The following is a 121,896-nucleotide window of genomic DNA, read 5'->3' as shown; positions in this document are numbered from 1 at the left end:
AGTTCTTTATTTTATGCATCAAATAGCTGACTGATACTAGGTCTCCACTTATTCACTCAATCATTTCGTCACATTTTGAGATGCATGTCTGTGCTACCAGAACTTGAGAGGCTGAGGCAAGACGATTGGTGTGAGTTCGAGGCCAGCTTGGAATACATGGTGAACTTGAGACTAGCCGGGGCCAAACTATGAGACTCCATCTAAATTCCATCCCCTGTCTGCTACAAATAGACCAAAGCACATCATAGCTAGTCTGACTGTAAGGCACCTTTTAAAACTGTTTCTACATCATTAAAACTTATGGAAAATTTAGTCCTGGTATTTTCCTATTGTTGATTCTGTTGTTTAAAATTGCTGGTTTTGGATGAACATGCTTGGTAGCAGTCTCTTTCTTCTGTCTATGACATTTGGAATAAGTGGAAATGTCACAATCCAGGACTGGGCTCTGTTAGGAAGCTCATAAAGTTTATTTGGGCTTCTTAGCTATCCCACTTTACATAAATATTTGTTTTTCAATGATCTATATCATCCCTACCTTTCAAAAATTTTAATGAGGACTTGCTTCTCAAATTAAACATAACATCTAAAATGTTTACCTGGTGTAATGGTTAGCATTAACTGTCATCTTGATACAATCTAGACTCATAAGGGAAGAGAGTCACAAATGAGGGTTTATCTAAATTAGGTTGGCCTGTGAGCATGGCTGTGGAGATTACTTTAATTCTGCTAATTGATGTGGGAAGACCCAGACTAGACGTTTGTAGAGTTGTTTCCTTAGTTTGGATCCTGAACACTATAAGAGAAAGCTAGCCGTGTATTCTCCTCTATGAATTGATCTCTTCTCCTGAGCTGGTATCTTACAGGTAGGAAACTCTGGGTTCAACCTCTATGGTGTTAGTATCTGCTTAGTGTATAGCATGAAAGAGCTACTAAGTCAATGCTACCTTCTTTCCTTCCTTCCTACTCTCTTCCATCTGCTCAGAGCAACCATAACCAATGATTTTAGCGCAATAAGCTTTCTCTCTAAATACAAGGGTCTTATATTTGCTCCCTGCTCACAATTCTTTATGATTTCTACTACAAAAACTGCCTTTATGGATTATTTTTAGCAGACATTGACTCATTTAATATATTACACAACCAGAATGATTTACCTACTTTCTATCCTGTGGCTGACACAACAGGTGGTTCTTTATTGAAGTGGGGTAGGCTTGCTCCTATTCCGTGGCTGGGGTGTGCTTTCACGTAGTGATGAGACAGGTGTAGCTACTTTGGTCCAATCCCTTCAACTCAAAGGCAGAGCCATCACTGAGACTGAAGCAGAGAACAGAGCCCTCCTCATTGATGGAGACATGCCAGCACACTTTCTGCCCTGCATCATTAAAGCTTAGCCCTGACTGCAGATGCCCAGGGTTATCTTCTTTTTGCTCCATGCCTCCTGTGGTTTGTGCAGGCTAAAAATCACACCTAATCGTTACAAGAAGCCAGACTCACAGGGGTTGGAGATTTTTATTTTGTACAGGGGAAAGTTGGTCCTCAAAGAGGTCAGGTCAGTTTTCCTGAGGCTAGTGGATAGAGTGTAGTAGAGAAGATTTGTCTATTGTCTGACTGCAGAAAACCTTGCTGTACCTCCAATACCTAGAAACACGCTATCCAAAATAGCTCTACAGATGGAAAAACTGGCATTCCAGGAAGCATGTTGTCAGTGAAATTTGGGGCCATATCCTACCACACTGAATAAGAATTTCTATTTGTGTAAGATGCCCAGATGGATTTCATACACATCAAAGTTGAGGTGTATAGAGATGGAGCATAATTTGTGGTTAATAAAGCATGGAACATGCAAAAAAACCCCTAAAATGTATGTGATAAGTCAGGAAACTCCAATGTCAATCCATTAAGGGATCTAGAAGAGACACAGTAAACAGAGGCAAGGCATCATTGGGAGAATGACGAGGAATAGTTTCTTGTACTAATAAACAATCTGGAATTTGTTAAGTTGTAGGGAGCATAAAGGGAACAACACTAACTCGGACTTAGGCAGATATCAAACTATTTTAGAAGACACAGAGTAAATCAGAAGATGGTTAATGCTTCCAGAGAAAAGAAATATAACAGTGGTACCTCAATTGGATGGCTGTTTTCAACTGCAGTTGAGGATGTGGGGAATCAGGGATGTTTGTTCACTGTTGGTGGCAGTATACACTGGTACAAGTTCTACGGAAATTGAAAAGAAGTTTCTAAAAGAACTAGAAATAGACCTACCCTATGACCCAGTATACTAATTCTGGTCATATATTCAGAGGAATCTATATTCTATCACAGAGGTATTTGTGTATCTATGATTACTGATGCCCAATTCATAAGGCAAGGGAATAGGATTAGCCTAGATCTCCATCAACTGATTAGGCGGACAAGGAAATGTAGTACATAAATAATGGAATTTTATTCAGCCATTAAAAAAATGAATTCTTGAAGTTTGCAGGAAAATGGGTGATTCCTCAAATTACAATATTAACAGCATAATCAAGGCTCAAAAAGATAAATACAACATCTTCTTTCTTATATGCAGATCCTAGTTTTGAGTTCTTATATATGTAAATGTGACTGTAGGTATAGGTCCCAAACTGGAGAGGGGACCATGAAAGAGGAGGGAGGAGGGTCAACACAAATTATGTATGCAAATACCATAACAAAACCTACTTTTGAGAAAGCAGAGGACAATGGAAGGAGAAACAGACATAAATGCAGGAAGAAAATGAGAGACAGTATAAAAAACGAAAGGAAATGTATTTGAACATATCATTCCTAGTGAATCTGTTCTGCAAAGTAAAGAACAAAGCGACTACACTTTCACTGTAGAGGTAGAGACAGGAGAATCCCTGGGACTTCCTGACCAGCCAGTGAAGTACGTTGAGTTCCATTGGGAAATCTTGTCTCAAATATAAGGTTGAAAAAGTATTTTAAAAAGTTGAAATTCATCTAGAAACCCAAGGGAACAGAGATAGCCAGAGTAATCCTAATCAGAAAGAACATGCCTCAATGTTCACTACAGAGCCATAGTGAGAAAGTCAACACAGAACCAGCACAAAATAAACATGTAGACAAGTGGGACACAATAAAGACCCACAGAGAAACCGACATAACTTTGGGCACCTGACTTTAGGTATCAAAAACATACATTGGAAATGGCAGCCTTTTCAACACATGGTGCCAGCAAACTAGATATCCATTTGCAAAATAATGAAAACAGGTCCATAACTTTTACTTTACACAAAAATCAACTCAAACTTAACCAGAGACCTTAGTTTAAAATAGGAAATGCTACAACTATTATAGGAAAACACGTAAGGATATATACACAAGCCATATGTTTCCTATCAGAACCTCAGTAGCACAGAAAACATCTACAAATATTGATCAGTGGCCAATATAATTTGTAACTTCATTCTAGACAGCTGTCCTTGGCCACCAGTGGCTATAGGCTGAACATGCCTGGAACATGGAACTAACATTTAGTATGGCAAGAATAGTGTTTAGAGGAATAGCTAATTAGTGGGAACATGTTATACAGTGTGTGAAGGCAGGAAGGAAAACAAATCTCAAAGTAAACAGAACAAGTTCATAGTTAGAGATGTGCTGCACGGAGTCACAAAAGATGTTCAACATTCAGCGGCCTCCTGCAGCTGAGCCTCACTGAAGAGACCAACGAGATGAGCAGCAGTGGAAGAAGCAGGCGTGACCAGGGAGAATAGACAGTTTCATAAAAACCCTATGAATAAGGTTAATACTACACTATCTATATTTATGCTTGAAGCTATTTTATAGAGAAGGTATTGAACTCAAATTTTAAGATAGATCTTTATTCATATCAATTTATTGATGAAGTTGAATTAAACCTAATTGCTTGAATCCCATTTGAATATTAAATAAAGCCAATTAAGCATTTGAACAAAATGTTCTAATAAAAGTGAAATAATAATATATTATTAATAATCTAACTATTAAGAACTTTCTTTGAAGCCACATGCCCTGGTTTCAAGTTAGACATCCCAAGATGCAAAAAATGTATAATGTACAAATACAGGCACTTTGATAATTTCGTAGGAAAAACTCTATTAGTCACCATGCTGCACGTAGAAAGTCCAGTGATTTTTTTTTTTTACTACCCTCATTCTCAGAGCTCTCCTGGCTCCTTCTAGAAGGCTTTTCTTCTTTTCTCTGAGAGAAAGGATTGGTTTAGACTTCAGACTTACAGCTGAGCTTTTTTCATTTAGAGTTTGAAGGTCTGTTTTTCTTTTTCCTTTAGTACTATAGTTAAGATTATTTTATTTTTATTTATTTTGTTTGTTTTTTATTTTTTGTCATTTTTTTATTTAAGTAATTTATTCAGATTACATCTTATTTGTTATCCCCTCGCTTTATCTTCCCATTCCACTTCCCTAATGTTCTTTTTATTAATTTATTTATTCATGTTGCATCCCAGTTGTAGCCCCTTCCTTCCGCTCTTCCCAGTAGCACCCTTGCTCCCCCTCCCCCTGCCCTATTCCTCAGAAAAGGGAGCTACCCTACCCAACCACCCCAGCTTATCAAGTCATATGAGGTCTGAGTTTGTCCTCTTCCCCTGTGGCCTGGAAGTGGGGGGAAAAAAGCAGGCAACAGAGCCCATGTCAGAGACAGCCCATGATCCCTTTATTAGTGGACACAAAAGAAGCCTGAGCTGCCTATTGGCTACATCTATGTAGAAGACCTAGGTCCAGTCCATGCATGGTCCTTGTTTGGTCTATAGTGGTGTTTTAACCACAACCGAAAGTTGTCTTAATTTGGCTTAAGACCTGCTCACTGGGAGGGAAGTTATGTCTAGTTCTGTAAGCCTAGAGGAGAATATACTAATGCCAATCTTCTAGATAAACAGAATTTCTAACTGCATTGTAAATATTTATCCTTATACCCACTGAGGAGTGTAGCTTAAACCCTGTATCCAAGAAGCTTATTTTTGCACAGATCAGTCATCACAGAAATCCACAAGTGTCCAAAATGCAAGAATGACGGACTGTGGACTGCTCAGAGTCATCTGATATAGTATAACACCATTCCTATATCTAAGGTGCAGGGAACATCATGGAAGATGGGGTGGAAAGATTGTAAGGGCGACAGGACAAGAATTTGTTGTGAGACAGTGTATCTGTGCATGACAGGGAAGCTGCATCCGCATACTCAAGATAAAATCTTGCTGAAATAAGACATGCCAAATGACAACTCCAGTTGACATCCCAACACGGATAGGGGAAACCTCACAAGACCCCACCCAGGGAAGAAGAGCTACAGGCAATTAACAGCTGTGGAGAGAGGGAGAACCAGTCATTTACAAGGATGAGCCTTCTGACAAGTTACCTGTCAGTCCCAATTCATCAGCCCTAAACACATATACATGTGAATAACCATAAATGGACCCAGCAGGTTATGGGTTATGTATGTATACATACATACAACACTAAATATATACACATGTTATATTTACTCTTATATATGTGTTTGTAAATGTAAATGAATTTGAGAGGGAACAAGGGGGCATTTGAAGGGCCGGAGTGAGGAAAGCTAAAGGGAAGGGTAGGAATGATGTAAATACAGTATTCGTGTATGAAATTCTCAACAACAACAACCACAACAAAAACTTTTTAAAAAGAAGGTGATATGCAGTGCTTAAATGAATAATTTACCCTCCCACTGACTTTAAGGGACAGTGAGGAAAATGGTGTGTATTTATGACCCTCACTTTAATGTTTTGTCTTGATATATTGACATATTGTGAAATAATTAAACAAATTTAACATTTCATTCTATTAAATTTATTTAATTATCTGCTTGAAATATAAATTGTCTGTGGTTAAAATATTTACGATCTACTTTCAGCACTTCCAAGGCATTAGTGACATCATGATTAACTATCATTACTGTGATAGCAATAGATCACTAGTACTTATTATCCAGAGGGATGATTTTAAAATAACACATTTAAAGAACATTGAAATCTATCATCTTTTATTTAGTTGTATATGTACCTACGCATAACATTTACTCTCCATGGGCATCAGTTCATGATCTGTAGAATAATAATAATAATAAATAATAATAATAATAATAATAATAATAATAATAATAATAATAATAATAATAATAATCCATTGTTAGTATCAGATAATGGATATAGAGGACCTGACAGAATGTTACAATAGATGATAGTGTTAAAATAACACACTATAGATGTCCTTGAAAATGCAACTTTAAGCTGAGCTGGGAAACCTTTTCAATATTGAAATTGTTGACTGCTTATGATTAATGTGAAGCCTTTGGGTCCAACAGAGAATAAATTAAGTAGAAGACTAACAAATATTCATCTAAACATTAAAAATAAACTTTGAAGGGCGGCCCTGCCCTTTTCAAAACTGTTTCAAGGGAGGGAATCATTTGCTATAAACCACACATCCACAGAAAAATTAAGTCAGCTACATTCTAAAAACGTATGTGATAGAACGGTCCTTACTGAGTCATTTGTGTTAAGCAGAAATACAGATGAAAACAGATATTTGTATTTCCATATGCAGATGATTGTATTTCCAAACACATTTTACTGACTCACTTTTATGCTAGTACAAACACAATAATTTGGAGGTGATTGGTGGTTAATCTGTTTTTAAAATCACTGTGTATGAAATCCATCATTTGGTCAGGCTCCAAGAGTCTTTATAACTTCCCAAAATGTGGGAGAACATAGAGGAAAACAAGCATTTCCTATTGAAGCTTTTCACAGGCTGTGGTTACTGTTGATCTCCTCAGACTACAGTGAAGTCAGCTCTTTTAAGGCACAGTAACATAGCGACAATTGCGATGAAGATGCTTTTGTTGGCTTAGTTTCCTGTACATGCTCATCTTGTTTATTTTTTTGCATTTATTTACTTATTTTCTCTCTTTGTGGGTGTGGGTGTGTTTGTGTGTGTATATATGTGTGTGTGTGTGTGTGTGCGCGCGTGTCTGTGTGCCTGTGTCTGTGTCCTTTCATGGACATCAGAGGACAACCGGTAGGAGTCAGTTCTCTCTTTCCATCGTCCTGGGCCCTTAGGATTGAACTGTGGTCATCAGGCTTGGCAACAAGTGAAATGTACTCCCTGAGTCATCCTGTTAGCCCCATGCCCAGTTTTTAAAAAGATTAACTTAGGCCATATTATCTACAGCCAAGAATGCTTCATGTTAAAACATTAATACGATTTATCTTGAGGTACTGGGATTATGGGTAGTTTTAGGTTTTTTTTTCTCTCTTTGCTTATCTGTTATTTCCAATTTTTCTATAAGAATGTGGATTATTCATATTAATTTTTAAGTCACGAAAAGCCTCTTTTAAATTGAACTTTATCAGCTATATTCAATGTGAAATCCCTTTAGAGCTGATAGAGTAAAGAAGATTAGATATGGATATTCATTTTAAAAATAGCAAGACCAGGCTTTTCTTTATGCACTCATCTTTTGTTCATTAAATAAGAAGGAAGATCATTGGTGGGTAAAATAGCTGGTGAGGAGATATGGACTGAAAGGAAACAGGATACTATACCTACAGAGTTCCCAAGCCAGGCATTAGATAGCAGGGAGGCTCACAGGGTAATTTTCATGTGCTATGGAAAAGTGGCTTGATGGCTGTACTCTGGATGTAGCAGGTCTACCACTAGTAAGTTCCAAATAGTATCTAGGTTAGGTGTAAAGGGTTCCTGAGAAATTGGTGGGTGTGTGGATAGGTAGAGTTACCACTGGGACAGATGTGGAGCTGAGCCAACCGCACCTGCCTCTGACTCCCCCATCACCAGTTATTTGATAGGTGACCTTGGATGGGGGTCTTTCATCACGGCTCAGTTTTCTCCAAACGCAGAAGCTCAATAATATCTACCTTGAAGACTGCAGACTACGGGACAAGGGCAGTTGTTAGAGCGCTAGAATCCACGTGCCCGCCAGCCAGAGAGCTGTGCTACCAGAACCCTGCCAAGTCTATAGCTTTCCTTAATAAACTCGCTTCTTGATGGGTTTTAAGGAAGTGGCACGGAGGCACATCTGCTTCTGAGCTGGTCCATCCCACGTCTTGCTTCTCCACTCTGTCTTGACAGCTGGCTTTGCTTTATCATCACAAAGTTAACTGCGGTGGACACTCCTTTTTTTCCCCCCTCCCTCAGACCATCCTTAACATAAGATTGCTGCATCTGACGCATGTACTAGGAACAGAAGTACCACACGGGGAAGCTACTAGCACAGCTGTATCGGAACACGTGACACCACTCTTCTTAGAAAATCCCCACTCACCGGTATCACTAGAGAGTCCTCACCGCCATGTTTGTCCATGGATCTTTTTCTATTTGATACTAGTTTTCTGAGCTAATGCTGTTTTCCTGCTTCCTCAGCTGCCTGGGAACAAGTTTTATTTCTTGACTACACCACACAGTTAGGTCCTCATCTAAGTTATCCTCCTACAGAATAGGATTTTTGAATTCTTCTTGTCTCCTGGAACTTAAAATTTGAGACACAAATTAGTTGCGGTGTAAACGACAATTGGCCGAATCTAGCGCTATTGTTAGAAACGCTGAGGCCACATTCCCAGAGCAGGCAACTTGAAGGCAAGTCGAGTCTCGCTGCTTCCCCACTGAGCAGTTTCCCTAGCCCCACTTAAGCTTTGAAATTGTAAACGCTGTAATTTAATTGAGCTTAAACATTTGTTTCTTCGTTCCTTATTTCTCCATTGATTTTTGTCCAGCGCTCTGCACTGTTTCACACAGACACATCATAAATTTGGTTTGATTACTTCCTTGGGTCTTACAGACACCAGGCTGAAGCATAAATAAACGTCAACACGGACTGGAGGCGGCAGCGTTTCAAAGGACAGTGGTGGAGGAAAGAGTGGAAGAGATGCCTTTGAATTGTACTGCCAAGATCATTTCAGCCGCTTGAAAACAGCTGATAAACAGCACAGAATGAACACCGAAGTCTCCCTTTCAGACTCCTGCTTGGCTAGAGAGGGTTGGCAGGCTGCCAGCAGGTGACTCAAATGTCGATTGGGCTTGTACCATAGGAGCCAGTCTGCGTGGCGTCCTATAGGAGGCACGATTTCGCGGTGGAGAAAGCCTGCCTAAACCCCATGTTCTTCCAGAGGCAGGAGAGTGTGAATTACCTATGAACAACAAATGAAAGTCATTCTCTCTTAGTGTTAAGGACATTATTTTTAGAAGAATACTGCATCAAACAAACACACATATTACAACCTCAGCAAAAATGCGAGCTGGAATTCTGGAGACAACCCAGAGTGTCACCGGAAAATAGCCATGGTTTTCTTAGCCTCCTTTGCTTCAGATGACCTTTCCAGCCTTCAAGATCCTAACCCCTTTCTGAATGAGATTTCCAACTGTACTGTCTTTTAGAAATTTTTATATTTTGTAAATAGTTAAATAAACTATGCTCACACTCAGAGAAACTCTCACAGTGAAAGTGAAAATTCATTTTAGCCCATATTACATTTGTAATTCAAGGAATTTATGTCTAGTTTTACTTTCTGATGTATGTCTTGCAGCTATGTAAGTTTACAGGGGAGATGTTTACCCACAAATTTTTCTAAACTCACAAAATGAGCTTCCTTCCTGTAATAGTGCTTTGGACGAAGTCTTGTTTTCACGTACTCTTTTTGAGTTAACAAATACATATGCAAATACCTTTAGTCAATAGGTAGCATTCCATTGTGTGAACAGACATCTCTATGCTCAGTGAGTTTCCCATTGTATTCCAAGTATTTGGGTCCTGTATCAATTGGTCAACTATAACTGATGAAGTGAAGAAAATAATTTTGTTTTGTGGGTATACATATGCTTTTCTATGAAGATCTCTTAAGATTAAATCTTATGAGGGAAAGCATACATTCAGATATTTTTCACAACTGTAGTAAAACACTTGTAACAAAGTTTAACATCATAATGAATGTTAAGTGGTCAATTCAGGATTGGTCGGAGAAATCTTTTTTTGCACTGCCTTTACCACCATCTAGCCATAGGGTTCTTCATCTTGGAAAACTGGAACTTGGTCCTGTAAACATGAACTCCTCACTTGTCCTGTGCCAAGCTCCTGGCAAGCATCACGTTCTTTCCATCTCTATGAATTTAATTGTACTGTGTATACGCAGAAATAGTATCCTGTTTTTGTTATGGTGTAATTGAATTATTTTACAATTATTACTTCAAGATCTATTAATGTAGTACATATCCCAATTTCCTTCTTTTAAAAAGTGAAAAATATTTATATATAGTTTATATACAATATATTGTACGTATATAATGTGTTTGTATATTATGTAGTTTATGTATCATATATAGTTGATATGTAGTGTGTTTGTGCATTTACACATGTGCATGCACTTGACTATACATGCATACATGGAGGCACCGAGGTCAATGTTAAGCGTCTTCCTCTATTACTTTTCATCTTTATTTTGAGACAGTGTATCTCAGTGAGCCTGAAGCTCCCCATTTTGACTAAACTGGGTAGCCAGGGAACCCCCAGCATCCTCCTTTTTCTGCCTCATGAGCTCTGCAGTTACAGCTAGGAAAAGGGGTTAGAGCCCTACTGCTAACCGCTGAATTATTTAGTCAGGAAAGATTTAGAGAAGGGGGAAATCCTTGCCTTCAGTTGTTTACTGATTGGTAAATCTCTGACTACCAACTGATTACCAATCTCTACCAATAGTTTCAATCTAGTGGGGTTTTTGTGTGTTTGTTTTTGTTTTTTGTAGAGAGGCCTCTGCAACAATATAGTCCCCATCCTACGTTTTCTTTTATGTGACAAACTTTACTTCTAATGATACTTCCAACCTCCTCCTCAGTCTGCCTTCATGTACGTTCCTAAAATTTTGATCTATGTATACAGGATGAATATGCAAACTTTCTGCGTCCTCTTCTCTCCTAGCCCTCCCCAGCACTGAGACAGCAGAGTCACCACAGGAACTTCAGTGGGGCCAGCATCAAGCATATGGGTTAGTGTTGCTCTTGCCTGCACTTGGTGCTAATTGTGTTTCTTTTTACTGTGTAAACATTTCCCTGTGAAGTGTCTCTGTGAGAAACTGAAAAGGAAAAAGAAAAACAAATGTTTTGAGCAGGGTGTGGTGGGTGGTGCAGCAGAAACCTATGGAAACACCTAATTCAACAATGGGGTAAAAAGTATTACGATGTGTCTAGGGCAAGAGGGGAGCCAAGTAACAAGACTGCAACTTAAAAAAAAAAAAGCATTTGCAGAAGTGAAAATAACAGAGCTTGGCAAGTTTGAGACACCAGGAAAAGTATAGTCTATTAACAGTGGCAGAAAGTAAATATAGGGCACACAGTCTATAGATTGAAATAAAAACACGGCTATTTTAGACACTTTTTAAGTATTTCTGTGCAGGTTCTTCCAGTGTCAATTTATTTCACTTAGTCAAATTTCGTAAAATATTAATAAAATGAAAACTAAATGTTTCTAAATGTCTCTATGCAACAGATTCATTGTGTGCCAAGCCACAGTGACTTCCATATGATATATTTAGGCATGTTATCAGAATATTATGCCATTATTGGACTATTGGTTGCTATATGGGTATATTTATAATGAGTTGAAGCTCTTGGCAGCATGGAACAAGGTTTTCTGCTTTTCTTTCATTCATTCAGCACTTAGTAATACTAAAAGGGCTCATTGCTCATTTCACTGGGCTGGCAACAAAGAGTTGTTACAGAGAAGAATGCTGCAAGGCTGTGCCAGGCCTCAAACGAGCTACAAATTGAGGCTTTCAGCTTCATCTCTTTATTCAGTCCCAGCCCCTTTTTCTTCATCATGTGTGCTCTGTCACAAACGATAACATTGAGCTTCTTTCTGTTTGCTGATAATATGCCAATAAAAGCAGTGTTCCAGGGAAAACATATACTTTTTTTTGAAGTGTTTGCTTTGGGATGCTTCAAAGCTGAGTTTTTAGCATTGGCAACTTCTTCCTCAGCATCTCAAATTCTCTCTCTCTCTCTCTCTCTCTCTCTCTCTCTCTCTGAATATATAAATATACATACACTTTGGGATTGTTGTTATGTAAGGGAGAGAGAATGCCACTTACAGACTATGACTATAGTGCTTTGTATTAATTGTTCTGTATTATTAGTGGGTGTAATATTTTTTTTTTTCCTAAGAAAGTACCCGGTATTCAAGCCACTCTTCCATGGCTCCTTTTCAGGTCCTGCCTCCAGCCTCCTGCCTTGATCTCCTACTCTGACTTCCCCTGGTGCTGGACTCTAGTCTGTATGCTGTAACAAACCTTTTCTTATCAACTTGGTTCTGTGTAGTGGAATTTTGTTTTTTAAATCACAGCCACAGAAGGGAAACTAGAATTATAATTTGTAATGCAAACTGCAGAAAATGAAAGAAAAGATAAGGTGCATTAGCATTAATCATTAGAAAAGATAGTCTGGCATTTGACTACATTTAGTGTTAAAAAAGTAATTTTTAAAAAGCCTGATTACTATCAGGACAGCAATCAGCTTCCATGCGTCTGTATATATTGTAAGATCATATAGGAAGTTTATAATTTTTAAATTGTTCTTTAAAGATTTCTGAGCCATATGTCAAGCACATATAGTTCTCAATCACTGGCGGTATTCATCAGAAGGTAACAAAAATGGAATGTGTGGTTTGTTGTTTTGTTTTGATTTTCTATTTTCCTGAGACAGGGTTTCTCTGCGTAGCCCTGCCATGCAGGAGACTGCCCTATAGACCAGGCTAGCCCCAACTCAGAGGTTTGTCTTTGTCTCCAGAGTGCTGGGGTTAAAGAATGTGCCACCACTGCCCAGTGGATATGTAGTTTTGATGTTCAGGAATTTTATCATTTTGGGGAAATTTTTTTTTTACCAAGTATAAAGAGTTTAATCAATAGTCTGAGTATAGTGTACATGCAAGCACTGCTAGGAAACCTGAGAATATTGGGATTATTTGTCATCATTAGACCCATAAAGCAAACTGTTATGGGTCTGGGATTATTCAGAGACTCACTAGTCTGACAATGAGTAAATTTTAACAAATAAGAGGCTTTATTAAATACTGACCGGGACCATGTCATGTGCACCCAGGGCAAGTATGCTTGTTTACAGAAGCAAAAACGTACACTTTCTTAAAAATCTTCTATGAACAACAGCCCCCACCATTTCTGGAAGTCACCTGTCCTTGGGCAAGTGGGGCTTACAGGTTAGAAGTGTTTTCGTTTTTATAGATCTCTTAAACCGGTGATTTAAACTTAAAACATAACATTAGCCTGCACACGAACTGATTTTTGTTTGTTTCCTGTAGTTTGTATCAGATTACCATGCTTTATACTTTCCTAGGGCGATTACCGTAACTACTACCAGGAACAATTTATCTAAGTGTAATTGCTTCTGTCCTTTCCACAGTTCTTCTTCATTTAGTGTTTTGATAACTGAATTTAATGGCTGTGACTCTTTGCTGAGGACAGAAGAAAATCGGCAGTTGTGTCTTTGGGAAGTCATTAGAACTGAGGGATTACTCTTTCCGATGCTAAAGAACATTCTTTGGCTTTGGGTTTTAGACTTGTGTGCAGGTCTCCCATATGAACCTTTTGAAATGTACCTTGCATGTTTAAGGAAAACTTGAGAAAATTCTACCAGCCCATGACGCGTTTTAGTAATTTTCTCCTGCACTATAAATCTCGCTGGTTTCCTGTCTGTTCTTTCCCCTGCTCCTATCCTTACTATTTCTGCCAGACACAACATAGGCTTCTAAGCTGTTCCCTCTCCCAGTTCCATTCTGCATAGTTTTCCGTGCAAATGCTACTTCTTCACAGAGTAATTCTGATCTTCCAATGAGAAACAGAACCCTATTTTGCCTCAATTTTCTTTTAAAGAAATACCTGCCCCTGTATATGCTCATAGGGTATCAAGTCTCTTCTTGGTAACCTGCTGTCCTTCCTCTGAGTGCCACCAGGTCTCCCCCTCCAGGGGACATGGTCAAAGGTGAGGCACCAGAGTATGTGAGAAAGTCATATCCCACTCTCCACTCTACTGTGGAGAATGTTCTGACCATTGGCTAGATCTGGGTAGGGGTGAACAGTCATAGGGGAGGGGAATAAGGGGAAAATGGGAGGGAGGGAAGAATGGGAGGATACAAGGGATGGGATAACCATTGAAATGTAACAAGAATAAATTAATAAAAAAAGGAAAAAAAAAAGAAATACCTGCCATTATTAAAATAAGCTTATTAATTCCTCTATCCTCTAGACTATAAACCCCACTGGTTCCCACACTTCATTTAGGAATATATATATATATTTCTAAATATAACTTGTTGAGTCTGTACAGTGTTACTTCACACGTATATTTCCAGGGCTGATCTAGGGTAACACCAGTGAACATGCCAATTTTATTTTGTGGTGTTGGTCAAAACACCAGTACTGGTAACCCACAGGTCAGAAGGGTCCAAACTGTGTGGAGTTTGCTTGGATCTGGCCTCTGGCCACTGAGCTAACCCACAGAAAAATCCTGGTCCCTGCAGACAGGAACACACAGGCTCTGAAGGCTAGAGCCACACACTTGGCTGGTGGGCAACTTTTGAATGCCTAGGGCTCAGAGGGAGCTGTGGTCTGAAAAAAAAAAAACCACCAGCATCTGTGGGTTCTAGCACTGAACAGATATCACAGTCTGGAAAACAAAGGGATTTGACCTCAGGTCACCCAGAAAAAGCCACAGAAAGTTCTGGGATCCAAGCAGGCATTGGGCACAAGGTCCAACTAGAGACATCACAATGGGAAGAAGTCAGCATAAGAAGAAAAGCAAAAGCATACCACCAGAAACCAGCACTGCCATCACCACAACAAGCCCTGGAGATGCTTTCACATCCAACACGGAAGAGAAGGATTTCAAATCTGATGTTATGAAAATGATAGAGGCCTTAAAGGAGGAAAATAAATCCCTCAAACTAGCATAAGAATACACAAAGAAAGAGATGAAAGAATTGAACAAATCACTTAAAGAACCTACTATCAAACAGGGGAAGGAAATGAATAAAAGAATTCGAGGCCTAAATATGGAGGTAGAAGCAATGAAGAAAACACAATCTGAGACAATCCTGAAAATGTAAAAATGGGAGAAGGGGATGAGATCTACAGACACAAGCATGACCAACAGAATTCAAGTGATAGAACAAAGACTATCAGAGATAGAAGATATGACTGAAGAAATGGATACAACAGTCAAAGAAAATGTTATATATAAAAAGCTCCTGACACAGAACATTCAAGAAATCTGGAACACTATGAAAAGACCAAACCTAAGAATCATAGGAATAGAAGAAAAAGAAGACTCCCATCTGCAAGGCCCGGAAAATATTTTCAACAAAATCATAGAAGAAATCTTCCCTAACCTAAAGAAAGAAATGCCCATAAATATACAAGAAGTGTACAGAACTCCAAATAGATTGGACCAGAAAGGAAAATCATCCCACCACATAATAATCAAAATGTTAAATGTACCAAACAAAGAAAGAATATTAAAATCTGCAAGAGAAAAGGGTCAAATCACATCTAAAGGCAAACCTATCAGAATTATTCCTGACTTCCCAACAGAGACTATTAAATCCAGAAGGCCTGGACAGATGTCATGCAGACACTAAGAGACCACAGATGCCAATCCAGACTACTATACTCAACAAAACTTTCAATCACCATAGATGGAGAAAACAAGATATTCCATGAAAAAACCAAGTTCAAACAGTACCTAACCACAAATCCAGTCCTACAGAAGATTCTAGAAAGAAAACTCCAACCCAAGCAGGGTAACTTTACCCAGGAAAACAAAGGAAATAAATAACCCTACATCCATAAAAAACAAAAGAAAGGAAGCTCACACACACTCTACCACTAACAAGATTAAAAAAAAGAAAGGAACCAATAACCACTGGTCATTAATATCTCTCAACATCAATGGCCTCAACTCCCCAATAAAGAGACACATGCTAAGAGAACAGATGCAAAAACAGGACTCATCATTCTGTTCCATACAAAAAAAAAACACACCTCAGAAATAAAGATAAGCATTACCTTAGTGTAGAGAGCTAGAAAAATGTTTTCCAAGCACGTGGACCCAAGAAAGAAACTGGAGTAGCCATCCTAGTATCTAATAAAATAGACATTCCACCAAAACTGGTCAAAAGAGATGGGGAAGGACATTTCATACTCATCAAAGGAAAAATACATCATGATGATGTATTTTCCCCAGCTTTGTACCAAGTTATTTTCTCTTGTCCTGCTAAAATCAACGAGGGAGATTTCCACTTACAATTCAATTCACTCTTTGGATGACGGCCAATGCTTTTCTGAGAAAAGTGACCGGATGACAGGTTTCCTGGCCTTGTTTTATTTTTGAAACAGAAAAAAATAAAAAAAAAGCAAGTTTCTATCCTCCTTTAACTTTTCTTTTCATGGGTGAGAATGCTAGGTGACAGATGTATGGAGCAAGCCCAGATTTCCACATTGTGGAAACTGACTAATGGACCATCTGATGAAAATCCTGTCACCATTTGAACAGCTCCCGTCTTCCAAAATTTACCCAAACAGATATGAACTGAAACTGAGAACAAAAAGAAAGTATTTCAGTACTCAACAGGTCAGTTTGTGCCAACATCTTAAGTCTTTTTGAACACCTAAAGTGAAAAGGGAAAGAATCTAAAGGTAAAAATGGTGGTTTAGTCCTATAATCCCAGCCAGAATGGGGGGGGGGGGAGGAGGGAGTGCAGGGGCAGGAGGATCACTGTAAGTTAAAGACCAGCTGGTCCACATAGCACGTTCTAGGCCAGTCAGAGTTACATATTCAGGCCTTGTCACACAAACAACAAATACACAAATAAACAGGTAGAAATGAAAGTGAAATTTACAAGGAGTACCAGCTATAGCAGAGGATGCTTAGAAATGTGAGGCTGGTAAATGCTTTCAGGTCCCTCTCCTTGTCCCATTGTCATTGCAGGATACTCAGTGTGTAGAATGTTTTGTTATCAGAGGTGTTACCAATAAAAAGTCATTGCTCTAGAATATCCATTTCTTTTTTCATGATAAAAATATAGAAACTATTTTCAATTGTGCAAACCTATATATATATATAGATGATGATCAAAGTGTTATCGGTGGGGCTTAGCCTAGAAGTGACAAAAATCAAAATAATAATTACCTTTCATTAAATAAGACACTTGAGTGCTACAGAATCAAGTCGGAGTCATCTTTGATTGGTTGATATTTTTTTAAATCTAATTTTGTTGAGTTTAATTGTACTTGTCTAAATGTTAACATTTTAAAAAGCACAACATACATATATACACATGTAATGTTGGTTAAATGTGCAAATGGAAAATCTCATTTGTTTTTCTCAGAGAATATGGGAATTATCATTCTTAGTTACTTTTAAAAAAGATTTATGTGTAAATGTTCTGTCTGAGTTCTTGTGGACCATTTATGTGCATCCTGGAACTAGACAGTTCTTAGCCACAGTGTGGCTACTGAGAACTGAACATACATTCTCTTCAACAGCAGCACACACTTGTAACTTCTTAGCCACCTCGATACCCCATGGAAATTATTTTTGGAGAAAAGGAATCTTTTAATTCCATGAATAATTAAGGCAAGCCATATTATTTAGCTCACGGGCCTGAAGTGCCCATTTTTGTTCTGGGTGTTGTAGCATATACAGTGTGAACTACAGTGAGAATTTTGGCTTCTGCATTCATTGCTAGAGTCATTATGAAGTGGCTAGAAGAGCACACATTACTTTAGACCTAATGCTAAAATACAGATTTACATGATTAGAGATGCCAAATTGCCTCCTAGAACATATAAACCATTTACCATTTTTTTTCCATCAGAGAATAAAAAAATAAAAAAACAGTCCCCCCAAATATATCTGTTTAAGTTATGTTAGCCATCACTGTTTTCAAATTGTAGCTAAATGGCTGTGACTTTAGAACAGTAACCTAAAAAGACAGAGGAAAACATGCAAAAAGCATGTTCTCATCTCACAAAAGCTGACTCCTCTGACATGTGTGGTCACAGCAGTATTGTTAGCATGTCTAGTAATTGGCCATCAATGCCAAACAGTTCTCATGAGAGTTCTAATGCTTCTTTCCAACAACAAAGTCAAGATTTTTAGACTGTAATTTTCTAGCATATATTTAAAGTTTTTGGTGATTATATTTCCTTGCATAGCATAGTACCAGTTTACAATGTCTGACTCACACACAGACTAGCCTTTAACATTGAGGATTTGTTTCTCCCAAGATTGAAATTATGTCTGGTTTGCTATTAAGCATTGAAACTATACCACTTGCTGTTGATCCTAACTCAGGGTTTCAAGAGCATAAAAATTCTGAAGTAACAAGAACATAGTTTTGACAATAATATCATTGTCATTGATACTTTATATATACATGTGTATTTGGGATCTCATTCCTGAACTATATAGTTCAGATCTCTGTGTATGGAGGGAATACTTACAGCAGCTCTTTTGTGTTTCTTTCTCAACTATGTTGCATTGGACAAGATAGAGTACACTATGGACCTATCTTGAAATTTGAAAATATGGTCAATATTTTGTGAGGAAAAGGAGAATTAGATCAATGAAGAAAACAGAAAACTTTTAGCACTTAGTCTAGGTATTATTTTATTAATTCATAAAGAAGAAGACGAGGAATGTTTGGACACTAAATGTGGTGAACAAAAACACTTGAAAGTTATTATATTATAAATTCTAAGCTATTCTTACTTTGTAATGTTCATTCATCTACTCAGTTGATGTTACATTCTTAAAATGAGAATTTAAGAGTAAGCAGAAGAAAAAGCATGGCCTGCTCACAAGGATGAACAAAGCTTAGGACTGACATTAGAGATATAAATGCAAAAGTATATAAAACAACTAAGGCAAATATTAAAAGGGAGAGAGAGGTTGTTAAGAGAGTATCATTAGCCTGGCAAGGTGGTGCACGCCTGTAATCCCAGCACTTGGGGAAATAGAGGTAGGTGGAGCTCTGTGAATTTGAGGCCAGCCTAGTCTACAAGGCTACTCCAGGGTAGTCTGGCTACCCAGAGAAACCCTGTCTTGACAAAAACAGGAGAGAGGGAGAGGGAGAGAGAGAGAGAGAGAGAGAGAGAGAGAGAGAGAGAGAGAGAGAGAGAGAGAGCATTAAATGGAAACTTGAGAGAAGTGAAGAAAAGGAATAGAAAATGTTTTCCTCAAAAGTCAGTAGTAAGAGTATAAAAATGACAGAGTCGGAGCACATGGGAAGAGAGAAGAGTATGTGCTCTGGACTCTGAGGTTATCTTGATGCCACACAGTCTAGCAGTTCTCACCTCATGTCATTACTAGTAACCAATGAGAGAACTAAGTCTTGGGAAAGTGTGTAGACTCTCACATGATTTAGTGCATGGAAAGTACAATAAAAATCCACTTTGTTCTGTTTGAAACCATGACTTTCCTGTTACATTTAGTTATTGCCATATTTCAAAGGACAAAGGACAGGGAAATTGTGGGATTTGCTGATAAGAGGATGTTAGAAGTCAGACATTATAAAACTTAGGACAACAAAGGGGAAAGAAAGGACTACAGAGAAATTTCCATTCATCACAACTCTACTGTACATAGAAAAGCATGGGTGGGAAGCTCACTATGACAGAGATGCAAAGTGAGAAACCTATGGTAATTCCTTTTCTCTTCCACAAGAAGCCCAACTCTACCTGTGGAAGCACTGTAGCTGCCAAACCTTACAATCTTGAGCGACAGATTCCTACAAGTCTCCTCACATGCCCAGCCAGAGCAGTGCAGATGCAGATGTGAATGGATAATGATGGATTAGCCTGGCCTGAATCAGGTGTTAACTTGATGATAGCTGCTGCCTTCATGAGCTGCCTCAGAAGAGAAACCCACACTATATCCAGTACTACATATTATAGAGTTACTACTATGGTGACTGTTTTCTTCCTTTGCTCAATAAGTAAAAAATATGGAAACAGTTTGTTCTTACCTGGAAAGAAAAATAGCTTTATTCCTTACTGTTTGCCTTAGGGGCTGAGCAATTGTCTAACTTTGTGTCACAATCTCTGTGGAAGAGGAGTTGGCTGTTTTGGTGCCTCATTGATATCACGTTGGTTTCTATTTATCACATTCTGATAAAACGTGAACAAAAAGAAGCAGAAGAAACCCTGGGAGTGTTGGAAGGACTGTGTGCCAGACAGTACAGATATGTATCTTTATAATATATAGGCCTCTTAGCTTGTTGGAGTACTGGGAGAATATGAAAATTTCTACTTCAATGTGAAAAATATGTAGTTATTCACCAGGCTTGCTTCAAAAGAAGATGTATTATCTCTTTGTCTCTCTTCTCTCTCTCTCTCTCTCTCTCTCTCTCTCTGTGTGTGTGTGTTTGGTATTTTAGAGGTCACACTTTACTTGTCTATTTGCTCAGTGACTTCCAAGTTTTCTAGATCAAGAAAATGAATTCAAGCCACTAAATAAAAGCTATAGAACCACTCTGATTTTACAAACTATTATTTCTAGTGGTAATGAATTCTGTAGCAAGCTAGGAAGCCAAATAAAACTGTCAGCATTCAGGGTCTAGAAGCATTACAATACAAGCCTTTCTCTCTGAGCACAAACTCATTTGCATAAGCAGTTTTAATTTAAAACAGACTCAGTAAAGCTCACAAGACCAGAGAAAAAGTGACAGGTGATGAGTTGCTCCTTATTAATTGCCCTATATTGGATCAAGTTTACGAGTAAATTGGAGGAGAGACTGGAGAACATCACTCATAGTGAAATTTTCTTTGAAGAGGATTAATAAGCCAGTGAAGAAAGTGGTCATGATGCCAAGGATGAGGAGCACTTACGCCCAGTAGCGGGTACTTTTCCTTACTTGAAGAGTTAAGAATCTGGAGCTTGGGGAACCCTGTGGAAGAGGCAGAGGAAGGATTGCAGGAGCCAGAGAGGTTGAGGACATCACAAGAACAGGACTCAGAGAACCTAGACAGGGCTCATAGGGGCCCACAGGGTCAGAGGCAACTGTATCAGAGCCTGCAAGGATCTGCGCTAGGTCCTCTCTCTATACGTTATGGATGTGCAGCTTGTTGTTCTTTTGAGACTCCTTAACAGTGGGGGTGGTGGGTTGTCTCTAATTCTCTTGCCTGGTCTGGGGGCCCTTTTCTTCCTACTGGGTTGCTTTGTCCACCTTTGATACGAAAGTTCTGCCTAGCCAGGTGGTGGTGGTGCACGCCTTTAATCCCAGCACTTGGGAAGCAGAGGCAGGTGGATCGCTGCGAGTTCGAGACCAGCCTGGTCTACAAAGTGAGTCCAGGACAGTCAAGGCTACGAAGAGAAACCCTGTCTCAAAAAGCCAAAAAAAAAAAAAAAAAAAAAAAAGAAAGAAAGAAAGAAAGAAAGAAATAAAGAAAATTGTGCCTAATCTTAACATAGCTTTTTATGCCATGTTCAGTGTTCAGTTGATAGCCGTAGGAGTCCTGCTCTTTTGAGAAGGGAAATGGAGGAGGAGTGGGTCTGGAGGAGGGGGGAGGTGTAGGGGGGATCTGAGAAGAGTCGGGAGAGCAGAAACTGTGGTCAGATTGTACTGTATGAGAGAAGAATAAGTAGTAAAAGAAAAAAAAAAGAAAGGAGAGGAAGGAAGGAAAGAAAAAACAAAGAAACAAAGAAGGATCCTGGCTATGATAATTATTTAGCTCAGTCTATATTGAGAGCATCTACTCCTGAGTCTCTCAGTTAGTAGAAACACTTCAAGACCTGTTGTCTCTCTGAAAGACTTTTAAAATTAGTATTTTATTAGTTCTTTGTGAATCTTGATCATATTCATTTCTTCCCTGCCAGTAGCAGTGTAGCTTTCTGGTCAGTACCAGTTCCACTCTCCATATTCTATGATGCAAATACATGGTGTTTTCAGCAATAAGGTCTCATTGTCAAGCTCTCAAAAGTGGCAAGTTCTGGAAGAACAATGGCAAATGCCTGTAATGTTTGGGAGTCTATGTGACCCCAGTGGCCAATAACCCTGAAAGAGTTTCTTTCCCTGGTACTGAGGTTTGTATTTCCTAGCAAGTTTCAGTTTCACAATAAAGGATAACTTGAAGTTATTCTTTTTCTTTATATAAGATAAGGTATGAATAGATAAAGCAGTTTAATGAAAATTTTGCTTTTCCAAATTTCATATTAAACATCTTTTCACAAGGACTTTCTATAACCTGTTTCAGGAAAGGATTATTATATGCTTCTATTTCTCTGGCTGGATTAGAATTGACATGAAAGAACCAATGTATCCAAGTATGACCTAAGTAGACATTTGATTTCCCTTTTAATTTCATTATCTCTTTGTGATGGTATGAATGAGAATAACCTCCCCCCCCCCATAAGCTCATATATTTGAATGTTTGGTCATCGCTTGGTGGAATTGTTTGGGAAGGATTAGGAGATGTGCCTTGATGGTGTCCCAGTTATTTCGTTCTCTGTACCTTTTATCTGTGGGTCCGGATGTAAGCTCTCAGTGCTGGTCCAGTACCATACCTGCCTGCCTGTTGCCATTGGAAAATGTTTTGTTGTATAAGTTGCCTTGATTATGGTGTATCTTTAAAGTAATAGAAAAGTAACAAAGATATTTTTTGAAGAACTTCACCACATAATTAGACAAACATTTGTAAATTGATTCATTTATTTAGAAAGAATAACAATATGCGCTGGGATATTTTATTTTTGTATTAATAGATTTAGAGACAGCAGATGGAGATATGAAAGCATGGCATGGTAAAGTGGCCAAATAAAAGGAAAAAATGTGTGTAAACTGTGTTCACTTATTAAATTGTACGGGCTTGAAATTACAAATTCATTTAATCATATGTGTATCAAGCCAGACCACTTTAAATATTCTCAAACATCCAAGTTAGTAGTGACCATAGAAGATGTATAGAAAAACAAACAAACAAACAAACAAACAAACAAAAAAACCAAAGCAAACAAAGAAAACTGAAGGTAATGAAGGATAATGAATGAAATCATAAAAATTAAACACACTGATAAACTTCATTGCGGTGAAAAATAGAGCCCGCACACACTCTGGGTATGGCATATAGGTACAAGTAAGGAACAAAGTAAGGATCTCAAAGTACTAAATGCTTAGTTCTCCAAGGATGAGAAGTGAAGTTTGTCTACATTGTGTGTTGTGAGATGGAATGTGTATTAAGATGGCATACATTTGATACGTAAGTTATCAAAGATGAAGGCTTTGGGAAATTTTAAATCTCCAGGCACAGATGAAAAAGAAATTACCTAAGTCTTATTTTACTAAGTATTTTTAATAGAAAAAAATGAAAATTCAAAGCATGTCATGATGATAGAAAGGAAAAATATAGTAAGCATGAAGCCTTAGATCTCCGTTTATCTAACTATAATCTTTGAAAAGTGTCTAAGCAGTTAGTACAATTGCACTGATTTATTTTATCCTGAACTCATATATATTTCCTAGCCAATTCAATTAAAAACATATGTATATATACATTTTGAAAAAAAAAAAACAAGCCAAGGGGAGAAGGCTAATAGTGACTTATTTAAAACTTGCTAAGAATTTTCTGTAAGTAGACTTCGTGTAGATCGCTAAGTATTTGATATCACAACCAGAATGGGACTCAGGAGAAGGCTCTGCTGGGAAGAGCAGCACCTGTGCTGCAATAGGCTGTCTGTTGTCTTCCTTTTCTGCAGTTTTACTCCTTGTGTCTGGCTGGCTGTTGTCTTCCTTTTCTGCAGTTTTACTCCTCTTGTCTGTTTTTATTTTTCTGTTTTGTTGCAGTGTTTGTGATCAATACTTAAAAGGAAAAACACTTCCAGTTTAATGTGTCTGCTTGAAATGATGAATTCCATGCTTTTATCAGATTTCATTGTCCTTTTTCTCTAATTGCTTAGCCTGAATTCAGGACAGTGAGGATGACATTAGAATTCATGTCTGATTGGCAACTTAATTTTCCCCATGTGCTTAGGTAAAGCCTTTTGCTTAGGAAGCTAGTGGGTATATATAGACATTACAAGATGTTTAATGTACTATCAACAAATAGTTAAATATCCCACAATAGGTCAGGGAAGTGTGTGTGCAGTATATTTACCAAACCATTTCTCAGACAAAATATATGGCTAAAGTTTTATAGTTCATTTATAAAGATTAACAGGCAATGAAGAAAATATTTGAATATTGACAAACAAGAATATAAGCTTTTTGAAGTATGCATTAGCAGTACCATTTTTAAAATAATTTATAATTTATACACTGTGAGTCAAAGTGATAAATCACAAGCAATGGAAAATGTAGATGCATTCATCTGGTCCCAAATATTTTCTAAACATCTCAAATGTTGCAAGATGTTGGCTCAAAGAGAAGTTTTGGAGAATAGATGAATTGGAAAAGTCTAGATAACTATATAAGTTTTCTACTCCACATATTGCTAAAAAATCTAGAGATTAAAATCAAGCAGCATGGTGCATTAACTGTTGATTGTTGTGCATATTTCTACACAGTTTTACTAGGTAGCTGAAATCTTCTCTTGTAGTGCAAAGTTTTAAATGTACAGGTTAAGTGTACACACTTAGGCTCAGAAGTTATGAATTCACTGTCATGTCTACTACCTAACAACTTGTGACCATAGGTGAATTATTCAATTATTGGTTCTTAGTTACCTCACCAATCAATAGAACATATTAGTAATTGTGTAGTCTAGTACATGAAACATTGTTTGCTATTCTTTTAACTATATTTAGAATATTTTCTAGGTTCTATCATACCCTTGGTTTACTAATATCCTGTTGCAGTAATTCATATGCTTTCCACCTTTCACTGACTAGTGTACAATAGATTATCTCCCTTTTGTCTTGAGAATGATAGAACCAAGAGTTGACCATGGTGATTTGTCAGCCCTAGCTGGTTTCCATTGGCCAAAAGGTATGAGCCGTTAAAAAAAAAAAAAAGTATTGCTGTTCTAAGTCTTAGAGATTTAGAGATTTCAGGGATGTTTGTTTCTATAATACATACACATATGTTTGAAATACGTACATATATGTGTGTTTGTGTATGCATATGTATTATAGTCAGTGTTAGAAAAATGCATGTGTGCGAGTGCACACACATAACATAACCACAATATTTGATACATGGTAAGTACTTCCAAGTATCTTGTCTTATGGTCATTCTTATAAGTGTGCATGTGTGTGCATGTGCATGTGTATGAGTGTGTTGCATGTATATAGTGTACGTGGGCTCAAGGGCCCATGTACAATGCAGAGTCCAAAAGGAAAACATCGGGTGTTCTACCGTGTCACTTTCACCATATTCCCTTGAGATAAGACTCTCTCAGTGAATCTGGAGGTAGGCTAGTGGCTATCAAATCCCACTGATCCTTCTATCTCTGCCCTCCCTCCCCCAACACAGAGCTAGGGTCACAAATTGTCTTAATTAGAGTTTCTATTGCTGTGAAGAGACCTATGACCATGGCAATTCTTATAAAGAAAAACATTTATTCAGGGCTGGCTTACAGTGTCGGAGGTTTGGTCCATTATCTTCATGGCAGGACATGGCAATGTACAGGCAGACATGGTGCTGGAGAAGGAGCTGAGAGTTCTACATCTTGATCCTCAGGCAGCAGAAGTGAAAGTGACCCTAGGCCTAGCTTGAGCATTTGAGACCTCACATCTCACTCCCCAGGACCTACCTTCTCCAACAAGACCACACCTACTCCAACAACAAAGCTACACCCTCTCCAATAAGCCACACTTCACCCCCTATGGACCTTAGGGGGCCAATTTCATTGAAGCCACCACATTTAGTCCAACTTCAAAAGTCCCACAGTCTAACACAGTCTCATCACTGTTCAGTCTCTTGAGACTCGTGACAATATCTTAACGATCATCTCCTGTAAAATCAAAACAGAAAGGAGATCAGATACGTCTTACATAGAAGGGCACAAGATATGCACTACCATTTCAAAATGGAGAATAGTGAGGAAACACTGGACCAAAGCAAGACTGAAAACCAGCAGGACTAACTCCAAACTCTGCGTCTCCATGTCTGATGCTATAGCGCTTTTCAGATCTCTAACTCCTTTCAGCTTTGCTGAGTGAAACACACTTTTTTTTTTCTTGGTTCTACTTCCTGTTAGCAGCTTTTCTTGGCTGGTCTCTCACAGTCCTGGTGTTGCCAACATCTTGGGGTCTCCAAGGCAATCCAGGTTTCACCTGCATAGGTTCACACAATGGCCTCCCTAGGACTCCATGCAGGGGCACCCCTGACATGTGCTTTCCTTAGTCGATAGGGGGGATTCTATAACCTTCTTTTTTATATCCTTGAGTCTGAATCCAGAACCACATGGATGAAGCTGCCACGTCTGTTGCTTGCTGGGGCCTACAACACGGCCCCTTTCGATCACATCTTCACCAACTTTCTGGTTTTGACTATTTTATTTATTTATTTTTATTACTTAAGCTTTGCTGTCCTAGAACTCATTCTTTAGAGCAGGCTAGGCTGCAACTTAGATATCTGCTTGCTTGCCCCGCTCCCCACCCCCACCCCAAGTGCTGGAATTAAAGGCATGTACCACCACACCAAGCCCTAAACAGTTCTTTAATTCCTTTTCACAAGTTGAAAGCTTGGCTGGGTGAGGTCTCACCACTCCCTTTAGTATACTTAATATCATCTTTTTCTTTATCTCCTTAAACACAGGGCTTAGCTCCATCTCACTTCCTAGTGCCCAGTTTTTACTAAATTTGTACATTTTGTATTTTTACTTCCTTAGCTTCTTCCTTTTCATAATAAATCTCCATAACAGTGAATACTAATGACTACATGACAGAGTCAGTACTAGGCTGTTTTGAGATTTCCTCTGCTAAAGCAATTACAATCCAAAACTCTTCACTTTAGCACCTAGCAGACTTTTTGGGAAATGGCAAAAAGTAGCCAAATTCTTAGCCAAAATATCATAAGAACAGTTCTAGGTCACATACTAAAACCTCTTGAGTTGGGGCCATCCAGGTCAAACCACCCTCAGCACCACTGTCTTCCATGCTTCTACTAGGATGAGTCATCAAGCCCCACTTAAAGCATTCCACTGCTTTCCTAATCCAAAATCCGGAAGTACTCCATATTCTTTCAACAAAAGTACAGTGAAGCCTATCACAGCAATACCCCAGTCCCTGGTTCCAACTTTTGTATTAGTTAGGGTTTCTATTGCTGTGAAGAAACACCATGACCATGGCAACTCTTAGACAGGAAAACATCTAATTGGGGCTTACAGATTCAAAGGTTTAGACCATTATTGTCATGGAAGGAAACAAGGCAGCATGCAGGCTGCTGTACTGGAGAAGTAACTGTTAGTTCTACATGGAGATCAGCAGGCAGCAAAAGTAGAAGTGACACTGGGCCTCGCTTGAGCATCTGATATCTCAAAGTCCACCCCCAGTGACTCACCCCCACTGCCCAGACAACACCTACTTCAACAAGGCCACACTTGCTCATAGTGCTACTCCCTATGGGCTAATGGGGCTCATTTTCATTCAAACAAACACATACATTTTCTACACCCACCTTTTTACTTGGGGTATGGACATTTGAACTCTATTTTTAATGTTTGTACATATTTGCTGACCCATCTCGACAGCAGCAGCATCTTGTCACCTTATCTAAAGAATTGGCAATGAATATCACGTAGCTATAATTTGTGTGTACAATGAATTGTCAAGTAAAGTGGTGGTTTGAAGGAGAATGGCCCTCATAGGCTCAGGTACTTGAACAGTTGGTTCTGTTTGTGATGTTGTATAGGAGGTTTAGGAGCTGTGGGTTTCCTATGTCATTGGGGTTAAGCTTTGAGAGGGATTAAGCTCCTGTTTTATCTAGTCCTCTTTCTCTATGCTTCACACTTGAAGTTCAAGAAATGAGCTCTCAACTTTCTGCTACACATTCCATGCTTGCCATCTACTGCCATGCTCTTAACCACCACTGTGGACTCGAATCTCCTCGCACTGTCAGCCTAAACAAACTCTTTTAAAAGTTGCCTTGGTCATAGTGTTATATCAAAGCATCCTAAAAGTAATAATTACAAGCATCTAGCCTAGTTATGGGATGTATTCAGCCACATGTGGTCTTCTATCTTTATTGAAAGAATGATAAGTCCTTGTCTTGCCAAAATCTCTGAGTTGTGTAAGATAGGTGAACTAGAATGTCTTCTTTGATGATCTTCCCAAAATTGTCACGATTAATTTGTTTATTTTAAACTCACAGAGTAGGCATATGTGAGTTGTAGGAACTTGTGGGTCTCCTCTTCCCTTGGGGTTGTTGGCCACCAGTTCACAAAGGCAGGAGGAGCAGAAGGGAAGGTCCAAGGCTTGGAAAGCCAAGAGTGCAACAGAAAATGACGTCTGCGAACCACTTTAGGGAGATAGTTCAACTTAATTTGGGGAGTCCTTGGGGAGTGGGTGGGTGCAGTTACCAGGATAAGTATACATAATTGGTTGGAACTAGTCACTCCAGGGATGCTTGATTTACACTTGGCAGCATTCTCCTGTCATATGATTGGGAACACAGTGCCTAATTATACTATAGAAGCAAGGAGGGGGAGAGCTAGCAGGGAACTGTGCCAAAGGCCATATATCAAATGTGTTTAGGGGCACCTACGCCTAAAGACACTTTCCAGATGAGGTCAGACAGGGAGTAGGAGGACTTGCTGCGGAGAAGGTGTCCTCCATCTAGTCCCGAATTCAGAGAGGCTATCCAGACTGGGAGGACTCAACTTCAAATAGCAGGGTTCTTCTGACAGGAACTGTGTTAGGCAAGGGTTGGAGTAACCTGCTGTTGACAAGAAAGTGATTCATATGAAGCCTGTGAGCAGGGATGATTTAGACTCAGAAAAGCTATACACAGAGGCCTCTGCTTTTCATGTCATGTCTGTGGATGTGGCTATACCCTGAAAGTCTGGTATCCACCAAGAGAAGGACCTGACCATGGCATGAGAATGAATTGGGCATGATGAAAGGGAGGAGTTGGAAGAGAATGCTTGGTGTGGGGAGCCTCACTCAGGCTTCAATGAAGGATACAGACTAAATCTTCACAGCTCCCAAGTTCAGCGTGGGTGAGGGACAGAGAAAATTTGTAGAATTTATGTTTAATAAACCTGGTATTTAACTACCTCATACTTCAGCTATAGGCTATGTGATAAGAGGCTGAATGATATCAAGCTGACATCATAATGCCATACTTTAATCTTCTGCCACTTTTGCTCCTATTTGGAAGTCATGAAAAATCCATTTTTGAAAGCTGAGAAGTCCTGAAAAATAAGTTTAAATTGCAGCTGATTACACTGACCTAGGAATCTCGTCATATCTAATTCTTGCATGAAAATGTAACTAGGAAGATGACTCCTGCTGGCTTATAATATGCTTATTTAAAAAAAAAAAGACCACTTGTCAGCACAGAGCCTTGATGTGGATATTTGAATATTATGAAAATGAATTCATAAGCCAAGTCTGTCTGTCAGATGTTTTTAATTTAAATGTCCTGATGGGTGATGAGACTCAGTATGAGGGCATACAAAATTGTCTTATGAAATTTAAAGTCAGAGAACAAGGTGAAAAAAAAATTGACACTTAGTTCATAATCATGTGCCTATTCAGAATTTAAAGTTTCTGGTCAAGAAGGGTTTTGATTTTTCAAATTTGGATTTTTACCACTTGAAGATCAAGTGTCTTTCGATTGACATTAAAGAAAATGGCAGAGATTGTGTCTCTTGTCACAGATCACTTGTGGAATATTAGGTCAGTTCAGGAATCCTACGTTTATTTTGGAGCTTCTGGGCTAGCTTCACTATAAATGCTGATTTCTTATTATGCACAGGCAGTCTTACTGTAAGAGGCCATCTTACTGTAGGAATCTTAGAACCAGTTCCTCAAATACATGTTGAGCTTTTCATGCAGCACCAAGCACTGGTCAATGGCCTTTGACTTATCAGAGACATTTTACTGTAGCTCTTGTCCAGGCCAATACATGGACTTCTTGCTTGTGCCCATGTGATATGTAGCTGTGTAGAAGTCCATGGCTCAAGGACTATGGCCCACTTTGCCTCTGCTTAAGGCTCAGTGAGTCCCATGTTGCTGCCTTTCTAGTTGCTGCAATTTGCCTGTCATTGTGTTGGTGGCATCCTTCCTAACACCATTAATTAGGGGTACAAAATACATAAGCTTCAGTTGGAAGTGGTAAGAATGATAATAATGTAGCCTGCCTGCAAATCAAGCTGTGTTGACATACATCAGATGCAAATATTAGATTTGGAAATCATTTATTATGGATTCCTCTGCTTTGCATGTTTTTCTAGCACTTGGAGTTTTGCCTTTTTAATATTAGATCAATATTAATTTCTTAAGACTATTCTTATTAATATACTGTCTTAGCATCCTCCACAACTTTATTCCTTTTCTCTTTTTTTTTAAATCTAGGTATGCTTTTAAACATTTGTTAAAATTTCATTTGATGAGACTTTTGAGCTTCTATTATAATCTATAGACCTAAGCAATGACTGAAAGTCAGAATCCGTTAAGGAAAGTATAATTAGGAGATATTAGATACATGTGTATGACACATTTAAGTAGTGAAACAGTGTCAAGAACTGTGTGGGGTCTGAGATTTATACTTGACTTGGAAACTTAATAAAGGAGGCCTATTAGAAATGACGGACTTGATTTTCAGTACTCAGCTAATTCCAGTTTAGTGCAGGAAGTTTTAATGCAGTAAGTTAATATTAAGGCATCATTAAAAGAAGAATATTTGGAGGGGTAAACAAAGCATGAGCATCTCTGTGAGCTGAAAGTCAAGGCTACAAAGATATGAATTGACGTGTTTTCACCTTATCAACCTGCACATATGCTTGGTCATTGTCCATGTACTGCTGACTGTTTATTATTTTAAGTAGTAGTCATGGTACTTGTATTGTGTGGGAGCAACTCCATCTTTGGCCATAGAGTTACCAGATAAAGTCCTTCATATTTATTTGCTAAACTCAGCAATAGTACCTTCAATATAGAAAGATTCATTTCTATAGTCAAGGATCCCAAATGTAAAATGTTGCGGGTAAGAATAATTAATGGAAGATAGTTGAGTAAAGAAGCAGATAGACAGAATTTTTTAAGGCATAAAAAATGATAATAGTGCCAGGTGGTGGGGGTGGTGCATGGCTTTAATCCCAGCACTTGTGAGACAGAGGAAGGCAGATCTCTGTGAGTTCGAGGCCAGCCTGGTTTACAGCTAATTCCAAGACAACAAGGGATACATAAAGAAACCCTGACTGTAGTATGCGCTGATTCTGGGATACAGGAGGATGCTGAGTCAGATCTTCCTGGCCTAGATCATTCCTCTACCTCTAGCTTGGGGCAAAGAAGAGAAAAATGTTTCCTGGGTTTGAGAGACATGTAAATTAAGGCTGGGTTTCAAGAAGGCAAATAATAGATTCTATGTGTGTGGCATAAATCACATGTAAAGGAAGAGTGGCTCATAGCAGGTCTATAGCATAAATGACTTTTACTTGTTCCACATAGCCAGTGTGGACTGAGTACCCCAGTGACTGAAATGAATGGTGGAGAAGGTACAGACAGCTGGCTGTTTCTCACTCTCCAGTCCCTGTTCTCCAAGTGTGAAGAACGGGAGAAAAGGAAACCTTTAGTAGAGAGGCCAGTACGGAATATATGACATTCATCCTTCATTTGATTTCTGTTGGACTGTGAGCAAGGAACTGAAGTAGAGAGTTTTCACACACTAACAAGCAGATTTGGATGAGCTTCGTTTACACAGGATAGTGGGCTTTGGTGGAGTGGAATTGATGAGGACAGCTGGGATGAATAAAGCAATGGGCTGGAAATTGTGCACTGACGTTACATTAACCACGGGAGATGGGAGAGATGAGAAACCAGGATATCCAACCTGGTGGGAGTAATTCACAAAACAATATGTGAGGAATTCCGAGGGGATGAGGAACAAAACAGCAACTTAGAAGGCATAGCTTAATATTTTCAAAAGACAGTCTGTGGAGCTTTGCTGATTAATAACTGTCTTCTCTGAGTGCAGTGAAGTCCCTGTAGATAGAATTTAGGCTTTTTATTGTCACTATTTGGAGAAAGTATATGATCCATGGTGGTAAATAGAAAATAAAACAAGTCAATTTTGTTTTTATTGGAATGGAGGATAAATCTGTTGATATGTTCAATCTGCCTTGCTTTGTACTTGACATAAAGAACACTGATGGGCAAAGACTTCTAGCATAACTCCTAAAGGTTAGAAACATTTAAAAAAAAGAGAGAGAGGCAAATGCAAGGTATGTTGTCACATAAGTTTCTGCTGGAGCAAAATGGTGGGAAATTGATAGTATATTTCCAAGTGAGCCATAAAGTCATAAAGCAAATTTTCCAAGGAAACTCATGTTCCAACTTTAAAGCAAGATTGAATCTCAACATTCGCCAGGCCTGGATCATTTAGTTACTCCACTAAGGCTTGTTGTGAGACTTAGAAGTAAGGAAATGTCAAGGAGTCATCTTAAGTTTTGTTCATGTACCTAGAAACATCTTGCCTATCTAGTGGACTTGTCTATTGGACAGAGCATAGGACATTGAGTCAAAATATTCTAAAGACAGATATAAATGAGCAAAATTGGCATTAGGGAATCCTGAAGCTCTAGAGGTATCTGCAAGGGACTGCTTGTTTACTCTAAATTCTTAAGTTGAAATCTTCCTTCTCAATAACATGGTATCGTGAAGTGGATGCTTTAGGAGGTATTGGGTCACAAAATGAGGTTGGCATTTTTAAGAGAATTGGTGCCCTTGGACAAGAGACAGAGGGAACTCCCTCATCCTCCCTTGGCTCTGAAGACATAAAGGAGAAGGTGACAATCTGCATGTTGAAAGGACACTCATTAGGGCTACCTCCTGACCTCACCGTAGCTATGGGAGCTAAAAGAAACAAGCTTCTATTGTTTAGTATTCACATGCTTTCTGTCTCCCTGTGCAAGCCAAACTAGCCAAGATGTTCTGCCAAGCTACCAAGGGTTAAAACTGGTGAGCTTTTATGGCTTTTTAATTTCATGGTTCAAAATATGCTGGATTGAACTCAGTAAAATATATCAATAAAACCAGGTGTGTATATGTGTATAATATTATATATATTTAATGAACACAAAATACTATTGGCTGACCTATAGTTCAAGCATAGTAGTTACATAATTAAGACATTCGCCTCTCTATGTTTGATAGGCACTGAAGAATGTAAATAAACATCGGCTATAGAGAATTTCTTAAAATAGCTCACCGAGCAAACTCGGAAATGTATTGTGTTTATTTATTTTCTTCTTAAAATATTATTTAAAATTTTTGTAGAACACACGTGTTCTGCAATGTAAATAAATATGTAAGAATTCTAGACTTCTTTCACTTGAGGAAGAAGGTTTGTCTGGAGGTAAGGGTATTTTTTGACATGAGAACTGATTATCTCTAAGGCACTCATTGCTCTGAAACAAGTGCTTCAATCCCTCTCTGTTTTATTCATTACTTTCTTTGAAGAACTCTATGTAGGTTAAAAAAAAAATTGGAGTGTAGGAAAAACTCCTGACTTGATGGTTGTGACAAAGAAGACAGAGATTTAGCTATAGGGAGAGAAGGAGAGGGAACAGCGAGCTGGAGAAATCAGGAACCAGGCTGACTCACAGTGGTGTTCCCAAACGGGTTGCAAGCAAGTCACCCGTCAAGCATCTTGCAGCCTGGGCAGTGATGACTTTGGAGGACACGAGCCTGGTGCCCAGAATACAGAGGCTCTTCCAGTTGGAGACCAGGTACAGAGCATCTGTCTCCTCATCACTTATAATTAATTGTGCCTTTAAGTTATCAGCTGTCTAAGGACACGGTGCTAGTAGGAGGGTTGGGGGGTGAAGAAACATTTAGAGTACCGTGGATTTGGGTTTGTCAGTTTTAGAGAGGCTGCAGTACCTACTTTTCTCAGAGATGGTTGGTATTCATAACATAGTTGATTTTTTAAAAGTTCTTTACAGTTGTTTTGGCAAAAACTAGGAAGGAGTGTTTTTATTCATGATTAGACAATTTTCTAATTACTCTTCCCTTTTATCCAAAGCTGACATACACATAATTCTAAGGAAAACAGATTTGACTTTAAAAAAACAAAAAACAAAACAAACAAATAAACAAAACCCCCATCTCACCATTCTATAATTCCTTAGTGAGTTTTTTTGTTTTGATTTTTTTTTTTAATTTGTACTTGTTTTCCTTACGTCACCTTTACATGCACCTGAAAGCAGAGGTGGGAGAGCGTTCCTTAAATGGTTGGTTCTCAGTTGTGCAGTAGATGAACCCAGATTTCAGGGTGAGAATGGGATGCTTTGGCAATGCTCATGATAGCTGGACAGGTCCCATCACCATTTGCCTCCACCCTCACTTATACAGAGACTTTTCTAATAATATATGCTGAGATATAAACTGTTGAATTAATACTTGGTGGCTTGAGTATCATACTGAAGGGATCTGACGTCAGGGAGTCCAGGAACCCCAGGGACTCAACCCCCCAAAGACCTCTGTTGCTTGACTAGACCAACTCCATGACAGGCTTCAAATTTTCACTTTGCCTAACTAGGACAAGTTCCTAACAATTTCTGGAAAAACCACAAGTTATAGACAGCTCATAGGCCACTAATCAGCTTATAGAACAAAATGACTAGATACCATGTTTTTATTACTTCATGGCCTTGGTAAAGAACACAGATGGCCCCATCCAATCAAATTAAAGGCCAACTCCTGAGTAAGAGCCAAAACTTCAGTGACTCAAAACTCCATAATAACCAAAACAAACCACCAGTCCTGAATCCCCTTGTATCCTCTGACTCAATTCTGTCATCACAGATCCCTCCAACTGTCTATAAATTGAGCCTGCGTGCTCATTTTGGGGTTGTCCTCTAGAGAGAAGTGATCCAAGCATGCTAGAATAAAAGCACTCTTTGTTTTTGTATACTGCCTTGGAGTCTTTCTTCAGTAGATCACCCGAACCCTAACAATACTTGGGTATAGCTTGTTTTGTTTATTCTTCACGTGGTCTTCATAAAAAGCTGTGAAGAGATACCTTATGTTATTTATTATTTAGAAGATTGTTTGGAGCTTGGGTGCTATAGTAATGTGTTAAGAAAGTCGTGTGTCAAAGAACAATAAACAGTGAATTTCTTTATGCATTTCCAGATGGTACAAATGACAGGAGTAGACACAGTCAACTTTACTGGCTAGGGCACTTTGATAGGCTGATTTCCACTCAGTGTAACTAAGATGACTCTCAATGACCTGGGCCTTCAGGAACCCATGCCTTATGTAAGACTGGCCCTTTAAGTTCTAGAGAATTTAGTGATTATGAGATGACAGTTGGTTTTAACCATATGTTTTGGGGATAACACTATGCAGTAATCAACAACTAATACAACTCTAGGCACATAATCTCACCCGTGTAACAACCCAGTAAGTAGTTATTATTATGATGACGTTGACACTGTGCTCTGTGGCATTATAGGGACTCTGCTCTGGTTCCTTATCTGCAACTTCTCAAGGGAATTTTTCTGATACTTTCTTCCCTGTTGCTGGCAGTCCTCAAGCAAACAGTGCTCTTTACTCCATCCACCTGCTGTTTCGAGAATCAGCACTTTTTTATTGCTCATATCCTTGACACCTTAGTTTTCAGAATTTCCGAAAAACAAACAAACAAACACTTTCTCCCACTTGAGCTGTGAAATAACCAAACTTGCCTTCCAGATGGTGCTAGATTGAAATATCCCCTGGAGGTATCCTTGCCCTTAAGGTATTTTCCCACACAAAGGTGTCCAAGTTTCTCTGATAATAGTTTTCCTGCTTTTCTAGATTAGTTATTTGTTTTATTTTAATTTTGTTGTTAGTCATCATGGAAAGTATCCAGGAAAGCAGAAAGGGACTATGGACAGAGGAGGTGAGAAGGAACTCTGCAGAGGGGGAGAGTAGGACGGAGGTACTAGGAAGTGGCCAATGGAAGAAAAGGAGAGAGGACTTAAACTGGGCAAGGAGAAATGAGGGCAATACAGTGGGAAAGGAAGAAAAGAGAGATAAATGATGCTGAGGATATTAAAAATGCCATAAGGAAAAATACTATTCTATAAACTTATTTAAAAACATGAAGAGGTATGTATATATGCACACCATATGTATACACACACGTACACATGCACACACATATGCTGTGTGAGAGAGAAGGGAGATAGAAAGAGAAAGGGACAGAGGGAGGGTGGGAGAGAGGGAGAGAGAGAGAGAGAGAGAGGAGAGAGAGAGAGAGGAGAAAATCACTTATAATCTCAGGCATTTGAATGCTTGGTCCCTAGTCAGTGGTGACACTAGGACAGTCTTAGTATTTTTTTGAGGATATAATGTCACTGTGGTGAACTTGGAGACTTAAAAATCATATAGCATTCCCAGTTCACCTATGCTCCCTGTTTGTAGTTTGAGATGTGAGTCCTCACCTTCCAGCTCCAGCTACCTGCACTCCACCATTAGGGACTCTAGCCCTCCGGAACTGTAAGTCCCAAATCAAACTATCCTTCTATGTGTTTTCCTGGTCATGGTACTTTATCACAGCAATGGAAAATTATATAATTATATATATATATATATATATATATATATATATATAATTATAACATATATGTGCATATATGTATATGTACACACACATATGAGTTTTTAAGACAGGGTTTCTTTGTGTAGCCTTGGCTGTCCTGGACTTGATCTGTAGAAAATGCTTGCCTCAAACTCACAGAGACCCATCTGCCTCTGCCTTTCTGAGTGCTAGGATTATACGCACATGCCACCATGCCTGACTGTATATATCGTTTTAAATTGAGGATCACAATGGTATGACATGATAATATGACACGAGATGAGCATGATACTGCTCCCCTAGAGAGTCATATGGTATCGAACAAAACTCCCAATGCCAGGTATGAGCAACTACCTTTGCCTTGTTCAGGGAAGTCTAAGAGACACCTAAAGGATACAAGCCATTGCCATCTCTCTTGGACTTGTTCCCAAACTGAATGGTCAGTTGATGAAAATACCATACACTTTGAACACAGGACTTGGGACTGACATGGAATAGCATTGGAAGTTAATCTTCTAGGGCACGGAGAGTCAATAGTCCTACTCAGGTGTAAAACCGGAACCACAATAATGACCTCTCCGACAAGGTATCTACAAGTGTGCACTAGTGGCTCCTTTACCCTGGGGATAGCCAACAGCTGTTTAACTAGACCTTAAGCCCACATCGTGGGAGTCAATTTACACCTTCACTGTAAACCTAGACCGATACTTACTTGGAGAGGTCATAGACCTGAGAGTAGACTTTATTATTGCCTTTTTCTAAACCAATAATATTTCTAGCTGCACCCTAAATACTTACCCTTGTGCCAGTAGATAAGTGTAGCTTTCTGGCTCTTATCAAACAAGATTCTTTTTGCAACAGATAGAACATAATTCCCCAACTGATAAAAATACAGAAAATAAGTGGCTGTGGGGCACCTAGTCCCAATCAATACATCTACAATGTAACCTGTAAATATTCTTAAGGTTCAGTGAAAATTAAAGATGAGGAGGTGGAAAGATTGTAAAAGCCCGAGGACTGTGACATTTGCTGTGTTTTTTTCTCCCTTGGATATGATGGAAAAGCTGAATTCATGAAATAAAATCAATATAGTTGCCTAAACAAGACATGCTGATGTGGGTGGGGAAAATTTCTCAAGGTCTCATAACATTATGAAGAGCTACAGGGAATCAAGGGCTGCTAGGAGAAAGTGTGGGTCACTTTTCTTCAGGGATGGTATCTCTGGGAGGTTATGCAATTCCATGTAAACATGCCTAACCACATGTGTAGGTGAACAATACTAAATTGACTCAGAAATATATATATATATATATATATATATATATATATATATATATATATATATATGCAACTATAATAGTTAAAGAAGAAGAGGTCACGAGTTTAGGAGGAGGTGTATGGTCCCAGGAGGAATGTGAGTGCAGATGAAGAAGGATGAAAATTATGCAAATATAGTATCATATATGACATTCTCAAACAGGTTAAGTAAAAGAATGGACTTTAGGGTCCAATTTTTGGTGCGTGTGATCAGTGGCCATTTTTCCTGACAAGGTTTCATTTTCTTTTTCCAAGTATAGTATAAGGCTCCAAAAGATAGTTTTTACCTAGGGGTAAGTATTACTCTTTGCCATTTTCCTCATATTATTTTTAAAAATGAGCATACTGCATCTCATTTTTTCTACATATTATTTCTACTAATATCTCATGGCTGACATTCCATCTTCTGCTGGCTACTTGATGAGAACTTCTGAAATCCTCTTATATCATGACCTAACCTAATGAGGGCATAGAGCATATCTAGATTAAAAAACCCACGAGCTCTTCCTGAGACTAAACACCGGTTGCTTATATGAGTGAAAACAAGTGTTTGCAATGAAGAACTTGGCACATTGAAGCTTAACTTTGCCGGTTAAAATTATCAATAGGATTGAGATAACTAACCCCCAGTCCTAAATTACAATGAGGTGTGAATGGAGGAAGAAGAAATATTGCACAACTTCCTACTAAACATTTAGAAATAAAATAACACAACAACAGGCATGTAACTACAGTACAGAGACTTTTAATGTTAACTGAGTTAATGTCTCATGTATTTTGATCTGTGTTAGTAATGTGATGATCAGGGTGGGTGGGTGGATATAACACTTGGGCTGGGACATGGCTGTAAAAAAGAAAAAGAAAGAGGAAAAAAAAAGCCCCCCTCCAACATGGACAGTAATCCCATTCTGCAATTTATAACCTTACCTTAATTTTAGAAATTACTTGACATTTTCTTTTTCATTTCTAAATATCAGCACTGATCGTATCAGCCCATTCAGGAAATTCTTGTTTCTCCTTGTTTTCCAATAGGCTCACACATTACAGTAGTTTAGGGGAATGAAATATCTTCTATCATGAAATATTATACTCCTCTAAATCAAGATTTATTATAGCGGCAGAAAACCTCCACCTGGGGGAATTTTCTGTCATACAAGTCAAAGAATTTCTATTTGTTCTGCCTAGTTTAGCTTCCCTCTCTACTTTGCTGGATAGAATAAAATGATGTGGCGAGAGGAAACACTCACAGGCACAGATCCACTGCCCTGAAAGTGGAAATCGGCAGCCCTCATGACTCCTTTGGCAAGGGACTCCTCTCGAAAAGGGCAGCAATTATAAATAACGTTAGTAACAGTAGCTATAGCTCATTTGTTCTTTTCCAATTGAACCAAGCCAAGAAAAGGTTCATAATGTCTCTGCTAATGTAGGCTAGGTAGGAAAGAAAGTCTAAAGAATTTAGTTGCTTATTAAATTTACCATTATAAACCCCATTGATAATTAGCCAAGCTTTAATATTCCTAAGATTCCAAATTTGTTCTTTGCTTTGGAGCAATAACCTTGGGAGACAGTTTCAATGACAAACAGTAAAAGATGAAGAAACCCCATCAGATGTCGTCTTCCTTCTGAGTATGCAATCAACTGAAGCCCAGTCCTTTCAATTTGATCTTAATGACTAATTTCTCTCCATAGAGAGAGTGGAGACTTGATTACCAGAGGCGGAGAAGGGTAAGGAGGCTGATAGGGAACCACATTCTGATAGGGTGACTGCATTTAATGATTTACTAAAATGCAGCGCTATACCCAGCAGAGAGGAGTCTGAATATTCACATCACAAAGCAACAATTCATGTTTGATGTGGTGGATATGCTAATTAATGGATTGTGCAACATGAGTGTAAATGTCAGTATATCCCACTGTATTCCCAGGACTGTATAAATTATTCTATCCATTCAAACATTTTCAAAAGAAAAAAAAAACCCCAAATATTTACATATTTGTTACCTTAAGATAAATGGTTTAAAAAACCTTAGAAGAAGGCCAACAACATGTTTAATAAGAATATAAAAGCTTTTCTAGAATAAAGGAAATTCTAAATGACGGAACACATTACTGGTTTTCTTACTTTTGGTGTTTGGATACATTATATAAAAGCTATGTGTGATAAAATGGAGTTTTTGAGAAGTGATGACAGTACTGTTTTAAAGCCAAGATCAAAGTGAGTCATGCCTGCTGTGAGAGATTGCACCGTGTCTAGTCAAAGGACAAATTCTAGCAGGTAAGACAGAAAACAATAAAATAGTAATTAGTTCAAGTGTTCTATATTGTCTGAATCTTCTAAAGATACATGTCTTTATAATTGTCCTTGTTCCTGTCTGTATATGTACTTGGTGTAATTATTATTCTTAAGTAATAGTTTCATGCTAAATTATCTAAGCTACTAAGGACAAGATAATAAATATTCAAGGTGATAAGTAATTATAAAAATAACAATGTACTTTCCTGAGTTTGGTAAAACTAGCAAATGAGAACACTCAGATCCCACTATCTCCCTCACTTTTGGTCCAGTTGCTGGCTAGTACTGTTGTCAGCTCAGCATTTTACATCTTACTCTTCCAGGAGGACTTCCTCTTGCAGAGCCTACATCCCTTAGATCTTGCATGTCCGTAGCCCTCCTCTGCAGTTTTCAGGCCTGCTACCTCAGTTCTGGTTGTGATTCTATTTTTGTTTTTCACATCCAGATCCACAGTTACGTTAGTGTTTGGTTATCATGCTGGCACAGCTTTTTTTTTCTCTCTACCCTGATAGTTCTGAACCTTGGCAAAGTAGTATACACTCATTAGTACTCAGACAAGTCCTTTGATCTTACATTCAAGACAATTCACAACATAGACTAAAGCTAGGTCATCTGTTGACTTCTTTTCCTTCTCCTTCTCTTTCTTCTTCTTCTCCTTCTTCTCCTTCTCCTTCTCCTTCTCCTTCTCCTTCTCCTTCTCCTTCTTCTTCTTCTTCTTCTTCTTCTTCTTCTTCTTCTTCTTCTTCTTCTTTTTCTCCTTCTTCTCCTTCTTCTCCTTCTCCTCCTCCTCCTCCTCCTCCTCCTCCTCCTCCTCCTCCTCCTCCTCCTTCTTCTTCTCCTTTTACATTATATTCCAACTGATTTTGTCTTCCAGTGGACTTAGAAAATGAAGTCATTCCTTGTCTGTGCAGTTTTTCTTCAGTGTGTCTATGCTTCCACTGACCAAGCCTTGTCTATGTTTGAGCCCTTGTAACCTGTTCAGATCATTTCTGTTTGCAGTGCTACTCCTGCTTTTAAAGTCAGCTTCTCTGCTAGGCTCTACTTCACTCTTAGGCTATGCACTTACTACATTTTGTTGATTTTTGAGATAATAATTTAATTACAATATTTCTCCTTTTCCTCCCTCCAAACTCTCTCATAATACTCTTTTCCAGCCAGCCTTCAGAATTATGTCTCTTTTTTCATTAGTTGTTATTGCTTGCATCTCTGAATTTGTGTGTGTGTGTGTGTGTGTGTGTGTGTGTGTACATATGTGTTTCTAATTGTAACCTGATGTGTGTGCAGTCTATATAATTCAGACAAACTAAGGACTTCTTTAAGATAATACATATGTATTTCTCATGTTCTTTCTTTGTGCATATTTTAGAGATCTTTAGCATTCCAGTTTTGCTTTTATAAGTGCTCAAATGATGCCTCTGAGGAGAATTCAATGTATCAATTTTATTAATCTAAATAGGATTGTGACATCCTTGTTTGATCTCGGTCTCCTCATACTCTGAGGTAATATAGACTATGGTACTTAGTAGGTCATGAAGATACTTGTAAACAAGACATTTTAGCAGAGTCATTAATATGACTGGCCTAATATTGCTTCTCCTGGCATAGAATCATTGGCAAGGCTAATAAAATCTTTGCTTGATTACATTTATGGGACTGATTAATCTAAACCAGAAAAAGGTCAGAAGCTATACAAGAACTTCTGTTGCTAGAACAAATTTAATCTCCTTAATTTACTTATTTATTTTGTTACTATTAGTGATGACAATGCACTATTTTCCTGGACTTTTTGCATGGTTTTAAATACTCTGGCTATTCTGTTACCTACTATTAAAAATAAGTATTCTAGATGTTTAAATATATCATAAAAATATCCCTGCAATTAAACTTTTTAGAGGCTATATATATCCTACTTTACCTTTTGCATGTGGAAAATTACTTGACTACTTGTAAACAGTCTTGGAGTAGAAAATAAAGTTCTTATGTATGTGGGCAGAGTGAGTTTCATATGGATCAATTAGCCAATCAGTAAATGTAGAAACTTAAAGATATATGTCTCAAAATAGATCAAAATCCACCGAGAGCTAAAAGCTTGGACCAACACAGAATGACTTTTAATTCAGAGATTGCATTGGGGAGTTTTGTATCATTCCATTAAGTTAGCCCCCATTACTTGGACAATCTATAGCACTGTTATAAAACAACTTGGGGAGGAGACACCATTATTTTCTGAAACAGAAAAGAGAAAGGTGATACACAGATTCAACAGAAAGCTTTCACTCCTGGACAGGCTTGATATTTACTTATTTAGAGAGAGCATTGCCGTGCAGGGCAAAGGGGGAAAGTTCTTAGAAAATAAACTGAAGAGTGCCCAAGCCTGGCTGTGCCCAGGCAGAGATAAAGAGCTTCTTAGTGTAGCTGCTTACTTATACTCTTCTCAGTAGGGCATCCAGAATAAGATAATCAGGTGTAAGGGAAATAATATATGCAAATTATATAGCACCCTGCCTGGTACCTGGGCACTTAATAAGTATTAGTGTTTATTGGTAAATATTAATAATAAAAATGACATATTATGAAATTTTATTTTAAAAAATAAGGTTATATTGTTTTTAATGGATAAGTGTTTGAGCTATTGTTAACATAAACAATGATACAGTAGGTAAATGTAGCACAATTTGCTCCCTCATATGCCTTTTCAAATAGAAACAATATAAATCATATATGCAATTTAAAATTCTGATGACTATATTAAATAAAAAGAAAAGCAAAATTAAATTTTAGTGTTGGTTTAAATATTACATTTAACCCAATGTTTCTAAACTGTTATTTCAATGTTGAATTAAAATAAGAGATTATAAAAAATATTGTTTTCTTTCTAAAGTAGTACTTGAGGTTTTGAAGTTCGCATGTATCTTGGTTAGAGTTTTTATTGCTGGTGAATACACAACATAACCACAGCAACTCTTATAAAGGAAAATATTACATTGTTGCTGGCTCACACATTCAGAGGTTTAGTTTACTATTGTCATGGTGGGAAGGATGATGGCACACAGGCAGACATGGCACTGGAGAAGTAGCTTAGCATTCTCCCTCCAGATGCTCAGAGAGCAGGAAGAGACAGCGAGCCACTTGGCCTGGCTTGAACTAACCTCAAAACCCAGCCCCTAGTGGCAAACTCCATCCAAATAGGCCACACCTACTCCAACCTCCTAATAGTGGCACTTCTTATGGGCCTATAGGGGCCATTTTTATTCAATCCAAACAGCATGTATTTCACATTTGCAGGGAATCTCAAGTTTAAACATTCCCACATTAAATACTTCGTAACTACCTGCAACATGTGGTTCATCTCCTGGACTATGCAGATCTGTTTATAAATTTAAAATTTTGCACCTGAATTCTTATCTTTCCAAAGGAAGGTATTTGTGAGATTTGTCATGCCCATAGGGATTTAAAGCATTATTCCACACCAAAAGTACAACTCAGGGAAATTTTAAAATCTATAGAAGTGATTTTACCTCCCTCCCTCCCCTCTTTTCCCTTCTGGGAGGATATTCCTAATGTAAACACACAGAAGCAAAAGTTCGCCTTTGGATATTTAAAATGACTTATTATTTTTATTTTTAATTATGTGTAAGGATGTGTCTGTGTGTGCAGGAGTGAGTGCACATGGACACAGGCAAATGTGCTTGTGAGTGCAGATGTCCATCTGATGTGGGTGCTTGGGACCAAACTCAGGTCCTCTGCAAGAGCAACGTGTACTGCTCTTAACCACTAAGCCATCTCTCCAGCCCCAAGAAACAAGAAATTTTAATGAGAGTGTGCTAGGGACTATCTTTTTTCCCAAAAAAGATCATGTACCTTGTCTTTGAGAGAACAGAAAACTCAGTGCTAGCCAACACTTTTGGCATGGAGGCCAGGACCACAATGTGACTTCTAGAATGGGTTTTGGTCCAAGTGGATACTCAATAGATATTTGGAAATTGGCTTATTCTACTATTGTCTTTAGGTTTCCAAAGAACTAGAAACTTGATTCAAACCTTGTCATTAGCCATTCTTCTTTGTCCAGTAGCAACAAATATGAGGAATTTTGACCTCATCATATTCTTTGTTGACATTCCAAGGTAAAGCCACAAGGGAATAATTCTCCATAACATCTTGTCATTATCAACTTAAAACATCTATCTTGACATAAAAACATCTTAACGCCTAAACAACTAAGCTTCATTGTAAGACTAAGCTACCTTGTCTTCAACCCCATCAGAGACTTGAGAAGGAATAAGCTTGATTACCTGAGTACGCCGGGAGAGCAGGTTAGTAGCTTTCCAAATGAGAAGATGACAGAGACAGTTTTCTACCTGAATAGTCACCCAAAACTCTCTACAATGTTGGAGCATCATCTTCAGCCTTCTGGCCCAATATATCTGACAGACATATTTGTGAGGCAGGGACTATTGAGGACTTGCTTACTCTGTCTTGGCAGAGTTTAGCCGTTGACTTTACCTGAATCCAAGCTTGCCCTTTTTAAGGCAGAATTCTGTCGGTGATAGAAATGAGGACATTTTATAGGCACATAGAGTGTAAAGGGCTTTGAATAGAGCCAGTAAATAAGCTTTATTCTCCACCCAAGCATGGAACCATTGGGAAAATAGTTACACTGATCTGTCAAATAAAGGGGGAAATTCCTTGAAGACTGTGGCTCAATGGTGGAAGAAATGCACCTGCTAGAACTGGTGCCAGCCTCCCCAGATGTGACCCACTCACTAAACCTTCAGTGTTATGCAGATATAGTTAAAAGCACCTTCCGACTTGGAAATCGAGTCTACTGATCTCTCCCTGCCAAGCAGTGGATACACAGTGGCAGAGAGGAGGAGGGAGTGGTACATTGAAAAGAAAGAACCCTAACTGGCATAGTCGCTTAGGAAAACTCTGATGAGTGAGGGAGACACATTCCCACCAACTCCATGTTTTTGTTCCTTTAAAGCCATATGGAATACAAATTAGCCGGTAGTTCCCTGGGAAGGTGACTATGTGTCTCACTCATTAGGACAGTGCTGTTGCCATTGTCTACTATGCTACTCTGCTACTACAGTGCTAATGAAGCCATTGTCTCAGAGTGCCATCAGGACTCCTGGGATTGGGAGTGGACACCAAGCTTCCATTCAGAAGCCCATCGAGACAAAGGGAAATGGTGGGCTACTTACATTAGCTCCTGGACCTTGTTCTCAATGCTGAGAGGTCACCTTTATATCAAGGCTATTATACTTCTCTTTCCTATTCTATATAGGCAACTGCTTACCAGAGGACACAATGAGGTCACACGAAAGCTTAGAGACATTCCCACAACAAAGTGCCACCGAAACATAGTCCTTTATACTACATCATCCTCATCAAAAGATCAGGGGACAATAATGTTCAAAGAGTAAAATGATAATGAAATTAAACCTCAGAGTTTTAAAATAAAATCCAAGAAAATAAACTTCCCAAATCAAATTTCCTTTGGCCTTGTGAGTTATATGCCAAAAAGCTTTGAAGTTCAATTTTTCCTTTATAAATATATATATATATATATATATATATATATATATATATATATATATATATAAAGAATCTTTAAAAAAAAAACCTATGGTCCTGAGGACCACTTGTTGACTCTTTGTATACCTATCCCAAGTTCAAATACATTCCTCTAAACTATAGCTGCCAGCACAGTTATGTAATTTTGGGAGAAAACCTGTGGCAGCGCTATGATACAGATCAGAATCAGACATATCTAGCCACTTCCTCTGTCTGGGGGTCAGGAAACCATTTAACAAAGTAAACTGCTAAGATTGTGTGTGTGAAGGTATTTCATGTTTCTTCATCTCTATAATTTTAATTTGTGAAAGGATCCAAATCAGTGGTTCTCAACCCAACTATCTTGTCCCATTGGACCAAAGTCCAATTTCAGAGCTATTTAAGAGCTCTCTATTGCACCTCTGTTTTATACGCTAATGTACCTGAGGCAACTGTATGCTATAGAATTACATGGCTTTGTACTTTATTTTTCAAATTGAAAAATGTTACAGTACCAACTCAGTAGATATTCAAAGAGCTATTGTTGAAAAACACTTTATAATATTCATTTTATGTTCCTTTTCCCATTTTTGTAGTGGCAAAATTCTAATTGTACAATATTTGCAGCACTAAACATTGATGATAGCAAACCTAAAGAGAATTTTATGAATCAGTTCTTGCTGATGTATCAACCTCTCCTTTTGAAGGAAGGAGGTAATTAATGATTGCTACATTTTTCCCCTCATGTATTTAGTTAGAAACAGTTGATGGCTTCGCGTTCACACATACCATCAAGAAGTGTACCAGCCTCCAGAGGCAACCAAGTTGAAGGCCCTGAAGATTTGAATCTCTTCTCTGAACAGGTGTCAACCAATCTGGGAGCACATTTACAAATGGTATCCTGCTGTCAGCCCATGACGCCTGGTTGTTTTTTCTAATCTTCATGGGAAAAGGTTTCATCCATTGGGATAATTGTAGCTTTTTAACACATTTCACTGTAATTAGTGTATCTGCATGTCAGTGTTTTCTTGCATATTCCCTGATTGAGTTGGAGACCGTTTTACTTCTCCCCATGACCCGTCAAAGATAAAGAATTTGTTTACTGTAAATTGCACACCACTCACTCCTGTATGCCATCTGCCACACTTAACTGCACGGTGCTACAATTTTCTAATAATAGCTCTTTGAACTTAAGAAAAAATAGTCAGAGGTGTTAATCAGAAATGTTAGGGGAATATTTACCCTATCAAGCTTTGCTTCTTGGTGAGATTTTTACTTTGGTGTGTTAAAATTATATTGTATTTTTGTCTAATAGGTTATAGCTAAGCAGGGTTCAGAGAGCCCTCTGAAAGGCTGTCATCTAGCATAATTGTGAAAGGTGTGGATATAAGAGAAGGCAGGAGGTTTTATGTTTCAGAAAGCAATTTGGGTCTTTAACATGGATCTTATGGTCAGGTCACCTGTCAAATTTTTTTTTTAATCTTTCTCATTGGGGATGCCTTATCTTTTTTACTGTGTTGACTCCTTGCTTCAACTTAACAAAAAAATTGGCAATAGTAGGTGGTTTTCATAATTCAGAATACTTGCTTTATTGGTCAAGGTTCTTTAGAAGGACAAAGCCAACAGAATGAATAAATATGACAAAAAGAGAATTTATGAAATTGGTTTGTAGCATGGAAGCTGGGTATCTCAACCATGGCTGTACACTGGAGAAGCTCAGAGCCTGGTAGCTGCTCAGTTCACAAGGGTGGGTACCTCAGCTGAAGGACTTGAAGGTACCAGGAAGGCTGCTCATCTTCAGTCCATGTTGAAAGGCTGAAGAAGCTAGTTTCTGATGGCCAGCAAGGATAGCAGCATCAACAACTACTAAGGGAAGGGACAGATGCATTCCTCAGCAGGAAGCAAAGAGAGACACGCAAGTGCACTGTCTTTTCCTCAGACCTCTGAAGGAACGGGTTTCCCATTCCAGAATGAACGGGCAATGAATCCTTCCTGGAAATGCCCTTGTAGATCTGCCCTGAAACATTTGTCTCTTTCTGGATTCCCTAGCTATCCAAGTTGACATCAAAGTTAAATTAATTGTCATAGCCGCCATATTGGAAAACAAAACCCAGAAAGTTACTTTGCTGGATTATTAACTAACTTAAGACCTTGAAGGTTAACATCTCTATAAATCCAGGCCTTCCTTCAAGTAAACAAGTTTATTTAGCAATGGCAGTATTGGATGGCTGCAGGAGGACTCCATTGGATAGAGTTTCTCAGAGCCTCTTAGAAAGAATGCCATCTGCCTTCCAGTAGCCTATTTACTGTCATGGAGTAAGAACAGTTAATTTCTTTTCTTTATGGAATGAAATAAAGTAAAAACTGATCTGAAAAGATGGCTACGTGGGTGAACCTGCTTCCTACTAATCCTGAAGAATGGAATTTCTTCTTCAGGCCCCACAGGAAGAAAGAGAGGAACCGACTCCTGAAAATCTTTATCTGACCTTCACACCTGTGCCATTGCATTCACATGGACAGACACAAAGGAAACATATAAAAATGTGATAAAAAACAAAGCAAAACCAGAAAACCCTCTGCATTTCCACTCCTTTGTAATGTCCTGCAGAACATGGCTCCTTGAGAATGCTGTGCTTTCATTACATCTGTCTTAGAGGGCACTGTGTGGTGGAGGGAAGCCAGCTGGCTGGGCTTGAAGGGCAGGTTGAATCCCTTTTCCAGCATTTAATATTTATGTTCTCTCATATATCCCCAAACATTTGAGGATATTGATGTTACGACTTTATTTTGTTATCTCTGAGTCATTGCACTGCCAGAGCCCTCATTTAACTAACTGTGATGAAAGAGCATCCCAGATAGTCTGTCCTGCAGAGGACAAGCTGTAAACTTTGCCTTTGAAATTTATCTTTTGTACTTTGATATTTTTGTTACGAAATGTACCCTGTGCTTCACAAGCTTGTGGATAAAATGGAATTGCCTTTATATTTATGACCACACTTCAGTGGCTGTAAAAACCTCATCTAGCCTTCCAGCAAAGTTCCCTTCCCAGATTTTTCCAAGACCTTCTGGGAATGCTAACCCCTAACCATGAGTCAGTTATGTTAGAAGCTCAAATCTAATGGTTGTATACACTAGGTGTTCCTCCATTAGGAGCCCTAGCTTATTTGGAGCCCTTCTCTTGAGTTGCTGAGAATAGCTTCAGGGCTCTAGGAAATTCCCAGAGACCAGACTTGATCAAATGCTTTTTCTCCTGGTCTGTATGCATTCTGTGCGTATCTCTCACTTGTATAAAGAAAGAAAATCCCAATCATTCAATTTTACCAATAAAGACTCAAAAGCCAGACGCCTGGGTGAAAACCTGCTAGCTCAGAGAGGCAGAGAAAGGCCCCAGCTGACTTCCTACTCAGCTGATGGCCCAGATGTAAAAAAAAACTCTTCCTACTTTGCTCATGTCCCAGAAGGAAAAAACTCTTCTTACTCAGCTCACGTTCCAGAAAGAAAAAGCTCTTTCTCCATCTCTACGCTGCCTTTAATACCCTTCAACTCAATCTTCCTTTTTTCTACTTCCTCTGTGCCTCTCTATTCATCCTGTGACTTCCTCTCAATGTGCTCTTTTCCCCCATTTTCACTTCCTGTCAATCTGGTTTCTTGTGGCTTCTCAGTCACACATTTCTTTTCTCTTTTGCAAGAAAATAATTTTAGGTGATTTTGTTCTTTTAGCTTATTCATTGTTTTGATTGGTTGGTTATGGTTTCTTGCAAGACTAGGGATGACCAAGGTCTTATGCATGATAAACAAGAGTTCTACCCCTAAGTAATATTAGTAGGCTTCTTTTTACTTCTTATTTTGAAACAGGGTCTCATCAAGCTGCACAGGCTGGCCTTGAGCTTATTCTATTGCCCAGATGATCCTTTAGTTAACACTCCTTCTGCCTACACCTCCTGAGTGGCTGAGATTGCAAACATGTACCACCAGACAAGATTCGATCCTTGCTTTTAAGAAATTCATGATCAAAAGAAAATACTCAGATAACATGTGTGAGTGCACACTACACTATCAAGATCATGAAAGGATCTGAGATTTCACCTGAGTTTAAACCTTAATCAATGATTCTGCTACTGTTTCATACATGATAGCATACAGGTTCTGGGTCAGAGAAAGGACTCTATCACTCACAACACAATGACAAAGTAAGCTCACTCCCTGTAGATTTCTTAGCCACACACCAAGTTCCACAGGAATGAAATGGCTATTATGAACAAGGCTGCTATGAACCTAGTTGAGCAAATGTCCTTGTTGTGTGGTGGAACATCTTTCTGGTATATGCCCAGGAGTGGTATAGCTGGGTCTTGAGGAAAAACTATTCCCAATTTCCTGAGAAAGCACCAGATTGACTTCCAAAATGGTTGTATATACAAGTGTGCCCTCCCACCAGTATGAAGGAGTATTCTCCTTTGTCCACATCGGCATTATGTGTTGTCACTTGAGTGACATCTGACAAGTGTAATATGAGATCTCAGAGTTGTTTTGCTTTGCATTTACCTGGTGACTAAGGATGTTGAGCAAGTGTTTCTTGCCCATTCCATATTCCTCTACTGAGAATTCTCTGTTTAGCTCTGTACCCCATTTTTTAGTTGAGTTATTTGGGTGGGTGGTGTTTAATTTCTTGAGTTCTTTATATATTTTGGATATTATCTGTTTGTCAGATATAGGGTTGGTGAAGATCTACTGAATGGATAAAGAAAGAATGGTACATTTACACAATGGAATACTACTCAGCTATTAAAAACAAGGAATCTTGAAATTTGCAGGAAAATGGATGGAACTAGAAACAATCATCCTGAGTGAGGTAACCCAGACCCAGAAAGACACACAGGGCATATACGAATTTATAAGTGGATACTAGCCCAACATAGATCTGCTCTGAGAAACTCAACCCAGCAGGGGATTGGTACAGATGCTGGGACTCACTGCTGGACTCCAGATGAGAGCGGTATTGAAGAATGGGGGATGGATGGACCCAGAGGATTCAGGAGTCCCACAAGGGGACCATCAAGGCTGGTGGATCTGGACCCAGGTAAAAACTGTTGCACCAACCAAGGACAACGCATACAGTAAACCTAGACCCCCTGTTCAGATTTAGCCAGTGGATAGCTCATTCTCCATGGCTGTGGGGACTGCCTCTGACATGAACTCTGGTGCCCCAGATTTGGCCACTTCTCCTTAGTGGGGAGGGCTGGTGGGCACACAGAAAAAAGGAAAGCAGGCTATCCAGATGAGATTGATAGGATGTGGTCATATGCTGGGGGAGGAGGTCCTCTTCTGTCAGAGGTCTAGGGGTGGGAAATAGGGTGGAAGAGGGAGGGAGGGTAAGAATGGGGAGGTGCAAGTGAGGGGATAACAACCAGGATGTAACCTGGATAAATTATAATAAAACATTAAAGGATGAAATGGTAGGCAAATGTGCACCCTCTTGGCTTTTACAACCACAGAAAAGGTGTATATGTGAGAAGCTTACACTAAGAAAGGCTGCTAGCAAAGTTGCCCAGCTTTCACCTGATAGGTCAAACGATTATCATCATTGTTAAAATTAATTAGGGAACCACTTTCCCTCCTTCCCACAGAAGGAAAAATATCTATGATGGTTTGTTGTTCATAAATCCTTTTAAAATCATACCTTAAGAACAAATCTCTCAATCTCTTTGATGAAATAAAAATTGATCCCCAGATGAAAGCCCCAACTTCTAACAGTTAACAGTGGGATATATTCTGTAGATGATCCATGGGTGCACTAAAGAGGAGTTAAAAAAACAAGGGTTTATATCTTAATTTGATGTAATTTGACAAAAAGAGGAAAACCCTAGACAGGGAACGTTTGGAATGAGTAGGGCCATCTGCCATTGCTCTGAGATGCGGGGCTGCTTCCATTGTTCTCTGGGGCTTCATTTCCCAGATAGTCAACATGGGAAAAGAATGACCCACGGCTTCTCTGGCAAAGTTGCTTTGGAATAAATTACAGCTAACTGGTAAACCTCCTGGGATCTATTTCTCTCAGCAGTCCCAAACTTTATATTTCAAAGTTCTCTGTCACCTTACAGCTTCCATAATGGTATAATAGTAGATCTTAAGAAGGGCACTTTCTCCCTAGGTAAGAGAAAAAAGTAACTTGTGAGTTTTAATAGTTTATCTTTTGCCTCCTGTAGGGAATATCTATAGGAAGGCCCAGTTCAAATACATGTAAGTAGAGAGACAGAATTTTAGAGCCAAAAGTTACTCAGATACATATATTTGGCTTTCTCTCTTTTTTCCTCTTTTAAAAATGTCTTTTATTTTTCCCATAAGTTATTCTAGTGACAATGACCACACTTTGCTGAAAATGCAGGAAAAAGTTGAGGCTTTTTCTTTAGGTTGTTCACACAACGGTGCCCATGTGGTGTAATGCTCAATCACTTGCACCACACTAAGGAAAATTTTAACCCTGAGGGAACTGCAAGGTGGTAGTGAGGGACTGTGATTCAGACAAGAGCATCACAAATGAGTTTCAAAGGAGGTACTTATTGAGCCAGGCCCTGAAGGTTGAGTATGGGGTAGCTAGGGAATGAACGGGTTTGGAGGCAGTTAAGCTGGAGTGGTACGTCAGACCAATCCAGAGCTTTATGTGCCATGCTAAGCAGTGTGACTCTTAATCCAATAAGTAACAGGGAAATTCCTAAAGATATTGATCAAGATATTCTTGTGATCAGATATGTCTTTTAAAATGACTACATAAGCCCAATGAGGAGAAAGTATGGAAAGATAAAGTGCTGGAGAAGAGGAAGCAATGAAAATATTGCTACAGCAAGCTATGCAAGAGACTGTCAACGATCTTCCTCTTGTTGTTTCACTGATTGAAAGCCATTCCTGGTCATAACAGCAACACCAGTGGAATTGGTAGATGATGGAAAAAAGTGGGCATGGAAAGGGATTTGAGCATGATTTTGAGGTTGGTGTTCAGGCAAACAAGGCAGACCGGCTGTCATCAAACCAAGATGTTGAGAATAGGATCTTTGTAACAAATCTGAGATTATCTTATGCTGGGACATTGGGACATGCTGTGACTTCTTAATAATTATGCAGAATCATTGGGACATACAGATTTGGAAATTTTTTACTTAGCTATTTACTGCTCAATCAAGGTTCATTCTAATTTTCCTCATATCTCATTTCTGTGGTCCATTTCGAAGTTGTAATGCTTGAGTACTGGATAGGATTTTTGTGAAGCATTTTGGGTTCCCAGAGTATGTACCCATAGTCTGAATTCTTGTGCAAATAGAGGTCGTTCTTTTATGCAAATCTTTGCATCAGAGCAAATGTGGCTGTAGGTTATCATATGCCCTTCTGTGAAATCCATTCAATTCAATGGTTCTCAATCTCCAAAGTAGTTTTTAAGAAATTTGCTTCCTTTCTTCCCACTGCTGGAAAGGCATTCATGGGCTAATGTGCTCAGCATTGTCAAGGCTCCCTTTAGGTTGCACAGCACCTTCCTACATCTGTTATACCTGGAAATTGTAGATTCATAGGCCGACAAATTATGAGGGATCTGGGATGGGTTGAATAGGAACGGCCCCATAGACTCATAGATTTGAATGCTTGGTCACCAGAGTGCGCCACCATTAGGAGGTGTGGTCTTGTTGGAGGAAGTGCGTCACTGGGGGTGGGGTTTTGAGTTTTCAAATGCTCGGGCCAGGCCCAGTGTCCCTCCCTGACTGCTGCCTGCCCATCTGGATATAGAACTCTCAGATACTCTCTAGCGCCATATGTGCCTGCGTGTTGTAATGCTTCCCAAGAGATGAACTGTAAGCCAACCCCAATTAAACGTCTTTTTTATAAGAGTTTCTATGGTTATAGTATCTTTTCACAACGATAGAGCATTAACTAAGATGGTATCATATTTACATTTTTATAGGAAGTGTTTTGATTAAAGCTCCCCATACATCTCTCCCTCCCTCCTCTCCTCTGCTCTTCTCTTCTCTAATATTTACCCTGCCCCTACTTTTACTTTTACTTAGGTGCGTCCTTAATCTCTCACTGCCCCACCTATTCCTTTTGCTACCTCTCAGTCTCCATTCCAGATGTTTATACCCTATGTTTATACCCATTTATGTACATATATAGAAATGTTACAGACTAGGATATGCATATGACAGAAAGCGAGTAGTTTTTTTGTCTTTCTGAGTTTTGGTCCCTCTGTTGGTATTGTACGTCCCAGTTCCACCTATTTTACTAATCAATGTTTTGACACAACTGAGTAAAGTTCCACTGTGTACATGTACAACATTTTCATTATCTATTCATTTTTTTAAATGTTAAAGATTAAAAAAAATAATGTCTATACATGTATGAGTTTTATGTGTCCATATGCATGTGGTGTCCTCAGAGGCTAGAAGAGGGCACTCGATCCTCTACAGCCTGACTTAGACACAGGAAAATGATTGGTCCCTCAGACAGCACTAGAGAAACTGGAAACGTTCAACACGCAGGCTTTTCTATTCATCCACGAAATGGATTTATACCCGAAGCTGGGAATGGATATAGTTTATCTTTGCTCTCTGTAGGACCAGGCCTCAGCCAAAGCTCCCAGACTATTGGGTTTATACAAGACTCCACACTTTGTTTCTCAGTCAGTAGAACCCACTGTTATGAAAGAGGCCTCAGACCTTAACGACAGAGTTTACTGTTGTGCTTATCCCACACCCTTCACCCCTAGACTTTTACTCTGATCTTTATTTCTCAGGCAGTAGAACCCACTCTGATGGAAGGGGTAACAGGTACTTGAAAAGTACATGTCTTCTAGATTTTTACAGTTTCTGTGATCCCGTAAGTCTTAACTTTATACTTTGAAGGCATTTATTAGTTTTCAAAAAAATTTTTTTTCTTTTATGACAGGGTTTTCTTTGGAGCCCAGGCTGGCATAGAAGTCACTCTGCAGCTGAGGATGCCCATGAACTTGCAACCATTTTGACACAGCCTACTGAGTGCTGGGATTAAAGGTATAAACCATCATTTCCGCCTTATAAAATACCTGTTGACAAAAGCATTCTATCAGAATGAAAGCTGCTTTTATTTATGTGCCAGCTTCTACTTTAAACTCTGCCTGAGTGGATATAATTCTATGCCTTCTTTCACTGTAGAACTGAAATTTGATGATGGAGCACTGATTCAGCAATGTGCTGTGGTTTTCTTTGCTTCAAATTTAGTTTTATAAGCTTTCCATGGCTTCATATTTCATACATTGGCCCACATTTTTCTTTTAAAAATACTGATTATTGAATATAATTAGCTATTAGGTCCTTTATCACTTTGAAATTGAAATATTGTAAGTGAAACATTTTCTCATGTTAATTTATAAATTCCCTTGACAGGCAAGAGAAAATTATTCTGCTTATACATGCAACACTTAGTTAACCTATTAAATTATCTCTATTTTAAATATGTTCCAATTCTAATTCTGTATGTATAACATAGTCTTATACTGATACTATAGATTTCAAAGTACACAATGATACTATCAAACATATGAAATAGCTTTAAGTCTCTTACTTCAATTTCATGAGTATTTTCATTCTATAGTGAATTTTCTAGGATTTTAGAGACAATAGTAAATAAAAATTATAATTTTCTTTTGTACTTTTTTTGATAAATTGAAATTTTGATTGATTTTGTTATTTTGCCCCTTAGGCTTTAATAAGCAGTTTTTGAACTGTGTTTTAATCATTTGAGAGGTCACTGGGTTAAGAAGTACATATTCCCAATTGATGGCTTAATGCAGAAATGGAATCACAATTTGATTACATTACTAGGAGATTATGTAAGATTTCAGAGGTGGGGCTTAGCTGAAGGAAGTTGGTCACTAGGGAGTGCCTTTGCTGGCAAGTTTTAGCTTTTTTCTTTGCTTTCTGAACCCCATGACATGAGCAGCTCTTGCAACCGCAGTTCCCTTCTGCCATATGTTTCGCCTTCCCACAGGCTTGGAGTCTGTTCTTCACAGACAAGCCTCTGAATCTCCAAGCCAAGATGAGATCTTTCGTGCTTGTAAATTGTTTCCCTCAACAATGAAGTTCTGACTAATCCAACCATCTATTCATCCAGACTGCATTATTGTTGCCCTCACGGTACCTCTTTTCATCACCATTGCATCTTGTCACTTGATGTTTTGGAGTGTGTCTCAAACTCTAGTCAGTTTCTCCAAATATTTCATCATGGCTATCATTAACTGCAATTCAATGTATTTATAGTTTTTTGTTTAAAATTTATATACAATGAAGTGAACAAATTAAAACTGCATATTCAGTTTTTAACATATGGACACACTAGAAATTAGTATAAACACTTATAAAGACTAAAAATACTGTTATGAACTCAAAAAGTGTCGCATTGTTCTCAACACCCAGATACTTGGTATTTTAGGTTTTCTTGTTTATCAAAATTATCCCAATTCCAGAGCTTAATATAAATGTAAAATGTACTTTGTGCCACTTTTTTTTTATATTGGGCTTTTACCCAATATAAAATGCATACATTTTGTTACATTGACTTTTCTTAGTGACTATATATTACTATTTAATACAGTAATCTTGTTTATCCTTGCTGTTGTCTTTGGACATTGCATTAAAGTTAACAAGAACACAACTACACTAATCTCTGAAACATATGTTTTTCTATCTATGGTTTCCTGTATCTACTAAGGGTCTTGACACATTTCTGTGAGTAAAAAAAATTCTACTGTGGTTATTTCTAAAGTGTGGTTCACATGAAACAGGAGTAGCAATATTTAAGTAAAGGAATTTAATCAATTCATATTTGGTGAATACTTACTTGCTGGGTGTTATTATGCCTTATTTATTTTGAGTGGCAATAAAATTTTCTTTATTTTTGAGATATTTTCAAGTAGTTATTTTTTCCATTTGTTTTCATGTATTCCTGTCAAGTCTTACAGGGGTGCAACAAATAACATTCTAATCAGCTCTTCTACAATCTCTCCCATGCTAACTAGTCTTCAGGGAACATACGTAAGTGCATGGCTTCCCTGCTACAGACCTGTCACGGCTTCCCACTGCCATATGTGTGTTGCCTATTTCCCAACTTCACTGCATATTAATTGTTTCTTTTTCTTTAATCTTGTCTTTTTTTCCACCTAAAATGAGACCTTTATATATATATTCGTTTCCTTTCATATAGTTCAGGTCAGTTAAAAGTCATCCTAGCAGAGAGAATCATTTTCATTGACTACATCTTTGTTCCTTTTAAAATACTTAAATACTTACCATTATATGAAGTGATCTTCTTTGTTTACATGCTTACTTGATTGAGGAAAAAAATCTACATCTCGTGTTTAATCTGCGGATAAAATTGCTTTGAGCTTTAGTTCAGTTATCTATCTTGTACTCTACGATGACACATTGTTAGTCTTTAAAGCAGCGTGCAAATGCTCCATGGGGAACATAAACATTGACAATTTGAAGAGAAATCATCTTGCAGTCCAGTTCCTATTATGTACTCTTTCTTAACATTGATCTGTTCGGAAATCCATTGCTCACACCCTTTCTTAGCTCCTATCCATCAATAGTCTCCACATTATATTTTAAAATACAGAGCTCATTTCTTGAGATATCAGCAACGTTCTACCTGGAAATGTTAGCACCCTGGTAGGGAAAGGAAAGCTGTTTTAAGGGCAGCAGATAGTCTTGTAATCCAGGTTGTTTCCAGTTGACTGTTTTTAATATAAGGAAAGACTGGTTGTAATTAAATATACAGACTGTGCAAAAGTAACTTTTATTTGCCAGATGTAATTGTTGGGCACCAGATGTTTTAAATATAATTTTTATTCTCCTGACGTAATTGTCACCTTGGAGGCTTATTGCTGAATAAACTCACCCTTTCTAGTTCTTTCTGAACTCTGGTTGGCTGGTTCAATTCAGCTCTTCTGGTCCAAAGTCCTCTCCAAGCTGATTGACTAAATATGGTTCTTCCCAGCTTCGCATTGAATTGTTCTAGGTGGCCTCAAACTAACTCTGATGATTGTCTCATCTTCAGACTCCTTCTTCTTCTCTGGCTTTACCTGTCTCTGCTGACCTCCACTGGACTGCATGACTCACTAACAAACTCAGCTCCACTGAACTGCACTCACTGCATTGACTCCCAACTGACAGAGCTCTACTGAACATCTGGAACTGGTTCAACTCTACGAACTATTGTATTGTATTTTCTACTCTGTACTGTACCCCACTCTACTGTCTCTACTCTATGGTGCTGCTCCTAAGTAGCTTCTCTTTCCTGTGCTGTTTTAATGGGAGTTAGGCATATTCTATCTTTTCACATCTTTCTCTGATTTTTCCCTTGCTCTGCCCCTCAAATAGATGTCACTTTCAAACATATCTATTTCTTTCTAGAAACTAACCTTACTTTCGTTGTTTGGGAATAAGGTGTGTACTAAGGGCATTTATTCATTTCAGCTGGATCACATAGACCTAGAAGATCTCTGAATGTGAATCCTTGCCAGAGCAGCTATGTTTCCGAATTAAAACTTCTCTACAAGGATGCTCTTGCAGAGGAGACTGGTTTGGTTCCAGCATCCATATGGCTACTCATAACCATCTGTAACTCCAGGTCCAAGGGATCCAACATGCTCCTCTGGCCTCCTTAGGCAGGCAAGTAGTACACATACATACATATAGACAAATGATTCATACACATACAATTATAAAACAAATAAATGTATAAATAATATTTTGAAGTTGTTTATCCATACATAGCTTTCAGATAATTGAGAAACTTCAAATAATTGAACATATTTATAAGCAACTCAATTCCCCCTCCTCTCTCTGACTTAGGAACTGTGCACATGTCTGATATCATTTAAGAAGTTAACAAGCAAGCAAGTAAACAAGCAAACAAAAACCACTAAAGATTCCTAAAATTGAAATGAAATGGAAGATGGTAGGCCTTAAAGTAGGCAATGTGTATAAGAAGTTTGTATGCAGTGAGTGCATTTCACTAATGATTCAGTGCAGTGACCTTTGCTGGGCTACCCTCGCTCCAGAAGCTGAGTTAAAATAAGAAGTCCCGATCTTCTGAAATCTTCCAGAGACATGTGCCAAAAGCACTTATCAAGCCAGAAATGAGAAAGAAGTTAGTTTACAAAGCTGGATGTAATAGCAATAGTATGCTAGAATGCAGGGAAAATATTCCACAAATTCTGATGCACTGAAACCCTAGCTTTCTTTGCTGCTGTATAATCTTTTTTTTCCCCCCTGTCTGGAATCCATCCTGCTTGAAAATGTGAAATTCTCGTGTAGACCAAGTGAGGTTCAATCTTATTCACACCACTGTCAGTATTTAGCATTTTCAAATGCTGCCTCTCTTCTCTGAGGTTGCTTTTTAACATTCAGAGTGTGGGTTTCATCAGCATCTTTGGCCTGGAATTCTCTGGTTTTCATGTCCTCTGTCTACTCCGGTCTTTTGTTTTGGGACCTAGTATATGCCACCACTTTGTATTGGCCACATGTTTTGGGTAGTAGGGACCCCTCTATCTACATCTCTTTTTTTCTCAGACTTTGTCAAAACCTATGAATTTCCCCCCTTTTCTGAGTCACTGCTTAGGCTGGAAATGTTATAAACCCCTGTGAGTAAGGCTGCTTTTGAGGCTGCCTTTGTTTCTATCTTCTGGGAATGAGCCTGCTGTCATTCTGGGCCTTACTGCAGGACCATGTTGAAGCAGGAAATAACTTGAGATGTACTGAGGTCTGTTTTCAAATCACTTTAAATGTCAATGTAATTATAGCTCTAACCACATTGCATGTGCGTGTGTGTGTGTGTGTGTGTGTGTGCGCACGCACGCACGTGCGCAGGCATGTGTGTACACATATACATATTTTTAATGTATTAAGATCACAATAAGCATTTATGTCATTTCTATTTTACAGTTTGACATTTGATCCTTTATCTCATGTTATCTCTTATTGATTAAGAAAAAAATTTAACATCAATTTTCTTCCTTGGACATTCTACTCTTTGCAAGATAGGCATCAAATTAGATTTGGGAGGTAAAAGAATCAAAGAAAAAGAAAACTTCTTTCTTTTCTTTTTTTAACAGATGTTTTCACACTGAATGGATGAATGACATAGCATTCTAGAAAACCTTCTCCAAATCCTCACCCTTTGAGAGTGGACTACAAATTTTCCTTTGTTACAGGAAAATCTCCCCCCGCCCCGTAGTTTTGAGTAGCTGCAGGTGATCTGATTATTTTTGTTATATCAAGGATCTTTACCTTCATAGTAATTTTAAAACATTGCATGATAATTTTAGATACTGACAATTTAAACTGATTTTTATGTCATAAAAGAAGGGCCATGGCTATCTGAATACTTACCAAATACCCAGGATATGATTAAGATCTTGAGATAAATTATAGTCCAGGGCTTTGCAGGATCGAGAGGCAAAAACACAGGCTGCTCCCTTCCAGCTCCCAGTCAACCTGTGTCCAAGTAACACACAGTGGAGCCTTTCTGTGATATTTAATTTCTCCGGGCACCTTAACTACTTGCCATTTCCCCAATTCTTTCTGTTCAGTAGGAAATGATGCAGCTTTCTTTTCCATTTCCCAATTCAATTATATTCCACACCATATCGAGAGTATTTGTCACACCATATGACATTTTACAGATAATCTTGGAATTATCTTCTCTTTAAACCAACAACTTCTATAATGGTTATTTTGGTGTATTTTTTTTTCTTAAGCTTTAGCGAGGCAATTTATCTTCAGCATTGCCATCTTTATATGAGCATGGGTATGTGTACTCTTCAGATTGCCATCTTTATATGAGTTTGGGTGTGTGCATGTGTATGTGTGTGCACATGCCATATATGTGGGTGTCCCTGGAGGTCAGAAGAATGTATTAGATCCCCTGGACCTACTGATAGAAGCAGTTGTGTGCTGTCTGCCATGGGTTCTGGGAACCCAACTCAGATCCACTGGAAGGGCATCAGCAAGTGAATTTAAGCACTGAGCCACCTCTTTAGCACCCTAACACTGTTGTTTTTAAAATGATAGTCACAAATGTGAGGGTCAATGTAGATCCATGACACTCATGTAAAAAGGCAGGTGGGCATGATAGTTGGCCTGTTACTCCAGTGCTTAGACTTTGGGGACTGGGGATCTCTGAGGCAGGCTAGCTAGCTAGAATAGGGAAATTTGCAAGCCTAGAGCTAGCAAGAGATCCAGAGGACAATTGCAGAGGACATCTGAGGTCAACTTCTCGACTAACACACACACAGACACACACACAGACACACACACACACACACACACACACACAGACATACACACACAAGCACACACAGACCCACCACACAACTCACAGACATATATATGCAAAAAGAAATGAATAGTAAGATTAAAAACTAAAAAGATATTATTCAATTCCTATTATATATTTATACAATTCTAGATTCCATTTTAAATTTAAATTAAAATTTTATACCTATGGTTCTGAAACATACTTTATTTGTACATTTTTTTCTGCTTGTTATTTTCTTATTAGGTGTTAGTGTATGGATAATACTTTTTTCCTTTGGAATGCATTGAGGAATTTGCTTTCTTCTTTTTTTTAAATTTTTTTTATTTTTTTAATTTTTTGCCAGAACTTTGAAGCTCTCTGGTCTTAGAGCTTTCATTGTCAAAAGAGTTTCAAGTACTAATATAATGTCTTTAATACTTACAGGGTCACACATGTTATGTGTGAGTTTTACTAGCTTGTGCCTTTCAAAGACTTTGTCAACTTCCTTCTAACATGTTGGGTTCCCTAATGTTGACCTCTGTGCCCCAGGCTTACAAACTCTGTCCGAGAAGTTAGTGCAGACAGTCATGATTCACCCCATTTACTTTCCGTTTCTCAAGGATCATTGTCTGTTCTTGCTGAAGTCTGCTATCATGAAATCTTTACAAATTTTGTTTCTTTAGGTTGTTTCAGGCAGGAATGCAACTCTGGACTCTGTTTCTTCATTTTGGCCAGAAGAAGAAGAAGAAGAAGAAGAAGAAGAAGAAGAAGAAGAAGAAGAAGAAGAAGAAGAAGAAGAAGAAGAAGAAGGTTTAATTCATATAATTTCAATCCAAGTTTTCTTGGTGTTTGATTACTTCTGTCATGGTGTCAGTTGAAGTTCATGAACCTGGTCATATTCTATCCACCATGGAGTATCACCCAGTCACTATGTAACATTCAACTTGAAAGCTCTTTCCCTGAATAAAGTTAATCTAGGTTTAATTGAGCCTCTCTTCTTTCTTATTTTATCCTCTAACTAAGAGTAGATTGAGAGTCTTGCTTTTAACTTCCTATTACTGGTATCTCTCCAGGTCAAGGGACACAGTCTCTATTTCCAGAGGAGGTCTGGACTTCAAAGGAGTACTAGAAATATTATAAAGTTAAAATAATCTTCTTAGTTTCACATAAACGTGGGGTTTATTTTTGAGAATATAACAATTGCCTTTGAATAAAACTGCAGGTGCCCATGAACAAGAGATGGTGACAGCACTGTGCTGTTCCCTCATCCGTCCTGTACGCATGTTAGATGTGGAGAAATGAAAAAAGGTCTTTACTCTGCTATTTGTAGGTAGCTGGTTGTGAGTATCTGACTGTAGTTATAAAATATTACAAAGTAGTTCAAAATTCTATACATCTGAGTAAAACATAGACTTCAGTGGTTAGGCAAAAATCCTATACAAAAGAGGTAGATAGACTATGAAGCAAACAAAAATGCTTCTAAAGAACATCACATCCAAAGCAAGCTGTACGCATGGCGACTACTTACCTTGGTGATATAACTGCTTTCCTTTAAAAAAAAAACACATCAAACTTTTTTTAAAATTTAATCTTAATTCCTTTGAATATTTATACATTTTAGGTAGATCTATATAAAACAGTATTAAAATGACATAATATAAGCTTAAATTACCAGTTTAAAAATTATTGTCCCACACTGAGTAATTAATTTTCTCTTATTCCTATTAATTGTACAGAACAATAGGTTGCCACATGTCACTAATTCACATAGATATATATTGCTTTTTTGAATTGGTCCTCAGAGTTCCACTAACTAAGCATGCTTTAAGGCTAGATTTACACTCTACTGCTGTTATCCTGTTGAAGCTGATATTCAGAAATAAAATGTGTTCATAAATAAGAGTGTATCAGTACAATTTGTTGTGTGGTAACCAACTATTTTTGCTTGATATTATTGCCAGTGTTCCTACTTTTTAAGTGGTACATGCTCTGTGAAAGGATCAGTTTCTATTTATTTTAATTACTTGGACATTTTCAAGCCTTGGGTCTTAAAGTTAATTAAGTCTGAAGTCTTACAGTTAATTAAGGGTCTTACAAAACAATTTAAGTTGGCATTAAAGAACAGTAACTCTACTTAATATGAAACATTTAACCTACCATTTTGCTCAGAACAAGCCAATAAGGTAACTGGGTTTAGATAGTGGGTAGTGTTGCCTAAAGCTCATGGCCATAATGTTTAATGATTTTCTTTACTTTAACTCAATGTAACTTTACATATGCTTCCACACATCAAAAATCTCCCAATTTCAGGGTAATTAATAATTACTTATCTGATCTACATGACGTAAGTTAATTCTGATTAATTAGGCTCCTTCTCCTGATATAAATTAGTCACACATGAACTAAAATGTTATTTGCATTTTCTACATTGTGATATTTAATTTGCTACAGCATTTACCATAATTAGGTGTTGAATATTATAATTTTACATAAAATATTTACTTATAAAAGGTATATAAATAATTATTTGTATACTAAACTTAAACAAACTTAAGGAACTTTAAAGTACTATAACAGGTTTTTTAAAGGAAGGCCTGGTGTCTCTGTCTGTTTTTGATCTTAGTAACTAATCTATAACCTGTTAACTGAAATTCAATTGTTACTCATTTGAGACCACTCTTTTTCTGGAAGGGGAGCATGGTTACTTTTAGAACCAATCAAGAACCTTTCCCCAGAACAGAATTAGTCTAGAGATTATTGTTTCTACTTAGATATTTATTGTCCAAGGATCCATTAGTACACAAATATGAAAGTATATGTAGTACTTCTGACATTTCCTGGAAACTGAATACAATTTGAACAAATCAAGATTATCTCATATCTTCATATTTTCATGAAAACTGTTAGATTTCCTGAACCAATGCTTATTCTTTTGTCCACTTCGACTCTATATTGACAATGTTCTGCTGCACTTCGAATCATATCCAAAGTGTCCCTTCATTGATTAATTTTAGCTTTCTTCTAAGTTGCCAACTTTAGCATTGTTATATCAGGATCAGGGATATCAGAAGGATGTGCAAGTTAATGTTGTAGCCAGTCTTAGTCACTTGCTATTGTCACTCCAAAATTTCACAGCACATTTCTATTTTGTGTGCTACAAAAGCTTGGTCTTTCATATGAATAGTAACTCTGAAATAATATTTGTAATCTTTTTATTTAAAAACGTGTCACGTGTATTGGCCTTTGTCTGTGAAAAGTTTCTTACCCCCTTTGATTAAATGTCCTTTGGTATTTCTCTATTTTGACATGACTGTAAGGTAGCAGAAGAGAAGGCAGAAGGTAAGATCTCTGGAAGCTTATTGGGCAGCTGATGTGGACAATATGAGGGAACTTTCAACTGAGAAACTCTGTCTCAAACTACAGATAGAAGGTATCAGAAGGACAACACTTATCTCTTACCTCCACACACCACCCTTATGACATATGCATGTGTATTTACATGCACACAGACACACACAGACACACAGACACACAGACACACACACACACACACACACACACACACACACACACACAAGTTCTTTAAAATTGGGGCATAATTTGTTACTTGGCAATAGTAACTGAAAGCACCACTGTAAACTCAAATTTTCTCACTTATTATAACTTCAAGTTATTGATATTCTTTTCCACTCAGTGGGCTTCTTCTGACTTCTTCCTTTGATTTTTAGTTTTGTGAGGTCCCAATTGTCAATTTTTGGCCTTAATTCTTGAGGAAATGGGATACTGTTCAGAACATTCTTAGAGACTCTCATGGAACGTGAGCACAAAGGCTGACTGTGGCTTCTTACATACATAGAAGAGCTCACACAGAACTTCAAGCAAACATTACATCACCGCAGAAGGCTGAGGAAAACTTGCCAAAGGACAAACCTTGAAGCAAAAGGATAACCTAGTGTCATGATGTCCCAAATGCACTCTAGAAGGCAACACGAAGCATTGAGCAGAACTTTAAGGTACCATGTCTGTCTCCCATATTTCCATCTTCTTTCATGTGGAATATTTACATCACTGATAGGTATAAATACACACCAAATTACCAATCTTCTTTTTTTTTCCTTTGGAGAATTGTCTCAAAAGAAATCATTTTCTGCAATAGCTGGCAGCCAATACCTTTTGAGTTGCTGAGGAATGGCCCCCAACGATGTCCAAATAGCAATTCCTGACCCCTTTCTACAGAGAAAAAGGATTTCACTGATTTACTAAAGCTTGCAGCCCTTAAAATATAGATTATTCTGGGGGGGGATCTGAGTGAAATAATTTGCCTTCTTAATAGTAAAGGGATTTTCTTCTGACCAGAGATGCAGGAAAAAAAGAGATGAAATTAAATTCAGAGATAGCTGAAATCCTAGAAGAATTTACTGTATTGGTGCTGGCTTCAAGACAGGAAAGTAACTGAATTAGAGTGTGCAAACCAGAATAAAAGAGCTGAGAGAAGTTCTAGTGAATAACAAGTATGGACATAGTCTCTTCAGTTCCTTTAGTTCAGTGAACTGAAATCAGCTAACAACTTTAATGAACTCAGAGATCCTATTCTCAAAGCCTCTAAGGAAAAATGCAGCCCAGCATCCTAATTTTATTTGAATCAATAGGGTTGCACAGTCACTGGATGCATTATTTTATGATAATGATGACACTGTGTATGGTGTTTGGTGTGTGTGTGTGTGTGTGTGTGTGTGTGTGTGTGTGTGTGTGTTGTAGAGGAAGTTTAATCCAGGAACATAGCTACTTTGGCAATGGATCACATCCACAGACCTAGGTCTACGCGATACAGAAATGCCCTTACTACACACCTTTAATCCCTCTGGCTGGAATACAGATACATCTTTAGTACACACCTTTAATCCCAAACAATAATGTCTAACTGAGGGACAGAGAAAGTGACAAACCAGAGAAAGATCTGACAGAATGAGTCACAGATAGGATATGCCCAACTCTCATGAGAACAGAGAAGAAAGAGAGGTGACTTAAGGGAGCAGTGCAGAGAGGAGGCAGTTTTCCTGGGATAGTTGTACAGAGAGAGGTTGCAGAGAGAACTTGCTAGATACAAGTAAAGACAGACAAGCCAGAGGATGAGAATGAGCCAGAAGATTAGAACATATTGCTAGAGTTAGTCTGAGGCCAATCAGAACAATTCAGTCAGAAGCTGAAGAAGCCAGTTTGAATCAGTTAGCTTGGAGAGGAGTTTGAGCCAGAACAGCTGAGTTGAGGCAGCCAGCCAGAGTTCAGAAAGAGTGAGTTTACAGCAATAAGCCACTGAGATGACAGTTACATAAGGCGAATAAAAGATGTGTGTGCATGTAGATGTGTGTGTGTGTGTGTGTGTGTGTGTGTGTGTGTGTATGGGCGGGTGTGTGGGTATGTGTTTATGTGCCTGTGTGTATGGTGCACAGGCCATAGTACATGTATGAAGGTGAGAGACACTGTTTCTCGCATCGTGTTGCTCTCTTGCTGTGTCTACTCTACCATGTATATTAGGCTAGCTGGCCTGAGAACTTTCCTTGTGATTCTCTTGTCTGTGTCCCCATCTCACTTTGGAAGTGGTGGGATTACACAGCTAGCTTTTATGTGTACAGAGACTGAACTTAGATCGTCAGGCTTGCCTGATAACTGAGTAAGTGCTTTTAACCTTGAGCCATCTCATGAGCCCAGTAGCTGCACTTATTATTTTAAAAATTGTGAAAATATGCTGTATTCTTGAGACACTAATTTACAATAATCTTGTGGCAGCAGTACAACAAATAAAATGAAATTTTAACTTTGAAGTATCATGTCTCAGAATGACTTCAGTCTTTCAGATCTGAGTAAGATCATTTAGTAGAAACAGAACAGTGGAAGGTTTAAATGACACAAAGGATCTCTAAATTTTACAGTCCCATCCTTTGACCATCTCTCAACATGTTCTTCTGGGCCATGGTGTAAAAACTGTTCTTGATGGCTCATTGAAAATTACTGAGTTTGAGGCCAACCTGGTCTGCAAAGTGAGTCCAGGATAGACAAGGGTACACAGAGAAACTTTGTCTCAAAAAACCGAAAAAAAAAAAAAGGATAATCATCATGAAATCATAAGTATATATCAATATTTTATTACATTTTGATGCAACTGAAAAGGCATGGGAGACTGTTTTTAAATTTTTAATTTTGAAATTAATGTAATTACAGCATTTTTATCTCTAAACTTCACATTTGTATTTCTACCCCTTCCCACTCTCCTTCAAATCCATGGCCTCTTTTTTCATTAATTGTTATTATATATATATACATTACTAAATATAACCTGGTCAATGCACATAATTTACATGTATACGTTTTCAGGGAACACTGTTTGGCCCTGGGCAGCCAACTGGTGTGTCGTTCCCTGGGGAGGACAGCCTCTTTCACTAGCTTTCTTCAGTTGCCTATTGTAGAGGAAGTTTTGGTTATGTTATGTAAATATGTTTTTGTTTTGATTCCAAATGTGGGTCACGAAACTGCCTTTAGTTTATCCACAGCTGATAAGAGCCTTGAGAGAGGGCATGTAATCTTTTTCAGCTGGAAACTGCCTCATGTGTGGGGTGTGGTCTTTGTCATCTGGAAAACATCCTTGAAAGAGGTCACTTTGAAGTGTTCCTGGAGAGAAATGCTCTGGAGAATACTTCGCGAAGGATGCTGCTGAGTCATCTCACTGCTGCTGTTTGCTGCTACGGTCTGCTGTCTTAGCTGGACTGTTGGAATCCTGAAGGTGCAGAGTGGTATCGCCCGAAAGATCTGAGTCTAAAAAGGTCTACATCTCCCGTCCCTATTAACCTTCCGCCTCTCCAAAATGAGGTCCAGTCCATGAGTTAGAAGGGAGGTAGAGGCATTAAGAAACTCCAAATAAAGTGGGTTAAAAAAAAAAAATCAAAGCCTACAGCCTATACTTCCGTCTTTCAGGTGGAGGTCTCCTGGACTTGTTCCCACTCACTTTTTCATGCTCATTGGTGCTGTCAGTGTTCAGCTCACATTTGGGCAGTCATGTTGGTGTGACTTTATGGGTGTAGCATCTGATATTGCTAAGAGACAAAAATCTTACTCCATACTTCCTGATCCTCGGGCTCTTACAGTCTTTCTGACCTCTCTTCTGCAGTGGTCCCTGAGCCTTGGGCACAGGAGTCGTCTTGTGGATGTAGCCGTTGGGATTGGGCTCCACACTCTGCATTTTGATTAGCTGTAGTTTTCTGTAGTGGTCTCTATCTGTCACAAAGAGCAGTTTCCTTGATGAGAAGGGAAGACTGCACTTACATGTGGGTATAAGGACACATGTTTATAGACTGTTCTTAGGGACTGTGCTAATTTATTAAGGGTTCAAAAAAACATTTTTATTTAAATAATTTATTCAGATTACACCTCAATTGTTATCTCCTCACTTGTATCTTCCCGTTCTCCCTCTCTCCCCCTTTCATCCTATTCCCCTCCCCTAGGTTTGTGACAGAAGGGGACCTTGTCCCCCACTGTAAGATCACAGCCTATCAGGCCTCTTCCTGGTAGCCAGCTTACTCTTCCTCTGAGTGCTACCAGGTCTCCCCATCAAGGGGACGTGGCCAAATAGGGGGCACCAGAGTTCATGTCCAACTCAGTGCCTGTTCTCCACACAAATGTGCTAGATCTGGATATGGGTTCTAGGTTTACTGTACGCATTGTCCTTTGTTGATACAGTGTTTGGATCTGGACCCAGGCAGGTTGTCGAAGTTTTCAGTGTGTTTTTCAGTTCTGTCTTCTGCCGTCCTCACTGAGATACTCCCAGCCTCTGTTGCTTCACATCCCATATCATGTATGACTTCCTCACAGATGCCTACTATGGGATTTGTGTTTAATTCTTAATAGTTTCACCCAATAGCTTTCCAATAGTCTTTTGCTGTTATTTACTCCCCAACTCTTTCTAACTCTCCTTATACCTACAAATATAGATTTGTTTTGTTGATTATTTCAGCAATACCCTTTTTACCTATTGAATTATAAGATCCCTATAGGAGAGACTATGGATGCTTTTGTTTACCAATACATATTTAAAGGTTGGCAATGTTGGCCACACAGTAAGTACATTTTTAGTAAATGTTTAAAATGAATAAATCAACACCACACCAATAAAACATGGTGAAATACTTAAAATTCCTTGATAGGAAAATTGAGAAGCTTCTCTTTACAGTAATACACTTGCTAAGGCTACGGGAAAGGTGAGATTGTTTGTAGTCATTTCTCTAATTCAAAATATTCAAAAAGAAATTGTGGACTGATTTAAAGAAACCCCATTCTGGTGAGTAAGTAGCACAACTGGAGAAAAAGTGTCCCTTTGCAAATTTACTAAGAGCAAATGAAGAATGCATGAGAGGTTATGTTCTTGGAATTTCTTCCATTTTTTTTTTAAGTAAAAGAAAAACAGCCCTAAGGAAAACATAACTGTTTAACAGCACCAACTATCAATTGGAGGATTCTAAAACCAAACCAATGAGAATGGGTTTATCCTGAAAATTTGGCTTTCATGATTACAAATAGGATAACATACCTAGTTGTTAAACAAAATCCCCGAACACAAGGACATATTTTGGGGGCCCTTTATTCTGGTAGTTTTCTGTTCCCAGTATGAAATATTCCTTGAGCCCACCTTGCTTCCTCCCTTTCTTCTCCACACTCTATCCTTCTGGACACCTGCTTATTTCTTCAGTGAAGAGCTATAAAATACCACAGTGTTCAGAAAAAAACAATTCTTTGTAAATGTTTTTCTTTGCTTCTTTAGTCTGGAGCCAAAAATATCACATGCTTCTGTTTTGGGAGCAACAAAAAGAGCTTCTGAAAAATGTGGACGGATAGCAGAGACAGGGTGGCAGTATTTTTTAGAAACAGTTTTATAGCACCAGATGGTCTAGTATATTCTCAAACAAATATGTCACCTATAATTTGATGAATACCTTCCAAGGTAAAATAGGCTTTTTTTTTTTCCAGCAGAGAACAGATGGTATCAGTCAAAAGCATATCGAGACACTTTAAGAAAAACTTGATGGCTCAAGTGATTTAACCAACAAGATCTCTGTGTTTGAGGGTTTGAAAATTGTCATCTGAAAATAATTCAGCTTTCTTTCCAAACTTCACTCCATGGAGAATTGAACTAGCCATGTTTTACTTGATATTTGCAATAAAATGGTGAGAATTCCATTTTCAAGTATGTATTATTTTAGGCTCAAGGCACAAAAACAACCTATGTGTTTCAAAATAGCACAGACTTTGTGACTTTGTGCTTAGACATGAAACAGTTAATGAGACTAAACCAGCTTTTGCTTTCAGTGTTTTAAGCTGATTTGAACAGGCAGCTTTTGTTAATTTTTTTCTTAAAGATAAAAACAGATTAACATAATAGAAAAGAAAGGCTTCTATGAGCTGGAGTGAAGTGGGAGTTTCTGGTTTCTTTGAAGACTCAGCTGTGTCATGGAAATGTGTTTTTTGTTTTAGTCCCAAGTATGGCATGTGGGAGGGGTTTTCCACCATTGAAGAACCGTGACCTTTGTAAGTGGAAAATAGACCCATGAAAGGATAAGTGAAGTTTTCCTGGAAGCTGTCTCACACAAGGGGCTGCTGGTAAAAACCACCTTTGTGGACTCTGAGAGGAGATAAATAGAGGCCCACAGAGAGCGAGAAACCCTTTTACATTGATACGCCTTACAATGGTTTACATAGCTTCTCTGGTCTTCATTTTTCAACACTTCGCTTCTCAGGCAGAAGCCCTCCAGGTAGCATCTCATGGCACTCCGGCTGATGCTGGCCACGTCTGCTGGCCTAGTCAATGGAATTTTGCTGCTTCTGCTGAATCATGCCACTGCCACTGATTCATGTTGCTGTTTGGTATTTGCTTTTTGACTGGACTGTTGGTATCCGGACAACATGGAGTAGAATCACCCTAAAAAACGTCCACAACCCCTACCCCTATTAATCTTTATTCTCTTCTACTTCTGGTCAGTGGGTTGGAAGGGAGGTAGAAGCATTTAAGAACCATAAATAACATAGGTTTTTGAAAAATCTAAGCCTACTGGGGAGATGACTCAGCAGGTAAGTGTACTTGCTATACAAGTGTGCAAGGCTGAATTTGAATCCCAGCATACATGTAAAAAACCACATGTGGTTTCATGCCCTTCAAACCTCTCAGTGCTGTGGGTGGCTTTGTGTGGGGGAATGGGACAAGAGGATTCTTTGGTTTTCATGGTAGTCAGCATAGTCCCAGGTACAGAAAGATATCCTGTTTCAATAAAATAAGGCAGAGAGTGAAAGACCAAAACTGCCGCTGTCCATCACACAGAAATGAATATACATGTTGAGAGTTCACACACACACACACACACACACACACACACACACACAGAGAGAGAGAGAGAGAGAGAGAGAGAGAGAGAGACAGAGAGAGAGAGAGAGACAGAGAGAGAGAGAGAGAGACAGAGACAGAGAGACAGAGACAGAGAGAGAGAGAGAGAGAGAGAGAGAGACAGAGAGACAGAGAGACAGAGAGAGACAGAGACAGAGACAGAGAGAGAGAGAGAGAGAGACAGAGAGACAGAGACAGAGACAGAGACAGAGACAGAGAGACAGAGACAGAGACAGAGACAGAGACAGAGACAGAGAGAGACAGAGTTTTTGAAGGGCTGGACTATTAAGGAATATTTACATTATAAATCCTGCTCTGGCTGTGACATATTATGTAAAGGGATGTGACTAAGAACTCCCAGTATTTTGGTGTGCTAGTGGTCTAGAGGAACATAGATTGGGAGGAGGTCCAAGAAAACAAGATTATTACCATTGTGTGTACCGAACATTCTTATGCAAACCTGGGTGAGATGCACTCATTTACCCTTCAAACTGTGATGTATTTGTAAGTGTCATTAGAGACTGGGGTTGGATAGAAAACTAGTGTGTGATAAATGTATCTATTGTCCTATGACTACTGGTGTATTTTGAATGTGGCCACATCTTAAGTAGGTTGGCAATACTAGTGATTTTGTGCTTTTAGAATGCCACCACCATTTTTACCATTACAGGTAAAAGACTCCTTTGTAGACAATTAAAACCATGCATTTAAAAATGTAATGGGATTAAAATTTATTCACCAAAATGGTGATATAGATCATGAAATCATGGCAAAGCAATAATATCACAATTCCACAGGACCAACTTTAAAAACAAATTGAAAATTTTGTTTTAAAGATGTTGGGAAAAAATAGAATAAATAGATGGTATAACACCTAGAGGGAACAGCTTTTGCTTATGAAGTCTATTACCACACTCTAGGAAGAAGACTGGTCTTGCTTTAGAGAAGAATCTTATTAATATAATAGTGTTACCTTTTGGTAATTGTAAAGGCAAATGAAATGATTGAATCCATGATGTAGTCAAAACTATCATCCATTTTTCTTCTAGGACATGAGATTGGGGATTTGGTTAAGACTTTAAAGGCAAGATTAAATTACTTTTGGTTTTTCCATTCTAGGAGAAATCTGACTGGTCTGATTTCTACATCAAAATACATCCAAGGTCCAGCAAGATGACTCAGTGCATAAAAGTACTTACCACTAAGCTTGATGGCTTGAGTTTGATTTCTAGAATACACATGGTGGAAGGAGAGAACTGATTCCTACAAGTTGTCCTCTGACCTGTACATATGTACATGTGTGAACATACACACACAGAGAGATAGTAAATTTTTAAAAATCTAATTAATATATTTGACATATGTGAAACAGGAAACTATAAATGGCATAATTGGATCATCAATCTTTTTTTTTTTTTTTTTAGGATTAAAAAGACACAGTCCTACCAGAACCTAAGCCAAATTCCAGTAGGATATGCCCAAGGAATACTTGGCTAAACAGTAGACTCTAGATTTTACTCTGCTCAATTACTGTTTGGGTTTACATTATAAGTGTTTAACTTATCTGCCTAAAGTAAAAAAGAATAGCTTTTCTTTAGAGAAATAATAGTACTGGGATGGGTATTTGGCACGATGGTACAGAGCCCCCTTTTGTGTCTGTTGCCATGGATGAAATCTCCATTACTAAGTCACAAACAGCTGTATCATTATTTCACTCATATCTTGGATGAAGTAAAATTATGAGAATATGAAATATAGAATAATATGAGTAACAGGCATCAGCAAAAGGAGGAATTAATATCAGACTCCCAGGTAATCCATGTACTGACTGAATAGAGGAAACTCTTCATAAAATAAGTAGAAATTAGAACATTACCATAAACATTATTGCATCTTCAGAGTGACTGAACTTTAAGGAATGATTGGAAAACCACTGTTCTAATTTTGTTTCTGTTGCTATTATAATCTGAAAAGAGTAACATATTGAAAGAGGCTATTTTAGCTTACAGTTCTAGGCCACCATTGTGGGACTCTCAAGACAGAAAAAAATTTTTTTTTAAATTTTAATTTTATTAATTTATTCAGATTACAACTCAATTGTTATCCCATCACTTGTATCCTCCCAATCCTTCCTCCCTCCCACTTTTACCCTACTCTTCTCCCCTAGGTCTAAGACTGAGGGAGACCTCCTCCTCCACTATATGGTCATAGGCTACCAAGTCTCATCTTGGTAGCCTGCTTATTCTTTCTTTGAGTGCCATCAGGCCTTCCCACAAAGGAGAGGTGGCCAAATATGGGGCACCAGAGTTCATGTCAGAGTCAGTCCCCGCTCTCCACTTAAGGACAGGAAACTCTTGAAGTAGCTAGTCACATGTATTAGCCAATGTCAGTGCGTAAATGTATGCCCAATTCTCAATTTGCTTTATCCACTCTTCTACAGTCTAGGACCCAAATCCAGAAATGGTGCCGGCCACAGAGGGCTGAGTCTCCCCATAATTTTAGCACAATTAAAGCACTCCCTCACAGATATGTCCACAGGAAACTTAACCCAGTCGTCTCCAAACTGACTCTCTTTCAAGGTAATCCAAGATTGTGAGTTAACATAAAACTAGGAACCACAAGAATGATATTAATTATTCATTTTCTGACATGGTATTGGATAATGCTAACTGGGTAGGTTAAGCTACATTATGTTCTTTAAGATTCTTAAACTTCACCGAACACTCACAGCAACCTTCTAAATTGTCAAGAACTCAAATGTTCCTCATGTCACTCCCCTATTTAGTGTCAGTTAATCTCCATTCATCACATGAGATGTTTTTGTTGCTAACTATAATTCCTATTACTTAGATAAGAATTTGTAAATGAACTCTGGAGAAGCATCTGTAGACTGTAGATTTTCTATGAGATGCATAAGAGGGTTATGAACATTAGAAATATTCCACATATTGGAATTTTCACATACTTAATAAATGACATAATTATGAGTGCTAGCGTCATTGAGGCACTTGTAGGGTTGGAGATGGAATCAGAGAATAAGAAGGAATCAGATTCTATATAAAATGTCACCCAAAGCTTATATCCTGAATACTCAGTGTCCAGCTGGTGGCATAGTTCAAAGGTACTTAGATATTCAGGTGCTAACATCATCAGTGGATTAATCCATTAATGGCTTCCTAGCTAAATGGGACATTAGGAGGGAGAAGGTCACTGAGTTGTGCCTTTGAGAGAGTATCTTATTCTAGGCCCTTGTATTCCTTCTGCTTCCCAGCTCCCATGAGACAAGCATCTCCATTTTCCCAGAGGCCCAAGGTGATGCTGCTAATGAAGCATAGGCTCAGTCCTCCAAATACATGGACCAATTTGTTTTTGTCCTTTAAGTCCATTTGTCTAAGATGTTTTGTTACAGTGATAAAAAGCTAACTGATAAAAGGATGATTGTTTTAAAGGATGAAATGAGGTTACTTAACACGAAACAGGGTTACATATATATAACAGGTGTTTATTTTAGAATCACAATTTCCTGCCAAAATTCTACTTTAGCAATGAAGAGTTTATCCTCTTAACTTTAGGGTATGCTGCCAAAGGATGAACCAGCTGTCAGCTCCTTTGGATGGTGATTTTTTTTGTCTCTTTTCTAAGTTGCTAATTCATACTCTTGAAATCTTCCTTTTTATTATTTTGTCTCTAAAACAGCAGTTTTCAACCTGTGAGTGGGTCACAATTCCTTTAGCAAACCTACATCTCAAAAAATATTGACATTGCAATTCATAACAGTAGCAAAATTACAGTTATGAAGTGGCAACAAAAATAACTTTATGGTTGGTGCTGACCACAACAGAAGAGACTGTATTAAAGGACTGCAGTATTAAGAGCATTGAGAACCACTGATCTAGAAGGATGTGTTTCTAGTAGCAGTAGAATTAAACATTCTACTTATCTTTTTTATAAGAACTTTGCTAAACTCTTTAGTTCTCCAGAGAAAACTCTTTCATATACCATACTATAGCCCATTAGGCACTGTATCAAGAATCTGGACTGTTGGCCGTCTGTAGCTAACGATGCCTTCTAAAGGTTCATGGCATACAACTGCAATCTTAGTTTCCAGATGCCTTTCAGGTTTAATCTCTTATTAGCTTGGGAACCACCACCACACTTTCTATAAGACTCCATTATTTATTTGAGATTTAGGAATAAACACAGACATACCCTCTTCCCAAGTGAACTATGCTACCTGAATGACAGAAAAAAAACAAAACAAAACAAAACAAAATGACATGCTGACCAAAATAAGAATAACCTGGGCTTTAGAAGAAATCATGGCTTATTTGTAAATCTGTTTCACTTCCTGTTATTTCTTAATCAAATATATCAATTTTTTTAAATGTCCACAATTTCCATTGAGTGATTATTCCTCCAATAGCTAATAATTTCTCACACTGCCTTAAGGAAAGTTAAGATTGTTCTCGAGGAAAGTTAAGATTGTTATAATTGAAGTGCAAAGAGAAAAAAAAAATCAATAGCTATTCAGTTTTTTACTTCCCAGATGCTAGCTCCTGAAACACACACCAGAATCGATACTTTCAGAAGACAAAATCTGGCTTTTTAAAAGCTGAGTTTGATTGAAAGGGAAATAGTCATTTGAGGAATAGAAGGGAAGAGTTGAAGGAAGCAGGACTATGACACTATGATAATGGAAGAGAAAGAGAACTGAGAAAGACTCAGCCACACCCTCCTCTCAGGCACCAGAGGAACAACAGCTGAAATGTCAGTTAAGAGCTAGAGTTGGCAACGCGACAGGGAAAGCCTGAACAGAGGATTGTTTAATTTATGAAGAAGTGCTCCAGGCTGGAACCGAGTTCCAGAATATGAATTCTTTGGGCTCCATCTTTCTGTCCTTTCGTTCTGCTTTCATCATGAAGAGGACTTCATGGTCACATGAAGGATGTGACCAAAATTAAGCAGAAGAAACAAAAAGCACAAAGGAAGAAAGGTGTTTGGAAGTACATGAAGACCTTAGGATTCATCATTGCCTCTGGCATACCCAGTTCTCCAGGAGTCTTGGAAATATGCCCAATAATAATGATGATGATGATGACATTATTATTATGATACTATTATTATTATTATCATGATGATGATGATGATTATGATGACGATGATGGCGATGATGATGAGAAGCTTCCTCAAGGAAAGAATAACATCACATTGACGGTGAAGAAATAAAGTGTTAGACGAATATTGGTTAGAGGTAGATTAGTGAGACCAAAACCAGGTCTTTGCTGGGATTGCCATATGGACAGAAGCCGAGGGAATATCATTTCCTTCATGCTGTGGACTGTATGGAATCTTTTGCCTAGCTCCTGTGGAGTCTACTCCAGTGACACCTTCTTCAACCTTTTCTAGATGTGTTTAACTTGTATATTTGCAACTGGCCTTTTCAATGGTGAAAAAGTCAAACCCTGGAAACAATGGAGGCTGTACAGAAATAAAATTTCCTCATTCGCCCCTCCTCTGCTGACAGTTTATGCACAAATAGTGTAAAATATTTTGCTATGATTAAATATTTTCATAAATGCATAAATTGTTTAACTTCAATTTTAATAAATCATAGTGATAAGAGAGATGGGAAAAATAACAAAAAGGAACTTTTAAGTAAAGCTGTCCTTGTGCTAAATATATCATTAATTCAAGACTTTTAGCATAAAAAGCACTTTGGAAAATCCATGGGCAGCATTGGAAAATCACCACCATTGCTTTTAGCAGGTGTGTCTATAAGCACGTCCTATCACGTCAGCTGGGTTTATATTGTTGCCAACAGTGTGGTACTTCTATCATGGGGGCTTGCTGTATGTTCCTCTTTTTGTTTTGGGGAGTACTAGGCAAACAAGTTGTTACCTTTACCAGGTTATCTTATGGGATAGCATTGTAAATGAGGAAGGTCCCATAAAAAAATAAGAGAAGAAAAATAAACTATAGGGTTGAATAAATAAAACTCTTTTAAAATTTACTTCCATGGATTCAGAAATGAGAGGCTAAGTATTCTTTCTCCCGCCTCCCACCCCAAATGCATTAGATGGACACCTCCAGAGGTGTGTGCCTTTATGATGCTGTTCATTTGATTCATGATTCATAAGGCTCCTTTGTAGGAAAGCTGGCTGGTGTCTGTGCCAACACACTGACTTTACAGATAGGCTTGAGCCATAATTCTCTGTACTCTGACTCGAGCAGCAGGGCACACCGAGGGAATTTTAATGCAGAGACTCTCAAAGTAAAAGTAAAATTTGATAAAAAAAAAAAAAAAGAAGCTTAGAGGCAATTCTGTTGGTAAAAGGAAAGGAACAAAGGCAGGGGTGGAGTGCGGGTGAGTAGCATTGTTCCCGTCACAGTTATATTTTTAAATTTAAAAAAAAAGAGACATTCATTTCACTCAAACTATTGAAATATCTTCATACTCCCCTCAGAAAAAATAGTATTATCACTGCAGAAGAAAAGAATAGTCAGGTGCTTCGTTTCTAACGGGAACCAGAATCCTGTGATTCTGATTAGTTATTGCAGGTTTCATCGTCCGAGGACCTTGCTACAGCTCAAGATACAGATGCGCTCTTGGAGGATGGAGTGCTGGCCTGTTTATATTCTTCTTGACACAATCTCAAGCGTGTTAGATTCAACAATCACAGAGAAGCCCACTCTCCATTTGTTCTGATGAGTAGTGCAATCCACACAATACCAATAAATCCCGTAAATGGTTGTTCTTATATAATGGGCTTTTACTCTTTTTGGTGACATAATCAAATAGGTGAATCATAGCTATTAGGATAGAATAAAGCAGTGTAGGGCAAAGGGGACAACACACTTGTAGTTTTTATTTCCCTCTGGAGTTAAATAAGATCTTTGTAACATGTGTTTTTAGAAATCATTCAAGATTCCTTTAGTCAAAAATTGCTGCATTCATAAGTTTCATATTTATCATATAGGAAAGAGCTGAAAAGATGTATGCTGGGTGAGTAGGGAAGCAGCCTATGCTTGGCATAGTGGAGTGGTAGGATAGGCTGTTTTGGGAGTCTTTATTAGTACTGGGTATTATTGCAGATAGAAAATGAAGATTTGCCAGAGCTCAAGGATGCTAGGTCAACCTGTTGGTTAGTTTTCTCCTTGACTTGGGGACCAAAAGTTTTGAAACTATGTAGTCAGTTGCCTTCCAGAACAAAGTGACTTTCTTCTTTATTCATTTTCCTTACTAATATATATATAACCAGGTTGTGGAGCTAGGTCTATCTCTAAGGTGTTTGCCAAGCAAGTGTGAGGAAGAGCTAAGTTCAGTACTCAGAACACATGCTGAAAAACAAAATAAACTCAGATGTGGAGATATGTGATTGTAACTCTGGTTCCAGGAAGGCAGAGACCAGAGATCACTTGGGCTAGTTGGCCAGCCAACCTAGCCTGTTTTGTGAGTCACAGGCCCAACAAAAGACCTAGGCTCAAGAAGGATAGTGGAAAAAATTCAAGAAACAATACCCAACAATGTCATTTAGTCTTTCCACACACATATGCACATATGTCAATATATATATATATATATATGAACATGCACACACAAAATAATAAAAACTTTGACATATAACAATTTTGGCTTTACATTTTCAGAAGAATACTTGTGAAAATCATAGAATGACAATTACCATTTTGCAGATGTGACGAGCTCTCAAGATCTGAGAGTGTTTGGTGATTTACCCACAAGTCTGCAATATCCCGTGATCCACTCTCTTCTTTTGCTCTTGTTAATTTCCTATGACTTTTACACCAGGAAGATTGAATGTCCTCCAGAAATTAAGCTGCCCTGCACTGCCAGGCCAATTTGCTTGATTTCTAACATTGATTGAGCCCAGCTGCTCCCTAACCAACCTGGAAGTGGAGGGGAAGAGCTGAGAGAAACATCTGACTCCTCTCTGGGGCTCTTTCCCTCTCTCGTATGGTACTGGTGATTGGAGAAAAAGGATTACGTATTCTATGGTAGGTCTATGTTTGACACAGGTTTTTGGTACTGGAATCTTTATAGGAATGAAAAAAAAAAGAACCATTTCCTGTCTGGGTAGTGCTCAGAGTATTGAGCCACAAGTAAATAATAGTTAATTGCATGGGGACTGCTGTGTGGAATAACTAAATCACACTCACACATGTTGCCAAAGAGAGCACATAATAGCAGCACATAATATCCAATTAAGTGTGCTATTCAGAGATGCTGCCCTTCCTGCCCTGAAGTTGATGTGTGACAGAAACGGCTCTGATATTAGGTGTTCATATCAGACTGAAATGTTTCATAATTGAAAATTTTCTATTTGGCTAATGAGTAGCTGAAATATACAAGGAAAAAAAAAAAGAAAGAACACTGTATCAAGGACTCCGAAAGAGTACTTTTTAGAAGCACCTATTATACTACTAAGTAGTATCATCTTGGAATAAAGGTGGCCTTTGGGTCATAGCACTGTCCTGCTTGGCTTCCCTCTGCCACACTCTACCATATCCTGACTGTATTATCTCCAGTTCTGACTAGATCCCATTACATAGACCCAGTTTTAGAGCAGCAACCAATTGGGCACTGGACAGATTCAATCATTATACCTCTTTCAAATACATAGTTTCACATCTACTACCTCTATTTTGAACTCATGATAATCATCTTCTCACACTCATGACAATTTTAATTAATTTTTTTACCCTCCTCTCATATATTACATCTTGACCATAGATTCCATCCTCTCCCCTCTATTTTCCACCCCCACCTCCCCTCTCCCCCAGATTCATGCCCCCTCTGCCTCCACTCAGAAAAGAGCAGGCCTCCTAGGGACATTAATCAAATGAAGCATGACAAGCTACAATAAGACCAGGCACATACTATCAAGATGAGGAAACCCAGCAGAAAAGAAAAGTCCTACAATCAGGCAAAAGAGACAGAGACAGCCCCCGTCGCCTTACTGCTCCCAGTGTCAGGAATCTTACAAGAACACCACACTACTCAGTCACAATAGCATATGCAGAGGACACATGGCTAGAGGTAGGCTGTCCCCTACAGGCTTCCTGTTCTCTGGGAGTCCCCAGGAGTTCAGGTAAGTTCTTTCTGCAGCCGTGTTCTCAAGGTGGTGTGTACCTGACCCATCTGCCTCCTCTCATTCTTCCTCCCCCTCCTCAGCAGGACTTAGAGAACTCTACCTAATGTTTGGCTATGGTACTCTCCATCTGCTCCCATCAGTTGCTGGATGAAGTTCTCTCTGGTCTCTTTAATGACTATTCTGCTATGCTCTGGTCCCAGAGCACTATGAAGGCAGGACAAACTATAGACAGGAGGTTTTATCGCTGGGTTGGTGTCCCAGTCCCTCCACATGAGGCCTTGCCTGGTTATATAAGAGGGTTAGTCCACTTTCCATGTCCCCCCCCCCATTACTAGGAGTCTTTGCTAAAGTTAGTGCCTCCCACCCACCTAATCGCTCCTGTTCCCAACCCCACTGGGCCTCTGTCCACCAAAGAGATTTATTTTATTTTTCCTTTCCAGGCAGACCTGGGGTCAAGGCAGAAATACAAATGTGGAATTTAGTGAAAATAAATTTATTTTCCAAGTTTATAGGACACAAGGCAAGCAGTACTAGCAGGGAAGTTCATAGCACTAAGTGCCTTCATAAAGTCTCACACCAGCAACTTAACACAACATCCAAATACTTTAGAACAAAAAGAAGCAAGCACACCCAAGAGGAGTAGATGGAAATAATCACACTGAGGGCTGATATAAAAAAAAAAAAAAAGAAACAAAGAGAACAATATAAAGAATCAATGAAACAGAGTTGTTTTTTTTTTTTTTTTGGAGAAAAAATCAACAAGATGGACAAACCCTTATCTAAATTAACTAAAAGACAAAGAGAATATTCAAAAATAACAAAATCAGAAAGCAAAATGTAGACATAACAACAGATACCAAGGAAATCCAAAGAATCATTAGGTCATGCTTCAAAAGCCTATAAACCAAAAAAATTGGAAAAGCTAAATGACATGGAAAATTTTCTTGATATATACCACTTACCAAAGTTAAACTAAGGTCAGATAAACAATCTAAATAGACCCATAACCCCTTATAAAGGAGAAGCAGAAAAAAAAAGAGAGAAAAACAGTACCTAAAATTCTCCCAAACATAAAAAGCCCAGTGACATACAGTGTAGAATATTATCAGACTTTCAAAGAAGACCTAAATATCTCTCAAATTATTCCATAAAATAGAAATGGAAAGGATATTACCAAATTCATTTCATAAGGCCGCAGCCACCCTGGTACCTAAACCACACAAAGACTCAAAAAAGAGAATCACAGACCAATTTCCCTTGTAAACATTGATGCAAAAATACCCAATAAAATACTTGCAAACCAAATCTGAAGACATCAAAAAGACCATCCACTGTGATCAAGTATGGTTCATTTCAGAGATGCAGGGATGGTTCAACATATGGAAATATGTCAATGTAGCCCACCATATAAACAAACTGAAAGAAAAAAAATGATTATCACATTACATACTGAAGAAGTCTTTGACAAAATCCAACATTTCCTTATGAAAAAATTCTTGGAGAGATCAGGAATACAAAGACCATACCTAAACATAATAAAGACAATTTACAACAAGCCTGTAGCTAGCATCAAATTAAATGGAGGAAACCTCATAGAATACCACTAAAATTAGAAACAAGACAATGCTGTCCTCTCTGTATATATTTTATTCAGTATATAGTACTTGAAGTTCTAGCTAGAGCAATAAGACAACTAAAAGAGATAAAGGGAATACAAATTAGAAACAAAGAAGTCAAATTATCACTATTTGCAGATGATACGATAGTATACATAAGTAACCACAAAAATTCTACCAGAGCACTTCTATAGCTGATAAACTCCTTCAGCAAAGTGGCTAGACACAAAATAACCTAAAAAACAAACAAACAAAAACAAACAAACAAAAAACAAACAAACAAAAACAAAACAAAACAGAAAAACTAAAAAAAAACCCAAAACCAAAACCAAACCATTCCTCCTGCAAAACCAAACCCAGAAGCCCTCATATATACAAATGACATTTAAAAACATTTCTTTTTTTTTTTTAGATTTTAATATAATTACACCATTTCCCCTGCTCCCTTGAAACCCTCCCATATCTCCATTATTTAACCACTCCCCTCATGTCTCTCTGGATCATTATAACTTTTTATAGCCAGATGATTTCTCTTATTCTTCCATTTTTGGTAAGTCACCTGGTTCCTGCTAACTTAGGCATCATAAGCCTAATTTACATTAAACTTTTCCTTTCCCAATTCTTTTATCATGTTCTATCCATCTTGCAGCTCCCAAGTATTCAGGCTGGATCTTTTTTTCAATGTTATATTTCACTATATTTGGAAGTCAAATTATCACAAAAGATATGCAAGGTAGTGAAATATAGGGCATCCTCCCTCTATACCTCACCTAAACACACGAGTGTAACTGATGTCCCTTGCTCACTACTGCTAAAATGTCTCATGCCTAGGTTAGTATTTTTACGTTCTTTACACATCTGTTCAAAGCTGTCAAACTTACTGCTTGATATCAATAACTATTTTTTATGCAATAATTCAGTTTACTTTATAGAACACTCAAATAAATTGCTGAATTCTGTGTTCTTTGATGGAAACTGAGTGATAAAGAGAAAAGCAAATCGTCACTCAATGGGAAGTTAAATATCTGTTTACTAGATTTAAAAAAAAAACCCTAGCTCTAAAAAGGATTATGTATTTTTGCATTTAATTTTCAGGACAAAAAAATAATTTCAGGAGGACAATCTAAAGATTCAGTTGTTGTTACTTGGCTATTTGGCCTTTTTTCTGTAGTAATTTAGTCTGAACAAGACCCAAGTGTGTGCTATTCTTTGGCTTTATGGCTTTCTAACCATAGGCATTGATGGCATTCACGATTATGGATTAAATAGGCCAACTCTCGTCAGTAATTTGTTACAGAATTCCCACAGAGATGCCTATGGTGCTGCTGAACAATGATGCTGTAGTGTGTTATTTTGCTGTAGGAAAAGCTACAGCATTCAAACACCGAGTTCCGAGCCTGGTACCATAAGCCTCTTCTCTATTCATTGCAAATTAAACCTTGAGTACACTCTGCCCAGTATTGCAATTAGCATCTGGATTCTGATCAAACTTTAATTTGTGCAATTGAAGATTACTTTACCCATGAATAAGAAATATAGTCAGTCGTATCTCACCTTTATTATATAAAGTTTGCCTGGGGTTGCTAAATCATGCTTGCATTCTGCCACTTTGAACAACCAGTGGGCTCTTAGAAATTTCACCAGAAAAAGCTCTCAAGAAAATACAAAACCCTTTTAACCTGAGGTTATCTCCAGGAGACTAGTTTTTGGTTTAGTTATTCAATTGTCTCTGAACAAACACACGTTTCTTGAGCTCTGCATAGAGTGTGTTAAATTGATGCACTTTCCTAGTAGGTTGTCAAGTCTTGTGTTTTCAGCTTCACTTGGTGGTGGTGGGTGGACCATTCAGGTGAAATTCGAAGTGTTTTATAATATGGGAAAAATAAATATGACCAATGAGATGGTAATTTGTTAATCCAGCATTCTTAAGTAACAGAAAACATAATTTTTCAAAACAGCCAAGAGATAGATTTTCTGTTTACTTGTAATGATTTTTGACAACTTTGAGGTAATACATACACATTGAAGTGAAACTGGTTCTTTGTGAAGAAGCAACAGGAGTCAGCTGTGTTTGGGCAGAAATGGCATCTTACAGGATAACTCAGGTCTGTGACTTTTTTCTGTAAATGAAGCATTCCTGGTCGACAGCCAGGCTCACTTAGTTATGAATGTCCTGTGGCTGATTTATGGAGACATGTAGTCTGTAAAACTCAAAATACTTACTCTCTGTCTCTTTCTCGGAAAATTTTGTTGGCCTTAGATTTACATCATTACCTTTTTATTTTGGGGCAGCAATATAACTAACAAAAGCCAAACAGCTCCCATATCTGAAAAATAGTTGAAGCTAGGACCTTTCCATCCTTTGGACTCTGGCCTACCACTTGTGATCAGTATAAACTACAACATCTATTTCTCCCTTTCCCACGTAGCTTGGCCCCAGCTTTTATCATGGCTGTGGCACTAGCCATCTGGGTCTGATAGATTGTACTGTAAGGTTGGTTTTTGTTGTCTTCTGAATTTTTGAAATGAGAACCTCACTCCGGAGCTAGCTATTCCATGCTGGGCTCTAACTTATGATCTTCCAGGCCTCAGTCTTCCCAATGCTGGGGTTGTAAGTGTGGGACATCAAACCTGGCCCATGCTATGAATTGCTATTTAAATCCTTGTGGTGAGGGCATTGCTTCTTTGTTTGCTTTGAAGCTTTACACTAAAGTGTGATGATTTCCTGCTTGTTTCCTTCTGTGCTCTTGCTTGTCAACTTGGCTTGATCTAGAGTCAACTAAGAGATAAGCCCATGAGCACACCTATAAGTGATTTCTTTGGATTAGGTCACGTGTGGAAAAGCCCATCCTAAATGTGGGCTACATTTTGGTGTCAGCAAACATAAAGAAGTCTAATGGGAGAAGCTTTGTTTTTTTTTCTTTCTTGCTTTCCTCTGTAGTGCGTTCTAGCCATACTGTCAAGTTATCTTCCCTATTCGGTCGTGCCTTGCTGTTGAGTTCATCTACCCTGTTCACCTGCTCCTGCCATTCTTTGGTGACACATCACCAAGCATCTTCAACCATTCACAGCCATTCCTGGCTTTCAGGAATCTTCCAGGCATTTTCATGAGGATGAGACTATTGAAGCATACACCCTGATGGATAGAGCAACTATCATGTTCTAAGCCTCGCCGTTGTTGGAACACCAAAGTATATTGTGTATGACAATATTAGTTCCCCTTTAATGTTTAGTATATATGTATTCTGTTATATTACTCTAGAGAACTCTGACTAATACAGATTGTGATACCAAGAAGTAGGGCTGTTGCTGTGGAAGACCTGACCATATGTATTTTAAGCTTTTGGAACTGTTTTGTGGGAAGATTGTAGAAGAATTTGACACTTTGGAGTCAGAAAAACCGTTCAGTGATGTGGGATGAGCTTAGTGGGCTATTCCTGTGGGTATTTGGGAGGATGCTGCCAGAATTATAGGCAATGGAGGCTGAGCACATGAGATTTCAAGGTTAAAAAAGGGACATATTTTTTTGGGTTAGAGGCCATTCAACTGATATTTTGGTCTAGAATCTGGCTTCACTCCTCCTATGTCCTGAAAACTTGAGACAAGTTGAATATCAAAATATCGGGCTAAAGTATTTGATGAAGGAAATGTTTATGGGCAAGCTTAAAATTTTGGCCAAGGAGAGTGAAGATAACAAAATAGAAATAACTGTTAGAGAGACTAGTGCCACTAAAGAGAAACCTGACGTTTTGCACTGGGGCCATAGGAGAGTTTTGCCTCAGGGTCTGCACAGAGAAGCTGAGACATCTGTGGTCTAAGAAAGCTGGGCTACATCATGAGCTGGCAGCAGAACCTGGGAACATCATTCATATGATGTTGATTTTGAAGGCATGAAAGACACAAAATTGAGAGAGCCCTTGAGAACATCCGAGGCCAGGAACCCTGCACAGCAAGGGTAGAGTTGCGACAGTTAGTGCTAATTGTCAACTTGACAGAATATAAAATCATCTGGGTGTCAGGCCTCTGGCAAAGCCTGTGAGGAATCATCCTAATTGGGTTAATTGTGGTGGGAAGACCCAGTCTTAAAGCCAGCAGATCTATTTTCTATGCTTAGCATCCTTAACAGACTAAGAGTGGAAAGAGACCGCATACTGACTTGTATGTATTGATTCATTGATCTCTGCTTTCAACTCTGGCTGTGATGTAACCGGTTGTTTTAAGTTTGTGATGACTTCAATTTCCTCAGCAATGGGCTCTAACCTGTGTTGTGCTAAGCAAACCCTTTCTCCATTAAGTTGCTTTTGTTGGGGTATTTTATAACAGCAACTAAAGCATAATCTTAAAAAAATTCTCTTATGCTGTAGTTTGCTATTATATTATAAAGTATATTATATATAAAGTATTTCATATTTCATGTTATAAAATAATGTTTTACTATCATACATCTCTCTAAAAGTGGTCACACACATAGTCATTTTGAACAATCGTTAGGGTAGTAGGTGTCCACACAGATTTGGAATGGGGTTACTTGCTCTTGCTTTACTTGGGAGAGAGAGTGCTACTAAGTTATTCTCCTATTCTCTGTCTAAAATATTTCACTCTTTCCTTAATTCTAAACCTTATTTATTTAATTCACAGGCATGCATGAGTGCATTTATGTGCATACGTGTATGCAGGAGCCCCCAGAGGTCAGAAGATGGAATTGAGTCTCTTGTAACTGAATTTGAAAATGGTTTTGAACTTCAGTATGGATGCTAGGAATTAAACCTTGGTCTTCTGAAAGAGAAGTAAGTGCCTTTAACCACCAAGCCATCTCTCCAGTCTTATGTTTATTTTATCTTTATTTTCCTCAAAACCAGAAGTTCTGAAAAGGATACAGGCAACCATTCTGGGAAATGTTCTCAAGGAATCAGAGTCATGGGACTAAGAAAAAGAACTCAAAGAAGGTGGTAAAGATAATACATCAGGAAAGTTACTTAGATTGAATGTCAGTTGTTTTTATAGGTAAGTAGGGCACAAGTTTGCCAAGAAGTCTCTGCAAAACCATGTAGGATTAGCACCAAATTTCTTAGCTCTCATCATTGGGATCATTGAGAAGGGGCATATTTGTCTATTAATGTGCAACTCTGATTGGTCTAGAGTTGCTGCAGGCACTGTTGATTTCCTTGCATACACAGGTTGAACACATTAAGGATGGGTGAGTAGGTTGGTCTTATGTAAGCATCTCATTTACCAGGCCTGAGGCAGTGGGACCTGTTTGTAGCTAAGTCAAGGCTCTATTGCTGTTGTTGGTTGCTAAAGCAAGGGCCAGGGAAGAATGGTGGGACAATAGAAGCCAGAGATTCCACTTCTCAGCCTGCTCCAGACCACAGGAGCTTGGTCCTGACCCTAAATGACCCAGGCAACTGCATTTTGCCTTCTTATTAAGTCTCAGTAAGAAGAGACATCATAGGAAACCAGAAAGCAGGAGAGTAGAATGGTTAGGGGAAGTCTCTGTTTCCTTAGCTCCCTCCTGATATTGCTGCAGTTCAATTCTTTTAGCTGTAACTCCTGTTGGGTTGGCCTGCTTCTATTCCCCAGTTATATTTATATTGGTTTTGCTACTGCCTTTACATTAAGATCCAGAGCTCCTACCAGGACATTTTTTGTAGTCACAGCTCTCCATTGGCTTTCATAACCTTCTATCTTTCTTTTCTTTGAGGCTTAGAGTAGTTTTTAGACCTCTGTGAGTGCAGAGAACCTCCGTAAACTAGGTTAAGTAGACCATTCACTAAACCGCTGTCTACCAGATCCTTGGAATTTTCTAGCACTTTCTATACAAACCAACTGTCCAATTTGTTTGCTATTGTTTGCTTTCAGTAAGGAGGAAGGTGACATTTTGGCTTAGTAGCATAGTGGGGGTCCACTATTCCTGTCCTGAGCCAGGGCCAAGAGGAAAAGGTTGCCACTAGTTTCAACACACTTGTGATGTGGCATAAACAGAAACTTCTTCCTTTGGGTAGAGTTCAGCCTCAGTGGCCCTTGCTCCCATATTTTGAGTAGGTGAACTGTGTGCTATCACTATATACTAAACACTTAACATATCACTTCTTTCTTTTCATAACATTTCAACATATGCTACTTGAACTAATGAAAGTGAAAATCTCTCTTTATTCACTCAACCACATACAATGCACACATTTTGCTGTGTGCTCCTTCAGACTTATCGGAATGGATCTATAAAAGCCGCCAGCATAGTAATTTTATATCTAGAAAGGGGATGCCAATTGGACAAAAATAGATCAGGTGAAATGAAAGAGAAGGCCTTAGTAAAGGATTTCTAAAATAAAAATAAAAATGAAAAAAGTGTAAAGTCCTTTTATTAAAATGCAGGACTAAGGGGATTAGTATGCCTTTCTAAATATTTCTCATGGTTAAGTGTTTTAACAGAAATATTTTCACAGAGACAGTAGACACATAACTGAAGGTAGATTCTCTTTTTTTTCAAGATAGGGTTTTTCTATCTATTCCTGACAGTCCTAGAACTTTCTGTGTAGACCAAGCTGGCCTCAAACTCAGAGATCCACCTGCCTCTGCCTCTTGAGTGCTGGGATTAAAGGTGTATGCCACCACCCTCATCAAAGGTAGGTTCATTTAGTGGAGTTCTCACATGAAATGATCTTTAAGATACAGTAAGAGATAAAACCAATGCCTACATGATGCCTTTATATCAAAAATAACAAACAAATATACACTTACACAAGTGTACATAAGATGTTTCTAGATAAAATATGAACTATCAATAATGCTTGAATACAAGGAAAGGAGAATATTTAGTATCACAGGGAGATTAACTTTTCATCACATTTGACTTGATCATAGTTCATTATTTTTGTAGTCACATATTACCTATTAAACTGGAAAACATTTAAGAGACAGAATATGATTGTATCTTAGTTGAGCATTAAACATCAAGAAAATATAAAATCACTGAAATAAAAGAAAAAAAGATGATGCAACAAAAGTCAGGATTGAATTTCTACATGGCTATACATATGAAAGGATTTGATAAGGTAGTGTAAATTCTAAAATGTTTCATTTAAAAGACTCAGAGGATAAAGCTTTTTTTTTTTTTTAAAAAAAATACACCTAACAATGTAATTTTGGTGCCTAGAATCCTCATAAAGATGGAAGGACAGGACTGACCCTACAAAATTGTCTTTGGACCTCCATATGCATACTATGCCACACATGCTTACACATACAAAACATTTTAAAAAAGAAATTAATAGTGTAGTGAAGTAAAATTAACATCTTTGCTAGAAATACTAGACCCAGGAATGGTGGTGCTCACCTTTAATCCCAATATTCAGGAGGCAGAAGCAGGTGGATCTCGGTGAGTTCGAGGCCAGCCGGGTGCACAAAGCGAGTCTAGGACAGTCAGGGCTACACAAAGAAACCCTGTCTCAAAAAACAAACAAACAAACAAACCAAAAAACAAAACAAGAAATACCAGAGATACAGAGTAAATCAAATCTTCAGAGAAGTTGTATATGACTCATATTTTTCACTTAAAATATACTTTTTAATAATACTCCTCAAACTTGGAGAATTAATAAGAAAGAAGGCTCTAAGCATGAGAGGACAAGATAGACTGTCAATTTCAGACCTTCTTCTTCCAGGAGAGAGCAAGTTGAAAGGACCAAACTGAGAGGAGATGTAATAGTATCAAGGCTTCCTGGACTGAAGAATGAGCGCCCTCCCCATTACATTATAAACAATGCAACACAGGAGATACTGAGTAGGAGAGAGGAGCAGGTAGACAAGCTTCCCTAAGGAATCCTGGGATCAAGAAGTGACACCTCAGTAAGTTTCTTGCATATTCTATTTGCTAATGTGAATCCCAGGCTTGGACCCGAAGAAGACAATAATGCAGATAAAAAAACAAGGAACATATATTTAAACAACTAGTCAAAAGAAAAGTTTCATTCCTCTACCCAAAGGATAAATGTTTAGTTAATTTTTTTTCTCATTGCCTTGATCAAATACCTGTTTAGATGCAACTTAAGGAGAAATGTTTATTTTAACTCATGGTTCTGTTGCTGGCATTAGCTACTTTGTGGATTTCTTCACCTTATTTACCCCTTTCTTCCTCCCTTTCAACCCTCTAGCACTAGATAAGAGAGCAAAAAGGGATAGAAAAGAAGGAAATCCCTAAGTAAAGTCAGGGCCTAGAACAAGGGCAACATTATAGTTAGATTATTCCTGCTGATTAGGGGCTTTGAGTTCCTTGGGGCAAGTTCGATCTTCAATGTCAGGATATCTAATTTCTTCTTGTTGTTTTTTTCTTTGTGTACAACTACTTAATAAACAGCAATCAACAACCAACCAACCAACGAACCAACCAACAAACCACCAACAACTTTCCAACAACCCACCATGTCTCTGGGGGCCCTAGCACTTATCCACCCTCTGAAAATTCCCCCAAATTCCAAACATCACACAATGGCAGAAACTATCTGCAACTAGCAAAATCATGCTTCTGCTAGAGCAGTCCCTTACCCCCACACATTGAATTAAAATGAAAACATATTTTGACAATATTTTTGTTTTTTTTTAAAAGAAGCTAAATTCTCACTACATAGTTCAGAGACATATTCCACCGTGGCAGAGAAGGCAGGGTATAATTGAAGAAAGGTTGCCCACGCTGGGGACAGGCTGCTGACTCACATCTGCATGGATCAGCAGGCAGAGAAGGCAAAACAGTAAAGCTCAGGCAGTCCTTCCTATATTGACTTCTTACTCATCCTAGGACTTGAGCCCAGAGGATGATGCCTCCAAGATTCATGATGGGTCTTTTTTTAAAAACAGCATCCTTATAAAATCCTCATAGACACACCTAAAGGTGTGCTACTTATGCCCTAGGTGTTTCTTAATCCATCAAGTTGACAATGAAAATTGACTATCTCAACCAAGGAAGGAACAACACAGAAAGATAAAAAAATAAATGACCAACCCACTGTAAAACAAAAAAGAAAAGAAATCAAAACCACCATTAGGATAAAGAAGCACCGTATTCTAGTCACGCCCATATAAACTCTGAATCTACCCACACTCTCACCAACACAGGTTGAGGAGTACTCACCATTGTGGGAAAATACCCATCTCCTCCCTAGGGATAATGTTTTATATTCTCTGGACAGTAATCAGTCTCCCATCCCAAACCCTTGCAGTCAGTGGACACCATACAGACACTGGAACTTTCAACTCTCTCTGGAGGAAATGAGATGTCTCTATCCGATCTACAGTGGCATCACAGGAGGCCCAGGGGCTACTGGAAAAGCTGACATGAAATGGATTGAAAACTCAAAATGCAATTGGAAAATCTAGCAGTTCTCGACCATTTTTTTAAAGAAGAAAGGAAGACTTTTCAAGATATAACAGGCTAAAGGAATCCATCCTCACTAACCCAGCCATAAGGGAAAACATGGGATTAATATTTCAGACTGGGGAGAAACAAGCATGGACAAATTCTGTAGGATGAAGACAAATGGAAACATAATTACTGAAACATTAAATAAGAAGACCACAAAGAACAAACAAACGAAAAACAAGACAGCAATTGATATGCACCTTTCAGTAATAACTTTAAATGTTGTTGACGTCAACTTTCCTATCAAAAGATACAAGTTAATATAATGGATTAAAAAACAAAGTCTCTGTTTTTGTTGCTTACAAGGAACTCCTATTACCTTCAAGGATAGGTATCACCTCAAAATGTAAGGATGGAAAGAAGCATTCTGAGTAAGTGAGACAAGGAAGGACACAAGCAAGTATTTCTCCCCAAACATTTCCAGAAATAGATTTCAAAGGAAACTGAATCAGAAGAGCTAAAGACAGGACATTTCAATCCTAAACACACGCTGGCATACCCAATTTCAATTTCATCAGAGTTGGTACTACCGAAAAAAAAAAAAGACACAGATTACCTCCAGCTCAGCAATACTAGGTTATTTTAATATCCAACCTTCTTCAAGTCACAGGCAAAATGGACCGGACAGATATCTGGAGAATATTCCACACAAAGGCCAAGAATACACATTCTATTTGGCAGTACATGGAGGCCTCACTCAAAGACTGAATACTGGGACACAAAACACATCCCGAGTGGTATAGACAAATTGGAATAACTTCATGTCTTTTTTATCTGACCACAGTGAAATAAAATTAAAAATAAAATAACATGTAGTCATTACATGAATTCCTGGAAACCACACACTACTGAATAATGAATAGACCAAAGAAGAAATCAAGGTAAAAAGGCACATATAACTGAATTATATGAAAAGTTCAAGTTCTTAAGAAAACTTGGGTTCTGTGACCTCTGATGTTATGAAAATGGATAGATCAGAGCAAATACTTATTTGTTGCAGGAACCTACAACCCAAGGGTAGTACAGGCTGGTCACAACAAAAAGGAAGCTGACCGCTGGCAATTTATTACCTTAAAAAAGAAAGAAAGAAAGAAATCCCTCTTCCCTGTTACTGTTCATTCTAAAATCCTTTTAGCAGGTACCGAAGCTTTCCAGCTCAACTCAAATATAAAAGCATAGTGAGAAAAGGTGGTGTTGCTTTGCTTCAAGGTTTTTTCCTGAGAGAAAATGCACAGAGAGATCTCGAATGCACAGTTGTGTATGCTATGAGGTTTCTATATGCCTCTAAGAACATGTATATGAATAATTAAAGACTCCTGCTGATGATGCTGTTCCTATGATAAAATACCCTGACAAAAGCACTCACAGGGAGAAAGAGTTTATTTCAGCTCACAGTTCAAGGGGCCAGTGCATTTTGGTAGGGAAGTCACAGTGTCAAGTGCTTGAGATAGCTGGTGACATTGCATCTATGTTCAAGAAGGAGAGACAAATGGGTGTTAGTGTTGGGCTCACTTCTTCAATTTTATTCAGTTCCACATCCTCTATCCATGAAGTGCTCCTCCCTTCAACAAAAAAATGAACATCGATTAACACAATCAAGAAGACCCTCTGTTGGCGTATCCTGAGGCCTGTCTTCCAGGTGCCTGTAGATTCTCAGTTCCACAATACCAGCCTCCACCCTGGTAAAGTTGTTTTTTATAAAACTGTGTTTGTTTCTCAGTTTCTTTCTTAACCTGGCTATCACCCAAATAAATTGAGACTCCATTATCTTATTTTTTTCATTTTTTTCCTTTATTAATTTATTCTTGTTACATCTCAATGGTTATCCCATCCCTTGTATCCTCCCATTCTTCCCTCCCTCCCATTTTCCCCTTATTCCCCTCCCCTATGACTGTTCCTGAGGGGGATTACCTCCCCCTGTATATGCTCATAGGGTATCAAGTCTCTTCTTGGTAACCTGCTGTCCTTCCTTATTTTAATAAGCTTCACAGCACAAGAATTGAGCAGTTATTACTCTATCCTTTACCCTACAAGTTAACTTGGCTTCCTCCCAGCGTGTATCGCAGAAATACTTGCTCTTTGTAGCCTCACGCTCTAGCACCCCTCCTGGTGTCTTCTAGACCTCAGCCCGCCACTAAATCCCCTTACTCCCTCTTCTAATTCCTCCTCTCCTGGCTGGCAGCAAGTCCAGCCTTATTCAATCTTCTGTTCAGTGATTGGCTGTGAGCTGCTTTATTGTCATATTAAGGAGAAAATGAGCTCTTTCTAAGCAGTTAAATGTTGACATCAGAACTCGCATTGATAAGATTAAGGCAGTGGCTCTCAACCTTCCTACTACTATGGCCCATTAATATAGTTATTCATATTGTAGTGGTCTACAACTATAAAATTAGATTCATTGCTACTTTATAACGTTAACTTTGCTACTATTATGAATTATAATGTAAATATCTGCATTTTCCAAGGTCTTAGGAGACCCCCAAGGGGTTGTAATCCAGAGGTTGAGAACCACTGGATTAAGGATTCCTGTAGAAGAGTGCCAAAGTAGTAGCTATAAACCCCAAAGTGATCATCAAGTACCAGATCTGCTGGCGCTTGGTTTTATACTTCTTAGCCTCTAAAATGGTGAAAAATTCTTTATAGTTGTTAACTTACTAAGCTTCTGGTATTTGGTTAGAGAAGCTTGTAAAGAACGAGACAGTGCAGAACGCCCTGCATTTTCTGATGCTAAGATGAGACGAAATGATACTTCTTTTTTCAGTGTCAATATTCAGTCCTCAGAAGCTTCTGGGTTTTGTTTATTTTTATTTTTTTAACCTAGGTAAATATTAAATAAATGGAAAGAAAATCTTCCTGCATCAAAATACTGAATAATGCCCAGAATTCATATTTCCAGCAGAATCTAATGCAGCCTAAAGTCTCTTACTTAGGAGCAATCTGACAGGCTTCCTTTTAATCAGCCAGCTCTCAAGACCCTGCCTAGAATCCTAACCCAACTTCTAAACTCCCTAGCCTCCCTAGTTGTACACATACACACACACACACACACACACACACACACACACACACACACTGGTTTGCCTTTTCGCCTTTGTTGGGAAGGTCACCTTTTCTGTGGCTATAATTAATTCTTGCCAGGCTAATAGTGTTCCCCGTGAATCACACAGGTCTTGAGGGGAGAAAATTGATAATCTAATAACCATAGCAAAGTGCGACAACCTCACGGCCCAGGCCAGGTATCTGGCTCTCTATCTTTTTGGCTGGCGTGACTTGGTCTGTACCTGTGATTGCTGCTAGCGGGAGGAAATTAAAATGAAAAAGTTCCCTCATCTTGTGTTAAGTAGCATCTTGGCCCCTGCTTTCAAGTACAAAGGCAGATTCTGAGTCAGCCCATCCCTCACCTGGAAGCAGAGGCATCTCATGCAATAAGATAGAACAGCTTAGCTTGCATGAGGTTTTGGTAAAAGGCCAAATATTCAAAAAACCATCTGCTTGCACTGCTCATAAATCACAGAAATGATTGCCCTTGATCTGCAGCCATTCCCCATTATAGAGGATATTGGTTTCCAAAAGATGTCACTGCATATTGAAATGAGGTGGTCTCTTCCAAGCAGAAAATTCCTCTTCACCATCACATTATTACAGCAGAGTAGAATTATGTCATGCTAGTCCACAAAGGCAGATAGGATCTCAGGGAAGATGCAGGTAGGGCAGTGGTTGTAAATTTTGCACCTAGCATAAAGGACAAGGTGTTGAAACTTTTAATGCTCTGCTCTTGCCTCCTGCTGCAAGAATCTCAAATGATCGAGAGCGAGATCTATTTCTGAGAATGTCTTTTAACGGAATGTCCATCTTGTCACCCATAACACTCTTTCTTACAAAGAGCAGGGACTACAGCAGTTAATAGAATGCGTTTAAAGAATGACTGTACAGCAAATAGCCTATGAGAGCTAGACAGTGTTATTATTTAGCACTTGGGAAACCATCTGTAGTGTACTTGGCATTGGGCAAAACACAGGGGAGAACAGGACGTCTGGCCAATGGCTTTGATGCTCTAAGTGAGACACAACCTTTGGAGGAGCTGGCACGACACAGGCACACTCCACTGATTTATCCTGTGTTGTAAGCGCCAGCCAAGTGCCAGATCTGAGCCTCACAGAGCACTAGGACATTCCTGATACATTTTCTTTGTCACCAGGGTCCATTCCAGCTGGGCTGACCTGACAGCGTGCTGCCTGGTGACCGACAGAGAACTGGCTGCAGTCACCGGGCCCTGTGCAGCATCTTTGTCCTGAAGTAGGTTGCAATAAGGACTTGCTCATTCCAAGACTACTTTACCATCTGTTTGAAATCATGAGGCAAAGGGGATGAGGCACACAGGGAACTCTCTCTAAAGCTACAATGAAGTGAAAAACTTATTAAAAATAGGTCTATTGAGAGCATGGTGTCTGGCCAGGTACTGCTTTCTGTATGTGCGTAGAATTTTAACTCAAGGACTTAGGTTCTAACTGACACCTAGCTTATAAACAAAACAGTCGGCATCCACAGAGAATCTGCGTAGGGAACTGGTTAGTGAGTTAGAGAGAGTGATGAAAAGAAACCGGTCACGGTTTAGTACACACCTGAATTTGGGCTCCAATTCTACCGTCTTTGAGATATGTTTCTTTAGGCAGGCTATCTTACTTCCGTAAAATTTCATTTTCTTCACTGATGATAATTGTACCATCTAAAAATCTTATAACAATGGCAGGACCCCAGACAATGACTGATATCACGGTGCAAGTACCTTTCAGTTCTTAGAACCCAGCACACAGGCAGCAGCCCCTGCCAAAATGAGAACAAAGACATTACAATCCATAGTTCTGGAAAAGTCCCTAACTGTAATAACTACACTCTCTGCCTACTGTGGTTCTACTTCTGGCTAACCATTCCTGCTAAGTGAAGTGTGTCAACCTGGGGTGTTCTTTTTTTAATGCTCCAAAACCCACCCTAAGAAAGGCTTGGGAATGCATTTGGCTTCACAACAGCCAATGCAGTTGCCTAATGGCTAATAGAGACGTTGAATTGGTTTCAATTCATGTCTGCAGGGTCTTCTCTTGTAGATAGCTCACTACATCTCCATACACACATCTCTATGCGGTTGTTTCTATATGGATGTATGTAGATGCCTGTATTTATTGCTATCTTGAGAGACATTCAGAACAGGGAGTCTGAATAAACACCCAATCAAGGGTGATGTTGTCATTCCTCTTCAAGTACCGTATCTAGAACAGACTTGAAGAGTGTAGAAAGGTTAGTGGTGAGGCAGTGCTGGGCAACCAAAGTCAAGGCGATCCCGCAGCACAGGGCAGGTCAGCTGGTTCTCTGCTTTGCCAGGTCCTATGTGGGACAGGATGGCAATTCATATTGAGCCAACACTGAGCCCAGTGTGAACTGGCACCCGCTTGTGCACATATGTACTTGACTGTGTGCATGCATACTTCAGGTTTTGAGCAAAAGAAATGGGCTTAGTTATTGCAGGAACAGAGTTTATTTTAAGGAAACCCGGGGCACGATTAAACACAGGAAACTGTGCAGTTGCCCTGCGCTTCAAGGGCCTGGAATGAAGTTCACAGCTGTGAGGACAACAGAAACATATCCAGCCACAGCAGCAGGAGTGAAAGCTCATCTTTCATCTCTCGTCGAGTGCTGCCTACTCCCCATGGCACTATGGATCTAGAGAGAACAGCAGCCCCAGCTCATTATACTTCCCCTTGCTTCTCTTCACTTCTACTAGCTCACCGGCCATCTTTAGTTGTTTCTCTCCCAGAGCTGGTTTCCAGCCAACGCGTATGTGCCATAAGGTCTGTGCTACCTCACGGAACTGATTGATCAGGGCATGGATACATCCTATTAGCAGGGAGAGTGCTCGGTTTTCTTTTTCCTAACAGGAATTATAAAACTAGAACAGAGACTTATGGTGGGGCCGCTGTATTTCTCAGTCTTAGAACCACTGACATTTTATACTGTGTAATGTGCTGTGAGATGGGCAATGTGGAATGTATAACCATATCACGTCCCTCTGTTCACTGCATCACTTTTTGAAAAATGGGACATGAAATGAGCAGATCCCTGTTCACCCTAGATAGTACACCGGTGACAGTGTAGAGACAGCATTCTACCCAAGCCTACGTTGGTGGACCAGTGAGGTTATTACAGTTACTTATAGGATGAGGAGTGATTTACAGAAGCATGGATGACTTGCCTAAATTACTAAAATGTTTAATTGCAGGATGAATGACAACTTAGAAAAGCTGTACCACTCGTGTTCCCTGGGCAACCTGGAGGCAGTTCCACCAAAGAGTCTCCTCTTGACCAGCAACTGCTAACGATGCTTATGGAAGCTCAGGGAGAGGACTTCAGAGTCCTGTATCTTTTGCCTGTGTCCTTCTGACTTTCCTGTGATTTGTGGGCTTTCTTACTGGAAGGAGTGTTGAATAGCTACAGATCATCACCGGATTCCAGCAACACCCCATTTGCCGCAATATGACAATAAAACAAAATCACTTGACTTAGGCATTGCTTGATAGAAGTGATGGAGAGAGGTGTGCTTGCTTGCTGCATCAGCACCACTTGGGGGTTACTTAAACCATAATTTGCTGGTGGAGTCCCGGACCTCATGTCTCACAAAGGTTGAATGCGATGCACCTATGTTTGAGTTTGAGGAGAACTGTTTAGAACATTGCTGCTTGTAAGTGGGGTTTGAGGATCAGCAACTTCAGATCATGAGATAACTTGTCACGAATAGAGTCTCGGGCCTCATCCAACACCCAGTCCACCATCTGCAAACTTGTTATAAATGTAAATCATCTCCAACTGATTTATGTAAATTAGAGGTTCTGAGGATGGAGTCAGAGATGCACGCTGAACCTAGCTTTATAAGTGTTTCTGATGCCGCTAAGGTTTCAGCTATGACTGCCAATTAGAGCCACCCTAGGATTTAAAGGCTACTGAAACATGGGCATCAGCAAGGGGATTGTATGAGTTCATGACTATAGTGTGAGGTCAAGCCCGAGAATCATTATGAGCGAATGAAGGTTTCAATATGCTGCAATGTTCTCAGTGCTGCATGGATTCTTCATGTTCACAAAGCTTCACTATTTAACTCCTATGGTTCTTTGTAAGGTACTCTTATAATCTCCCAATAATATTTTTGATTATGGCATCCAGAATGCATTTCTGTTGCCCAGAAATTTGGCACCACAGTTAGCACAGTCATTGCACTGTGAGAATGCAGGCGGTCGCCTCCCAGGAGATGTGGAAGCTAGGTGTTTGGAATCAGTCATTAGAGTGTATACGTAAGCACACTCTTTGCTATTTTAATATAAACTATGTGATGTTAAGGGCTCTGCTGAATAAATCTCTTCTTGCCCGTAGCCTCGGACACAGCCACAGCTGTGACTAACTGGCAGGCATCATAAAGCAGCTGTGCTTGATCACATTTCAGGTGAGCCCCCAAGAGTATGTACGATGTGCTTTCATTACATTGATGCTATCTAGTGCCTGATCTGGAAGAACATGGAGTGAGAAGTGCCAAGACAATTTGGCTGAAGCTACTGGAGTTGGCTAATGTGAAGCCTCTAGTCTTTTAATGATGTAGTGTATATTGAGACATGGTTTCCAATGTAAAGGACATATTTCTACACCTGATGCCCCACGTCATGGAGAGAGTAGAACATGTGGTGTGATTTTATATCACACTGTGAGAAAGCATGTTGTGCATTCTCTGGCCTTTTTACCTGGAACATTATCTGCCATCATTAATTTTTGCTGTAAATACATCAGGAATCTCAGTTGCTTGCAAAAAACAAGCACTCATTTCTCTGAGAGTTGCATTGTACTGTGACCCTGCAGTTCTAACTCAACACTGCACTGTGGACAGGCCTTAGATGCCCTCCATGTGTCTTGCTGTTCTAGAGTCCAGTTGAAGGAATGTCACTTTGTGGAGACATGATGGTCTCTTGGTGGATGGAAGGAATGTGTGATGTCATTTACTAACATATTTTCTCTTTAGTTTTTCTTTAGAATCTGAAATAGAGTTAAATGCACCATATTGCACTGATCCCAGCCAGCTAGCATGGTAGTACAATCCAAAGACTATGGAATGTGAAAATGAATCCTTTCCATAATAAACCATGACAGAAAAAGAGAGGAAAGTGGTACCTTTGAGTATCTAAAAAACTCTCTCAGGGCGAATGGAGCAAAGCTGGCTTCTGTGACAAAATTTACCTTGCTCTTTTCTCAGAATTTATGACTGAAAAGCTCCAGGGTACCATACAGTATAAGGTCATATATTGGAGAAGTAACTTTGTCTCAAGCTATGTTCTGGAGTTGGCCTATTGAGTTTGAGGAAAAATCACATTGCTTTTGGCCAGATACCGTTTCCAGAATGTGTGCCTAGCTTTGTATGGAGTTTGATGAAGACTGAAGACCTTGGATAACTTATCTTCAAGCTGCTCATAAACCATTGCTATACCTGATAAATATCTTCACATTGGCTGGAACTCAAAGTATTCCATCCTCAGTCTAGGCACAGAATGTGTGAATATCTTGTGTAATCTGGACACACACTCCCTCTGTTAGCAGTATCGTATATCTATCCGATCATGTCTACTAATGCCTACTAATGATAGATGGTTTTCTGAGTCCATTGAAGATTAAACCTCATAGTTGGTTTAATGTGAAATGCTGGCAATAACTATAGTGCTCAGCTAAGTGTTACAGCTCCATGGAGCGTCCCTGAAGATAACAGAGAAGTCTATGGCTGGAAATGTAACAATTCCCCATTTACGTTGCCTGAGAGAAAAAGTGACCTGAAGTCAGGCTGTGGGTTGCTTGCCATGTAGAAGTCATTGGGTAGCCCTAGTGAGAAAAGCATCAGATTAGAACGCTGGGGACAAAGAGGTGAGGCATTGGTGGGTGTGGATAGGTCGGCAAAAAAGATGCTAGAGGCTGAAAACTATTGTTTCTCATCAGGTACACAGAGTAGTCTTTACATTTCAGTAAGTTTTCATTATTAGCTAATATGGCGTTTAATCGGTAGATTCAAGAACATGGGAGGTATGGTGGTGGAAACAGACTAAACTGCATGGATTTCCCCAGTTCTCAGTCCCAAACCATACTTTAACACCAAACTTCAGGGGTGTTTTATAGTGACTCAATAATAATATCAGCTAAGTTATGTTCTTAGCAGACTAAATCAAAGTCTTTCTTCTATCAGAATAGATGTGCACAATATAAATTTGGGTTGAGTTTTCTGAATTTCATATGTACTGTCTTAGTAAACATATCACTTCTCAGTTCACTTCCCAGTAAAGTGGCAAGGCAGTGGGATGGCACCCGAGGGATGAACAGACACTATCATACACTCTATCATTAGAAGATGCTGGTCCTAGACAATGATTCAGTGATCTAATGTATAGCCAGCTGTGACAGGAGCTGACACTTATCATCCTGCAACTTTAGAATGCTATTTTGTAAAATGCCCTATGTGGTCCTGTGATTGGCAGGTTTATGGAAGAAAAGTAGGAGGCATTCCTGGAGCATCCCTGATTTCTTCTCTTCCTGAGAGTAGGTTATTTGAAGTTTATGCTTATGAGACACCTTGATGTATGCCTAATTACCTCCTGCTCTACTCTTTAGTTTAAGCCATCATTGTTTCAGTTGCTTACAACCAAAATTCTTGATGAATGTACACTACTATTACTAACATACTCATTTGTGTGTGTGTGTGTGTGTGTGTGTGTGTGTGTGTGTGTGTGTGTTTGCATGTGCACATATATGCATGCAGGTACTCATGCATGTATAAGATTGTGCATTTGGAGGTATATATTAAGAGCCTTCCACAATTGATTTCCACTTATATTTTGAGACAGCGTTCTGTACTGAACATGGAACTCGTTGGTTACCTAGATTAGGTGGCACCTGAGCTCTAGAGATCGGGCTGTCTCTATACTTCAGGGTTGAGGTTATCGACATACAGTACCACAGCATGAATTTTATGTGGGTGCTGTAGACCTGAACTCAGTTCCACAGGATTAAGTAGCGAGTCCTTCGCTGTCTGAGCCGTATTCTCACCTTGGATCTTCTGGTTTTGTTTTTTGTTTTTTGTTTTTTTTGTTTTTCAAGACAAGGTCTCTCTGTGTAGCCTTGGCTTTCCTCGATTCACTTTGTAGACCAGGCTAACCTTGAACTCACAGTGATCCAGTTGCCTCTGCCTCAGGAATGCTGGGATTAAAGATGTGTGCTACCATGCCCAGCTATGGATCTTCTGTTTTTTAATAGCTCTATGAGAGTCAGTCCTAATGAATTCCTATTAATTGAGGCAAATGAAATACTTGATGCTTTTCCTGAAGTTCCTAGGAGATTTTAGCCTACCACACAGTGTCCATTTCCTTCTCCTTTATTTCTTAAAGAATTCCTTGTTGTTCTTTAGGACATTGGGTTACTCAGCCTAAAAGTAAAAAATGGTACAGTGGGGCTGGTGGGAGTGGATAAACAAGGCCAATTTGAGCATTGGGGTGTGAGTCAATGCTGCTTTAAGGGAAGCTTCTGGAAGGAAATGATAAACATTTCCCTTTGCATTTGCTTCCATGTCCAGCACACCGTATGATGCACGTGGTTAAAGTGGGAGTGGCTGCCTTGTGCTGTGGATCAGCAGTGTGAAGGACAGCTGTTTGCTAAGGATGACAGAGCAGAAATGTAGAACTGAGACCCTGATGTCATGGTATAGACCGCAGTAAAACCCAAGCCTTGGTTTGCCTCCATCTGGATTTAATTCGATAATAGCTCACTCATCTTGATGAAAAGCATTGCAGAAAGTGGTCTGTAACACTCGAGTGAAAGGAACACTGAACTCGCAATGGTGGCATACTGTGTCTTCTTTTTATTATAGTTTAAGAATAGAATGAAAATCCTCCTAAACCACTAAGAGAAAAAGACTTTAAGAGAGAAATATTGGTGTATCATTATCTACTTCCCCAAATACAGAAGTCACCTTATTTTTCTCCCTGCTATGAGTAAATTATTCCTCATCTGGGAATGTCTTCTTCCTTCTAGAGTTTATAGTAAATTTGTATCTTACCTTCAGCTCCCTGAAGCTGTCTTTGGATCCCTGCAGAAACACTCACAAACACCTTTGCAAGCCACTGTTAGTCCTCTGTGAAGGTGTTTACTAGGGCTGACTTAAGGGCTCTGTCTTTGGCTGTCTTGTTCGCTTACTGCATATCTCCTGATGCCATAGCTTTCACTTAGACTTTCTTATGATTTTTTACTAGTTGGACAATATTTTTTTTGTGTGTGTGTCAAATATCACCTGTGTTAATGTGGAGAAATGTAAACTTCAAAAGCCCCAGGAACTGTCCTATATAATCCAACCCCAAAACCTGACATGGATTTGAACATCATTGAGACCTGGGAATTGAACTCTTGAAATCCTGATATTAAACCTTCATGCCAGGATAAAGGCTTTCTGGCAGTGACCTGCCTTGCCAGGCACTAGGCTGGGGACCTGAGAACCGATTGTTTCTGGTTTTGTGCTTTTCTCCAATCTCACACTTGGTTTTGTTTCTCTGTTTAGAACTTTCTTTCTCTTTTTATTTTTTAGTTATTTCAAGACAGGGTTTCTCTGTGCAGCCCTGGTTGTTCTGGAACTCACACTTTTAGACCATGCTGGCCTCAGACTCACAGAGATCTGCCTGCCTCTGTCTCTCAAGTGCTGGGATTAAAGGTGTGTGCCACCACGCCCAGCAGGTCTTTCCCTCTTATACCAGGTTTCCTTTTGAAACCCTCTACATGCCCACCAAGGCCATTCTCAAGCAGCCCTGGTTCTTCTGTAAGGCACTCTCTTATTTCTGAGAGGATTTTCACGTAGCGCTCTGAGCTTGATGTTTTTGTTTGCATAGATCCTATGGGCTAATACATCCCAGCCCCTCCCAAGGCTTCTTTCCTATGGAGAGGCTCAAAACTTTACCAGGAATTGCTTTCAGGCCACACCGTGCCTGCCTGTGTCTTAAGAACTACTGTAATCAATGTGCTATGATGCCTCCAGTAAAATACTGCCAACTGGCCAGCTTAAATGACAAAATGATTTTCTTTCAGGTCTGTTGGGGGCAGAAGGCTGAATGCTTTCTATTGGTCTTAAAGCAAGGTGCCAACAGGGCTGAACTCTCTTCAGAGGCTCCCACATAGTCTTTGCCTCTGTCCTGGCTGATGGACCCCTTTCTCCATTTTCAAAAAATTTCCCTCCATTTCTACTGCAGCTTTTACCTCCTTCTGCTCTGACCCAGATTCTCCCTCTGCTGGCCTTGAGGGAAGACACCTGAGGTTGTTCGTATGTGTGGTCTACCAAACAGTCTCTTAGCTTTAAAATTCCCAATCAAATCTGCGAAGTCACCTTTGCCATTGAGACAGCAGTCACGGGTTACAGAGGCCATGGCCTGAGCATCTTCAGGGCTATCCCTCAGCCAGCACAAACAGTTGTGCTCTTTTTACTTCTACCTGATCAAAAAGAGTGATGCATTACAGTGAGCCAGCACACCTGCGGACATGCTCTGAGCTCAGAGTTGCAAGCATAGGAGATTTACACTGGCAATGAAAGCATGGGCATGCATTTGAACCTTCTTCCCAGAGAGACGATTCTGGTGGTTTTTAGATGGAAGAATCTGTAAATAAATATTCAGAGCCCTTAGTTGTGCTTTCCTGCTGTCAGGATCAGAGAAAATTATTCTGGGAGAGGACAGGAAAAGGGAGGAGGGGAGTGGACGGGAGGGGAGGGAGGGAGAAGGGAGGGGACGGGAGAGGAGAGGAGAGGAGAGAGGAGAGGCAAGAAGAAAGAGGAAGCAGAGCGTGGGAAATGAGTGTGTCAGAGTGAAAAAATGATTGAGGAACTCCAAGTGGAGGTGAGGCGGAACCCTGGGGCCTCTCTGTGCCTCGGCCTGTACCTTGGCCTGTTTCTTAATTCTTCCTTTATTTTTGTGTGACATCCCCACTCTTGATGTGGAGCCTCCAGCATAGTCTAGTGGTTTGAGGAGACTTTGTCGTCATGTAAGTGAGAGCAGGCTATATTTACAACCAAAGTTGAGAAGGAAATGCCCGCGGCGTTGAAAGAATTGTCCAGTCAGCTTCCTAAAGCACCATTGCTTTGTCTCTTGAGCATCTACAGTTCAAGGTACCTCGGCCAGAGCACAGACATTTTGCTACTAAGATGAGGGTCAAGAGGGGTATGGAAAAGGTTGTGGCCACAGCTCCACCCTGAGTGATGCTGTAGTGCAAGCACTCCTGAGTGCTAGGCGAGTGCTCCACCACTGAACCAAACCACTAGGCAACCTTGTCTCACTTGAAAAGTCTGTGATCCTGGATAACAACCTTGGGTTTGCCTTGGTGACTGGCTCAGATCGTCAGTGTTCCCCGGGCAAACCTTTGCAGTTCTCATTTTTCAATTACAAACCTCATTGGAAATGACTCCAGTCTATGAATAAATAATCCCGGAGCAGGCTGTAGAGAACCAGCCAGAGTAAGGATGGAGTAAGAAATATACGTGAGGGAGGGCTGACAAGGGCATAGAGCAGTCAGGAGCAATGGCAGATTATTCTCCCAGGGAGTGGCTGTGCCACTGAAAACCGTCTCATATGTCTAGTGTACAAGGGCAGGAAACTCCAATTCCTTTTAATTTGATTACTAAAAAATCAAGGGGTGTTGTTACTGCACCTTGTCCAGCACAGCAGTGGGCTTTGGGAGTCTCTGGCACTATAGAGAGAAATTTTATCGGCATGCCAAGTATCACATCCGCAAGGAGAGGGAGCCTATCTTGTAACACCCTTCCCAGGCCAAGAACTGCCTGACTTATCACAACAAAGCAAGAAGCACTTGCTCAGGTATTCTCACTTAAAATGGAGCACGTTACGGTATCTACCTGGGGTCCCAATAGATGCCATGGCCAGGTCCACATTGGTGACCTGCTTTCACAACATGATGCCTAGGTCTCTTCAAACCATTGAACTATGGTACAATACCAGACTACACTGGAAAAGCAAAGGGATTGTCTCTGCATGAAACAAAAGGGCAGTGACTGCTACAGCAGTGTACGGGTGTCCTCCTGAGCAATGGGGACTCTGGAGGACAGAGTGAGGGATGAGGTGGCGAGACGTTGACAGCCTTTGAATGCAGTGGAGTGACAGCGCCATTCATTGTCCCCAGGCTGAGTTCTGCCTAATTCACAGAACATAGTGACTTAAGAGTTCTCATCTTCTACTTGTTTCCTGTGAGAGATGGGGGGCTGTTGGTTGCTAGGGTTACCGTCTAAATGTGAACTCAACTGACATGGCATCTCTTAATAAGGGCAAGTCCTTCATGTATTTTTGATAGTGCACCGGTGACAAAATCCTTCTCAGTTTAGCAGAAAAAAAAATACTGCAAGAGTAAATTGTCAATGACAACATCAGTGTACTCTTTGGGCTTCAGGGATTAAGTGAACAGCAGCCACTGTCAGGTCCCGACGTGGCTTCAGGCTTCCTTAAAAACAGCAGCTAAATTAAAGGTCCCTACCTGAGGGGAGGGGTAAGGCTCGCTTCCCCAGCAGGGAGATACCTTGATTAAAGCTCAGCCTGACCTTCCTGCTTCATCTCCACGGAAATAGAGACACGTTTCCTAAATGGCAGGACTTTGCAGAATCCTAATGAGGAAGGACCAGGGTGCTGCGCGCGGAATTTCCATCTTCCTTCCTGGGGCCTGCACAGGAGAAAATAAAGGAGGGCCTCTATTATTTGTTATCAAAAGCGAGCAGCCCTCCTTCCCTTGTTTCTTTTGTGCAGAGACACAATTATCTGTAGAACAAGTAATTCGTTCTTCGGGCCCCTTAGATTGCCTTTCTGCACGCGGAGGCCTTGGGTTATTATCGTTTAGTGGATGCCAATGGCGCGATGGGGAGGTTTCGATGTTGAGGGTGATATGGATTAGTAAAGAATTCTCTCTTTGGAAACAGCCTAAGCTTCAGGGAATTTAAAACAAAAACAAAGCCCCACAGGGCCAATCTGTTTCATACTTAATGAGGATAAAATAAGCTTGCAGATTTTTTCCCTTGTAGGTTCTTTGATGTTCCATTAAGTCATAATCACTTAAATTACAAAATGCGCTGGTAGCCTATGGAATCTAAAGACTTTTCTCTTTTAAATCACCCTGTGTAGGAGTAAAACAATTGCAAACAAATTGGAGAATATATCCACTGCAATGTTGTATTGTTTTTCTGCACATTAAATTTTAAAAATTAATAAAAAGTGAATCTTCATGTTATTAACACCCTTCATTTAACGTACAGCCCCGTTTCTTTGTGATGCTTAGGAAGCATCAAGCAGTAATAGTTGGCTTGAGAGCAAGTTCCCGGAGTAACTGCAGAAATGGTTATTAAGACAGAAATCAGATTGTTTTGCCTATTGCATTTTTACGTGATTAGTAAGTGTCTCTGTCAGCCTGGGTGACTGTATACTCACTGAAGAGAGGAAGGTGATTTTCTGAAGGGCAGCACTACTATTAAAAAAGAGATTCACACCGTTTGTGTATGAATGAGTACCACATCTCTAACAGCACCTAACGCTGTTTCAGGGCAATGTTCCTGCAAAAGAAGAGCATGTGTCCAACACAAAGTCATGCGTTCTGCATGACTGTCCCCAGACCAAACGGAATGTGTTTGTATTTAGCAGTTGTAAACATGGAGAGATAGGGCAGAGGGGGAGAGAAAGAGAGAGGGAGAGAGAGAGAGAGAGAGAGAGAGAGAGAGAGAGAGAGAGAGAGAGAGAGAGAGAGAGAGAGAGAGAGAGAGAATCTCAAATTAAAATGGAAGTAAACCCAGCAATGGACTTATTAAAACTGAGGATATGCTGCCCTCTGCTGGCAGAGTGTGCTACAGACATGCACTATGTGGGATTGGTCTTCTTAAAATCAGGATTTCAGAACAAATATCTGAGTATTCTTATACATTCTACGCAGTGCCTAATTCTTCCATCAACCTTATGATACAGAGGGCTGGATCCACACAAACTATATTTGCCCCCTTTTTGTTCATAGCATTATACATTCGTGTTTTCCCCTTAGAGATGCTTTTTCTCTTCCATCAACATCTTCCTCTTCTACCAGGCTCCTGGGCCTTTTGGATTAAAACGTGAATAGAGTTTATGCCTTTCTTGGTAAGATGACTTGGAGAAATCTAGCCATCTCAGGAGTTTCATCCTTTTAAAAAGGCAATTCACAAGTTGATGTGATGTTAATAAAAACTAAAGACAAAATTTGAGCCAACTGTGGAAGAGAACCAAGAAGAATGCACTAGAAACAGGAACTGCCTTCTCCCGTGACACCTGCCTCTCTCTCTCTTCAGCACCTGTCTCAGCCCTTAGCATACCAGCTCTCCTGTCATTCGAGAACACCACTGTGATCTCTCCTACCCTGGCAATTGCCATGAATGTTATTTTAAATTGTTTTGATGTTTTTATACTTACGTAGATTCTAATTTTTCTTTTTTGTGCATTACAGGAATATAAAACTATTTTTAAAAACCTAATACTTGCACTGTAGTTTTATGTTTCCAACACTTTGAAAATTGGTGCCCTTTGCAAAGTTTAAAAAAGTTGTTTTGAGGCAGGGTCTTAACCCTGTAACTTGGGCTGGCCTTGGATTCATAGTCTTACCTAAGGTCTGAAATTACAGACACGAATTGCTCTGTTGGATTCAAATTTTGTTGCTATGGAAATTAGGGTTTTTCTTTGTGCCTTTTAAGAGTGTCCCTGTCAACCAGTGGTGCATGCCTTTAATCTTAACACTTGGGAGTCTGAGGCATGCCAATTTTGAGGCAAGCCTGAGCTACAGATTAAATTTCAGGGTGGCTAGAACTACTTAAAGAAACCCTGTCTGGAAAAACCAAAACCAAAACCAAAACCAAACCAAACCAAAAAACAGAAAGCAAAAATGTCCCTGTCTCTATCAAATATATATATTTGCATCAATCTTTTTTTGTTTGGTTTTTGGAGACAAGGTTTTTCTATGTAGCCCTGCCAGTCCTGAACTCACTTTGTAGACCACTGCCTGCCTGTGCCTCCTGGAGTGCTGGGATTCCAGGCATGTGCCACTGCGCCCAGCCTACATCAATCTTTCTAATTGTGTATTTTGTTCATTCTATTGACGTAACTCTATTATCTCCTATATGGACAGCTCTGCTTAAGTGCTTGCGTCCTTAAAAATGCAATAAACAGAAATTCTTGGGAAAGTGAATGCTCAGGTTCACATTGAGTATAATATTAAGCAGTAATTTGGAAGGCAAAGAGAACATTTATTTTCAGCAACAATGTTCTATTTGTGGTTTGAGCCTTGAAACTATTTACTTCAGTCAGAACCTTGTGTTGTCCCACAGCTCAGTGTGACCTTCATGATTAGTCATCATGAAGAGGGGTCATTGAAGCATCCAAGTGGCTGGAATGTCTCTGATTTACTAATAAGATTACAGGGAGGCACTGTGCTAGATAAATCATAGAGGAGACCGATAAAAGAAACACCTTGTTTTGTAGGAATGAATAAAAACTATCTTCGACACGGATACATACCCTTAGGTGGGCTCTACCGGTATCTAGGGTTAATGATGCCTTTTTACAACCATAACCAGAGCCGCAGGGACAACCTGTTCTTCCGTGGTTGCACTAGGAATTTAGGACTTCTGGGTTCTTATGAAGTGTTCTCGAATAGCCAGAGACTTAAGTCCAAAACCAGAGCTGGCAAAGGGAAGAGTGCAGTGGTGAAAAGCACAGAGGTGGTACCAGCAGTGACCTGCAGGCCAACAGCCTCTTGGCCAGTGGCAATGCGGATGCGTGCCCTCTTTGTCCTGTCCTGCTCCTGCGGGAGACAGTGTTCCTTTGTTTTGAGTCTCTGCAAAACACACTTTCTCTCAGCTCTCACAGCAGTTGATAGCACTCAGGGGCCCGGTTTTAACTCTAGGTGTTCTGAGGTGGCCTCCTTCTCATTCAAAGCACTGCCTTTGCTAGCACAAAGGGGTGTGATGGAGGGAGAAAACTACAAAAGGAGCACGGCAAGTCTGCGCTCTTAGTTGCAAACCCGTGCCTTTGTTTACCCTCTTTTCCATGTACGTCAGGCGTCTTCACACAGACCATGATCCCTAAGGCCTGTGTGTACCGCTGAGAAAAGCTGATGCTGACACCAGAGCGGTGACCACGGCGAGGTCGCGCTGAGTCGGCCTCACTCACTGAGGAGGGCTAGGTCAGTGGAGACTGAACAAAGAAACACAGGGAAGGAAGTGAGTGCCACACTGAAAATCCACTCAGCACAGATGGGAGACCAAAAGCAGTAGTTCCTATTATCAGTCCCAGCTGCGGTTTCTAAATATTTCCCCTCTGCTTGTTTATATTTTGTTATTTTACCATTTTAAACACCATTTCACCTTCTCCTGGCTTTGGTTTTTCTTCCTTTGGTTAAAGCTCGGAGGGCCTTATTTGTCTCATACAGCGTCTCAATGCTGCCATCTAGAGGGGTAAAATGGTCAGGACAGTTTTTTGTTTTTTTGTTTTTTTTTTTAGCCCCCAGCTATCTTGGCTTCTTTGGGTAGAAATGACATCCTTTCATCAGACTTCAAAGACTTTTGGTCTTCAATTTCGCAAACTTGAGCACTGAAACTAGAAATTTCATTTAATTGTCGCAGATGCACTCTAGACGAACCACTATGTTTGCTGTGGTTATTATTTTGAACCGTACAGAGCTCTTGAAGAGGGGATAGTCCAAGCCGGTTCTCGCGGTGGAAGTGTGGCGGGTGAGATAACAGAAGAGAAAGATGTCATGGAGAGACAGGCAGAGATAAGAGTAGGTGTCTTCTCCGGGGATCTTCGAAGGCCACACAACCACTTTATCCTGTAATTAAAAAGTTTCGAAAATACATTTTAAAGCTCCTGTATTGGGTGTAGTTGAGCTGTGGTAAATGTTCGTTGGAAGCAGTTACTATGAGATAATACAGTATCCTATAAGTTTATTTATATCATTTTTCATAGTTTTCTACATGGTTGGATATATTGCTTTAAAGTGTACAGTCTGGTTATGGTTATAGAAATTCATTACAATTATAAAAAAAAATCAAGAGATATTTACAGGCTCAGTTCATCACCTATAAATCATCTCCAGAAACAAGCTCTTTAAATATCTTTTTAAAAATATTTTTTATTTTTTTTAAATTATAATACAGTTACTGCCATTTCTTTCCTGCCAGCCCTGGCATGTATCTCTGTTTGCCTTCGCTAGGCTGTGATGACCATTGCCAACCAGTGGGGAGGAGGAAAGGGTCTGTTTGGTTTATGCTTCCGTATCACTGTTTGTCATCAGAGGATTCAGGACAGGAATTCAAATAGGACAGGGACCTGGAGGCAGGAGCTGATGCAGAAGCCGTGGAGGGGTGCTAACTTAGTGGCTTGCCCAGCCTGCTTTCTTAAAGAACCCAAGACCCCCAACCATCCCAGGGGTAGCACCATGCACAGTGGCATAGGGCCTCCCACATCAATCACTAATTAAGAAGATGCCCTGCAGCTTGTGTCCAGGCTGATCTTATGGAGACCTTTTCCTAATTGATGTTCCCCCCTCTCAAATGACTTTAGCTTATGTCACAGTGACAGAAAGCTACCCAGCAAACCCATGTTCTTTCTCAAATTTATAGCTTCCACTTAAAAATTGTTCTAACATATACATATATATATACATACATACATACATACATACATACATATATATATATATATACATACATACATACATACATACATACATAAATACATACACACACACACACACACACACACACACACACACACACACACACACACACATCTGTATCTGAGAGCTTTACATCCTGAAAGAGAGACACTAATCCTGGCTCAGGTCTTTTGGACCCCACCCCTCACCTCCTCCCCCATCCCCCGCACCAGTGATCTACCTCCTCCAACAAAGCCATATGTCCTAATTCTTTCAAAGAGTTCATTAACTGAGGACTAAGCATGGAAACATTCAGATTCAAACCACCAAACATGCACGTTTATATTTATATATATTCCTAAATATGTAGCTATATCCTGCTCAGTCCATTTACTGTTTCCTGTGTGTATGGGCTCTCAGTGCTGACTGCTTGGTATTAGGTAACCAGCTGGAGAGGTGAGCATCATGAACATGGCTCCTCCCCCCAGTTTTGAGCAATATTAATACTGATGGACATGCTAACACGAAGGGGGTGGGGCATTGTGTGGCCTCAACCACAGACAAAGAATTATGGGCAACAGGAGATGGCAAGAGTAGGAGAAATGGCTTTCAAGTCCATTTTACTGTATTTCCTCTCAGCATTTAATCTCTTTGTAAGGTGATGCCCACATCATTGTAACCTGACAGGATCAGTTTTATGCTGTTTTCCATAATTACAAGATGGATAACATCCTCATCTGACCCAGGTGGTAAAACACTTTATAATTATGGGTAAGCTTCTGTAACTACTCAAAATGTAGTGATTTTTTTCAAATGTTTTCTTCTTTTTAAAATATTTCCTAAGAAATATCATCACCTTGAACTCTTGACCTACACACACTGGTGAGAACAGCTTATTTCATGAGGACAAACTACCTTGAAATTCAAGATTAACAAGAATTTTGTTTTAAATGACTAAGTTACCTTCCGTGAGCCTGGAATGATTGCTAATGTTCAGCGTGCCATGGTCTGGAAGATTCCTTTTTCCTCCCCCTGGGGGACACGGTCATTTCCGTCTGAGTGAGTGAGCATGCAAAGTCCATTGCATGGGACGGTAAGCTGCATGCTGTCTGCTAGTGAGTTATTTTGTGCTTACTAGAAATTGCATTCCTTGTGTCATTATTTGAACATCTTTTTCTCATGGCATTCCTGTGTTGATTTATTTGAGTTGTTTATAGTGTCAGTCCTATTAGTCACCGCTCACAGTGTCTTCTGCCAGTCATGTTCCCAGCTCCCTCTGTGCGCTTTGTTTGGTTTGTGACTTTTAAGTTTTCCGCGGGGTAAGATGCATCGGTGTTTGCTTTTACTCTGCATTTTCAGCTTTCATGTTCAGAAATAGCCTTTCCAGTTTTCACCTTCATCTCTGTCTTGTGCTTATGCTCTCCTGTTCCCATTTCATAGAGGCCGTACCTTTTTATACTTTTCCGAAGACATCCTTCAGAATTTAAAAAAAAAATATCATTCTTTTGTTCTTTTATTAGTAAAAAGTGAAAGATTTACACGATCTAAAGAGAAACCAGAATTTGTTCTTTTATTATATTGCTTCTCAGTGTAATTTTTACACCTAGTCGTTAAGAAAAGAGAAAGACCATCATTTGCAGATGATAATTAATGAAAACCTTCCAGTTGTAGAAATTATTATGAGTCGATTTCTAGTATTGTGAAGCCTCTTTACCTTCTTACTGTATTTTCATAAAATTTCTAATGTGACACTGGGAGACAGTGGAGGGCGAATTCCTTGATAGATACCACCTTAAGCCATGTACCTATTTATGTCTTTGATCCACTAAGGACTAAGAGAGGGGAAGATGAAAGAGAAGTGTGTAAGATGAGCTGACACATTTGTGCCTGATCCTGGCACACAGGCTGTTGTCCCTAGGGAAACCAGGGATCATGTTAATTTTTAGGCAGCTCAACTGTTGATATTGAACCAAGGAAGCGTAGAGAGTCTAAATGGCTGGGAATTCGATCATTTAAATATCTCTCTTGGGTTAGGGAGTTGGCCTGGGGGAGGTGGGATGAAGTGTTTGCTGGGTAAGTGTGAGGACCTCAGTGCAAATCCCCAGAACTCAAGAGAAAGTTACAATTGCAGCACTTGTGTTCTGATTCTAGGCCTTCAGTCAGAAAATAAGGGATGACGGGAGAATCCATACAGGTTCCTGGACCAGCCAGCATGACACAGGCAGCAGAAAAACAGAACCCATCTCCCAAAAAAGAAGAGACCCTGACTCAAATAAGGCAGAAGTTGAGGACCATTAGTGCCCGCCACATGTGTACCATGATGCATGCATACCCACAGTCACACCCACAAGTATACACACATACACACAAACAAACTACTCATCAATTCCTAATCCAGGTTATCTCATGTTTCTTCAACCTGCTTGTTAAGCTGACAGATAAAGAACTAGAGTAGTGTGGCATTTTAAGGCCACATCCGTGGGTAATGAGAAACAGTACAGCCAGAGTACATGCTGGACTATATCCACACTTTACTGTGAGTATATTTCAAGTCTATTCATACAGCACTCAGAGTTGAATTCCTCGGGGAGACTATACTTGTAGCAGCTCTTGGACAAACTATTCATAGTTTAAATCTACCATCCAAATATTGCCAGCAACTTACAAAACCTTAAGTGAGATTTGTGCGTTTATTTATTCTTACTTCTCTCATATCTTACTTCCCAATCACAGGCTCCTCTCCCTCCTCTTCTCCCAGTCCCTTCCCCACCCCTCTCCTGTCTTGGAGGAGATCCACTCTTCCTTCTTTTCCTTTCAGAAACAGAAGCCCTCCCAGGGATTTCAACCAAACATGGCATATCAAGCTGCAATAAACCCGGGTATATCCCCCCATATTAAGGCTAGATAAGACATCCCCAACCCCACTGTTAAGAGTCTCACAAGAATACCAAGGTGTTCAACCACACCACAGATGCAGAGGGCCCAGCTCAGATCCATGCAGGCTCCTTGAGTGTCATTCAGTCTCTGTGAGCCCCTATGAGCCCTGCTTAGTTGATTCTGTGGGCTGTTTTTTTTTGTGTGTGTGTGTGGTGCCCTTGTCCCCTCTGGCTCCCACAATCCCTTCACCCGTGCTTCTGCAGGATTTCTCAAATACCACCAAATGATTGGCTGTGGGTCTCTTCAACTGCCCCTATCAGTTTCTGGATGAAGCCTGTCTGATGATTATGCTAGGCTCTGGTCAACGAGGATAGCAGAATGTCATTGAAAATAATTTCATTGACTCTTTTTTTTTTTTTTAACCAGTCCTGTTTGGTTTTGTTATAGGTCTCTGGGCTACCCAGCCTCTGGTTCCTGGCTGTCCAGGCCATATCAGGTGTGGGCTCCCCCTTGAGGGATGGATCTTAAGTTGGACCAGTCTTTGGTTGGCCACTCCCACAAGTTCTGTGCCACCTTTACTCCAGCGCATCTTGTAGGCAAGACAAATTGTAGGTAGAAGGTTTTGTGGCCGAGCTGGTATCCCAATCCCTTCACTGGGAGCCCTGCTTGGTTATACAAGATGGCTAGATCAGGCTCCATATTCATTGCTAGGAGACTTAGCTCGGGTCACCCTTGTAGATTTCAGGGGATCCCCATTGCTCTAGGTGCCTATCTTGCTGCTGAAATGTCTTCCATTTCTCACTGTCTTTCCCAATACTCCTTTCACCTTGCCACCACCTGATCTCTCCTGTTCCCATCCCCACCAGGAAATCAGAAGAACAGGTAAGAGAACCCCCTGCCCTCAGAACCCTCCTATGCCCTCCTTTCTGATCTGAAAGACCCAAGTCACAGACACAGCTGGATCACTGCCCATCCCTGCTGTTGCCATGCCCCATCTACTCGGTTAGATATTCACTGCTCAGGTGCAGGCCATGCCAGTCAGAAGGACAGAGGTCCACTGATGGACCATAGGGCATGACACCTGCCAGAAATCCAGCCTCCAACTCTGAAGGAGACTCCCCTACTAGACCAGAGGCCACACAAACTGTCAGAAATGCAGTCCACAAAGACCAGAAGACCAAAGAGGACACAGAAAGCAAGAAAAAAAAAACCCACTCATCTAAGAAAGACAAACTCAGAAATCAACACACAGATGTATATTCATCCCAAACCCAGATGCCTCGAATTAGTGTAAGTACACAGTCAACAGTAGCCAGGGCACTATGGTACCAGCAGAGTTGAGCTATCTTACAATAGCAAGTCCTGTACTGAATCACAAGAAGATGACCTTAAAACCAACTTTATGGAGATGATAGGGGGCTTTTAAGGAGGAAATGAATAAATCCTTTAAAGGAATCCAAGAAAACATGAAAAAAAAAAAAAAACCAAGTGAAAGAAATGAATAAATCCCTTAAAGAAATTCAGGAAAGCACAAACAAAAAATGAGAGGAAATGAATAATCCTGTAAAGAAAGCCAAGAAAAATGAAATGAAGAAAATGAATAAAACTGTGCAAGACCTGAAAATGGAAATAGAAGCAAAGAAAACACAAACTGAGGGAATCTTGGATGTGAAAAACCTAGGTAAGCAATCAGGAACCACACAGGTTTGCGTTTCTTGCAGCTATAGGCTATTGATGTCTGCTCTTTTATAAAGATGGAGGCTGTGTGTATAAATGTACCCCTTCTTGTCAATGTGCACAGTAGAAATTGCATTTTCCTAAGTTCCTCCCCCACTCTGCTTCAGCCTTCCTGGACTTCTGGGTACCCAGTGCTTTCCTTTGTGTCTTCCTATGTCTTTCAGGAGAACCAAATTGGGGCTCAGAATCCTAATCAAGAATCGCCTTTTCTCTCATTTTAAAAGTTAGGTATTATTTCAGAAGTCTAGCAAAAGATATGGAGACATTTGATGTGCTTGTCCCTTGTATGTAACAAATGATGCTATTTTCTCATTCTGCCTAAGACCTTCCTGTAACTGAGTCATCTTGCTAGACACGTGGTAGATTCTTTCCATAGCATGCTGATGAATATTTTAACTGACAGAAACAGAAGTCATAGCTAAGAGTTTCGGAGGCTGAGTTCTTAACAGTGTTCTTTGTCGTCATTGCTGGACAAGCTCCGTGTTCTATTGCTAAGTCATACTTTCACTAGAACTGCACACAGAGCCGACCCCTCATTTTCTCATTGCACTTGATCTGTCTGCAGCTCCGGGAGCATCAACAAAGGCAGCATGGCAGTTTTAGTATGAAGACCCCAAATTGATCCTCTTGTTTCTTGTTTAAGTCAACTGCACATTTTCCTGTCAGGGTTTCTAGGCATAGCAGGCTTGGCAAAATTACCTTCCAAACCGTTTAATGTAATTTGTGATGGAGATTGGAGGCACTTCAGTTGCTCCACCGTCAGTCATGATGACAGAGGTAAATTACTGCCCTGGCTTTCTCTCTTGAGAAACATCTATGCAAATAGTCTTGTTCAAGAAAAATGCAACTATGCTACTCATATTGCATACAAGCTGAGTTAATTTTTTTTTTTTTTAGATTTTTAATTGTTAGATATGTCAAAGCCGTGGGCACGTAGTTCATTTGACTGCTGACCTCAGCCAGAAATGCTGAGGCCACCCAGCTGTGATCTCGGTTGAGCTGGAAGCAGGTCTATGTCCTATGCCTGGGGACAGTGCAGTGCTGATTAGGTTGCTAAAGATGCTTTCGGTGTTTTACGAGCAGAAATGGAATCTGTGGAAACTTAAGCAGCTAAGAGAGGGAGAGACTGGGTAAATATGTAGATTCCATTATGTGAGTAAGCATGTTTTGTATGCACTGCTGTTATCCCAGGATGGATGGCAGAGATAAAATTATATATTGTAAGCTGCCCTGAGGTTAAAAAATGTATAAGATTTATATTTTGTATCAGGTAACTTTCCATTGTTCTTTGAAAACCTGAAAAAATATTTTGAGGTCTAAGACTAAGAAACAAAAAAGTAGTCTAGCTTTGTTGATAAAGTCACTCTGTTTTACTTAGTGTCAGGTAGAAGGGACATAAATCTAGTTCTTAAAGAATGTGCTTTATTTTTAAAATGAAGTTACCTCCCACACCCACACCACCCTCTTTATTTATCTCTGGCTTTATGTAAAGATAGAGATATTCCAGATGCAATGCGCCATGCTAATTCCAGGAAGATTTCAAAAAGAACACCAGACTGTTTCTCTTTGGGATCTAGTTTACAATCAGAGCCGAGCACACAGATTACTCTCTCCTTGTGTCTCCAGCAGTGCCACTTGATTTTTTAAATATTATGCTTTAATTAATTTAAAAAGATACTCACGTGTATGTGTCTACATGGTATGAGTGTATGCCATGTATGTGCAGGTGCCCACAGAGGCAGAAGAGGATGTCAGTTCACCTATAGTTAAAGTTATAGGTGATCCAATGAGGGTACCTTGGGCCCTTGAAAAGAGGAACATGTACATTAAAGCTCTGAGCCATCTCTCTAGCTCTGATTTTATCTTCTTCTCTCAGCTTGTATGATTCAAGACAGAAAGCAACACCTCTAGTTTCATGTGAGGGAAGTAGCAAGGTGGTTTGTTTAAATTCGTATGACTAGTTAGTGACAAAATGAGCACTCTCACACAGATGTCGCCATGTGAGCAACAACTCATAAGTACTTATCCCGAACCTGGTTCCAGGGTCGTGATTTGTTTTCATTTTCAATAGCCTGTGGCTTTGAAGAAGACTGATTTCCAGCCATGCAGGGTGTCTTTTCTCCATTAAAAAAGTTTGGTTATGAAACTGTAAATTTTTATCTGTTTTTTATATGCTCTCCATTTTGGTTAGTTTTTCCCTTTTCTTGTCTCTTTATTCCCTACTGCTTCTACTTATACATTTCTACCCCTTTTTACTTTCATATTATCTATGACCTCATCTCCCCAGTCCTTAAGGCACCTCCATCCTAAAGGCCTTTTTCTGGAGTTCTGGACAATACAAAATCTATAATTTCAATAGCAGAGAAGTGGAGAGTCATAGCTTGATCCACACATGCAGAAGAAGTTGGGTTTGTTTCTTTGTTTCCCACTTTACTTCACACAGACATATATTTCAGATTCATCCACTTACCTCCGCATTTATAATTTCACTTTCTTTATAAATAAATAACATTCTATTGTGTATGTGTGCCAGTGTGCCATATTTTCATTACCAATTTATTGGTTGATGGACTTGTAGGCTAATCTAATTTGCTAGCTATTGTGACTAGACTGACAATGGATATGGGTGTGCACATTGCTGTGTAGCAGGATATAGAGTTCTTTGAATATAATTTGTCCAGGAGTAGAATATCTGAGTAATAGGAATCTATTTCTAGATTCCGAAGAACCTCCACACTGATTTCCCCAGAGGTTCTACAAGGTTTTACTTTCAACAACAGTATATAAGGCTGCCTTTTTCCTTATGTCTTTTTTCCAGCTATTAATTAAAGAGGCTATTTCATTTTTAAAGTTTTTCTTTATTCTGGAGAATTTCATATAGGTACACAATGAATATGATCACATCTACCCCTATATCTCCCCTCCAACTTTTTCTGATGCCCCGATAACAATACATTTCCCCTCTCAACTCCTTGTGCTTTTAAATAGTCCACTAAGTCTAGTTTGTGATTTCCATATATAGGCTTGGGGCATCCACTGAATGAAAGCTACATTTTCCAAACAATTCTTTTTCTCTCTCCCAGAAACTGCCCCTTGATAATAGTCCCTCAGTGAGGGGCGGCACCTGCTCTTCATTCACCCCACCTGTGCTGGAATTCTGGCTGGCTTGATCACGTGCAGGTCTTTTGGAGGTAACATCAACTGCTGTGAGTTCGGAGTAGGATAGGCATGCCTTGCTCAGAGGACAGAATTTCATAAAATTCCTCCGCATCAACTCATCCCAGTCAGAACGACCATCAACAGGAAAACAAATCCCAAAAAATGTTGATATGGATATGAGTAAAAGAAAACTCTTACACACTGTTGGTGGGAGTGATGGCTAGAGTGCAGCCATTTTGGAAGTTGTCCTGGAGATTTCTCAAAAACAAACAAACATACATACAAACAAACAAACCTAGATAGAATTACTATGGCCCAGATATACTACTCTTGGTCATGTACCCAGTGTACTTTATATTCTACTACAGAGATACTCATCGATCTCTGTGAATTTCTGCACTATTCTCAATAGCTAGAAAATAGAATCAATCTAGATGCCCATCAACAGGTCAATAAGAAAAGTGTGGTGCATATACACACTGGGATATTATTCTGCCATAGAGAAAAATGGAATCATGGACTTTGAAAGTAAATAGATAGACTATCTATCTGTCTGTCTGTCTGTCTGTCTATGCATCTATCTATCTACCTTTTCCTCATTTGGTATAGATATTCCAAGTGAGGTAAATCAGGTCTAGAAAGAGTAAGGCCGTATATTCTCTTTCATACAGTGATGTTAGATTTGGATATTTTGCTTCGTGTATTTAACTTAGAGCATAAGTAGAAGCCAGAAAAGCAGAATGAAATGTTTAAATAGGCACATGAAAGGACGGAGAATGGTAGATTATATGTAAATGACAATAGAGACATGTAATACAGGGGGCAGAAAACCTTTAAGCAGGGAAGGAATGAGGGTATGTGGAAAGTCGCAGGGTAGAGGGGAGGACTAAGTCAAAAGAAGTGTGTATAAACCCTGCTATCTAACAACTCAATTAAAAGAACAATTATGGGGATAGTATACATGTTAAGTGAAATAAGGGAGGTTAAAAGATAAAATAGTCCAAGGACGTGAGGATTGGGGGGAAGAGGTAGTTGTTGGTGGGATCATCAAAACTAAGAAATCTTCTTGTGGGAATCCACTAGTTACCAAGATAATTTAAAAAATGTAATGGAGGAGTTTGAATGGAATTATTCTGCATGGGCCAACAACATTACTCCCAGAAGATATGGGTTATTAAATGAACACTACAGTACAGGCAAGGCATGGAAACCTCTCTATGAATTATTGTCATAGAGGCTTAGGAGGTATCAAAAACAATACAGACTATTGACATTACCTTTGTGTGGTGGTTTGAATAGGATTGGCCATAGTCTCATGTGCCTGAATCATTGGCCCGTGGGGAGTAGCATCATTAGGAGGCGTGGCCTTGTTGGAGGATGTGTATCACTGTGGGGGTGTACTTTGAAGTGTCCTATGCTTAAGCTCCGCCCAGCTCATGGCTAATGTTACCAAACACTTTAAATGCCTCTATGTGCCAATTGTGTCTTTGAAGGATCCTCTATTCTGATTGACAGCCAATTTACTGATTGGGTTTTTGTTTCCTTGACGCTTTGTTTTTGAGTTCTTCGTACATCCTGGACATCAATCCTAAATTAGTTGATATTTGCATTCTGTGCCAATATTTAGCCTTGCTTAAAGAAACTTCAATGGGCTGCTGAGAAGAATGACTACATTATGGTGTTTGAGTGAACTATTCATTTAAGTCCATTTGATCTATGATGTCATTTCATTCTGATGTTTCCCTATTTCTTGTACAGATGATTTGCTCTTTGATTAAAGTAGAATATTGAAATTACTTCTTTCTCTATTTGGGCTAATCTATAGTTTAATATCTTGGAGTATTTGTTCTGTAGGTAGAACCAATGATGACTGGCAAAAAAAAAAAAGTCAATGACATGATTCCTAATGATATTCTGTTATACTCATAGATTTGTGCCCAGTTCAATTGTCATCAGAGAGACTTCCTCCAGCATCTGATGGCAAGAGGTGCAGAGACGCACAGAAACTTTTAGGTGCAGCTTGGGGAGCTCCAAAGAAGAGAGAGAGAGAGAGAGAGAGAGAGAGAGAGAGAGAGAGAGAGAGAGAGAGAGAGAGACACAGAGAGAGAGAGAGAGGATTGTAGGAGCCACAAGGGTTGAGGACACCATGAGAATATGGCCCATGAATCAACTAAGCAGGGCTAGTAGGAGCTCAAAGAGACTGAAGCAGCAATCACTGAGACTGCGTAGGCCTGTGCTAGGTTCTCTCTGTACATGCTACGGCTGTGTAGCTTGGTGTTTCTGTGGGACTCCTAACAGTGAAATGGAGGGCTGTCTCTGACTCTGACTCTAGCTCTAGCTCTATCTTTGCCTGCTCTTGGATCCTTTTCCTCCTACTAAGTTCCTTCACCCAGCCTTGATAGGAGGGTTTGTGCCTAGGCTCATTGTAACTTTTCATGTCTGGTTCTGTTGACATCCCTGGTAGGCCTGCTCTTTTCTAAAGGGAAATGAAGGAGGAATGGATCTGGGAGACAGAGGTG

At 39.2% G+C, this 121,896-nt stretch overlaps 1 long non-coding RNA gene across 1 annotated transcript; it reads left to right on the top strand.

Moving 5' to 3' along the window:
• Nucleotides 1-795: 795 nt before the first annotated feature.
• On the top strand, nucleotides 796-62,448 carry LOC311599439. Its single transcript, XR_014779893.1, has 3 exons — nucleotides 796-863; nucleotides 54,890-54,993; nucleotides 61,963-62,448. It is a non-coding gene; the product is annotated as an uncharacterized lncRNA (long non-coding RNA).
• The last annotated feature ends 59,448 nt before the right edge of the window (nucleotides 62,449-121,896 follow it).

Source organism: Acomys minous (assembly GCF_964271855.1).
Source record: "Acomys minous genome assembly, chromosome: 6".
Lineage (NCBI taxonomy): Eukaryota > Metazoa > Chordata > Mammalia > Rodentia > Muridae > Acomys > Acomys minous.
This window is presented reverse-complemented; position numbering and strand designations above follow the sequence as displayed.